At 39.4% G+C, this 118,774-nt stretch overlaps 3 protein-coding genes and 2 long non-coding RNA genes across 10 annotated transcripts; 1 reads left to right on the forward strand and 4 right to left on the reverse strand.

The window, feature by feature from the left end:
- Positions 1-6,022: 6,022 nt before the first annotated feature.
- LOC309496796 (uncharacterized protein) lies at positions 6,023-32,347 on the reverse strand. The gene is made up of 6 exons (XM_082166912.1): positions 32,307-32,347; positions 30,107-30,262; positions 17,223-19,172; positions 14,495-17,097; positions 10,742-13,240; positions 6,023-7,563 (listed from the first exon to the last, which is right to left on the reverse strand). Exons 2-3 carry the CDS (start codon positions 30,189-30,191, stop codon positions 17,692-17,694), a joined length of 1,566 nt encoding a protein of 521 aa, XP_082023038.1. The 5' UTR covers positions 30,192-30,262; positions 32,307-32,347; the 3' UTR covers positions 6,023-7,563; positions 10,742-13,240; positions 14,495-17,097; positions 17,223-17,691.
- Positions 32,348-34,309: 1,962 nt separating this feature from the next.
- Positions 34,310-35,569, reverse strand: LOC309496805. The gene is made up of 2 exons (XR_014205248.1): positions 35,240-35,569; positions 34,310-34,711 (listed from the first exon to the last, which is right to left on the reverse strand). It is a non-coding gene; the product is annotated as an uncharacterized lncRNA (long non-coding RNA).
- A 2,059-nt stretch (positions 35,570-37,628) lies between these two features.
- Positions 37,629-64,123, reverse strand: LOC309496798 (uncharacterized protein). Of its 6 annotated transcripts, XM_082166919.1 has the most exons (9): positions 64,060-64,123; positions 58,805-59,035; positions 51,819-52,945; positions 48,791-48,912; positions 46,275-46,523; positions 45,517-45,891; positions 44,920-45,190; positions 39,809-44,767; positions 37,629-38,871 (listed from the first exon to the last, which is right to left on the reverse strand). In XM_082166919.1, the coding sequence occupies exons 4-8, from the start codon at positions 48,863-48,865 to the stop codon at positions 44,622-44,624; spliced, it is 1,116 nt and encodes a 371-aa protein (XP_082023045.1). In that variant the 5' UTR covers positions 48,866-48,912; positions 51,819-52,945; positions 58,805-59,035; positions 64,060-64,123; the 3' UTR covers positions 37,629-38,871; positions 39,809-44,621. The 6 variants fall into 6 exon arrangements, with proteins under 6 accessions (XP_082023045.1, XP_082023044.1, XP_082023046.1 ...); XM_082166918.1 differs by having other exon boundaries at positions 48,791-52,945; XM_082166920.1 differs by having other exon boundaries at positions 47,477-52,945.
- Positions 64,124-66,284: 2,161 nt separating this feature from the next.
- On the forward strand, positions 66,285-94,508 carry LOC309496795 (uncharacterized protein). The gene is made up of 6 exons (XM_082166911.1): positions 66,285-66,353; positions 67,022-67,229; positions 73,211-74,672; positions 74,874-77,639; positions 77,839-79,358; positions 88,670-94,508. The coding sequence occupies exons 2-4, from the start codon at positions 67,058-67,060 to the stop codon at positions 75,094-75,096; spliced, it is 1,857 nt and encodes a 618-aa protein (XP_082023037.1). The 5' UTR covers positions 66,285-66,353; positions 67,022-67,057; the 3' UTR covers positions 75,097-77,639; positions 77,839-79,358; positions 88,670-94,508.
- On the reverse strand, positions 90,414-96,875 carry LOC309496804. The gene is made up of 2 exons (XR_014205247.1): positions 90,686-96,875; positions 90,414-90,654 (listed from the first exon to the last, which is right to left on the reverse strand). It is a non-coding gene; the product is annotated as an uncharacterized lncRNA (long non-coding RNA).
- Between the last annotated feature and the right edge of the window lie 21,899 nt (positions 96,876-118,774).

Here is a 118,774-nt window from a genome sequence, read left to right on the forward strand (position 1 = left end):
CGTCAAATGAATGCGGTTTATGCAGACAAATTCCTTTGTAAGGTATTAGCAAAGAAATAAGAATTACATCTACCTCAGCTTTTTCATATGGACCAAAACGGCTTCGTTTGGGGGAGACAGGGTCTGCATAATATCCGTAGAGCAGTGGTTCTCAACCTTTTTTACTCCAAGGCCCCTCTCCGAATTAATACTGCATTCTTTTTTGCAAAAATGTCACTGCAGATATTCTTCACGACTTACTCTGCTCAGTTATACAGTAACTTAAACAAATAAGTCCTTGTAATGGAGGTACGAGTTGAATGACTAGTTCTTCCAGTTTTCATTATCGGACTCGCGCTCGTATTTGATATGGTAAAATCAACGTCATTCGTTCGTTACTGTCTTTGGTTTACGGTGTACAATTGCTAAACTGACGTTCAGTTATGGCAATAGGCGTTTTTGTTTTTGACACACGCGCTGTACACGGTAGATCAATCACAACAGACTGAGCTGTCAGAGCAGAGTAGCTTGCGGAGAGGAGGGATTTAGAGAGATTGATTCATCTGACGAGTCGTTTGAGAATAATTGAAAAATGTGGTGATGTGCAAATGTATATTTTGAGAAAATTAAACCGTTTTTTTTTTACCTTTGATGCATGTAAACCTGTTGTAGGAGACTCCAAAACAACATTAGGAAACTTTAGAATAGCATAATAGGGGCACTTTAATATACTGTATGAGAAATCAAATACTTATAATAATGCACTTGTTACATGTATGATCTGTGTGTTCCCCCCTTGTTACGGCCCACAGTGTTTTTCCACCAGGTGGCGTTGTTCTGTGTTTTGAAGTGCGCATCAGGAACAGGTGTGGTGGGTTACCGGTGATTGCGCTTGCTTCAAGAGACAGCGCATACAAAAGGAATGAGGGAGTTGGACTGAGCCCGTTTTGGTGCGGAGACTTCAATGCACATAATAGTCTTTGGGGAAGTAAGCATACTGACAACAATGGATAAGTAATCGAAGATTTGATGGATGTTAGGCAGCTAGTTTGTCTAAATAATGGAAACGAATACAAGAATTGACATACGATCCAACACAATGTCTTGTATTGACCTCACTCTAGTTTCTTATAATCTGGCAAATTCTTCTGAGTGGAATATTATAGACAGCATTAGTATTGGAAGCAACCTTTTTCCAATAATATGCTCTATAAATGTTGAAATAGATTTCCAAGAAAGGCCTAGGCATAAGAAGTGGGATTCAAAAGCAGACCAGAAGTCAAAAGACAACGAGCGCAGCGCTGAAAAGGGGCGGGGCTACATAAGGTCTATAAGCAAGGAATCTCTGTATGTCTGTATGTATATTAGCTGTTAAGGTCAGTGATGGAGAGGGACAGGTTGATGATGACCCCTGCAGTCATATTGATGAGGAGGGAGAGAAGGAGGAGGAGCAGGAGGAAGGAAAGCAGCAAGAGAAAGCAGAGCAGGAGGAGAATGTAACCAGTACAAAAACAGTGACAGGTACAGGGGCAGTGTGCAGGGCTGGGTAGGCAATCATTTTATGCATAGATAGAATAAGATATAGTGACGTGACGTTCTTTTCATGCAGTACAACCAATACAGACAGAGGCAGGGTCCAACACAGGTGAAGATGAGCCAGGGATAGACCTAAACAGAGCTGAAGATGAGGGCTTTGATTTTTATACATGCCCGGCCTCCAAAGATTTAGATCTTTTTTTTTCTTACCACCCTCAACAACCCCCCAGAAAAGGCACGAGTATCTATCATACCAAAAGATGGTATTATGAAAAAGTGGCTCACATACTGTAAAAAAGAAAACTCACTGTACTGCACAGTATGTTTGGCATATGCAAAGCCATCTGCAAATGAAAGTGCATTCATTAAGGGGGGAATGACAGCCTGGAAGCATGTACATCAGAGAATAGAAGAGCATGGAAGAAACCAAGTTCACAGAGACAGTGCAGAAGCATATTTTATGATGGCCAGTCAAGCAGACATTACTAGCAAGCTTACTAAGTGGAAAACAAGTGTCTCTTCACCGTGACCAAGTCAGAAAGAAATGCCAAGTCATGGACCGTGTCATAGAAGTGATAAAAGTCATCGGATAGTGTGGTCTTGGCTATAGAGGCACCAAATTTGAAGCTGCATACACATGGGACAACATTGATGTTGATCATGGAAACTTCTTGGAAATGAGCATTCTGCTGAGCAAATTTGATTTCTCTCTGCAAGAACATGTAAATGAATGTGTGCAAAAAAGCAAAAGCCTAAATAAGACTGGGGTTAAAGGCAGAGGATCTTTCATTACACTGCTCTCTAAAACATCTGTCAACAAAGTGATTGATGTAATCGGCCACTTAATCAAAGAAAGCATTTCAAGGGAAGTAAGGCAAGCAGGAATGTTTTCTCTGCAGATTGACACCACACAAGATGTTACCTCCACAGACCAATGTGCTGTTATCCTCAGATATGTGACTGATGTGGTCCATGAGAAGCTCATAGGTGTGGTTGAATGTGAGTCATCAACTGGGTGGATATTGAGCTTAAGAACTGTGTTGGCAACTCAACAGATGGAGCCGCAAACATGCAAGGCCAGTACAAGGGGTTCTCTGCTTTACTGTCATCAGAGTCTCCTAACCAAGTGCACATCTGGTGCTATGCACATGTGCTTAATCTTGTTCTGGGAGACAACACGAATGCTGTGATAGAAAGTGCATCCCTTTTCTCCATAGTGAACGATGTTGCTGTATTTATCAAGGACTCATACAAGCGTATGAAAATGTGGGAGCAAGTGAGTGATGACAAGCGACACAGACGGCTGTCTCCTATCGGGGAGACAAGATGGTGGGCCAAGGACCAGGCCCTAAGCAAGATATTTGGCTGTTTTGGTAACCCTGACAATGTTTTGTATGTTGATTTAATCATAACATTGAAAAGGATAGTGGAAGATATGTCAATCAAAGCACATGTCAGAGCAAGAGCTAAGGGGTACATGGAGTCCCAACTGAAGCATGAGACGGTGCTGACAGCACAGATATTCTTGAGAATCTTTGAGATTACCTCACCACTCTCCAGATACCTCCAGACCAGTGGCATGGACCTAATCACTGCTCATCGACTAGTTATGGGGGCCCAAGACAGCCTAAAATCCTGCAACAGGGACATGGATGGTGTCACAAAAGCTGCAAATGTCTTTGTTGAATGGGCTAACAAGGAGCTGGAGGAGAATGGATCTAAAGAGGTGGTTCAGGGGACTCTACCTGAAAAAAAAAAATCAGAAAGAAGAAGTCCATGCCAGGTGAAGTAGTAGAGGAAGAACATTCATTGAATACAGAGGATCAGTACAGGATCAAGGTGCACAATGTCATTTTGGACACAGTGACTCGGAGCATTCAGACTCGCTATTCTGCAAATGGAGCTCTTTATGATGATTTTGCATGCCTCAACCCAAGGAATTTTGGTACACTAAGAGATAGGGGGCTTCCATCTGAATCACTCAAACACCTCAGTAAATGCCTCCTCAGGTTCGATGAAAGAGCAACATCTGGAAGGCTCAATGCCGAGCTCTGTAGTCTGGTCAACCAGTGGGAGAGACTTAAGTTGCCACATTTGGAGTCATACACTTTCTGGACTGCAGAAGAGACAGAGGATGGAGAAGACATGGAACTGAATAACACCAGCTCCACCTCCTGTAAAGACTGTGCAATTTGTGTTTATCATATCCTCTCCAAATACAACCTCCTCACTGATGCCTATCATGTCATTGGACTGGCCTACAAGTTCTTGCTTACACCCTTTTCAGTCAAGTGGCTTGTGAGAGGACCTTTTCTACACTCAAGTTTGTAAAGAACAGACTGAGGAGCACCCTGACACAGGAGCGTCTTGAGGCATTCATGCTAATGTGCACAGAGAAAGAGATCCTAATGACTTTAGACAACGATGGAATCATAGACAGAGTTGCAGAGTCGAGTAAACTCCTCCAAAGACTGCTGGTGATGTGAGGTAGGACAATTTTAGGTTTTTAGGAGTTTTAGGCCTGTATACCTTGGAGGTTGGTTGTTTCTGTCTCCAAATATTTGCTTGGATAAGCTAATTGTTTTTATTTTCTGTTATTGCACACATACACGCGCACACACACATGTGCTACATAATTAAAGAGCAGGAGAAAGAGGAGGAGAAGGGAGAGGAGGAGGAGCAGCAGGAGGAGAAGAGAGGAATAGGAGCAGCAGGAGGAGAGAGGAGGAGGAGCAGCAGGAGGAGAGAGGAGGAGGAGCAGCAGGAGGAGAAGAGAGGAGGAGCAGGAACCAGGAAACAGACCGGTAGAGGGGCAGTGTGCAGGGCTGGGTAGGCAATCATATTAGGTATATCAAACAATCAATCAAAGCTTTATTAAGGACATACACAAAAATAGAAAAATACAGCACAATATTACATATTTACATATAGGATAAAATGCTAATAGTTCCACATACTAGATAATAACCTGGCTGAAGCACAGATTGAATTAGAAAATGTATTATTCTTAGTCATATTTATTACTGATGTTCTTCTCATGCATATGTAGCTGTACAATCAGTAAGCAGAGGCAGGGTCCAGCACAGGGCAAGCTGAGCCAGGGAGAGTTGAAAGTGAGTACACACACACACAATCTCTATTTTATGGGACTGCATTGTAGTTTTTGAGTATCTGAGTGGGTATGTGTGAGATTTTGTAACTATTTTATCACTCCGACTGACTGTACACATGACATGCTGGTAGTTAGCAGTATACTGTGACTTATGCCGTGTATCCCCCCCCCAGGATTTACACCACTGTGAGGTCTCGGCTGGTGTGGACTTCTCCAACATGGCCTTAAGGTACACTGCTCGCCAACTGTCGAACCTTAAGGGTAACTTTTATCTGGCGAATGACACATACGCTATCTGCAGTCATGTTGGAATACTGAGACCTACACGCTACATACATCGCTCTTCCAGACAGTTTTTCTTTCTTATCATCCACTGTTACATCCACTGTTACTTATCCTACATTTCTGCGTAAATCTCAAACGCTGTTGTGTAGGCCTATGGGGGTTCATTTCAACAACTTGTCGGTTTTTAAGCGCAAGGTGCTTTCTCTGGTTTCATCTGCTCCTCGTCTGTTGAATTCTGTGCTTTTCAACGCACCATCTGTCAATAACAAGGCTGTGATATTATCTGACATTATTACAGAACGAAAATTGGATCTTGTGTGTTTAACAGAAACCTGGCACAAAGAGTCCAATGGTTTTCTTTTTAATGAACTTACTCCTGCTGGATATTGTTTATTTGATCTCCCGAGATCCTCTGGCAGAGGTGGGGGTATTATTGTGCTATATAATCACCAACTCAACATGAGTCCTGTGGATGTTCCACAGTTTAACTCCTTTGAATGCCTTGTTTTGAGTGTATCTGCCCCCACTTCCACTGCCATAGCTACAGTCTACAGGCCTCCTAAGATAAATAAAAACTTTTTATCTGAATTTGCAGATATGTTGTCCTTGCTATGCCTCAAATTTGAGAGAACTTTAATTTTGGGGGACTTTAACATCCATATGGACATAAAAGATTCAACAACAACAAAAGAGTTTTTATCTTTATTGGAGTGCTTCGATTTGAACCAGCTCGTGGACTGTCCTACACATAATAAAGGCCACACTCTTGACATGGTGATTTTAAATGGCTCATTTGTGTCCCAGTTGTACACCTCTGACTTAGGGCTGTCTGATCATCTGTCTATTTTTTTTTTTTAAATATGGAACTGCCTGACATAAACACTACCTCTTCTCGCATTATTAACTATTGCAAATGGAGATCGATTGAACCCTCTGATTTCTCTGATTTTATTGGGTTTTCTCCATCTGATGCGTTGGAGGACAAAGTTATCATGTTAAATTCTGTTCTCTCGTCTGGCCTGGACTTATTTGCTCCTTTGAAATCACGTCTGGTTTTCTTCGGTCGTTCTTCTCCCTGGTATAATGAGAATCTGCGTGCTATGAACAGGCTTCTTGCAGGTTTCATTAAGTCAAATTTAAGACCTTTTTAATACATTTTAAGACGATAAAGATTGAAATTTAAGATCTACACGACACATTGCCAAAAAAATATTTAAATCAAAGAATTCATTTTATTTCAATGAATTCAGTAATTGAAAAAGCATTAATTTAATTTACAGATAAAGCAATCACATTAGTAACCTTCCACACCCAACAACAGAGAAAAGAACAGAATCAGATATATTTTTTTATAGAAAATTTTACTTTGCATATTATACTGTAAAAAACACATAATTAGTTGATTTTAGTTGATCATAACTAGAGATGAAATGGCATGAACATTTCATTTAATGATTATAGTGACAAAAATGATCAGTTATCACAGAATCCTGTTCAAAAAGTACTAATACTACACAATGAAATCAATTCACCAAGATTTATGTCGAAAACCAGCAAATAACAAATAAAATTAGCATCAATATGCACTTTTTGTTAACATAAACATTAAAATAATACCATTAAAAATGATAGCTAACATGTACAAGTTAAAATAAAGTTTTGACAAAAAAAGGTTTTTATAAAAAGATAAACCTCACATATTTCAGACTTTAAATAATTTTTTATAAAAAGAATGAGTCAAAAAAGATAAATTACTGACATTTACAATGCACTTTAGCTTATCTTTTATTATTAATTGTAAAATTCGGTCCGATCTTCCCGTGGTGTCTGTCGTTGCTATGCAACCATGCACTGCGCTCTCCACAACGACAAAAAAGTTTTAGTGGCTAATGGATTTCCACCACTGAAAAACACTTGCTGTAGCTGTTACAAGATTTATTTACGGAGAAGAGAAAAACACCCGTAGTGTTTGGGTGCACCCCCATCCTGTTGACTGAGCTTTCAATGTTGTTACGGAAAGGGCGAAGCTGATTGGTTGGTTCTTGTCGTTTGCGACATTCTGAAGAGTTGAGATTTTTTTCATCTCGCTGCGCCTGGAAAAAAACGAGCGCATCGCTTCAATTATGAGCACGTTTACCGCGCACCTACATTTGAATGAACTTGAGCGCGCAAAAGACGCGATGTGAACGGCCTCTTGGCGAGCGACCTCCAATCAGGCCACGAGCTACTGGAGCTCGCGAGCGACGTGTTGGATACCCCTGCTCTAGAGCTCCGCTTTGTAGACTACGACTCGATACTTTTTTGCCACTTTGTAATAACTTTCTGCGGCCAGAAATGAACGAGGGTAAAAACTTTTTAAAGGACAATTCCGGTATTTAACACTTTGAGTCTATTTTGTAGTTTGTTTTGGATGAACAAGAGTGGTGGACAAAGAAATTTTGACAATGATTCCTGTCTCGACTTTTTGACTATTTTAGAATTGCCCATGACCGCTTTAGAATGGGAGTCTATGGCCATGCACAAACATACCCTTAACGTTCGTTTTCAAAACTGTGCAACTCACCGAGTGGTTAGTGGTGTTCGTTGATGATTAAAAACAAATATATCGGCGCAATGTATGATTTCAATCCGTTTATTTTTCTATAGTGGATCTATTTTTTCAGATACCTCACAACCGCGTATAAACTTCCGCTCGATATTTGAGTCTGAAGCGTTAGCACACTCCCGCATAGAGTAAAAAAAGGTCTTGCGGGACAGTCACAGTCGAGTTCAACTTCATACCCAAGGTCTCAACATTGCACTGGTAACTGAGCCATCCAATATGGTAAAAATTTGTACGGTCAGAAACTGCGGTAAAATCCCTAAAAATAGGAGTTGTCATCGGATTCCTTTACACAACCCTGAACGACTAAAGTTGTGGCTTTCATTCCTCGGGTTTGACATAAACACCCCTTTAGATGTTCTTCGAAAAGCTGACCATCGTGTTTGTGCATTTCACTTTCGGGACGAGGACTATGTTAAATCTACAGGTTCTCGAAAAAAGTCTCAGAAGAAACTCTATCTGAAAAGGGCAGCTGTACCGACGCTCAGTGGACCAACGCTAGACGAAGAAGACCTTGGGGTAAGCTAAACAACATAAAATGATATGTTATGTATGACTATTTGTATGACTAGTTTAGCTTGAACATCTGATAGGGTTCCCTTGGGGTTTTAAAAAGTCTAAAATTCCCGAACTTTAAATGTAATGTCTTAAAACTTCATAAAAACGGGTCTTCTGCGCGCTCAAGTTCGTTCAAATGTATGTAGGCGTATGTATGTAAGCGCGTGTATGTAAAAAATGTATGCAAGCGTGCTCATACTTGAAGCGACGCACTCGTTTTTTACCAGGCGCAGCGAGATAAAAAAAAAAAAGTAGTCTGTGCACCCAAACACTACGGGTATTTTACTCTTCTCCGTATATAAATATTGGAGCAGAGTCACATCAAGCGTTTTTCGGTTGTTTTAATCCAGCTACTACTTTGTCATTGTGGAGAGTGCAATGCATAGCAACGACAGACGCCACGGCAAATTTAGATGTAGCAAATAAACAATATTTCTCAAGAAACCAATCAAACCACCGTTAAAATGGCACAGTCTGAGCCAGCTATTTACGATGGCTAAACCCAGAGTCTCAAGTGTTCAAGGCTTTACGGACTATTGTAGAAGATAAAATACTTCTGAACGACCTAGAGCAGTTGACTCACTTCAAACATACAGGTATGTAGCTTTATGTAGGGATGTACGCTTTACTACAGAGTTAATTCTTAACCAAATGAGATAAATCAGATATAGATAGGCATACACAAAATAATCACAGTATTACAACTTACATTTGAACAAAACAAAAGGCTGCGAAAGCACACGCAAACTTATAGTCATGATGAAGGTGTAAAATGGTCCCAAACATAACTCCGGCACACTGGCTTTACATGTTTCGTCGTTGAGCAGCACGCACACCCATGAATCTGCTTAATCAATGATCGATAAGTTGTATCAATTAAATGTATTATAGAAAATTAATCGATCGTCGATTAATCGTTGACATCCCTAGAAAGAAGTATGCAACTTTTCAACCAATGTAGTCACTCTCAATGTCTAATGAAACACTTTCATTTTCAGGTGCTTTGGAGGTGTACCACAACGTTATGCTAAAGTATCTGCCTAAACGACTGCATTTTGGATACGACACCATGGTAGCTCGAACACAGCTAGCCATCATGGACAACAATTACAATGTTGGCCGAGAGCAGGCAGAAACTTCTGAAGGTATTGAGATTTCATAAGTAAGTCCCTAATTGTGTTTGTGTAACAACTTGACTAAGTAATGTTCTCTGTCTAGGACTTGCAAGATACAGTATGACGTTCCCTAAACAAAGCAAGGAATGGATAGTCAAGAAGATCTATGAGCCTACAAGTCAGAACTTTACGCAACACCTTGTGGAACGTGTGTTGGAGAGAAGGGAGGAAAGTGCACCTGAAAATATACCACATATCCAGTGTCCTCCAAACATTGCCACTAAGGAGAGACCCCCCAAAGAAGATCTCATCAAGAAACATAAATCCAGATTCACTCGCCACACGGACGCTTGAGAAACTAAGGGCCTCCTTACATTATAGGACTTTTGCAGTTTTAGACTCATTTACATAATGTTACTGAAATATTGGGAGACTTACTGGAGTCTCTGTACGTTACAGTTTTTTTTCAGTCCTTACATGTAAGGTAGCAGTCCATGCAATCTTTCCAAAATCTGTAGGTAAGAAGGCCATAAGAATCCATATTGTAAATTTGGTTGTTGTAAATATGTTTGCAAATACAGAAGGCCTATGTCTACTTTTTCACATTCTATACACAATCTATGTGAAAATGTTTATGCGTAACAGACTGTGGTGTGTTGTACTTTATAAATAAATGCGAAAAGAAGTTTGAAAAATTGATTTTTATTTAAACATTTTTAACAGAAATTGAATGCAAATGTAAGTGGGAATAAGTCAAAATAAGTCCTCTATCTCGCTTGGTTTGAACCCCGCATACTGTCCAGTGGGGGATGGGAATGCATCCCTAACAGCCCACACCACGCAACTGGGCAATGCAATTCTATTTCCTCGTCCAAGTGGTTGGCCTTTGAGGGCCCACTCCAGAATTACACGATAAGCCACAAGTCGGTATTGCCTGAGGATTACATAACAGAGCATAGACTGCGTCAGCGGTGGCACAGTTTTCGAAAAAATTGTAGTCAAGGTATATGCGAATTATACAAATTGGCTATGACTAGGAAATGCAATACATAAATGTATCTTACCTTTCTGACAATTTTCCATTCGGTCCTTAGGGTGTGGGGCGTTTCTTCCAGTTTATCTTTGGTACCCAGAAGAAAGTTTCCAGCACGGGTTTATACATTAGCTGGCGCACTTCGTTGTCTGTGATGCAGACCGACGACACATCATCCTCGTCGACCGAGACATTCAGACTGGCCATACCAGCTGTGAGGAGAAGGTCCCACTCCGTGCAGCACCGACTTTCTACCTCCGTCGGCATCTGCCTGCATTTGTCACAGGCACACCACCAAGTTCCCGTGATCCTCGGGACATCTTCTGCCGGAGCTTCAGGCGCCTCCATAGCCCTAGCCTGAGCCTCCATCTCCCTTACACGTAGCTCCTCTTCTGTATATTCAGGTTCGAAACGGTATCCTCGACCGTCAAATTCAAAATCGAGCGGGTCCTCCAGAATCCACCTTTCATAATCCATTTTAGATGTAATGATTTTTTTGTTTGTTTATTTCGCTAACTTACTCCGAGCGAACCGAGCGAAAAGACCTAAAAGACTACAACCAAATGTAAACAGCCCCTTTTCCGTTTCCGGTAGCGCAGTAATATCAACGAGCAATGAGTCCTCCAACGGAAATCAATGGGATTTTACAAAATGCCAAATAAAACACGACAGAAACTGTATTTCGCTACGCTACTTGTTTTGGAACATCAACGAACACCACTAACCACTCGGTGAGTTTCACAGTTTTGAAAACAAACGTTAAGGGTTGTTTTAAGGGCATGTTTGTGCATGGCCATAGTAGGGGTTTCACAACTACTGATTTTTGCTAGTCGACTAGTTTTGCATAACAGTCGACGACTAGTCGACTAGTCGTTAAATTATTTATTCATTAAATTGACGCATTAACGCATTGAGCATTGTTAAGGAAGACAGAGGAAGGAGTTCTGGTGAATTATTGGAAATGTATGTTTGAAATTCAGAAATAACATAATAAATAAATTCATCAGTTATTCTTGTGTTAATACAAAAACAGCAGCATTCATTTAAAACATTCTTGTAATTAAAACATTCTTGTTATGAACTGCCACACCACGCGCATCAGCGAACGTTGCAGATAAGCATTGCCACATGGCTAGCCTCAGGCTCAGACAATAACATTGTCAACATCACGACATATTTTTTGCATATAATTTTAACTGTGCATTTTTCATTGCATCTTTAAGCAAATATCATTTAAGCATATAGGCCGATACAAGTTTGATGTAGGTTATACTGAACCACTATATTTTTGTATCACCTGCGACACACTGGCTGCGTGGCGTGAGCGTCTCAGCTTTACAGGTTGGAGTTTGCACACTGCCTGCGTGAGACAAACGATTCAGGCGCGGCTCGAACCGCTAGAGTGCAGAACAGCGGAGTTTGTATGGACCGAAGTGCATGCCTGAGCTTGTGTTTTCGGTTAAGCTGCGTTGCTTTGACATTGTGGAAAATAGAATAATAGAAACAAAATGTATTAGTCTTTTTACCCGTTATTATCAATCTAAATTAATCTCGTTTTTAATTTAAATTAATCTCGTTTTTAATTTAACTTAATTTCGTTTTTCTTTATTTAAATTTCGTTTTTCTTTATTTAAATTTCGTTTTTCTTTTTTAAATTTCGTTTTTTCTTTATTTAAATTTCGTTTTTTCTTTATTTAAATTTCGTTTTTTCTTTATTTAAATTTCATTTGTTTTATTTAGCCTAAATTTCGTTTTTTCTTTATTTAAATTTTGTTTTTTCTTTATTTAAATTTCGTTTTTCTTTTTTTAAATCTACCCTTTAGCCTACTGTGTCAGTAATTTGTTAGTCAGAAAAATATTAGACAACCTTAAAAGTATCGCTTAAGTTAACAGACCTGTGTGTGTGCGTTTTATATCACCAGTGCAGTGTCCGTTCTCGTAGCCCTGCCCGTGTGAGGTGCGCCATTTCCCACTCGCGCTGTTCTGTAGTTTACTAAATGTTTATTAATTCTGAATGTGTCCCGTTTTGCGTGTCCATCTATATTGCACCAAATGCGACATTGCACTCCATGACCTTGACCGTTTTGGACGCATAGGTACCTCAGCGCCTGACGCCATTTTGTTTTCCGACTAGTCGATTAGGGCCGACAGCGCCGACTAGTGGTTGTGACAGTCGACTAGTCGGCTAGTCGACTAGTTGATGAAACCCCTAGGCCATAGACTCCCATTCTAAAGCGGTCATGGGCAATTCTAAAATAGTCAAAAAGTCGAGACAGGAATCATTGTCAAAATTTCTTTGTCCACCACTCTTGTTCATCCAAAACAAACTACAAAATAGACTTAAAGTGTTAAATACCGGAATTTTCCTTTAAGACTTGACTAAATGAAATTTAAGACCGTGGATGAAAATCTGGCAGTTTTTAAGACGTTTTGAGGCCTTAAATTGACTTTAATTGACCTTTTCATTCTACTTTGTGTCGTAGAATGGAGCGTAGGTGGCGTATGTCTGGCTTGACTGTCTATCACCAGGCCTGGAAGGAACACTTACTTGAATATAAGACTCAAATTGCATCGGCCAGGTCTGCTTATTTTGCACAGATAATTGACAACAATCAGAATAACCCAAGACAATTGTTTAATTCTATTAACAAACTACTCAAATGTAACAGGTAACAGTTATTCAACTGTTCCAGCTTCAACTCACCTCTGTAATAAGTTTCTTGATTTTTTTCAGCTCTAAGATTGATAACATTCGTAAATGTATTATCTCTGCTCTGCCTTCATCTCTTTCTGATTTTTCCGGTACCCTTCTCTCAAATGTTTCCACATTGGACTTTCATTCTCTTTGTAATGAGGTTTCAAAAATGAAAGCTGCCACTTCCATAGTTGATCCTGTACCAACCTGTCTGTTCCAATCATGCTTTGCTATTTTAGGTCCTGCTGTACTGAGTGTTATAAATAATTATCTGTGCACTGGTGTGGTGCCAGCAACATTTAAAACTGCTGCTCTGACCCCTGTACTAGTGTTGTCACGATACCAAAATTGTTTCGATACCGATACCAAGTCAAGTATTGCGATTTCGATACTTTTCCTGAAAAGGGAGAAACACTCTCAAATATCATTGCTGTGCTTTATTTTAAAACCGGGACAACATACTAATCATATAACACACTAATATGAACATATGTACAGCAGATATATTAAACATTTGAACAAAATATGAAATATATAAAAAAATAAATAATAATTAGAGCAATGACATTCAAGGTAAATTTTTTTTATATAAATTTAGCAGCATTATATAAGAGCTTTATCTTGATTCTGAACTTTGAATAAAAATATGAACAGCAATTATATTAAACAATGTTGTGATATATTTGAAATTGGTGATATATTTGACATGTGGGGAGAGAGTTGTGGAAGGCCTATACTTCATGTTAAACAAATATATAGCAGCAAAGACAACGTCGGCAGTGTTGACGGCAAAATAGGCTACAGAATAATTCGTTCAGTATTGAGAGGTGCAATATTTGAAAATCGATAATATTTTTTTAAATTACATTTATATTGTATTTATGTCAAAACTTTCAAACATCAAAATGTCATTTATTAATATGTATTCGTGTCAAAATGACATAGAAACATCTTTTCCTATTCTATTTTGCCTGGAAACGCTTCCAACACGCTTGCGTGTCGCGTGAAAAATAGGCGTCGGTTCTATTTCTAGCATACACGCGTTTTCCGCGCGGCTCGAGCTGCGCCCAGACGCGTGTGTCACGCAGGCAGTTAACATGGGAGCCGGAAAAAAAACGGACACGACACGCAGCCAGTGTGTCGCCGGCCTTACAAATCTGGAACGCGGTCATTCTTAGAAGTATCGATACTAATAAATTAAGGAATCGTGACGTTTTTAATTTCCGATTTACTTTTGAAGTATCGGTGCACCGTGCAACAGAGAAAGGTAGGCAACGTACTTCCATATGTCACTCCTCGCGTCATCTTTTTCTACGAGTCGTGGACCACTTGTGCTCGCACATGCAGCCATCTCACTGTAGTGTTTTGTCACATGACACTGACAGCGGCAGGTTCTTTGCTGCGTGCGTCAGGAAAAAAACACAGACGTCCATAGGGATTTTTTTTTTTTTAAGTATCGATACTGATAAATTTAGGTATCGTGACGTTTTTAATTTCCGAGTATCGCGATACTTTTGAAGTATCGGTACACCGTGCAACACTACCCTGTACAAAAAAAAAAAAAGACACAAACGTTGACAACCTAAATAATTTTCGTCCCATTTCCAACCTTCCCTTTCTTGCCAAACTTTTAGAGCGAATTGTTGCTACTCAATTGCACTCCCATCTAGCTGCAAATAATCTTTATGAGCCCCTTCAATCGGAATTCCATAAACTCCACAGCACTGAAACAGCATTAGTTAAGGTCACTAATGACTTGTTAATTGCTTCTGATTCTGACTGTCTTTCTATTTTGATTCTTCTTGATCTTAGTGCCGTTTTCGACATTTGATCATAATATTTTACTTACTCGGTTAGAATCTGTCTTTGGTGTTTCTGATACTGCACTAAGCTGGTTTAAGTCCTATTTTTCTGGTAGAAAGCAGTTTGTCGCTATGGGTGGTTGCAGGTCTGATATTGATGTAGTGCAATCTGGTGTTCCTCAAGATTCAATCTTGGGCCCTATACTTTTTAGCATCTACATTTATCCTCTTGGTCAACTTTTAAGATCACTTGGTCTCAGTTTTCACTTTTATGCAGATGACACCCAGGTTTATATACATTCATAACCTGATGTTAATGTGGCTGTGTCCTTTCTTTCTCTATGTATTTCGGAGATTAAAAAATGGATGTCTAGAAATGTTCGATGTCTAAACAGTGACAAGACAGAGGTAATGCTCATTGGTTCACCACACCAGCAACGTAAGGCTGGGTCTCCAACTATAAGTGTAGATGGTTCTACACTTCAATTTCAAGCAAAATAAAAAGAATTGGGGGGTGATATTTGATACTAATTTAACATTTGTTCCTCATGTTCAGAGCACTGTCAAGACATAATTTTTTCATCTAAGAAATATAGCCAGATTGCGTCCCATGTTGGCACTCCCAGTGGCTGAAAAGTTAATTAACATCTTTGTATTTTCTCGCATTGATTACTGCAATGCTTTGCTGGCCGAGGTCTCAAAAGCTACCCTTAACAACTTACAGTTGGTTCAAAATTCTGCCGTTCGAATCCTGTCTGGAAATAGGACAAGGGATCATATCACTCCTGTATTGGAATCTTTACACTGGCTCCCTGTCAGATTCCGTGTTGATTTTTAAATCCTTATGGACTGGCACCTCATTATCTCTCTGAGCTTTTAACCCCTTACACACCAGCACGTGATCCCCGCTCCTCGGAAGTTGGCCTTTTAATTGTTCCGCTTACTCGTTTAAAATCCATGGGTGATAGGGCTTTTTCTTCGAATGCTCCAAAACTTTTGGAATTCCCTGCCTGCTGAGATTAGGCAAGTTCCCTTAGTCCCTTAGTGTTTTTAAATCATCCCTTAAAATGTATTTGTTTAGGGTAACTTTTAAATGATTGTTCATAATTGCCATATTATTATTATTATTAATCGGACATTTGATAGTATGTTTTTATTTGGTGTTTTATTTTCATCTGTTTTTTCTTTCATTACTGCATTGTTTGTAAAATTGTATCTATTCTTTTTATTCTTTCTATTCTTGTGAAGCGCTTTGAGATGCTACTTTTAAAGGCGCTATAGAAAATAAAGTTTATTATTATTATCTTCAACATGTTTTACGCTAAAAAAATACTTTTGTTGGGAACGATATTTAGATTTTACTATGCTAAAAAGGTTATTTTATAAGGGAAGGCAGAGAAGGTAATGTCGTGACAGGCAGGACTCAATTACTGCATTACCATAGTATTTAATAGTAATGTAACCGGGTGGTAAATACCCTTAAAGTTTGTTTCTCTCCTTGCATGTTAAAGTCTGGTCAGGGGTTGGAGCCTTTACTAGACTCTGGTCAGAGGCTGGAACCTTCACTAGACTCTGGTCAGGGGCTGGAGCCTTCACTGGACTCTGAACAGGGACTGGAGCCATCACTGGACTCTGGACAGGGACTGGAGCCATCACTGGACTCTGCACAGGGACTGGAGCCATCTCTGGGCTCCTTCACTAGACTCTGGTCAGAGGCTGGAGCCTTCACTAGACTCTGGTCAGAGGCTGGAGCCTTCACTAGACTCTGGTCAGGGGCTGGAGCCTTCACTGGACTCTGCACAGGGACTGGAGCCATCACTGGACTCTGGACAGGGACTGGAGCCATCTCTGGACAGGGCCTGGACGGGCTCACGAATTGCCCTCACGGGAACAGACTGATGAACTTCTCTCACGGGAACACACTCTGTGGTAGCGGCCATCTTGCCTGAAGACTCATGCGTGGACTCACGGACTGAAAAGGGTTCTTGAATGGTGGATTTTGGAAGCGAGGGCTGAGGAATAAAGAACATCCTAAGAGCCTTTCTGACCGAAATGAAGGAGGGGGCTGCTGATTTTGCCATCAGGTCTGCATCGAAGGACACATCCTTTCGGACCCAGAAAATGGCTGGTTGCATGACAGGTGTGAGGGAGGGCTGGACGATGGTGGACGATTCCTCCGCTCTGCCAATGAGGAACTAGGACCCATCTATCCATAGCGCGAAGTTGATGTATTTCTCCAGCGTCCAGGATGGGTCTCCTTGCGGCATCACACAGCGGGTCGCATTGTCCAGCCCGCAAAAAAAATCCTCCTCTAGGTTGAATGATAACAGTTCTTATCTTGATGTGGTGGCAGAGGATGGCTGGCAAGTGAACCGGGAGACTGGAGATGAGAAGCAAAAAACACAACTTTTACAGCTTTTACACAACCCACAGCTGGAACCAGCTGTGCCACTGGATGAGCCCCAACAGTAGCCATATTAAAGTGCAGATTGAAAACATGTTTACCTGTGCATTCATTCAATAAAGATGAATCAAATAATGCAGTGCATTTGTTCATTATTTTGTTGTTTATGTCCTTTATTTATAATCTTTCAGGTACATTGTCGTTTCACTGCAAGACACCCTTTTAAACTATAGCAAAGGAGATGGTCTGCTGTGGAGTTCATATGCACAAAAGAAAAGAAAAAGCTGCAATGAAGGATTCTTATAAAAGAAGTGGCCATGAAGGTGGACAATCAGGTGTGGCCAACATTCAGCTGTGGTGTGAACACAGATTTCACACAGATATGTATTTTCTGGAGCCATACTTTCACAAAGAACACAAACAGGGTCTCAAATTTGCATGACTTTTTGTATGCATCTGTAAGTGTGATGGCAAAGGGAAAATAAAAACATTACACTGATCACAAATGGCCTTCCTCCAAAGTGAATATGCATGTGATTGTTGAAACTGCTCCATTTTCTAAACCTCTAGTCAAACTGAGGAACACTGCGTTATCTTTACGGAATGAGTTTGCAAATGACGTTTCAGGATTGTGTGAAATGTAAAACTCTTCTCACACTGAAGACACTTGTAAGGCCTCTCTCCTTTGTGGACTCTTACATGAATGTTAAGGTTTCCTTTTCGTGTGAAACTCCTTCCACACTGAGGGCAGGTGAAAGGTTTCTCTCCAGTGTGAATTCTTATGTGAACCTCAAGGTTTGATTTGTTTATGCAAGTCTTTCCACAGTGATGGCACATGAAAGGCTTCTCTCCAGTGTGAGTTTTTACATGATTCTTAAGATGTTTCCTGTCTGTGAAACTCCTGCCACACTGATGACATATAAAATATTCCTTTCTTGAGTGAATCTTCATATGGTGATTGAGGGTACCTTTACATCTGAAACTCTTTCCACACTGACTACATACACATGGCTTCTCTCCGGTATGAATTCTCATGTGAATCCTAAAACTTTCTTTCCGTGAGAAGCTCTTCCCACACAGTTTGCAGGTGTAAGGACTCTCTCCAGTGTGACTTCTCATATGGGCATTAAGGTTGTTTTTCTGTCTAAAACGTTTTCCACACTGATGGCATATGAACGGCTTTTCTCCAGTATGAATTCTCATGTGAGTTTTAAGATTTCCTTTTAGTGTGAAACTCTTCCCACACAGTTTGCAAGTATAAGGGGTCTGTCCAGTGTGAACTATCATATGAGCATTAAGGTTTTTTTTCTGTCTAAAACTTTTTCCACACTGAGGGCATATGAACGGCTTTTCTCCAGTGTGAATTTTCATGTGTTTTTTAAGGTTTCCTTTTAGTGAGAAACTCTTCCCACACAGTTGGCAGGTGAAAGGGCTCGCCCCAGTGTGAATTCTCATGTGAGTTGTAAGATTTCCTTTTAGTGAGAAACTCTTCCCACACAATTTGCAGGTATAAGGGGTCTGTCCAGTGTGAATTCTCATGTGGGCATCAAGGTTTTTTTTCTGTCTAAAACTTTTTCCACACTGAGGGCATATGAACGGCTTTTCTCCAGTGTGAATTCTCATGTGAGTTTTAAGATTTCCTTTTAGTGAGAAACTCTTCCCACACAGTTTGCAGGTATAAGGGGTCTGTCCCGTGTGAATTCTCATGTGGGCATCAAGGTTTTTCTTCTGTGTAAAACTCTTTCCACACTGAGTGCAGGTGTAAGGCTTCTCTCCAGTGTGAATTTTCATGTGTTTTTTTAGATTTCCTTTCAGCGAGAAACTCTTCTCACACTGTTGGCAGGTGAAACGTCTCTCTTCAGTGTGAATTCTCATGTGGACTTTAAAGTTTCTAGTTCCTGTTTTTTGAGTTTTGTTTTGTGAGGAAGTCTTTTCGGTCTGCGAGTCACTAAAAGATTTTTCTCCAGTCATGAACTCATGATGTTTCTCATGAAGATCTTTTTCTTCCATATTATACAGTTCTTCACTCTCAACTTTCAGCACAATCAGGTCTAAAGCAGAAAAAGACAAATATAAGTTAACCCAAGTTCAGTGGCACAAAGCAATGGACATCAAAATGAAATCCAACAACATGTATTCTAGATCTTTGCTAGATCCCACAAATCTACTGAAAGAGGTGTAACCTGTAATCTCAGAACCTCTTGTCAATATGTTTTAATGTTTTTTTCCTTAAGGACATGTCTCATATACTTTCAAGCTAGCAGTAATCAAACCCCTTATCAAAAACCCATAGTAGACCACTTTGGGATTGGGACCCAATACAAATCTCGCAGGGGATATATTTTTTTTATGTTTTTAAAAAATATTTACAGCAGAACCTAGGATTTAACAAGAAGAATTGGGTCAACAAATTAAGGTGAGAAAAAGCTAGTTTTACTATGCAAAACCAAAACAAAGTAAGTCTGAAATTTTGACAAATTTCTCAGTTGTTACTTAAAAATGGAAAGAATTGGACTTTGTAAGTTGGAACAAATGTGTAAAATGGGACTGCATAATTAATCGCAATGAAACCGCACGCGATTTGGCAAAGGCTGTGATTATTTTATGCGTAGCTTTTCAGTGAAGTACGGCTGATCGGTAGTAAATGCTGCTCCATCTGAACACCAGAGGGCGCTCTCACACAGACACGCCAAAAATGTCCAGAAGTACAATAACACACATCATTCCAGGAAATCCCTATCGGGTCTCATTCTATCTGTAGCTGAATAAACAGAAGATTGAAACTCTTTGATTGATTAAACATGACTAATTAACACACAACTAGGGCTGCACAATATATCGAAATATCGCAAATGTCGTGATATGCATATCGCAATGGCTTGCAAGTAACTGGGGTCACGAACAAAAGACAAAGAGAAAATCACTCACTGCTCTTGGCTGAATAACTTTTGTAGCTTTAATAAGAATCAGTATATTTAATTCATACAGTGAAAACTAAGCAGTGTTTTATTTTTACGTTTGATTATTCAGTTTCTGTTGTTAAATAAACCTAATGTAGGCCTTCCTGAAACCCTATACCCCGTGGTTTACACTGATGTTAAAATAACACTTCTTATGCTACAGTAAAACACTGCTGTTCACTTTCAGAAGTTGTGGGGATGTTTTCTTGTCACAAAAAGAATGTGAAACATGTATGTAGGATATATCATTTTAAATATATTTTAAAGATAATTTAAGTTTATTTTACACACTTTAAGCATTATCGTATCGCATATTAAATATCGCATTGTTTAATGAGTTATCACATATCACATTTTTCATCAATATCGTGCAGCCCTACATACAACTGCCTTATTCTATATAAGAAGCCATATCATCTCACAGAAGGATGCTCAACTGTCGTTATGAAGTGAGTTTGGAGTAAAAGCATGTTATTAAATTAGAGATTCATAAATGCTTCTTATGTCTGGAAAGATGTTTGACGTGTGTTGCTTTTTCAAATGCGTGATTACAATTTTTCAAATAAGTGATTCAAACTCACAGCAGGGCTTGAATTTCGGCGCGGGATTGCGGGTATTGCGCATAATTTTAATCATTCCCGCAGGTCTCCCACTTATAATGCGGGAAATTCCCGCAAACATTGATTCACTTTAGCATGTAGGTTGTTTTAGTAAATTAATCCACACAGATTATAAAATCAAATTTTAAAACTGCGAGACGTCTGCGAGACGCAATTTCTCAAACAGCGTGAGTGATTCTGCGGTGCCGCGTCTTCTATCTCTCGTCTCTCAAAATGGGTTGCACAAGGCAATCGTTAAACGTGCTGCAGGCGGCAATAACACTCTCGCGTTTCGGGAGTCGGGATAGACGGAATTGTCACTTGCATAATCGGGCCAGCATTGCATCATGAGTAACTAAAGTTTACCATTTGCACGGCTTTTTAAGTCTTACCAGTTTAAGCATTCACGCGATTTTAAACTATTCGGTAGGCTACTTGCCATCTCTTGTCTGAGAGATGGTTTTTTCTCTCTGCACACATACATAGAGTAAAGCCGCCTCACAAACAGCTCGCGGGTAACAAAAGTTATTTTTCGTGGATTATATCGCTTTAACAGTCAAAAACATGCGAAAATGATGTCAATTTCGGTCTTGGTGAGTATCCTCTAGTCTAAACACAGTCGGTTATGTCTTAAATAAGCATAAATCGCACGTGACCGTATAATAACAGGATCCGTGCACTAGCTCTTAAAGGGACAGCAGCCATATGTGTCAGTCATTAATTTGGTTGTCAAAACAACAAAACATAGCTTTCATTTTAAGTAATCAGGATTAATAGCCTATGTATTTAATTTAGTCAGGACTAAAATACTACCCAGTGTTATTTTTCATTTGATTACTTTATTCAGTCTCTGTAGTATTTCTGAATACTAGTGTTAGACCTAAGCAAAAACTTTTCTCTTTATTTCTCTTTATTGGAATCTCTATTCTATTGTATTTATTTGTGCTACTTTTTTCAATTTAATTCAAAGATTGAGGAATCAAGCTTCCTTGTGTTGAGTAAATTCTTAAGAACAAAATTACCCCATTGTAAAAATGCAATGAGTGAGCATACATTTAGGCGAGATACATGTAATAAAAAAAATAAAAAGTCTAAACTCCCCGCTCAAATTAAAAATCCCCCCCCATAAGAATCACCTAAGGGGGGATTTCCCCCCCATTTTCCAAAACGAAATTCAGGCCCTGCACAGTGTTTTCAGATAGAGCAGCGTTCACAGAGCCGTCCATCAATGACAAGCTGTGCATAAAAAATAATCAAAGCCTTTGCGATTTCAAAATCGCGATAAGCCAAATCGGTTTAAGTGCGATTACATGTAAATTGCAATTAATCGAGCAGCCCTAATGTAAAAGTATTGATATACAACGAGCACAAATCTGGCACCTCTAGTTGAGGCGACATTCCTGCTCCGTTCTCCCAGGTCAAAATAAGCTGTCCTTCAAGGATAAAGCACTTCTTCCTGCACATATTAAACAAGATACTACAGAGAAATGTGTCATCACACTGTTTGTGTTGTTATTGTTATATCACAGACCGTTATTGTTATTTGTCAATTATATGTGTGTTATTTAGCACCTGTTTGAATGTTTTTGTAGGCTCCGCTGCATTGTGATGTAGCTTGTAATAGAGTGAAATATCTGTCACAGTTTCTCATATCCATAGAGGAATGGAATAACAAATTCTGTCTAGTAATACTACGAGGCACTAGAGGGCACTCTTTAGACTCACATGGCTTGTATATAAGGTGAGTGCTTGCCTCAAGAATTAGTTCAGCATGTTTCTTTATGGCTACCTTGAACTTTATCTAAAAAGTCCTAGTTGGGAAACTTTGGTTTTAAGCTCGACATAAGGACTTTACTTTTTTCTCACTTTACTGCCGTTGGTGAGTTTGGATACATGCCTAAGGTTGGCTTTGTTCAATCGGACTCTGTTCGGTGTGAATTTGCCCTTTGGTTGGATTCCTCTATGGAGTTTTGTTCATCTGTCAGTCTGAATGGTCAACGCTAAAGCAGAGCAACCTATTTCAACGCACTCAATGTTTTTTTGCAGAACAACCTATTTCAACGCACTCAATGTTTTTGTTCGGATTGAATAATTTATTTATTTTTCTTCATGGAACGGATTGTCATTTCTCAGATAAGAACTCTAAGATGATTTATTTTGTGTAAAATTAAAGACAAGGTTTAATTTTTTTCATTTGTTTCTTTATATATATATATATATATATATATATATATATATATATATATATAAAGCATTTGAACATATTTTTCATTTGGGGAATAAAAAAAATTCAACAAAAATAGAAAATGTTTGTTGACGTTCATAAATCACTTTATTTGGTCTTAGGGTGCTTTTACACTGGGCTCGTTTGCTGCAGTTCGAGCCCGAGGGCGATTGTTCTTAGCGCCCCCCGAGGCGTTGGTCTTGTTTCACACTCAACTTGATTCTATCGAACCCTGGTGCGTTTGCGTGCATATTACGTCATCGCAAACGGGCACGGCGCATGATAGAAAACAGAACGTGGGTCAATATATTGTGTTTTTTTATTAATTCGGTGCTATTATGCGCAGCTGAGTGAACAACACAGGTTTACTGCGTGTGTCGCATAAGGTGCCCTTCTGCTGCTTGCAAACGGACTCTTTTGAGGAGACAGTGGATTTCCAAATTTATTGCCCTGATTCCACGCGAAACAAAACAAAATCCATGTCTGTACCCTAAGAGCGTGGGTGGGGAGGAACATAGCGCCACAGCCCAAAGATCTTTTTAAAGTGCATTCACAAACGCTTTAAAAGAGGTCACAACCCAAGTGGAGTGAGCTTCCATGCATTGAGGCAAAGCAGTTTTGCATGCCTTATAGTTAACTGAAAATTACCTAACCAACAAAGTTGAAGGCACGTCCACTGAAAAGATTAACCCAGAGGAGTTAGAAAGGGCCATACACCCAGAGTAGGCACCAGTGCCTAAAAGTGAAGCATACTGAGTGCCTCAAGGCAAGATGAAAAAGCTGATAACAAGAATAACTTGAATAACCAAGAAAGAAAAAATGTATTACTGTGTGTGGGAAGGACCAACCTGCCGCAGCACAAACACTTATAAGGGCACACCCTTAGGTAGTGCCTCAGAGAGGTCACACCTAACAGACTTATTTTGGTGAACTGAGAGATGCATGACCAACAAGTTTGTGAAGTACGCATATACAACCTTCTAGTCCGTTAAAATGATTAATCAGAAAGAACTTGAGATCCTTGAGTCAAATCCATATCCAAGCTGTAAAATCGTTTGTAAGGGTTTCTGCAGATTTTATGAAGGTAAATTTAAGACTTTTTAAAGACCAAATAAGAAATATTTAAAAAATAAATTGAAGGGAACAAAATACATGAATGTTCTCTAAATGTAAATGTTTAAGGAGAAACTCTTTAGAGTTACTTTTTAATTAATTTTACTTAAAAAAAATTATAAAAAAAAAACCTTGATTCATTTTGTTTTTCCTCTGTATTTTTCTCTTTTTTAATTTTTTTTAATTACATTATTACATATTTACATTTAATTATGTAAAATTACATAAAATATGAAGTCTTTGTTTTCTGTGAAATTGATAAAAATGAATTTTGACTAGAAAAAAAGAATATCTGCCAATGGGCAAAAAAAATAAGTAATTCTGCTTAATTTTGAAGTTTTGACATTTGTTCTTGTTTTAAACATAAACTCACTTAATTTATCAAAAAATTTCAAGACAGCATTTTTCACTTACATCTCAAGTAAATGTATCTTGATTTAAACTTGTTTAAATATTTGTATTGGAAAACAGGACAAAAATACTGAGGAAGATATAAAAAATGTTAATGCTTGCAACATTTAATACAATGACTTTATGAATTTAAGACTTTCTGTTCTGACCATTTTAAGGCCTTAATTTGTGTAAGGCAAATTAAGACTTTTCTAAGACTCGCAGAAACCCTGGAATGTGTGCAGAGAGGACCATTCTGCTGCAGCACAAACTTCTTACAAAGGTGGTTAGATAACTCCTTAGAAGAGGCCACACTCCTCGTAGAGTTGACTCTGACACCAAGAGAAGTAGCAATTTGCATCAACAATCCAATGTGACAAACGTTTCTTGGAGACTAAGAAACCTTTCCCACGTCCCCTAAAGCAAACCAGCAATTGATGAGATTTATCCCACAAGTCTGAGCGGTCAATGTAAATCCTAGCATCTCTTGCTCCGGTAAGTCAAACAGCAGAAGTGAGAAAGCTTGAAGAAGACTGAAAGAACTGTCGAAAAAGGCACCTTTGGGGGCAAAAACTAAGCAGGCATCATGAAGGAACCAATATATTAGGGGTAGCCTCCCCACAGAGGCCCCATTAATGTGGACATAGCAAGCAGAAATAGCAACAAGATACACCTTAAACATAACGCAGTACACTGGGTCAGCATGGTGTTGCAAGTACCATGACTCAAAGAGATGCCATTTCAGGGCATAAAGTTCGCTTGAGAAGGGAGCTCTAACACTTAAAATGGTCTCAACAACCTCGGTTGAAAGACTGGAATCTATGAGCTGGTGCCCCTTAGGGGCCAGATGCAGCTTCCAAATGTTGGGTCAGGGGTAGAGAACACTGGGCCTGAGACAGAAGGTCCCAGCTTTCGGAATTTCCCAAGGAGTACCTTCCAGGAAAGATATTAGATCCAGGAACCATACTGTTGCTAGTGGCCCGCCAGAAAAGAGCCACTAGTAACAGGTGAACTCCGTCCTAATAAACTCTGGGGGAGCAGAGCGTTCGGGGGAAGGCATACAGATGCTGCCTTGGCCACATCTGTACCATAGCATCCAGCCCTAACGAAGCTGGAGATGTTAGGGCAATCCAGAGGTGTCAGTGGGTTGACTCCTCTGGGGCAAACAGGTCCACTTCCACTCTGCTGTACCTCTGGAAAATTAACTCCACCACCTCAGGGTGGAGTCTCCATTGAGGTGCTTCGCTCTCCTCCCCAAAGGGGGCATGCCCTAAACACCCTGAGGTCATAACCGTCAGGGTTGCTTTTCCTACTGCTTAATCCTAGCAGCGATGACAGTCCTCAGATATGTCCTTGTTCTGGGTGGCTGTGTGAAATGCCCAGGCCCCTAGTCTTGATGAGGGGTAACACGGGCAGCCACTCTGGACTTTAGCTCCTCCCTCATTCCCATAGAGAACCTGGGGCCTGGCCAGGCTGGTTCGAAGAAGCCACCAGCTTCTGGCTCCGGAGAGGGAGAAACTGACGGAACGGCACTGATTGCTGTCCCCACCCGCTTAAGAGAAATGTTCCTCTAGCTTACTCTTTTTCCCTTCTTTTTTCTTATCTGGCCATTCTAAGCTGAGTTTATCTACCGCATGGGTAACCACCTTGAGCAGTCTGAGAACCATCCAATACCCATCCTAAGCTCTTCAGCCAGCTCCAACTGCGAGCCCCATGAACAGAGACTCCATGCAGATGCCTGACTCCTATCAGTTGCAAAAAGAGCCAGGCTTGAGCAGAGCTTCCTTGTCGTGAGTAGCGCAGGGTATCGATACAGATGTCCCTATTCGATTTTGATTCACAAGATCTCGATTCGATTTTCGATTCGATTCAATTAATTCAATTATTACATTTTCACTAGCCCCAACACAAAAGTAAATGTATAAAATAGTTATTGTTTTTGTTGTTTTTGACCCATGTATCTTTGTATTGTAATTAATAAAGTTGACATCACAGCTAAAACTACTAATATAAATTTCAAAGATTATTAAGGACAAGTAAACTCATAAAAAGTCATTAATAAAAAAAGAACAAATAATTAAAATATAAGTAATTACACAAATAAACACATTAAATATAACAAAGTTAAATTCAGTGCTTTTAAGTCAATGCTTTTGCGTTCTCTTTCAAATGTTTTGCATTCCCCTTTGCGTGGTCCCAAGAAACTTTGCGTTCGCTCACAAAAGGGGCTCCGTAGCTTCCTTTGTGCACACACAAAACTTTTCACTCCCTGCGTGCGAGTTGTCTTTTGCGTCTTCTTGCACTTGAATGCTTCAGTTGGCAAGGCTTGAAAATGCATGCAAATGATAAACTTTTGTGACCATGCAGCACTGGCCCGATCAGTGACAATTCCTTCAACTGTCTGGAACGTCTTTCACGCTGAAAGGCGCACCTGCATCCTCCATGTTAAGCACTGAATGAATGACAGTCCCAGCTGTAACATCGTGCAAGGTAAATAAAAGGATTACATCTAGTGCAATAGACTAGTAATGAGATTAACGTAAATCAGATATTATGTTCAATGTTTACGGAAACAAATCCAAAGAAAATATCGATTTGTGGCTTTTGAGAATAGACATTGAATCGACCACATTTTATAAATGATTTGTTGGAAAAATCTTTCGTTTTTTTTTTTTTGCCCAGCCCTACAACAGATGTTTATTTAGTGTGCAATTTGTGTTTTTGATTTGAACAGTTTGTGTCACTCACAAACATTCTAATTTAAATAATCTATTATCATTAGTTTGATTTAAATCATCTATTGTGTAGCTAGTTACAATGGTTGTTACAATGATACTGGTTGTTACAATGATACTGGTTGTATGTATGTTATGACCCTCATCAACTGTCAAAAAATTTCAACAAGCATTTTGCTATGGCTGGCCATGTGTTCAATTTGGCTACCCATATGGCCATAAGCTCTTCACCCCCCGAATCACCTTGCCTTAGACCCTCTAATTTTTCCTTCACACAAATTCAACCAGCAGATGTCATGAAAGATTTGCAAATGCTTGACCCTTATAAATCAGCTGGACTAGATAATCTGGATCCGTCCTTCCTGAAACTCTCAGCAGCAATCATTGCAACTCCTATTACTAGTCTGTTCAACATTTCCATCGTATCCTCAGAGATCCCTAAAGATTGGAAAACAGCAGCAGTCATCTCCCTTTTTAAAGGGGGTGACACGCTGGACCGATATTATAGACCGATATCCTTCTTGCCCTGTCTCTCCAAAGTTTTCGAAAGCCAGATCAACAAGCAGATGATCAAACATTTTGAATCCCACAATACACTTTCTGCCATGCAATCAGGTTCCCGAGCTGGTCATGGCTGCACCTCTGCTACACTCAAGGTCTTAAATTATATCACAACTGCCATTGATAAAAGACATTACTGTGCAGCCGTATTTATTGACCTGGCCAAGGCTTTCGACTCGGTCGACCATTGCATCCTCATTGGCAGACTTGGTAGCCTTGGTTTCTCGAAAAACTGCCTCGATTGGTTCACCAACTACTTCTCTGACAGGGTTCAACATGTTAAATCTGAGGGTCTGATGTCTGGACCTATTGATGTCTCGATGGGGGTGCCACAAGCTTCGATTCTCGGGCCAATACTATTATCTGTGTATATCAATGATGTTGCTCTTGCCACCGGTATCTCTCAGATCCACCTCTACGCAGATGACACCATTTTATACACATCTGGTCCTACATTGGACACTGTGCTCTCCAAAAGAGCTTCGATGCCATTCAACATGCATTCTGGGGACTTAAGATGCTCCTAAATTCCAGCAAAACTAAATGCATGCTGTTCAATCGCACACTGCCCGTACCCACCAACTTCACTAGTATGTTGACTCTGGATGGATCTAGACTAGATTATGTGAACACCTACAAATACCTAGGTATCTGGTTAGATAATTCACTTTCCTTTCAGTTCCACATTAACGAGCTTCAATCCAGAATTAAATCTAGAATTGGCTTCTTATTCTGAAACAAAGCCTCTTTCACTTATGCTGCCAAACATACGCTGGTAAAAATGACTGTCCTACCAATATTAGATTTAGGCGATGTCATTTATAGAACTGCCTCTACCTGTGATGTGGTCTACAACATTGCCATCCGTTTTGTCACCAATGCCCCTTTTAACACCCACCATTGCGACCTATATGCATTAGTGGGCTGGCCCTCTCTACATACTCGACGCCTGACCCACTGGTACCATCTTATATATAAATCAATTCTACGCAAAACCCCTCTGTATCTGAACTCTCTCCTCACCATTGCCTTACCCGTCCGTAACCTGCGCTCTAGCAGGTACATCTCCCTAGTAATCCCAAAAGCAAATACTTCCTTTGGCCGTAGCTCCTTCCAGTTTGCAGCTGCATGCGACTGGAATGAGTTACAAAAGACTCTGAAACTTGAGAACACCATCTCTCTCACTTCCTTTAAAAAACGACTATCAGAGCTTCTGCCTGTTCGTTGCACGTTGACCCCCCTTCCTATAATTTCACACTCAATTTACCTCTGCTCTAGTGCCTTTTGTTATTGGTACCCTGCTTGCACTGTCCTGCACATTATCTTATGTGTTTTATGCTATTTGCACAATATCTACTTGCACAATTATGCCCAATATCATATACTGCTTATGTAGTTGCCTTGCTATTTTAAATAACGACTTGATCCCTTTATTATAGATTATGTTGCACTAATTGTTTATATATCGACACTGTTTATTCTATTGTCCAGAAAACTTGTATTTTATTTATAATTTTATTTCCTTGTGTATTTAATGTGTAATTTCATGTGTAACTATTTGTTATCTTGCACCTCGCTTTATCTTTGCCAGGTCGCCGTTTCAATTGAGAACGTGTTCTCTACGTGCTCACCTGGTTAAATAAAGATTAAATAAAAAATAAAAAATAAATAATATTTACTACTATTTAGACTATTTAATTTCAGGTATGTTAATGATAATATTTTGCTTGGGAACTTTAGCCTCGTTCAGTCCAAATCCAAATCAATCCGATCTGACGTGTGCGCAGACTGGTGCAGATATATACACTAGATGTCGCCTTAAAGACATTCGTTCAATGAACTGCTGTAGACAAGGCGACATCTAGTGTGTATATATCTATGCACCAGTCTGCGCACACGTCAGATCAGAGCACTTCGACATGGCTGCGTATAAGTGGTAAAAACGATATAAATACTGTTCGTTTTCTCACACAAACCGCTCGTTTCGTGTCTTAGGCCATCAATGTGTACTTACGATGGGGAATTGTTTCATTTGGACGACGGGGAATTGTTTTAATTTGGACTCTGTGCATGTGTTTTGAGATAATGACCATAGACCTGCATTATGACTGACAGACAAGAACGGTTTGACCTAAAAATATAAAAATTTAAACTACTGCGGAAAAAAAGACACCTACATCTTGGATGTCCTTGAGGTAAGCTAAAACATACCAAAAATTAATTTCAAAGTGAACTATCCCTTTAATATGTCTCTCCACATGAGGCGACCCGCTCCATGTCAAATAAAACCACTTAATAAGGACACTCAATGAGACACTCTTCAAAAATATCATTCATTTCTGTAGAGCTGGACATTTTAATTAGGATCAAATTACCGAATTCAGCTTTGAGAATGAAACCAACCTGTTTGTTCCTCAGTATCTTCTTGTTTTACTCTGAATGTTTCTTCAATCTTCATGTCTTCACTCTCTTCTTTAATAAACGCCATCTTTATAATAGTGTGTCACATGGATCTCAGTCGCTTCACCAGGAGTTTTTCTGTGTGTTTGGACAATCTGTCATGTTTAAGATGAGAATAATTAACAGAAATAAAAAGAAATTCAAACTAAATCTCTGGGTGCGTCTCAATCAGCTCTAGTTCAGTAGTTCAGTGCACTGGTAAGAGAGTCAGTCAGAGAGAGAGTTAATGGACTTAAATCACCTGATTAGAACTAAAATATAGTGCTACAAATTAATAATAAATACAAAATATAAAATATAAAGAGACTTAATAGTTATGATTTATATTTGGTATTTAATAATGTGTTAGCCTATATACTGGATTATACCGGCATGAAAACATTTGCAGTTGGTTTGTAAAAATTGTTATTATACATTTGTGTTTTTGACACCGTGGTTCCACTATAGTAATATTCCTACAGTATACAGTAAAATTACAGTAACTACAACTGTAGTAACCATGTTTTTTTGGTGCAAACCATGGTTCATGTAGCTCAAACGGTTGTATCACCATAGTTGACCCATGGTTTTAAAGGGCCTTGCCTTGTATTACATTGCCTAAATGGTTTTCATCAAACATCTACAAAATAAAAACAGAATGACAAGTTACTATTCTATGATACAGACTTTATTACAGCAGTTTCATCATCTGAAAGAGAGTATTGACTGTAGCATGTGTAAGAACATTTTCTCACGCTACAAAATTATTCAGAACATTGAACTACAATTTTACAAAACAATATTGAAGTACTGCAAATTATGACTTAATTAGGGATGAACTATCCCTTTAAGTTTGCATGTTGGCAGTTGAGAAAATTATAATGATGAAATATTAATATAGCTGGATACATAATTATCAAAATATTTATTAAACTGACCATGCATGTGCCTCCAAAAAAGAGGGGTCGGTATAAACCATATCTTATTGCTGAGCTTATAATCATTTGTTTGATTTCAGACAATAGAAGACATTTTGGTTACACTTTATTTTAACGGTCCCCTTTAGATATTCTTTTGACTAATGTACTTTGCACTTTGCACTAATGTAACTCTCATTAGAATATTAGTTGAGTATTAGTAGACTTTTAGGGGTACGGTTAGTAGAATAAGGGGTTAGAGTTAGTAGAATACATTGACATGCACCTGCAAAGTTACTTATAGTCAGTAGAAGAACTGCTCAACCTCAGTGACAGTCATGATTACGCCTCAAAATACAGAATGTGTTCAAAAATATGAAAAGTGCGCTTTTGTCAAGAAATTATGTTGGTTATGACTTTGAGGTGGAGTTCCAAGATGTGTTCAATATTTTAAATGAGGACTCATGCCTGGAATACCAACTTCCCAGACATCAGAAGTGTGCATGCCATTTCAGAAGACAGTATACTAAAACTCTAATACGAGTTAGTTGAGATATAGTTACAAAATTAGTAGAATGTCTAAAGGGAAGTTTTTAACTAGTGCAGTATTTTTTTCAATAAAAAACATTTACATTTATTATACTGTACATATGTGTGTTTTCATTATGAAATCATGCTATTTATCCCACAGCATAAATGACTCAGTAAACGTACTATAGCAAAACTAATTTTGTGTCTTTGTTTTATGGTTATTCTACAAAACCATAGTTAACCATAGTTAAGTTATAGGTGCTGTAGTAAAACCATGGTTCATTTTGTAGTTACTATAGTTTATTGCTAATGCAGTAGTAAAACCATTTCTGTATTGTGAATTTACTACAAACTTCATAGTGAAACCATGGCTACTGTACTAAAACATGGAACATTTTCGTAAGCAGGGAATCATTTTGTGAAGCATTTGATTCAGTTGACTCGCAGTTTCAAAAAGTTCAGTTTCTCTCATCATTACTTGCCAGTGACTGAATTCGTGTTTATGATAAACTAATTCACAATATTGGGAGCGAAATGAGACGCACCTTTTCTATTACTCATGTGTGGATGCGCTTTATTAACAAATATAACGTTCATTAATGTTAGATAAAGCAGTAAGATGTTACATTCATTAATAATTAATTAAATTACATCACATAAAACATAGATTGAACGTTAGTATCGATTAAAACACTTTAAACGCTAAAAACCACAAACCTCTGTTCATCCGAATCAAAACAGATGCAGGAGTGCAGCGCAGAAATATGACATCATATCGACAGCTCAAAATAAAAGTCCTGAAATTCACATCCAAATAAAAACGTCATTTGAATTCTTGGTGAAATACAACTGTTGTCAAATGATGTGCTGCTGATATATATATATAGAGAGAGAGAGAGAGAGAGAATGTATGTCACAAAAAGCCATATTTGTTTCCTAAGCATGATTAATACCTGTAGATTTGTAAACATCTGATGAACACTGCTGAAACTTTCTTCTAAACTTTAAATCCCAAACTCATCCATGACACTGTGTACACAAATATTCAGAAATGTCAATATTCTATTAAAAAAAACTTAAAACAATACTACATACATTTTTTTTTTTTTTTTTAAAGCAAGTTTTTATATTTCAAGTTAATTAAACAGAGATTTATAAAGCATATAGCTTAATGTGTTTAGGTACAATAATTTAACAGTTCAGTTATTTTCAGTGTTGGGGAAGCTACTCTGAAACTGCAGTTTTACAAGCTACAAGCTACTCATCTGTTAAAGTATTTAAGATACTAGCTGTGTCCCAATGTGAAGACTGCATCCTTCGAAGGCTGCGGACTTCAAACGATGCAGCCTATGCGTCCTCCGAACGACACACCATGTAGCCTTCGTAGGATTTCCTAATTGTGCAGCCAGGTGTTCCCGATTACCGCTCCAGGCGCCAAGCAACGGTGCGAGAGTATGCTGCCATCCTGACAATTCATTTGATATAATTAAGTAAACAGCTATGGAGCCAGAATTGGCTATTTTCATTTTTATGTTTTATATTTTACTGGAGGACCAGGTCATGTAGGCCTACTTTCGGCTTAGCCGAAGATTCAAATGTTCATTTATATCTTACCTTGATGCGATTTTGTAGGCTAGTGTATTCTTTTTATTATGCACATAAATGGACCATGGTAAATATATTTACACAGGTTTTCAACCCTATTTGAATATAAAACTCAGTTGAATATAAAAAGTCCAGTGCGAATGTTACTCCCACTCGTCATCGGCAGCTGTCAGTCACTGTTGCTAGGCGACAAGAACAATCCTCCTTCGCTAGACCGGTCCGAGCGCTTCAGATGCGCTCTTTGAAATGGGACGGTGCTGCTGTAGTTAGCAACAATTAGTTAATATTGTGACAATAGGCCTACATTTTGTTAGTTTAATTTTCAAAATAACCAGTGGTGGTATGTAAGGAACTACATCGTTAATACTCGAAGTGATTATTAGCAACACTACAAAATTATTTTACAATATGATGCATTGTTTTACAATAAACTACACAAAAGTATATAGTTTAAATGTATCAACCTTGAAAATATTCAGAAGTAAAATGCAACATATGCAGTAATATAAAAGCAGAACCATCATAAAAACCCGACAAGGTTTTTTTTCCTCCAGAATTCCTTTACTTTTACTCTTGATACCTTAAGTACATTAGAGTATGCAAGATAAGTTTGCTTAACTAAGGTTTGAAATATATGACTAGTAGTTTTTCCCCAAAGCGGTATTAGTGGTTATTTAAAGTACTTCAGTGTAATAAAGTATCTCAATATTTATTCCATGAGTCAGCCCTGCAAACCTGTTGGTAGACGTGGATAGTGGAAATATGCACTCAAACACTCTGGAGAATATCCCAGATGATGTCCCACCAGCAGGAGGCCTTACCAGGGTCTCTATTGTGGCAGCCCATCCCGGTCCAGCAGCAAACCAGGGTCTCCCACTCAGCTGAATAAAAGTCTACATAATTTTTTCTTATTTTATGTACTGTAAATTTAAATGTTTATGTTGATTTTGATATGTTTAAAATATGTTGTAAATAGTTGGGGGAAAAAAGTTATAGAAGAATTTGTTTCATGTAGAAATTATGACTGTCATTACAAAAATAAACAATGTCCCGAGCAATGAATTCTCTTTTATTTACACATTTAAAGTTGCATATTTTTTTTTCCTTTTAAAAAATATAAGTGAAAAAAAGTTAAACAAGAATATATATATATATATATATATATATTTCTCAATGATTCTTTCAAGAGGAGAAAACAGCCTGTCCATTCTCTCTTGTGCTCTCCTCGCCTCTGCAGTCCCATGTCTTCTCTAATCAAGTCCAAAAACTCGTCCTCTCTGTCTTGCCTTCATCGTGGTGCTGGTGCTGCTGGTCCTGGTGCTGATGCTGATGCCTCTGGCTCCTCCTCTTCTTGGTCACACACTGCTGAACTCGGCCCTGGTGTGTCCTCAGGGATTGAGGCAATGAGGGTGCAATGCCTCTGTCCCAACATCTCATCCATGAGGACAAACCAGGGCCAAGTTTCAGCAGTGGGTTTCCCACTCACACCCTCTCCTGTCCCAGGACACGTGCGATCCTAAGGCAGAGCAAATTAACCATGGCTTGTTAATAACAACAGCACAATACATTTCAGCAAAGATGTGATCTCAACTTTCTTACTTTGTATTTTTAAAATCATATTCATGAATACTCAAATTTGGTTAAAACCTTTGAAGACATAGCTTGCATGACAGCACTACAAAAACACATAAAAGTGAAACCCCATTGCCTTATCTACTGCTTTTCTTATTGTTGTGGGCTTTATAGGGTGAGTGATATTTCTTATACACAAGTTAGACAGACTAGTGCATATATTACAATAACATTTAATTTTATTTATTTCGTTTATTTATTTATTTAATTGCAGTTTAATAAATTGAGCTGTCTGCTCCTTGCTCCCTGAAACAATTATTAAACTAATATTAGCACAAGTTTTGCCTCAGACCACCTGACAAATGAAGCCACGCAATGGTGATGGAGTTAAGAAGAAGTTTATAAGAAAGAAAAACTTGTGGCTTTTAACTGTGGTTTCACTAGCTATTTGAGTAAATGAAAACATACTTACATTTAAATGTGAATTTGCCGTCCACCAGCGAACTCTCGGCCGTCATTTTTTTTTTTATATAAAAATGCTGTCGTCACCGACGCGCGATGACTTATGGGGTAGGATAGTCCGCTAAGTGTCCATTTATGTATCCTTCCTTTCACGGGGAAACGAAGGGTGCATTTGGCGTCGCTTTAGCCTTCATCGCGCCGCGGTGACGCAATCGGCCTTCAAATGCGACCTCCGAAGTGTGCAGCCTTTGAATTGGGACATCCTTCGTCGCTCCGCTGTGACGTTTCGACGCACAGCTGTGACGCAATCGGCCTTCAAATACGGCCTTCGGAGGATGCAGACTTCACATTGGGACACAGCTTCTGTCAAGCTACCCCTCTGAAAAAGTAGCGCTAGCTAGCTGCATCAAAACTACTTCAAATTTATAAAAATAAAAAACAATGACATTGTATATTACAAATTACATATGCACCGATACCATTTTTTTAGAATCGGTCCGATCCGATACCAAAAATTCTGAGTATCGACTGATACCGGTCTGATACCAGCGCAGGTTTTTTTTTAATCTAGTATAATAAAAAAATATATATATTTTATGGTTATACTACAAAACCATAGTTAACCATAGTTAAGTTATAGGTGCAGTAGTAAAAAATATATATTATGTTAAATATCACATAATACAAATTTAAACCTTCATAAGTTCATTCTGTAGCTTATGTTTGTTAGCATAAGCCCCATCTTCCAATCATGTAACTTGAAAAAAATGTACAGGCACAAATCACTTGTGTCCTATAAGTGTAGGTCTTTTACTAAGTAAACTGTTGACAAATTAATACGACGCAGGGTGTTAACATGTCGTATGAACTACATGAGAACAAGTCTTGAAAATCCATGGCGCCTGAATAGCTGTGAAGTCTGTTTCCTGTAGAGTCCATTTCCCACATAGAGTCGCTCTGATGACTCGTCCCTCATGAGGCTTGTTCATGGATATCTGAGGTGATGCTTTATACCAGGTTGCCGCTTGTGAAGACATCATGGCATACACACATACATGTAACAAGAAAACAAAGAAACGGCAGACCAGCAGTATTCATGCATGGACTTCATTCTTCCATACGTCTGTTGATCGTATAGTGGTTTTAAGTCTAACTCTTATCAAAGTAAGCTTCTGGTGATTGTATAGTTTTCACATATAACCGTATTACATTAAAAATTGTGATTGTATAGTGTTTTTCCTTAACCTAGTCTTAATTGAGTTGACACCTATAGACCAGTAAGGTGGGAATAAAATAATGAGAGGGGTAAACCTATGAGGAAGTCTTCACCACAGAGTTGGCCCCCGAGGCCCGTTGCACGTTGGTTCTTCCCTGGGCTCCTCACTGGTCTGTGTGTCCTAATCTGTCCCTGTAGGTGATTTGCAAACTTTACTGTGCAACATCTCCATCTTCCAAAGAAAACATCAGTCATAGCAGACATGATAACCCATAGAGGATGGATAAGTGAATGGCCTGTGCTGTAACATAACATTTAAGGCTGTGAGTGTACTTAACCAGTGTCCCCCAAAGGAAGGCTGAGACAGTCACTTTTCTTTTGTTCTTTTAAAAAAAAAAAAAAAGTCTTTCATCTTTGTTTTAATTGGGGAAATTAAGCACTCACAGCCCAAATGGTTAACACCTCAACAAGCTGCCCAACGAGTTTAATGACGATGGGACAAACAAAATTATTTTATGCCAAAAATCTTTAGGATGTTAAGTAAAGATCATGTTCCATGAAGATACCGTAAATATATAAATTATTTATTTTTGTGAGTGAATGCAGCACAATCATGAACATAAATGGACAAGTTTGAAAGGCGATTTTCCAAATATTGTCATATCCTAACAAACCATACATCAATGGAAAGCTTATTGATTCAGCTTTCAGATGATGTATAAATCTCAATTTAAAAAAAATGACCCATGTGACCCATGTTTTAGCGAGTCCAACTGGTAACCCAAAGGTTGCTGGTTCGATTCCTTACCGGCAGGAAATGACTGAGGTGCACAACCACTAATCGCTTCCCGGGCGCCACAGCATAATGGCTGCCTTATGCTCTGGGTGTGTCAATGTGTGTGTGTTCACTACTCCTAATGTGTGTGCACTAACTTGGAGAAGAAATTCTGAGTATGAGTTACCATACTTGGCCGTCACTTTCAAATAATTGTTAATGAAGAATGTTATAAGTAAAAGATTTGCGGTTTAATACAACAATGCAATACAAGTATGATTTTAAAGAGTAGCCTATTGTTTTGATTTGTAAACTAGCTGTTAGATAATAATTATGGATCTTCCCTTTCGAATTAAAGACAGAGTGTGACGCTGATATCAGGGACCAAGAATGACGCAGACACAGAAATGTAGTTCACTCAAAGTTAAATCTTTATTGAAAGCCTTCCGCTTATACCATGTACGAGAAAAGGTGTGAATGAACCACAACCTTGAGATAGATGAGGATGTAATGGTGTGATAACTACAATTGTTCAGAAGAGACTCCATATATGCTATATCATGCAATGCACTCGTGCAAAGAGGAAAAACACAGAGTACAATATGTGCAAACACTTCTATTCTTTGAACACTATCCAAAGATACACACAACACTCAAATATAGTCTGTCTCAAACTGACTGTCAAAGTGCAAAACTGCTACAAATGTAATATCAATGCAAGAACAAAATGTATGCAAAAATAAATTGGATACACAGGAGTAGTCAAATGCATGTTAAACTCACAACACATGCAGTGATGGAGCTTGCGAATCAATAGCTGCTTGCGTGGACAGTGCCCTTCGCACTGTGAAAACCCGCTGCAACCAATTTAATTAGATCACAGCCTTTATTGTGTGATAAGCGCACTAAGCTAAATCACGATTTTGTTTTCTTTTCGATTGACAGATGCTTTGCCAATACAATTGTGCAAATAAACAACGTTAGTGATCTTTTAGGGTCATTATAAAACTGAGGTGGGACAGATTAAACTATGGCAGGTCATCATTGTATTTAAATTAGAAATAGACATTAGATATAGAGGGCAATTTTGACACTCTCGTTTCTCTGAAACGGGACAAAATTGAACCATGAAACTTTGTCACAAGACAGAACAGATTTTGTTATTTGTCTGGTTAGTCTTTATTTCCCATTGAAGTTCTAAAAAAAATTTGTTTTTGCGTTTTGAGGTGAATTTTCAGGGTAAGACAGAGGGGAGAGGGAGGAGAGGGGAGAGGGAGGAGAGGGTGGAGGGGGAGGTTGTTGGTTGGTTGGCACACTAAAGCCGCGTTTCCACCGAAATTACCCGGAACAATTTGTCCCAGGAACTTTTTTTGCCCCAGATCGGTATCTTTCTGCGTTTACACCGTGGTCTAAAGTACCGGGAAGGTAAACTGCGCGCAACTGCTCCTCCCAGTCTGCGACGGACAGTAATCAGTTTTGAGCGTCACATTTATAACAAGTATGGAGGAGATTCAAACTGTGCTGCAGTTATGTATTGGTTTACTAACGAGGTAATTAACAAAACAAAATAGACGAGCACTGATACTAAAGCGTGTTCAGAAAGCTCGTATGCGTATAAAATTAGACAACGTTATCAGTTATTGTGAGATGCCTGGGACTAGGGTGATCAGACGTCCCGAAAAATTCGGGACAGTCCCGAAATCTAAACTGTTGTCCCGAATCCCAAATCTGGCCCTAATTGTCCCGAAAATTATACTAAAGCAAAATCTTGAGTAGTTATTGTCTGATAAACATTAAAAACTGTCTGCGGAGGTTGAGGCCGGCGACACACTGGCTGCGTGGCGTGTCCGTTTTTATTTCGGCTCCCCTGTTAACAGATTAGAGCTTGCACACTGCCTGCGTGACACGCGCCTCAGGCGCACCTCGAGCCGCGCGGAAATAGAACCGACGCCTATTTTTCATGCGACACGCAAGCGTGTTGGAAGCGTTTCCAGGCAAAATAGAATAGGAAAAGATGTTTGTATGTCATTTTGACATGAAAACATATTAATAAATGACATTTTGATGTTTGAAAGTTTGTTTTTACATAAATGCAGATATTCAATTTTTCAATGCGATTTTCAAATATTGCACCTGTCAATACAGAACGAATTATTCTTATTCTGTAGCCTATTTTGCCTATTATTAGAGCGCAAGTTGCTGCAGCCGCGAGGACAGTCACTGCTGCACGCGTAAAGGAGTGATTGATTGTTCGCGGCACTGCAAAAAAATACTTGACTACACAATTATCTCGTTATTTTCGTTTAAGCTTATTAGCGTTAGGCTATACTGAAAGATCTGATTTACTTACAACAGTCATTGTTTTTTTTTGGGGGGGGGGGGGGGGGGGGGGGCAGACTAAAGAATAATGACAGACTGTTGATCTTTGAATAAAAATATGTTTGGTTCTGGTTTGAAATTCATTATCTTTTATTATAGGCTACGTAGTCTAATATCATAGAAGCCCCCCATCCCGTCACCCCAGACCCATAGACCCCCCCCCCCCCCCCCCGTCCCGAATTTCAGCCAATCTCATCTGGTCACCCTACCTGGGACGAACGCGCAAAAATGTCCTCTTTCGCAAATACGTTTAAAAAAAAGCCTGAACCTCGTCTATCAATCATAAATAGTGAATAGTCTTGTAAATAGTTGTTTGTTACTAACCTCAAAGTGCTATTTCAATCCTGTTATAGTAAATTTGTAACATGGTTTGGAGTGCCTTGCAATAGATGACAATGTGTAAACATAATGACTTAATAATAAAAGCTGTGGCAGAAAAGAGACGAGCACTGATAAAGCGTGTTCAGTAAGCTCGTAATGCTAACGTTAGATATAAAATTTGTATGTTTATTTTTTTATTATTTATTTAAAACAGGGACAATGTAAAATATACATTAACCTTAAAAAAAGGAGAGATGCATTTTACCAGGTTATAGCACTTGTGCTAATTTTCACCTGTAGTCCCTGGGCAGGCTGATGTTAACATATAAAATCTTATAATAATACATGATACTTAATACATTTATCCCAAAAACAGCATTAAAATGAACACACCCTTCATTCATTCCTCAGCATTCATTTACAAATACACTCTCACATACACATCAATTACAATAAATTATGTGAACATGTTTGTTTTAAAAGTAGCCCTTTTTTGGCCCGATGTGAATTTTTTTATTTTTATTTACACATGTGGTCAGCTCTGTTGCCAACTTATTCCACTGTCTGATGGCCATACTTGAGAAAGCTGAGCTGCCGAATGCTGTTTTACACTGAGGAATCCTACACTCACCCCGAACAGTCGACCGAGTGGCCCGAGATGTAATTTCTGAACTCAGTGAGATAAACTTTTTTAACGGAGGAGCTGCTGTACCATTTATTATCTTGAACAAAAGACAGAGATTTGAATATATGATTATGTTTTCAAAACTTAATATACTATGTTTTTTAAGAATATGACAGTGGTGAAATAACCGAGATTTCTTGTCATGAACCTTAAGAGAGCTTTTGTACAATGATTCCAGGGGCCTTAATACTGTTTTACATGCCTGTGACCAACTCGTAATGCAGTAACGAAAGTGCGGAAATATCATCGCATTTAGATATAAATTAGATGCATCTATGGTCAAAGAGTTTCTAATATATCTAAAATGTGCTATGTTCATTTTCAACGTGTTAGTTATCTTTTTAATATGTTTTTTAAAATTTAAATTTGGGTCAAGAATGACTCCTAAATATTTAATTTGGTAAACCCTTGAAATTTCCTGACCTTCAATTATGATTTTTGGTTCAGTTTTACATAGTGATAACTTACGGCAGTTTGTGAAAAACATAGAAACCGTTTTGTCAACATTCAAAGTTAAATGAGAGTTTTTCAGCCAAATGGAAATCTTTTCCATTTCCTCAGTTAACTTTCGGGCAACATCCTTAACAGTTTTACCATGGATGTACACCACTGTGTCATCAGCATACATTATCATTTTAGCATTAATACACACAGATGGAAAATCATTCATATAAAGAGAAAACAACAAGGGCCCTAATATAGAGCCCTGTGGCACACCCATAGTGCATGCTCGTAAGGGAGATGATACATTATTTATAGATACACACTGCTGCCTTGCACTGAGAAAAGATTGAATCCAATTAATTGTACTTGTACTAATAGAGAAATGTGTTCATTTATCTATCAGTAGGTCATGGTTTACTGTATCGAATGCCTTACGCAAGTCAAGAAAGACAGCCCCTACAACTCCTCCGCTATCCAGACTTGATTTTATTTCCTCTATTAAATAGCAACATGCTGTCTCCGTTGAGTATCGTTTTCTGAAACCAAACTGGAGAGGATGTAATGCAGCATTGTAATCAAGATGTTCCACTAGCTGAGCTGCAACTACTTTTTCAAAGACTTTGGAGATAGTGGGAAGGATGCTTATAGGTCGATAGTTAGAAACTTGGAGCTTGTCTCCTGACTTGTGTATAGGCTTTTCTATAGCTGTTTTCAAAGCTGTAGGAAAGATACTTTCATTTATAGACTGATTTATAACCTTAGTTAACACTGGAGTTAAAATTTCCTTGTGCTCTTTTAAAAACACAGAATCAATGGCAAAAATGTCTTTAGATTTACTATTATTTAAGTGTGATATTACTTTCAAAACTGTCCCTTCATCTACATGAGATAATTTAAAGAATGACTCATCACAATTAAAGTTATATACACAAATTGATTTCGGGAACGTATCTGCCAGATCCCGCACAGAATTTAAAAAATAATCATTAAAATGTGTTGCCAGCTCTGTATTGTCCTTTTGAATAACTCCGTTTATTTTAAGTTGTACATTATCACAATTTGTTTTTTCTTTTCCAAGTAATTTATCCATACTTTTCCAAAGAAGTTTACTATTGCCTTTTGCATCTTTAATCAAATTTAAATAAAAGTTTGCCTTGGCTTTTCTAAGCTGTGTGGTAACTTTGTTCCTTAGACTTTTATATACATAATGATCAGTGGTCAATTTTAATTTAAGAAAGAGGTTTTAAGTGCCAGGTCTCTCTGCTTCATTAGATCCCAAAGAGAGCTACCAAACCATGGCAATTTCTTTTTATTAGTTTTGTTTCTCTTTAATTCTGTATATTTGGTAACGGTCTCCTGTAAAGTTAAAGTAATATTATTGCATGTATACTCACAGCCTTTACTATCAACTTTACACTCCCAATCTATTTCATTTAGATCATTCATCAGTGCAATTTGATTTCTCTTAGGAATATGGAGAATTTTATTTAGATTTTTTATTTGCTGTTTGTCCCTGTACCTGGATTTATTTATTTTTCTAGCAACTAAAGTAAGGTTGTGATCTGACAAACCTGTTATTAAATTGTATGTTTTGGTAACCCTATCTGGTTTATTTGTAAATATGAGATCAATCAAAGTTTGGGAGTTTTTTGTTAGTCTAGTTGGCTTGTTTATCATTTGAGTCATTTGTACCGAGTTTGTGATATCCTTAAGTTTTTTCTTTCTTATTTTATCAAGCCAGTTTATATTCAGATCACCCATTAACAGAGTTTTTTTTCTTTCATATTTTTTAAGAATTTCAGCTAAGCCAAGATAAAATTAATTTGTTGCATTTGGTGGTCGATATACAGCAAGTAAAATGAATGACATTTGTTCTGAAAGGGTTATAGTAACACCGACGCACTCCAAGGTTTGCACTGGAATGTCTATTTGATGACTATCGATGCTGTCTTTCACGTAGATTAAGACTCCACCTCCTTTCCCCTTCCCTCTGTCCCGTCTGTAAACATTATATCCAGGAATTGTAAACACGGATAAAGGAGTCATGGAAGTTAACCAAGTCTCTGTAAGACACAGGTAATCAAGATTTGAGTCCAAAAGTAAATGTTCCAACTGTTCCGTTTTTGAAATCACACTACGTATATTTATATGTCCGCCAAATATTCCTTTCGGTTTTGTTTTAGGATTCCATAGTACCGATGCATGATTAACTGTTTGAAAAAGTTTAGTGTTTCGTTGTTTGGAGGTGACAATAGTCTGCAGCGAGCTGAGTTCTGCAGTTTTGGACGCACAACATGCTAAGATGTTACCTTGTAGCATGGAGGTCACTGGTGTTGCCGTGGATGTATTCAGCTGCGGTGAATGTTGTAATACCATAGGGCCAGGATTTGCATGAACATCCCCGCATAGTAGTAGCAAAATGCAAAGAATCGTCGCATTTCCTCGCTGAACTTTTGCGTGACGAGCCACTCTCCGTGCGCGTAGCTGACCGCGGTGATCATCCTGGCAAACGGCTCGCCCACCGTCCAGTACGTTAGAGTAGATTAGATACTGGCTCCACGAGTCCAGGGGAGCAGCGAGCGTCTTTGGCACACCGCCAAGTAAGGTTGAGCGTTCACGAGCAGCTACCCAGCTCCCAAACATTTGCGTAGTGGTGAGAGTCATCAGGTAAAGCAACACAATTAGCACACTTAAAACCCGGGCATTGATATCTTTTGTCAATGGCCACAATGTCCAGATTGTTACGGCAGTTGTTCTTATATAAGGCGGCTTCCCAGATGTCTTTAGGGCAGGTGAAAGATCAGCGCCTGCCAAGCTCCTGCTACCTGCTGCCGCTACCGCCATCTTTTGCTCTGTGTTGGTTTAATGATCAGAAATCTGAGCTCATGTTATCAGCTATTGCGGACATTGACCGTGAGATGGCTGGGACGAACGCGCAGAAAGTTTCCTCTTCCACAAATACCCTTAATAAAGCCTGAAACTCGTCGCCAGTCCACCAGTTTTTTTTTTATTAAATTCCATATTTGCAGACAGACAACTCTTACTGCATGAAGCCACGACACGAACCGCAATAGATTTTTTAAAAAGGGAGGTTAAAAATAAAGAAATGCTGCGTGGAGTCATCCAACCAAAATGCGGCGTGAACACAACCAATCAGCTTGTGCAGCACACAAGTCCCACCCCTGAAAGTTCCTGAACTTTGAAAAAGTACTACATCATGAGCAGGGACTATCGGAGGGGGAAATATTTACCCGGAACTTCATTTAGACCCTGGTTCCTGCGGTGTAAACACATCGAGTACCAGCCCAAAGTTCCTAGTTCCTGGGCAAAGTTCCTGCGGTGGAAACACGGCTTAAGTGACACATGACTTGCGCGCTTGTTGTTCTAGTTGAGACTGCTGTTAGCCTCGATCGTTTCACTCAGGGGAAAAATGTCAAAAAGACATCAAAATTTGCTGTACTTTTTCAAATACGCTGGCCAGTCAGATCCCAAACAAGCAAAAATCGTTTCCGCTGATCAATCTGATCAAACTATCCAAGCTTTATGACACAACATAGTTGTGAAACAGTATTTCAATATATCTGGAACACCATGACGTATTCTTTCAGAATAGCCAGGACACCTGTGTAGACACAGAGGTGGAGCTCTGTTTTGGTGTCTTCATGCCACAGTTTCTTGACCACCCGCCGCTTTCGGTCTCTGCCCTGCTGTGTCATTCCTGGAAGAGAATATATCAAAGCTCTTGTTTGTTGATTTACCAAAGCAAATGTCAGATAGTGAACATGCAGGCCAATGTTGACACAACATAGATATTCCCATTAATTTGTCCACATTATCCAGCCAATCTACATCCGCAATGGACTGATTTACCTTTCCCGCTGAGGTCCTTGTGAAGAGACTGAATGCGCCTCTGGGCCTTTTCATTCACATGGTGAGCAGCATAGAGTTGTTCCAAAGGTTCTTTGTATAGAGCCTTGTCTTCTTCATCCATGAACAAAAAGTACAGGACCTTGTAAGCAGGAAGCATGGTCTGAGTGCTGAGTCCAACATCATAACATGACAGCCAACGATGCTCGATGAATCTCTTTGGAGTTGATCCAGGAATGTTCATGTATTCACAGATCTCTTGGAGGTAAGCCCGCTGACAAACAGAAACACATGTTATGTCAAGATATGATTCAGTCCCATATGATATTCATGAATCAGAGGACAATAATAAGGCCATCTAATGGCCATCAAATGACCAAAGTGTCAGCGGTTCAAATCCTGTCTCCTCCTGCCCACATGTCAAAATGTGTCCTTGGGCAAGAGAGTGAAACCCAAATTGCTCCTAATGAGCAGGCTAGCTGCATGGCAGCTGCTGCCATTGGTGTGTGAGTGGGAGTGAATGGGTGAATAAGAGGCCATTGAGTGCTGTCAAAGTGGAAAAGAGCTATACAACTGCTCTACACTCCTGTATGAATTTACCTGGTCAGAAGCCCACTTGTGATCAACATGAAGGTCACTGAAGAGCTGTTCTAGATGACCGTTGAAAGGACTGTAAAATCTCTTTGACGCATTATGAATGTGATGGCACGAGTAACCGTCAATATCTAGAAGCTGTGGGCAGTTGTTGTGTCGCACTCTGGTTTCCAGGCCCATCTTGCTGCCTCGCATCACCGCACAGGAATCCATCATCACGCTCACCAAGTTGGACCACGGGATATCGTTGTCTGTGAAAAACGTGTCCAGGACATTCTCCAGGATTGCTGCGGTGACCTTAACTATTTCAAACGACCCAAGGTGCTCCATATCAACAGCCTTCCTCTCTGGGTTATAATAGCTGACCAAAATGGAAAGCACCTGTATAAATGAGAAGACCATTGTTAAAGGAGAACGTCGGCCGTTTTTAACTCATATCCCTGTTGATTGAGGTTACCGAGTGCTGTCAGTAGGAAAAATAACGAGAATTTTTTTGCACAATATTGACCGAATATCAGGACGACAGCTAAAGCGAACCTATGGGGACAGACATCCTTAAGTTTCCCTTTCGGTTATGTCTGTCCCTATAGGTTCGCTTTAGCTGCCGTTCTGATACTCGGTAAATATTGTGGCCAAATGTTCTCGTTATTTTTCCTAATGACAGCACTCGGGTGGGTTAAAAATGGCCAGCATTCTCCTTTAATTGCTTTAGGTGTCAAAAGCACTGTATAAATACTAGGAATTACTATTAATACTATTATTACCTTTTTGTCACTACTTGAGGTGGCCTCATCAAGATTGAGTGAGAATGGTAACTTCCTAGTGTTGCTGAGGATGCGGTCGGAGAATGTCTTCCCCAGGCCGTGAACCATTTTGTACTTTGCTGATGTTCGTGACAGCTTCATACGACTGAGTGCCACTTTGTCCTCGGCCAGCGTCTGTGGAAGGTTGACGATGACGGGGGCCATTGTGAATGGCAGTGAGTGCTCCGCCAAAGTGCCAAGAACCATTGCCTGAAAGCAAAGCAAATTAAAATCATTAAAATGTAACCTTGCAAACTATCCTACATAGGTCTACTATGATAAAACAGTGTGTCTCCATATTGTATGGCTGATATGTAATGAATCTCAAAATACATCTGTTCAATAATTATAATAATAATGCATTTTATATGTAGTGCTCTTTACATTGAATAAACAATCTCAAAGTGCTAGTGTTCATAATGTAAATTCAACCAACAATTCATTAAATTTTCTGTATAAATAGTAGCTAGGTACTAAACATCTGCATTCGCAACACGCTGAAACATGGACACAGGCAATTTCCCTCTCTCCCATTGCTTCTGGTCCTTGGGTCTCCGGAACGGCATTTTCAGGGGGACTACGAATAGCCCTGTTTGTCAAAATGCTAAACACTTTCTCTTTGTGTTTGGCTGTGTCACAGTGTTAGGGCATGCACCCCCTTCTTGGCATAGTTGATCTCTTTTGTACATAAGGTACATTTGGCATGTCCTGCCTTATCTACTTTTTTGAAAGTCAATGAAAGTGGTAGCCTGACGTCGTCATACTCAGATTCTAGTCAGAATATGAGTCTGATACTGCTCCATTGGGCTTTCATTATGGGGCGTGTTTCAACCGAACCAGGAAGGAAAATACCTCTGCACTCAATTGGATAGACCTATAACCAATCAGAGCAACGGAGTAGGTGACGTATGTTTTTCATTCATGTTTCCGATCGACAAATGCCTTGATCGTGGTTCTCTGTTCTTCTTTTAAAATTAATGCGCTGTTGATATCTTCTATAACAGAAGCGATGGCGGAATCTACACATAATGTTTTATAAACAAAGTTCGAGAGGAGCACGTTCAAATAATCAATCCAATCAACTTGTCATCAAACAATGACCGTCTACGGTCTACACTATCAGCATGAGAGGAAGCATATATTTATTCACTTTGTCAACTCACCTAACATTCCTTGACAGTTTTCAGCATCCCTCCACTCACTCTCGGCTTGTTCTTTCACAGCCAGGAATACGGGGGGAGTAGCCTACTTTGGGTTCGGGCCGAATACCGAGGCCGGAGCCTCTCCTCGGACAGCATACCAAATATGCATTTATTCTATCTGACTTATTTGTAAGTGTGAACTCGTGAAATAACAATTCTCCAGCGGCAGTCATCTTTGTTGTAAACGAATTCAACCCAAGCGCGCGTTGGTGACGTGGATGATTACGTTACATTGCTCATCTGTCCATCATCGTATAAAGCCCGCCCTGACAATTTGATTGGTCCGAACAATTTTTGTTCGGGCATAATAGCTCCTCAACTGAACGAGTCCAGACCGAACTTCCCGACCTAAAAATTTTGTGGGCGGGGCTAAGTTCGGCTGGCATCCAGGCTATGAAAGTGGTAGTGTATGCGCAACTCCCTTCACTTCCTGCTTCACTTCCACCTTGAGCCATGCCCAGCTCCACTTGCACCTCCTTGCTGAGTCTAGCTGTGCTATATATAATGAGTCCTCCTCATTAAGCTCCCTCATTCTGAAATGGAAAATCACAGAATAAGTTAGCCAATCTCATCGGTCCAAGGACTGATCGGTGTTTGGAGATATACGGCTACTCGAATTCTGAGCTACAATACAATGTAAAGATTTCAAATGATAGACATGGATGCAAAATGTAGCCCTTTATTATACAGAAATTTGCTGTTGGTGTGTTAGCCTAAACCAACACGCTCGCCAGATTGTTGATCTAAATAGCCCTATGTTGTTAGAAATTACTGTTTACCAGGTATGCGGCGCATCCCATGCAACAAGAGATTAACACAGTTGCCAAATTGCAAATTGCTTTATGTTACACTTACTCTCGCATCAGCTGTTGTGTAAACAGTCACATTGAACTTACCCACATCACGAATGACTGCCTAACGCGTGAGCGCGCATGACAACCTAATATTCAGGGTAGCTCAGAATTCGAGTAGTAGCCGTATATCTCGGAACTCAGGGCAGAGCACCCGGCTAACGATAAGCCTAGCTAACGTTACAGGGATATTCCACCATTTGGGGAATTAATCTAATTTTCCACCTCCCCTCGAGTAAAACAATTGTTTTTTACCGTTTTGGAAACCATTCAGCCGATCTCCGGGTCTGGCGGTACCACTTTTAGCATAGCTTAACGCAATTCATAGGTATGACGACAATACAATATTATTGTAAACTATAACGCATACAAAAGCGGTAGCTAACAAATAGCTGTTGTTTTTGCTCCAAAAAGCTTGACTTACCTCGAATTTCACATAAGATTCCTTCATGTTAGGAGTTTCCATCAGACTCGCATGGTAGCCAGGCGTCTCATCCATTGGCGAGCTCAATTGACGCTGTGTGCTTCAAGATTCTGGCGCAAGTGCTAAGATTCCGATTGGCCAAGAGAAAAAGTGCTAAGATTCCGATTGGCCCAGAGAAATGTCAATTATAAGAATTATCCAATAATGTTTCGCAATTCTAGCCTGCATGCAGACTTTGAACAAAATCCAATACATGAAACAAACCATAAACAGGAACAAAAACTTAACTTGGCAATAAACAAAGACCTGGCACATAGAAACAAGAGACTGTAACTTACTTCAATAAACGTCAAAGTAACAGGGCAAACATGAGGGCTTAAATACACAAATAACAACACTAATAACAACAATGAACACCTGTGAACAATAATCAAGACAATTACCCAATGATAACATAGGACACATGGAACACAAAGGGGAGCACATGGTAAAACCTGGTTATCTGACGTTCTCTGTGAACATCGTTCTAAACTGGGTGCAGAGAGGAAGTGGCGCAAATCGAAAGATCCAACTGACCTTGGTCTTTATCAATCCCTCCTCTCTTCCTTCTCTGCTAATATCTCTACTGCTAAAGTGACTTACTATCACAACAAAATTAACAATTCTTCTGACTCTAGCATGCTTTTCAAAACATTCTCCTCTCTTCTCAACCCTCCACCACCTCCTCCTCCTCCATCAACCCGAACAGCTGACGATTTTCGCCACATTCTTCATAAATAAAACAACCACCATCAAGCAGCCAATTTACCAATCCACAAACTGATACACACATTTTACCAGCTAACACACACATTCTACCCTCCTTCTCTCTGCTTTCAGAGGCAGAAGTCTCCAAACTCCTCCTTTCCAATTGCCCTACTACCTGTCCGTTTGATCCTATTCCCACTAATCTACTTCAAGCCATTTCTTCCTCAGTTGTACCCGCACTCACGCACATCATCAACACCTCTCTTCACACTGGTACCTTTCCCATTTTAGCAGGCTCGGGTAACCCCACTGTTTAAGAAACCCACTCTAAATCCAGCACATCTGGAAAATTACAGACCGGTATCCCTTCTTCCATTCGTTGCGAAAACACTTGAACGAGTTGTTTTCAACCAGATCTCTTCCTTTCTTACACAGAACAACCTCCTGGACAACAATCAGACTGGTTTCAAAAGTGGACACTCAACTGAGACTGCCCTGCTCTCTTTAATTGAAGCTCTGAGACTGGCAAAGAGCAGCTTCCAAATCCTCAGTTCTCATCCTGCTGGATCTATCTGCTGCCTTTGACACAGTTAATCACCAGATCCTTCTGTCAATCCTAAAGACGAAGGGCATCTCGGGAACCGCACTCCAATGGTTCAAGTCTTACCTCTCAGGTAGGTCCTTTAGGGTATCGTGTAGGGGTGAAGTGTCTTAAGGCCAATTTATACTTCTGCGTCGAGTGTACGCCGTAGTGTACGTCGTAGGGTACGCACGTAGGCGACGCCGTCGTGAGCATTTATACTTCTGCGAATGTCTGTGTTGCTCTGCAGTTACACCGCCGAAACGCTAGTTGGCGCGGGTGGGTTTTAATGTTCCAGTTCCACTGTGTTTACATTCCTCGCGGCTGTTTTGAGTTTAGGTTTCTACGAGCAATGGCGACTGAAGGAGTCATACAGATGGCTGTATTTCCGCACTTCTTCAAGCAATCTCTCGGTCACTTGGTCTGTTTCCATGGCTCTTCACTGATCTTCGGAATTTAAAAATGGCGGGCGGGCGGTGCAGAGTGCAGAAGATCATTCCGGAAATGCGTAGGAGGAAACGCGATGCTATCCAGCCGACCAATCACAGATCTTGCGGTCCGCGTCGCCGCGACGCGTAGTTACATTTTTGAGGAGGTGCGCGTCAGGGTACGGCGAAGGGTACGACGTATGGTACACGTCAATGCGTATGCTACGCCGTACCTTCTACGCGAACCCGACGCAGAAGTATAAATTGGCCTTAAGACCCAACATCTAGCTACTGGAGTGCCTCAGGGCTCAGTGCTTGGACCATTTCTCTTCTCCATCTACATGACATCACTAGGATCTGTGATTCAGAAATATGGCTTCTCCAATAACTGCTACGCTGATGACACACAACTCTACCTCTCATTCCAGACTGATGATCCGACGGTAGCTGCTTGCATCTCAGCCTGCCTGACAGACATTTCTGGCTGGATAAAGGACCACTACCTTCAACTAAACCTTGCGAAAGACAGAGCTGCTTGTGGTCCCAGCCAACCCAACACTTTCATCACAACTTCACCATTTAGCAAGGTTCATCATCCATAACTCCATCAAGGTCAGCCAGGAACCTTGGAGTTGTAATTGATGATCAATTGAACTTTACAGACCACATTGCTAGAACTGCCCGGTCCTGCAGATTTGCCTTGTACAACATTAGGAGGATCAGGCCCTTCCTATCAGAGCATGCTACACAACTCCTTGTCCAAGCACTTGTTCTATCCAGACTGGACTATTGTAATGCTCTCCTGGCTGGTCTTCCAGCTTGCTCTGTCAAACCTCTGCAACTGATCCAGAATGCTGCAACTAGAGTGGTCTTTAACGAGCCAAAGAGAGCACACATCACTCCTCTCCTCACAAAATTGCACTGGTTGACAGTTGCCGCTCGCATCAAATTCAAGTCACTGACGTTTGCCTACAGAACAATCACTGGCTCTGCTCCCTTTTACCTAAACTCTGTTGTGTTTAAATTATACTATATACTGGTGCTATTTTAAATTTCTGAGCAAGTACAACATTTTTTCACACAAAGAACACAAATAGGGTCTCACATCTGAATGATTTATTAAGTGTGATGGTAAGTGTGATGACAAAAAATATATTTTTTATACTGATCACAATTAAGTAACCTCCCTCCAGAGTAAATGCGCAGATGATTTTTGAAAATTCTCAGTTTTCTTAACCTCTTGGTCACACTGAAGAACACTGACATTTCTTACCAGAAGAATGACGCTAATGACATTTCAGGTCTGTGTGAAATGAAGACACTTGTAAGGCCTCTCTCTAGTGTGAACTCTCATGTGAGTCTTTAGGTTTGCTTTGTTTGAGCGAGTCTTTCCACAGTGATGACACATGAAAGGCTTCTCTCCAATGTGAGTTATTACATGATTCTTAAGGTGATTGCTGTCTGTGAAACTCAGTCCACACTGATGACATATAAAACTGTTCTCTCTTGAGTGAATCCTCATGTGGCAATTAAGGTTTACTTTACGTCTGAAGCTCTTTCCACACTGACCACATGTGAATGACTTCTCTCCAGCATGAATTCTTGTGTGGGCATTAAGGGATCCTTGATGTGTAAATCTCTTTCCACACTGAGAGCATACGTAAGGCTTCTCTCCAGTGTGAATTCTCATGTGGACTTTAATTGTTGCTTTATGTGAAAAACTCATTCCACACTGTTTACAGGTGAAAGGTTTTTCTCCTGTGTGAACTCTCATGTGTTTTTTAAGGTTTCCTTTTTCAGAGAAACCTTTTCCACACTGTTGGCAGGTGTAAGGCTTCTCTCCAGTGTGAACTCTCATGTGGACTTTTAGGTTTCCAGGTTGACTGAAACTCTTTCCGCACTGAGGGCATGTGTAATGGCTCTCTCCAGTGTGAACTCTCATGTGGATTTTAATTGTTGCTTTATGTGTAAAACTTTTTCCACACTGTTGGCAGGTGTAAGGGGTTTCTCCCGTGTGTAGTCTCATGTGGACTTTAAGACTTCCTTTTCCAGTGAAACTCTTTCCACACTGAGGGCATGTGTAAGGCTTCTCTCCAGTGTGGATTCGCATGTGATTTTTAAGGTTTTCTTTTTTTGTGAAACCTTTTCCACACTGAGGGCAATTGTAAGGCTTCTCTCCATTGTGAATTCTCATGTGGTCTTTAAGGTTTCCATGTTGACTAAAACTCTTTCCGCACTGAAAGCAGGTGAAATAACTTCTAGTTCCAGTATTTTTACATCTTTTTTGTGAGGACGTCTTTTCAGTCTGTGAGCAATATTGTTCTGCAGTTTTGAAATCATGGTGTTTCTCTTCCTTTACATCATTCAGTTCTTGACTCTCCTCTTTCAGTGGCATCCAATCTAAAGTAAAAAAAAAGTTTAATGGCACAAAGCAACAGACATCAAAATGTTTAGACCAGTGGTTCTAAATGTTTTGGGGCCATTATCGTATCCATTTTTTGTATTTGTTGACCTATTCTATGTTAGCCTAGTATAACTTGTGATTTAAGGATTAGTTCACTTTCAAATAAAAATTTCCTGATAATTTACTCACCCCCATGTCATCCAAGATGTCCATGTCTTTCTTTTTTCAGTCGAAAAGAAATTTAGGTTTTTGAGGAAAACATTCCAGGATTTTTCTCTTTTCTTTCAGCTTCAAAGGCTCGACACGATCCCAGCCGAGAAATACGGGTCTGATCTAACGAAACGATTGGTCATTTTCTAAAACAATTTTAAATGATAAACTTTTTAACCACAAATGCCCGTTGTGTACCATCTCTGAGATGTGCCACGCATTGCGTCATCACGTTGGAAAGGTCACGCGTCACTCCATCTAAGTTATTTGTCTGTGTACTCTGGTTCAAAAAGGTAGGGAAGGGCGAAAAACTCCCTCTCATTTTCTCCTCCAACTTCAAAATCGTCCGACATCTTTGTTTTAATTTATTATTATTATTTATTATTTTTTTTCGTGACCTTTCCAACGTAATGCGTGAAGCATCTCAGAGGCATTTGTGGTTAAAAAGTATATAATTGTGTGTATATATATATATATATATATATATATATATCGTCGCTGTCCGATGAAAACCGCGTATGTCCAATAACTCTGTGAGGTAAAGTATCAGCAAACGTTTGATTTTGACAACTGTTCAAGTTTATTATATATTCGCAATATATTCACAACTGTTATTTACCGGTAAATGGTCTAGACGAAGTAATTGTCACTTTTTATTGTGGAGATGTTCACGCACGGGTCTGTTAACTTAAGCAATACTTTTAAGGTAGGCCTAGTCTAATATTTTCCTGACTAATAAATTACTGACACAGTAAAGGGTAGATTTAAATAAAGAATAACGAATTTTAAATAAAGAAAAACTAAATTTAAATAAAGAAAAAAACGCAATTTAAAAAACGAAAAATGAAATTTAAATAAAGAAAAAACGAAATTTAAATAAAGAAAAATGACATTTAAATAAAGAAAAAACGAAAATTAAATAAAGAAAAACCCGAAATTTAAATAAAGAAAAACTAAATTTAAATAAAGAAAAACTAAATTAAGTTAAATTAAAAACGAGATTAATTTAGATTGATAATGGGTAAAAAGGCTAATAGCCTACATGTTGGGTCCGTGTACTTTTTTGTTCATTCATTATTCTATTTCGGAATGAAAGATGAAATGTAAAAAAAAGGGTGCAGCTTGTTTTTTTGTTTTAAAGAAAAAAACAGAAATGGCTGTATTTTTTTGTACATAGCATAGCCTACTTTGTTATGATTTTAGTATCATAATGATTAATAAATGCACGCACAATTATCCGTGAACTTGATTTGAAGCCTTTCAACTTGTGTGTGCAAAATGCAGAATTAAATGAATGTGCAGCAATTTGTACAAATAGAGTCTGTAGGTCTACTATACTGTTAAAAGTATGAAAAGTGAACAGCACGAGTAATAGGATGCACAATTTGAGACGGGTCAAACATGATTTTGACCACTTCATTAAGTTTGGTTTTGTAGAAAACCTTTCTTTAAAGGGAATTTCGTTTTGTATAAATTGTATCTTAATTTTAATAAATTTTTCATCAACCAATTGCCTGGAGTGGATTTAATAAATAAGAAGCAAATATATAGCAGACAATATAATCATGGAGGCGCCCGCGCGGTCACTTGCATTGCACGTTAACTGGAGCGCATCTCATCCTAACTTAACGAAACTCAGTGTATGCCTCACACAGACATGAGAAATACATCAAATACACAAAGCTTGAAAAGTCTTTAAACGAAATAATTCAAAACGAAAAGAAAAAGGCTCTCTGATTATGTATGATTATATGATCATATAACCTAGCCTATTTTGTGAATTGTTCATTCCCGGTTGGCACACATTTTGCTGCCCTTACAAAAGTGCCGCTCTAGGCAATTGCCTAGTTCGCCAATATGGACGCGCCGGCCCAGCAATGAGTGTTGATTCATTGTCCCTTCATAGTTTGCAAGAGACATTTAATAAACTGAGACGTAGGCTATTTAATAAACTGAGCATAGCCTATTCATCTGTCAATATGAAACGCGACTTGGCCATTCTAATTAATGATCGGAAGAACGCGTATCGACCACCGTTACTGTAAAATATGCACGTATGTCCATTTAAACTCGATTTTGGTCAAATGTGGATTATATCATTACACTGGCAAGAATATGGTTACATTTAAAGATGCCGTACCAAGTATGACAATGCTACGTTCAACTGCTTTTGAAATTACGGTGTTTTTTTCACTTCCTGAAAAGTAACCGTTTTGGACATACGTGAGTTTCATCGGGCAGCGACGATATATATATATATATATATATATTTAATTTTTTTAATAACCGATCGTTTCACTAAATAAGACCCTTATTTCTTGGCTGGGATCGTGTTGAACCTTTGAAGCTGCATTGAGACAGACATTTGAACCTTCAAACCATTGGTTGCCATTGAAGTCCATTATATTATGAAAAATCCTGTAATGTTTTCTTCAAAAACCTTAAGTTCTTTTCGACTGAAGAAAGAAAGACATGGACATCTTGGATAACATGAGGGTGAGTAAATTATCAGGATTTTTATTTATTTTTTAAGTGAACTAATCCTTTAACTGGTGAACATGCCAAACCATTGGCCATTCTTTATAATATGGCTCTTCAGCTATCCGGCTAAGTTAGCTTAGCATGCTAATCAATTTAAATTTTGACATGTTATTGTGTGCTCATTCTCACATTGAAAGTGCTCCTCAGGATGAACGTAAAACCGTTCACTTTACCCTGTGATAAACAGTGTCGTAGAAATTTTAAAATGTATATTAAACTAACCATGTTTCTAACATCTAACCTTATTTAACATCTAACATTGGAACAGGATGTATTGTACGAAACCAATGGAAAACTTGTGACTGGAGTGTGTGCGTGTGTGTGTATAAATAACATAGTTTGGGAAATGAAACTAGACAGTCTGTTAGGATCTTGTGATTAACAAATGAAGTCATCATTAAAACAGAGTTTGCTTGTGCCAGTGACAGAGGAAAAAGGTTGGGGCTTTTGAACCAATCATATTGAAGGTGACATGTTAGTCTTACTTGTTTTCTTGATTCTATAAAAACTGCTGTGTCTGTGTTTTACGGTGGGATTCTCAATGGAATTTGTCTGAGATCCTCCGGCCTAAATTAAAGCATTTAAATGACATTTGCTAAAAGTCTGTCTGTTATTACTGCTGCGCAGCAGGTCAGTTTAGGGAAGCAAGTAAGTTAGAGTAAGAGACTCGGCCAGTTGTCGACGGAAGACGCAGAGAGCTAGAGTATAAAGGTTATCAAGTGTCGATTGGAAGACGCCAGGCCCGGAGTGGGTAATCGGGAGAATCGGGAGAATTCCCGGTGGGCCGCTTCACTTTTGGGCCGGTCGAGGATATATATATATATATTTTTTTTTTCACATTTCAATGTCATGTTAGTTACATTAGGCTACACACGTTCCGCATTCTGACACCGCAGCGCGCAGCCTCTGCATGGGTTGTACCATGTGAGGGAGTTCTCCCCTCCCCTCCTTTAGAGTTGGTTGGGTCCATAACACGTCTTTTCCAAAACGTTTTCTCAGGTAGGCTACCGCGGCACCGCCGGCGCTTACCGATAGCTGGGCCGGCCCTACCGTAACGGTACGCGTCAGGGAGGAAGAGGCCAGGAGGTATGGAAGCTTTGTTTCTGCCACAGAATAAAACATTTTAAAAGATAATTGCGACTTTTTATCTCACAATTGCGAGTTTACAGCTCGCAATTCTGACTTTATTTCTCAGAATTGCGAGATATAAAGTCAAAATTGTGTGAAATAAAGTCGCAATTGCGTGTTATAAAGTCAGAATTGCGAGATATAAAGTCAGAATTACCTGAAATAAAGTCGCAATTGCGTGTTATAAAGTCAGAATTGCGAGATAGAGTCAGAATTGCGTGATATAAAGGCGCAATTGTGTGTTATAAAGTCAGAATTGTGAGATATAAATTCAGAATTGTGTGAAATAGTCGCAATTGCTTCTTATAAAGTCAGAATTGCAAGATATAGCCTAAAGTCAGAACTGCGTGAAATAAAGTCGCAATTGCTTATAAAGTCAGCAAGATATAGAGTCAGAATTGTGAAATAAAGTCGCAATTGTATGTTATAAAGTCAGAATTGCGAGATATAAAGTCAGAATTGTGTGAAATAAAGTCGCAATTGCTTCTTATAAAGTCAGAATGGCAAGATATAAAGTCAGAACTGCGTGAAATAAAGTTGCAGTTGCTTATAAAGTCAGAATTGCAAGATATAGAGTCAGAATTGTGTGATATAAAGTCGCGTTATAAAGTCAGAATTGCGAAATATGAAGTCAGAATTGTGTGATAAAGTCGCAATTGCTTCTTATAAAGTCTAAGTGAATTATTATTTAATCTTTACATTATTTGTTGAACCATGGTATTAATACAAACTACACAATAGCTGAACTGTTGCTTCATTTATCCAATTTAGAAAAAGTGCTAATTTGGAATTCCACCATGGAAAAAGTGGGCCGGTCTTGGGCCTGAAACTCCCGGGCTGAAAAGTGGCCCCACTCCGGCCCTGGAAGACGCTATGGGTGTCGATTTGAAGACGCCAGATTTATTTATTAAGTGTCGATTGGAAGACGCTATGGGTGTCGATTTGAAGACGGCAGATTTATTTATTAAGTGTCGATTTGCAGACGCTAGATAGTCAGGTTTAGGGAAAAAATCCACTACAACAGTGAGCAAAAAACATCCTGCCTGGCTCCTAAACTAGGATTGTCCTGGACTCTCAGTTTGTATCTAAATTAAAGGCGTGTTGGTTCAGAAAAAGAGTCTTGTTCCTCAAATAATAGTTTGTTGACTAAAATCAACTGAATGACAACTAGGCTAAAGGTCCATATACTCTTCAAGTGAAATTGAACTATTGTGACGAATTCAAACAAAATCAGTCCCAAACAAAGTTAGTTTGGATTTAGTTTCAGGAGTTTGAAACAGCTTGCAAGCTCTGGCTGGTAAACACCATCAAACTACTATTGGTACTACTATTATGGTTCTCTCTATTAGTGTTACTGTACCTTAGTGCTACATTTGACACTATCGACCACAACATTATCGAAAATTTTCAAATACTCGAAAATTATGTTGGCCTTTGTGTAACTGCATTAGCCTGGTTCAAATCATACTTATCTGACCATTATTGATTTGTAGAAGTAAATGTAGAAGTTTTGATCACAAGTTCAGTATGTCAGTAAGCTCTGTTGCTGTTCACTCTGTATGCTACCTTTGGGAAATATCAGTAGGAACATTGGCATTAGTTTTTACTGTTATGCTGATGATACTCAGCTCTATATTTTTACAGCCTGACTAAACATACCAATTCACATAACTAACTGAATGCATAACTGATATAAAAAATTTGAGTAAAATAAATAAATATATATAAATAAATATATATATATTTAACGCATTTACTCTGCATACTCCGATCGGTCTGTGCAGCGCTGCTTCAGGTCAAACACACTTTTTGTCTGGTCATGTAATCTCAAAATGTCTGTCCACTTGAGGCGACCCGCCAAAATAAAACTTTGACACTTTTTTTTGACATTTTTCAAAAAAATTCATTCATTTCTGTAGAGCTGTACATTTGAATAAAGATCACATGACTGAGTTAGCTTTGAGAATGAAACCAACCTGTTTGTTCCTCAGTTTCTTCTTGTTTCACTCTGAAAGTTTCTTCAATCTTCATGTCTTCACTTTCCTCTTTAATAAACACCGTCTTTGTTTGCTTCTCATCTTCTTGTTTCACACTGAATGTTTCTTCAATCTTCATGTCTTCACTCTCCTCTTTAATAAACGCCATCTTTATAATAGTGTCTCGTGGATCTCAGCTGCTTCACCAGGAGTTTTTCCTGTGTGTTTGTCCTGTTTAAGATGAGAATAATTAACAGAAAGAAAAATAAATCCAAAATCTCTGGGTGCGTCTCAATCAGCTCTAGTTCAGTAGTCAGTGCACTGGTAAGAGAGTCAGTCAAAAACACTACAAAACTACCACTACAAAATCATGAGCATTACAATGACTCTTCACATTTAGTTCTGATTTATATTTGTAATTTGTTTAGAGTGATAGTTAAATGGTCCAACTCTGGTCCGATATGCTTAAAACAGAAGTTTTTCATTTGAGTTTTCTACGTACAGACGACACCATTGTCAGAACGTTCCCCATTTACACAGATCTGCAAAAACGACTAAAAACTCTGTATTCTGCTGCCTGGCCATTAGATGGCGATGAAACACTATATACTTAAAACGTAATACGCATGTGCATGACATCATCGTTTTAACAGATTCACGTTTTTGTTGTTTACACAGAGACTGTTTTCAAAACTTGCACTTTAAAAAACCCATTTTCAAAAGTCTGTGTTTTCAGGCACCCAAAATGCGTGTAAACGAACAGCCAAACACATACAAAGTTTTACGTTTTTAGTTGAAAAGGGTGTCGTGTTGACTTAAGGCGGGCATACACTGTGCGATTTTCATCCGATTTAGATTTTTCGGGTCGGAACGATTTTCAGCTTTGTCATGCGTCGTTTGTCGTGCAGTGTACAGGGGGAAACTAGAGGCGATTAACCTCTCACGACCGGCAATCGGATGGTCGGATGAATTTCTGGCATGTTAGAAATTTTGGTCGCTCCTCGTGACTATATCGCAGAGTTGAAGCAGAGCTACGAACCGATTGCCCTAAACTCAGTGTTTTTTCCCTCACTGCGCCTGCGCGAAAACAGAAGTTTAACCATTTCATCTGCAGAAAAAAAAATATATAATAATGAAAAGAGGGAGATCTTTAAGTTCTGTAGTTCAAGCTAACTACAAATTACTGCTGCTTACCTCCAGTTCGTGTTGCAAAATGGATTAACCATTACCCACGTCTTCCAAGCCACCTGCGATGTACACTTTGCCTCTTTTATTAATTTGTTAAACAATGTTTTTGAAATAAAGCTGTTTTAAATTTTCATTGATGAATTATTGCAGTGTTCGGACATATTATAGACTGTTAATAAAGAATTATATGCCTATAATTCATTGTAATCGACCTAAATGTTTTAGACAATTTTCATGTTATGCCGTGATGCGCTATGAAATTATTTTTGCATGGCAATTTAATTATAATATCCAACTCATTTAATAATAAAAGTAGCCTTGGCCTTCCCTAATAATATTAATAATACAATAATAATAATAATAATAATTTAATACATAAATTGGAAATGCTAAATCATCTTGATATTGATACCTAATGCTTGTTTTGACAATATCTCTGGATACATGATGTTGTCTATAGGCGCAACACGGCACGAGGGTTTATCGCGCTGATTCACGCAAATTTCACACGTATAGTGTGAGCAGTGAAGTCGCAGCTCGACATTCGGACCGTACAGTGTGAGCACATAAATCCTGAGCTTTGGCTTTACATCGCATGCAATCTATTCGTTCAGTGTGAGTAGGTACCTTGCTGAAATTGCACAGTGTATGCCCGCCTTTACCCTGAGATGGGAAACTCTGAGTTTTTGGTTTCAGAACAGCTGAATTGAGTTAGTTCAAATAACTCTTTAATAAAGCACATGCAACACTACTTGAAAAGCCATGATCAATGTGTGGCAGAGTGGGGGACAAGAGCAAAGCTAGACAGCAAGGAAGTTCACATTAAATAAACTCTAATAAGATTTTCAATGTAGCCAACTACGCCACCTCGAGACTTTCACCCAAGGATATACTCAGACAACACAGGTTCGTTCTACACAAAGAGGACTGAGATGGTTCTGACAATAAAAAAATAAAAAAACGATTTATTACATAAAATCTTCTCACATTGAAAAATACCACATTCACTAATAAATACCTTCCAAACATTTACCTCTTAACATACTGTATTGTAGCTAATTAATGCAAAAAAGAAGGTACTTAAAAAAAAGAAAAACAAAAAGAAAGAAAATCAATAAAGACTGGGGCTTAATCGAAGACACTAACAGGAGAAAGAATCTCTGACCCACCTTGTAAGTAATCACTCACTACACCCACACGCTAGTGTCCCACACTACAAAGGCAATGAAACAAATCCACACTCAAATGTGTTTAACACTACACCCCAAATGGAGATGGGCCAAATACCCCCCTTCAGATGTCCCAGAGAGAACCCACTTAAATTACAGATTCCATAAAAATAAATATCGACAAAACACAGCAAATTTATAAGGGAGACAAAAACAGCAGCGTAGTTTGGGTCCGTGTGTCCTGCCGATTACAGATGTGCTTACACGGCTCCGAGCTGGAAGCACGCCGTTAGGCACGCCCCCCCAACTGTGTCAGAACACCGTATATAAAATGACTGCATGCTGCAACATGACCTCACTGCACTGTAGCGACTGAGATAGGACAAATAAGCGACCCAAACTACACAACTCCATCAGGAAAAGGTAGAAAAAGGGAAAGCAAGAGAGTAACCAGAAACGGCACGTGTCTTGCTTTTATTATAAGTGCAATCATGATAATGATTAACCAGCCGGTATCTGACACAGCTGGGGGAATTATTCCCATTCTCCACCAGGGGGAGTAATGGAGGGAAATACCCAATCTGCTACAATCGGAACTCCGAAATTACGATTCACCACTGCAACAGCACCCGACAAGACGACGTCTGCATACTTCCGAGTCTATATGCAAGTTTAATTCTTGTTATAATATCAGAGGTAAAAACTGGCTAAAAGGCAAGTTATTGATCTAATATTTATTTTAATGGTATCCCACGGGCAAAAAAAAAAAAAAAAAAAAGAGAGAACTTGGCAGCAACTAAAAATTAAGTATAAAAACAATTAAATCAGGTAAAGGTACGATTATGTGAATATGCGTGTCATTAATGCATCCAGCTAGCCTGGTTAAAACCAGACCCTTCTCAGTTGAAACTGAGTGTAGGGTCTGGCGAAGCTATGTAGACAAATCATTTCCAAAGGGGCGTCACCAACCGACGTAGCTCAAACTCCTCTGGGCGCAATTGGATAGTCTTAAAACCAATCAGATCTATGAAGGAGATGACTTTTTCCGAATCCAGTCGGTAAGACGGCGAAAACATCTTTTTTGGATATGAAGGCTTCGAGTGTTGTTCTTTGCTCCGGTTTTAACGAAAACGGTAAGTTTAAAGCACTCAAAACAGACGCGATAACTGATTCGAACGAGCGATGTTCCACGGCGGCATCCATCTTTGTAATGAAATCTCCTTCAGCGTCGCTGCGCTGTCGTCATCATTTAAATCCCTCCCCCAACGTTTCTGATTGGTGCCGCGATTTCGGCGGCACAGAAATGAGTTTGAATGGGCTCTTCTCCAGACTATCCTGGAGAGAGAATTAAAATTCACCTGAAGTAGTCTGGGTTTTCCCAGGCTAGCATCCAACCACATTGGAAATCCTAAAGGAATTTCAAAATATTACGTTACTTCCCCGACCCCGAGGATGCAGCAAGATGTTATCAAGTGAATGTCATTTATCAGATTCGCCACATTTAAACCGATTTCTACCGAGTGGTCAGGGGTGTTCACTGAAATGCTCACACAAAAATCGCTGCAAAAGATGCTTTCCAACAGGTTTTATCGTAGTTTTTGTCCAACTCCATTGACTTGTATTGGATGTGCTGTGAGGTACGGTATTACTCTGCCGCCGGAAACGGAAATGGGGTTGTTTGTGGGCTGGAGTGTCTATTATTCAAGCTCTCAACGGAAGAATGTACGGGTGTAAGGCTTTTGAAAAAATAGGTCCACAGTTTTACAACGAATGCTAAAACACCTGTTGGAAAGCATCTTTTGCAGCGATTTTTGTGTGAGCATATCAGTGAACACCCCTGACCACTCAGTGAGTTTCACGTCTTTGTAAACAAAAGTTTAATGCGTTTTAGGAAGGATTGTTCCAGTGCACCTATGCAGCCATTGTGGAGGTGGGGGGGAAAGCGAAAGAAACCTAAAATTCTCGGGACAGCAGCATGTGTCCAAATTTCAATCTTAACCGTTCTATTTCATCAGAAACGATCTGTAAACAGGGCTTTAAGTGTAAAATACCGAACTTGTCCTTTAAGTAAAATGCACTTAATTCAGTTACAGACTCAGTAAAAAAAAAAAAAGCATTTTTGCAGCGTGAATGAATGAATGACGTATTTAAACTCCGCTTAAGCTTTAAAAAGGGAAACTCTGGGTTTACCGAAGAAAACCTGCTTCTGACCAGGTTAGGTTCACAGAGTAAATTACCATGGTAACTGATTCTGAGTATAAGTTACCTCTCTTTCAGAAACGGGCTTGACTTACTCTGCTTTCTCGGGTTTGGCATACCTCCCAGAGTTTCCTTCATTTCAGGGTTAATATACTCTTCATATACTTCCACTTAAACCTCCTTTCTGAAAGAGGCCTCTGATAAAAAAATAAGAAAAACACTAAACTAGCGCTAGTACAAATTAATAAAACAAGTTATTCAGACAATTCATATTTAGTTATGAATAATACTAGCTATTTAATGATTTGTAGATTACATTTAATATATTACACTTTCATAAACACATTTGCAGTTCGTTTGTTAAAGTTGTCCTGATATGCATTTACACTGATTTGACCAGCATGTCTCGTCAGCGTGCGGTGATTCGAGCGATTCGAATCAGTGAATCATTTAAGCATTTGGTTCAATTGACTAAAAAAGCTCCGTTTCTCCATCCGAATTCGTGTTAATGATGAACTGGAGCGAAATGAGACTCGTGTCTGTTACTCGTATGTTGAAGCGCTTTACACACAAGAAATACATTCACTAATGTTTGATAAACCATTAGAATGTCACATACAGGTAGAACAGTAAAGTAGTAATATTGAACGGTTTGTATCGATTTAACGTTAAACACTTTAAATGGTTAAAAGTACAAACCTTTCTTAAGCATAATCACAACAGACGCAGGAGCGTGGCGCAGCCTTGTTGCGTCATATCACCAGGCCAAAATAAGAGTCTTGTTCACACGCTAAAATTACATAAATATGTATTTATAATATTAATATTAGACATCATTGTATAAAAATGCAAATAATGACCAAACCAACTGGCTAAAATAGCAAAGTTCATACATCAGTATAGATACACATATAAAAGTCATGTGTTTCTAATATTACATTGTGGACATTTAAATTGAATCTAAAAATACCGGACAATTGGTATTAAATATCTAAAAAATATGATTTTTTTATGAAAGTAATAAGCCAAGTCTTTAATGTCATTTGAGTTGCAGCATATGTAGAGAGATTCAAATCACTCAGACACAATTTACACCTGCTGAACTTCACAGAAAGCTCTGCTATTTTTTTTTTTTAAATCACATATTAAAGTAATTTTACAGCAAATAATTTACTGTACGAAGAATTGTACTATTATTAATCGCTTGAGCGGATAGGATTTTAGGAATGTACAGTGAAGTCATATAACTGCCAGATTCAAATGGGCTTTCGCACTTTAACTAGCGCTTAGCCAGAGACAAACAAGCTCAGTGTTACGCTCAGTGTGAACTCACGCTCACAACTATTCTGTGTTTTAAACCACATAATATTTATTTTAGGTTTCAGTCATTTAAATACACAAAAGTACTAGCAAATGATACATTTATAGGTTGTAAAATACACACTGACCTCTATGGAAGCGGCAATAACAATCCTTTCAATTATAAATTGACGCAGTGATTTAATCATATCAGATTCACATTGTGTAATCTTTTTTTACTCTATTCTTCTCCCACTTCACCGGCCACTTACTTTCATGTACTTCGGGAGAAGTGGATGAATTCGCGTTTTGTAAGTCCGACAGATCCGGTTCTCTGAATTGCGCTGCATACTAACATGGCGGTGCCATTTGCGCAGTATAGATCAGCTATTATGAAAGGTTTTTAACACCTGGATTTCACCTTTTTAAAAACACATTAACATCCACATATTTGAGAATTGGAATATCAGGTAGTTTGTGAATATTTTGAATAATTAAAGAAAAACAAAATAAAAGTGATACATCTGTCATACAGCGTTATTGTGGCCTTAAAAAACTCACACTGGGGGGGTCACCTAGAATATTTTAAACATACGTGTGAAAATGCCTGAGCTGTCGATTTGAAATATTTGCTCCGAAACTGATGTAAGAAGCGTCATCACCGCATGTGATCACTAGTTAAATTAGACTGCATTCATGTGGTGTCAGAATAATCAGAAAAATTATTTCCTGATTGAGAAAATTCACATGAACGCAGGTCGGAACAACAACACGGAAAGTTAAAGAACATGGTGCCTCATCGACACCGTCTGAGAGGGTTTTCTCAAGTCAGGAGAGGTGTCGTATTTTGCCAGAGAAGGCAAATTGGTCATATTTCTGCAAAAGAATAGCTGAAATTTGAAGCTGGTTTGTAGCATACCAAGAATACCAACTTTGCTGTTGTTAGTACTGGAAGTGTTATTTTGTGTCTGTTAAATTATTGTAGTTGGGTTAAGTGGCTTAGGTTTTATTGTGAATTTGTTATGTACATTTTTTGTGTTTTGTATTGACTTATATATATACTTTAAACTTTTATTATATTGTTCAATTTAAAGAATAAAACAAAATAAATAAAAAAGCCGTTATTTAATGTCATCCACCTTCGTTTTGTGGCTCTCTTTTTTTCTTAAAGTATCAGTTCAGGCACCGGTACCGTTTAAAGGTATCGATTAGGCACCGGTATGTCACTAAACTAAGCAAAACTTTTGTATGGGTCTTTGGGCAGCAGTAAAGGACTAGAACTCCCCATCAGGGAATCGAACCCCGGTCTCCTGCGTGACAGGCGGAGAAACTTTCTAATTCAGGTGAATATTTAGCTAAATTATTTTCATGGTTTTATATGTTGGTAAATCACCAACATGCATCATAAATGTTTTTAGACCTGGATAAATTTGTTTTGATGTAGAAGCCATTAAAAATAAATAAATAATACATGTATTATTTACATTTATCACGATTTCTATTTTAATACTGATATCTGGTATAAATGGTTTCTGTAACCAAAAAATCTCTCCCTCTTTCATTAGTTAATATTTTCAACACATTATCTGACAAACTGTGTTTAACGCGACTTTTATTTTGGTCTGGAGAGATGACGTCACACGGCTGCGCCGCGATCCTGCGTCTGTTCACTGTTGTGATTCGACTGAAGAAAGGTTAGTGGTTTTAAGCATTTAAGTTGTTTAAATCAATGTTAAATGTTTAGTCAAGTTTATAGTTGTTATACGTTTTGCACAACGATTATTTATTATTGAATGTAACATTTTAATGCTTGATTTAACATTATTGAGATATTTTTTTGTGAGTAAAGCGCATTCACACATGATTCATGAGTAACAGAATAGGTGCGTCTCTCCTTATGTAGTAAATGAATATATCATAAACTCGAATTCAGTCACTGGCAAGTAGTAATGAAGAAACAGCTTTTCGAAACTCCGACTCAACTGAACCAAATGCTTCGCAAAATCACCGCGCGCTGTCGAGACCTGCTGGTCAAAACTAACTAAACAGGGTAAATTTAACGAGAAAACAAATACCGTGTGTAATGACAACTTTAACAAACCAACTGCAAATGTTTTAATTTAAGTGTAATCTACAATTAAATGCCAAATGTATATAACATACTATATATTTTGTTCCTTTATTTATTTACAGGGCTAACTTTGAGTGTTTTGTTGTTGTTATTGTAATCAGGCCATTAACCATCACTCTGACTGCTAAACTAGGGAGCTGATTGAGACACACCCAGATATTTAGTTTGGATACATTTTTCTTTCTGTCAATTGTTCTCTTGTTAAACATGGCAATATGTCCAAACACACAGAAAAACTCCTGCTGAAGCGACTGAGATCCACTTCAGATGGAGTTTATTAAAGAGGAGAGTGGAGAAATGAAGATTGAAGAAGCGAGCAGTGTGAAACAAGAAGATACCGAAGAACAAACAAAGATGGCGTTTATTAAAGAGGAGAGTGAAGAAATTAAGATTGAAGAAACATTCAGTGTGAAACAAGAAGAAACTGAGGAACAAACAGGTTGGTTTCATTCTCAAAGCTGAACTCAGTCATTTGATCTTCATTAAAATGTCCAGCTCTACAGAAATAAATGATAATTTTGAAGAATGCCATTCAAGTGTCCTAATTAAAGCGGTTTTATTTGGCATGGAGCGGTTTGCTACAAGTGGTCAGACATGTTGAGATCACATGACCAGGCAAATACTTATGCTGCCTTCTGAGAAGATCCTATTTTTTACGTTAAAAAATAACAATTTGTGTAACATTAAACCCAATATCAACTTCTGAATTGGAAACCATGAAGAACATTCATTTCTATCACTTAATTATTCAAAAGTATCTAAAAACATTTATTTTTCCATAAAGCAAACCGTGAAATGTGAGTGATCAGCTTTACATCTGTTGTCAACAAGGGATTTTTTTTCTCTTCTCATTGTCAAAATTGCTCATTGTATCAAACCAGTGTCTTGTAAAAATGACTTTACTCCTTTTAAAGGCACACTATGTAAGTTTCTTCACTAGAGGTCACTTAAAGGGATACTTCAGGATTTAGCATTAAGCTTTGTATTAGTAGAAAACCTGTAGTATTTTCGAATTACCGTGCTTTCCACCCTCATATCCCCCTGAGATGAGAGATTTATGTATTTTTTGTCTGGAAAAAATTCAGTTTTTAATCAGTTTTAAATATTTTAATCGTCATTTTGCGTCATCGGAGGATTTTTTGACCAGAGGCGAGAGACTACAGCCAGTAATAGGAGCTGTCCCACATGTTCTCAACCCGCCCATAGGGGGTGGGATCTCACTCACAGAATGTACACAGTGTCAGGAAGCTAAGCTAACAGGCTCTTGTTCTGTGGAGAAAGCTGAGTAGTAGGAGAAAGCTGAGTAGTAGGAGAAAGCTGAGTAGTAGGAGAAAGCTGAGTAGTAGGAGAAAGCTGAGTAGTAGGAGAAAGCTGAGTAGTAGGAGAAAGCTGAGTAGTAGGAGAAAGCTGAGTAGTAGGAGAAAGCTGAGTAGTAGGAGAAAGCTGAGTAGTAGGAGAAAGCTGAGTAGTAGGAGAAAGCTGAGTAGTAGGGGTTACCATCCTCTTTTTCCTGGACATGTCCGGCCGTTGAGATCGTCCAAAATGTCCGGGATTTGGCTTTTGCTTTCTGCAGTCGCCATTCATTGTTTACATGCACACCTTTTGTTTCAATCTAACTGAATTCATTCCGATTAGTGAATCTGAATGTAGTGTTTACATGAACGCTAAACAAGTGACCGGTTGATGTGCATTTTAACATTGCTAAGAAAATTCCTGCTCCTCCGTGAGAGATAGCCTACGAGACCGGCGTCGCTCATCAGTAATCATGCCACCGGCGTTGCGCCGTTCTCCCGCGCCCCTCAGCCTCGTCTTGCTCGCAACAGTAAACATAATGAATGGCGACTGTAGAACGCAAAAGCCGAATCCCGGACATTTTGGGCGATCTCGAAATCCCGGGCAAACTCGTCACGGAGACTCACTAGTAGCCTAACCTTGTTGTTTTCAACTGCGCTCTCTTACCGGTAGGCGTGGCTAGGGAGTGGCCTCGTAGGGCAGCGAAGCAAGTGCATTCTGGGAGTTGTTGTCTTTCATCCACATAAGCCAAAATTACATTTTCTGGCTTTTCTCAGTCTAGAAATCTCCAAATTCAAAAATAATTTCACATTTCTTCTACATAAATGACCTATTTTAAATAAACATCCATCTTTCCAGAGGTGAAGTATCCCTTTAAAGGCGTATTTTGTTGATGCCAAGAATGAGCGTGGAATCATGGGAGTTTTTGTATTCCCCTCCACAGCCGATGTAAAACAATCCGATGGGACTCAGGCAGAAATAATGTTCATGGATGATGAATTAATGTAAAGTTTTATTAACATTACTGGCACTCCTTTCGTTTGTTTATGCATATTTTACAATTAAAGTGGTGTTTAATGTCCTCCTCCTTCCCTGAACTTGGTTACAGTTGCGTTTGATCACTTAAATTCACCAATTCATTCTATTAAAGCGGCCACAAGTGCTGAATTACCACTCATACAGGTCACTTTATTCAACAAATTAAAATTGTGGGGTAACACAGTGCTGTTTTACTTGGTCAAAACAATCATACTAAAATACATTTGAGTGTGTTGAAAGTTATGTTTACGTTATTCTGTGCGTTCGCTCGGCGGCTGCTATGAGACACTTGTTGCACATTGCAGGAATCTAGATCCATTATAGAATTTCATATTAATAAAAGCTGGATGACTTGTATGGTGGATTAGTGTTGTCACGATACTAGAATTTCTAACTTCGATACGATACCTTGAAAAATATTGATATTCGATACCATTTTCGATACTACGGAGAAAAAAACTGCCACAATATTAAGGGGGTATTTTTTAATTTTTTTTAAAGCTAAATATAACAAGTCTAGAACATGACAATGAGGGATATTTTACATGAACAAAAATGTCCTGAGGTAGTGCACTTGTTCAAAAGCATAAATGCTGGTTAATATATTAAAGTTATTTGATGAACAGATTTAAACGCAAACGTGCATCACATGCGAAAACAGTGCTCACTGGATCGACGTCAAGTCACCTTTATTTATATAGTGCTTTTAACAATACAGATTGTGTCAAAGCACTTAACAGTATCAAATTGGAGGATAGAGTGTCAGTAATGTATAATAAGATTAAACATTCAATTTTCAGTTAAAGGCATTTCATTATTGAATTGAGAGATGTCATTGAATAGCTCAGTTTAGTTTAATTAGTATCTGTGTAATCAAATTGATGATAATTGCTAATGAAGGCAAATTGCAGAATTAAATAATTTTTTGAATAAAGTTAAATAAGCACAAGTTAATTTACATTTGACCACAGTTAAAATTCAAAACTGTGTAAAAAACGAGACAACACACACTCATATCAACAACAATACTAGGCCATCTTGGTTAATGTTTCAGAAATGTTCAAATGAGAAGAGTTACCAACCTCTCGAAATTATTTATATAGATCCGGGTGTCGGTCTTTCAGGTGCTTTGCTATATTAGGCCCCGATCACACCTAACGTGTTTTTCAGGTTTGAAAACGCGAGGTGCACAGCACTTACCATCACACAGAACGAGCAGTGCGCTGCGTTTTTTATGTTGTTAGGCAACCACTGAAACAGCTGTCCTGTCACAGGCACATAACCAGCGCACAGAACGCTCGCTGCCATAGGAAACCAATTGAAAATAGGCGCCTCTCACTGCAAAAAACGCATCAGGCGTGATCGGCGATCGGATTTAACTAGAGCGAATGAGACAAGTGCGCGTGTGGTGTTTGTCAACGCGCCTTTGGAGAGAAATGAAAGTGACAGCTCGGCTAGTATCGGTGTATCGATACTTCGGGAAATTAGTATTGGTACCGTTCAGATATTTCAGTATCTATTTATCGAAATATCTATTTTTACAACACTATTGTGGATAAATTACCGTATTACTGTTACTACAAATAAAGCTATGTTAGCCACTTTACAAATAGTATTGTCTTTAAGGCATTATACAAACATTACTTGCAGTAAATCAAGACTACAAGAGATTCAAACAATAAGACAATGTTGAGCTATATAGCAATGATTCGTTTTCTGTCGATAAATTAATTCTGTCGATCTAAACGGTTGCTCACCTGTCTAATAAAACTAAAACGTCTTTGGCTTTTTCTACGGAAGTAAAACGAAAAAAAAAATCGAGGGTAACGTGGATATGATGTTATTGACATTCGATGCAATGACACGGGCCATTACACTGCTTAAAATAGCTGATCAATAAATTATCATTGCTGTCGAGCGAAAACCTCGTATCTCCATATTTCGTAATCTAAATTTCTTTCATAAATCATTGCTATTTGTCCCCCTTTACGTTTGTTTGTGGGTTTTACAAAAATGTAACCATTGTAAAGTATTAAAAAGAGCTTGTGACTAAACCGCGTAACTCCATTGGATCCTCAAGCTGTCGGCAAAACCTTGTAACTCTACCCCTCTCCCATTTTGAATTGAAGTGCCACGAACAGCAGCGCTAAAGGTAAGCAGTGATCTTTCTTCTACGGTAAATATGGTTTAGAATGAGCCCTAGGTGGTTGCAAACTCAGTTAAAATTATGTAGTGTTTGTTCAACAAAATTTTGCTCTGATGTTAACATTGTGATTATAAATGGAATAGTTTGCTGAGGAGAGTCGTGTATGCTAGTGTTGTGACAAAAAATGATCAGACTAAAGTTGTAGCCTATGGTTCATTTTATCGCTACTTAAAGGCCCACTGAAGTGCGCCAACGTGCAGCTTTGTATGATGCGTTGACGTAATTTCCACTGAAAAAGGAAGCAAAGGTGGGGCATATTGAATGGCTCCTCTCCCTTTTCAGATAGCCAATAGCATTTAATTTACCTCTCAGACTGCAAGTCATACTTGACAGCACCATGGAAGCAAATCCGAGCGCTGATGATACGTTGGATTCAATAGTAGAGGTGTGAATTAATTCTAGCCATTTCAGTCTTAAACAACATACAGTTGGAAAACGGAATAAAACTTGAGTGTTTGAGCAACCGAACACGCATCTCCAACCCATATTGCTCTGTGACGTGTGAATGTCGCTTTGGCCAGGTTGTATTTATAGCATAGGGGTACAGACGCTTTAGATTCTAGAGAGCATTTGATTGGACAGAAGATGTGATGAGAAGCTGAAGTAATTTTAGCGGAAGTGAGAGACTGTACGTTTTGAAAGCTTATATCTCCTAAATGCATTGTTTTGGAACACACCAGCTTATTCATAACCTTAAGGCTGACATATTCATACTAAAAGCAAAAAAAAAAAAAAGAATTCAGGGGGTCTTTAAGATTGTCATCAGCAGAAGTAACATTTTCTAATATCAGTGTTGTATAGCACAGATTACAGGACTGTTATCTGTTTAGCTAGATAACTAAATTCTTGCTTAACCCTTTGCGTTCTTACTGGTGTGACTAGAGCGTTCCGTGCATCACGTGATAAACTGCTAAATTCAAATGTGCTTTCGCGCTTTGGCTGGCACAGCCAGAGACGGACACGCTTAATTTTGATGCTTGTCACATATCAGAACTAATCATTGTTCACTGGCCACTTACTTGCATGTATTTGGGGAAAAGTGATGAATTTATGTGTTGTAAAACCGTCAGATCTGATTCTCTTAATTGCGGAGCGAACTAACATGGCGGCGTGTTATAGACCAGCTAACATGATCATTGTAACGCAGTTCGTTGTTATGGGAAGGAGGAGGCGGGAACCGGCGAACGTTTAACACACTTTAATAACGTTAAATCAATAAACAACAAAACAAAAGTAAAGGCAGCAGCCCCTCACGGACGACTGCCACCACACATAATAAAACACAACATAAAGTCCAGGTCCACTCTCGTCCTTCACTGTCGTCACTCCTCCTTTTTTGCTTCCGCTCCTCCATGAGAGATACGAGACCGGTGCATTGCGCACGTGTCGCTCATCAATCACGCCACCAGCCTTGCGCCGTTCTCTCGCTGCCCTCGTCCTGCTCGCCACAATCATAATGAATGACGAAACACATTCACTTAAACGTATTTGAGAATCAGAATATCATGTAGCTGATGACATAGCTAACAAGTTTGTGAATATTTTGAATAAAACAATTTGTTTAATCTGTTAGACAATGCTTTTGTGGCTGCGGTGTGTCTTGTGACAAGCATGATGCGTCGCAAAGGAGAGAGTAAGAAAAAAAAAGAGGGTGAGGTTATCCCAGCTCAGAGAATGAGAATGAGGAAATTACACTGGAGAGTGTAGATAGAGGGGAATTTAAAATGGAAGCACGTACAGTGAACAATGTCTTAATGGTTCGTGAGTTGAATAGGAATTGATATTTCACTGTATAATGAGTGATAATTAGTGTTGAATGAATTGATGGGCATATTTCACAGCAGAATACACACTAATGTTTTTGTTGTTGTATTTTTTTTAAGATTCCTGTGATGACACTGAGGATGAAGCCATTGAAGGAAGAAAGAGGAAGGGTAAAAGTCAATGGAAGTGTCTGCAGAAAAGGAGAAGAATGATGGGACAACCCTATGTTGGGATTAGCAGGAAAGAAGTAGTTAACATGGAGCCCCGGGTGATGGGACCTAGATGCCAGTCGGCTGCATGTGTGAAATCCTCCAAGCTTCACTGCAGTACAATTGGAGAAGCAGACAGGGAGAACATTTTTAAATGTTTTTGGGAGAAAATGAACTGGGAAGAGAAAAAAATGTATGTGCGTGGCTTGGTAGATGTCGTCCCAGTAAAGAGGAGAAGGGGGTCTGACAATTCAAGAAGGTCATCTACTCTTATTTTCTTTTTAAAAGTTGATGGACAGAGAAGGAGGGTGTGCAAGAGTTTGTTTTTGGCAACACTTGGAATAGGGGCATGGTCTGCCCTTAACTGGGTGCAAGACACGGGAAATACACAGCAGAATGCAGCATCATGCCACAGACATGAGGCTCATGAGTTCATGAAGAGTTTTCTACAGGATCTCCCTAAGGTGCCTTCCCACTTCTGTAGGTCGTCAACATCAAAACAGTTCCTGGAGCCTGTCTTTCAGTCCATGCTGAACCTGTATAAAGTCTACCATCGTGCCGCTGAGGAAAAGATGCTGAGACCCTTCTCAAGGCAGATGCTCTCAGAAGAATTTAAGCAGCAGAACCTGAGTCTTTACCATCCAAAGAAGGACCAGTGTAACACTTGCTGCTCCTTCAAGGCTGGTAACTTGCCAGACAATGAGTGGCAGAATCACTTTCTTAAAAAGGAAGAGGCCTGTGCAGCAAAATTGCAGGACAAAAATGATGCGGGTGACAAGACCATGGTTGTCTGCATGGATCTGCAAGCCCTCCTCCTCTGCCCCAGATTGAATGTGTCGGCTCTTTACTATAAGGCAAAACTCGCCGTTCACAACTTTACAATTTATGACATGTCTACAGACAACACTACTTGCTATGTCTGGCATGAAGGTGAGGGAGCTCTGTCTGCCAGTGAGTTTGCATCCTGTGTCACTGATTTCCTCTCTGAGCATATGGAGCATGAGAAGTACATTTTGTGGACTGATGGGTGTGAGGACCAAACCCGCAATTCTGTGCTCGCCAATGCTCTTCTGAAGTTTTCCACAGAGAAGAAGAAGGTAGTCATTCAGAAGTTCCTGGAGAAGGGCCATACAGAGATGGAATGTGACTCAGTGCACAGTGTCATTGAGAGACGTCTGAGAAACCAAGAAATCTATGTTCCAGCTCAATATGCTGCTCTGATGAAGACAGCGCGGTCCAAGCCCAACCTGTATAAAGTCAAATATGTGGACCATAACTTCTTCCAAGACTTCACCAAACTGACCCTCTGTAAGTCTATCCACCCAGGGATCAAACTCCGTGACCCATCTGTCCATGATATCAGTGCAATCAGGTACTGTAACTATCAAACTAAAATCATGTCTCTCTCACCAGCTCAGATCAAAAGCCATGATGTTGCATTTATTTGCTGTTAAATCTTTAATGTAAAATTGAGTTTTTGAAAAACAGTTAGCATACAAAAACTATAATGATAATGTGTAAATGGTGGTGTTCAAACTTTGTCAAATATTTCTTTCTTTTTTTACATTATTAGGTACAACATTAATGGCACGATGGACTTCAAGATCCAGCATTCGGCTGATTGGACTCCATTTTCAAAGCAGCAACTACAACACACCACCTCAGCCTCACCTGCAGTCACTCCACTCTATACAGAGAGCCTAAAGATAAGGGAGATGAAATACAAACACCTCCAAGACCTCAAGGAGGTCATACCAAAAGACTTCCACAGCTTTTATGACAATCTAAGACACTAGTAAACACAAGCACACACACACACACAATACACAAAATGGTGTAGATACATGTTTCATGTTTACTGTTTGGTAGTTATTGTTATTACAGCATCACTTAAAAACAATATTATTATACTGACATATTAACATTCCTGAACACAAATGGCACTAAATATGAATTGAACAAAGCAATAAAAAACATAAAACCATGTTTGCATTTGTGATCGTAGAAACGACAAACAAACACTACTCTATACTGCTCAAAACTCGCGTTTGAATAGTCAGTAGCAAATTCTTAAAATATGAAAACATACTTACAGGCTGTGTCTGTGAGTAAGAAGCGCCAGACTGTACTTGCAAAGCCACACTTTTTAGAATCAGCCTTTGTGCACAGCTGGCCTTGTTCTCTCCCAGGTTCTGGAAACAGTCCTCTGAAAAATGCGCAGCACATAGTCGAATAATTTGGTTGTACTGTTCTGGAACAGTGTTGTAAATTAAAGGTTGTATCAGCGATTTCAGGCCCAAACATAAATTATCACAGTCTTTCCTAACGATCCGCTAGCTGCCCGCCCCATAAGCAGGCCGTCAAAAAACCGCATCTCTGTAGGCTACCAAAATAAATAGTGTTCCAACCAATCACCGACAGGGGGTGGGTGTTGAGGTTTTGCGCTCGTGCACGGCTGCACGTGTTGGTTGTTGGTTCCTGACTTCACGCGGTGCACTGGTTGTCGCTGATTGTCGCTGATTGGTTGGAACACTATTTATTTTGGTTTTGAGTGGTTGGTGAAACCAGTTGTTTTTGTGTGCAGATCTCAGAGCCTAGGCTTCCTACAGAGACGCGTTTTTTTTTGACGGCCTGCTTATGGGGCGGGCAGCTAGCGGATCGTTAGGAAAGATTAGATGAATGATCATTTATGTTTGGGCCTTTCTTGGGCCTGAAATCCCTGATACAACCTTTAAGCTTAACCACTGTTTTCTAAAAGTAGTTTGGCTCTCGCAACGGAAAACAGCGTCTCCACGACATGGCGGTAACAATACAGCGAGAATAAAAATGACGCCTTCTTTCTTTGCTATAGATTTGAAACTCTGCCCCCACATACTGATGTAGATTTGTGGGGGCATGTTTGAACGAAGCGTTTTAGGAAGGCGTGGCTGAGCCTTAACTTTTACAAAGTATATCTCTTTGGGTTTGAGACTTTGAGCTTTGTAACTTTGCATATCTTATACATGCACAAACAGCTACATAACACACTAAAGAAAAAGGAAAACAAGAAATCGCATCATATGACCCCTTTAAAATCATGTCAACACCTGCTCACTAATGAAAAAAAAAAAAAATCCTGCTAATACATCTTAAAAGAGTTACTTCTGCTGTCTACATTTATTCTTCTTTTAAAGGGCTTTGGTGAGCAAATAAAACAGCCAGTAACTTTATAACATAATAGTGTTTTTAAATCAAACTGTTTGTGTTTGAAAATTGTGCACTAAAGGAAAGATCTGTTGTGACTTTTTTACTTGATCGGATTAAAAACTAAAACTGAAAGTAATGTGCGTGTGCAATGACGTTGAAATAGCGTAATGACGTATGACACGTGGAACGAGCTGTTCTTCCTGTTGAATGAAGTGTCCTATAAATAAGTGTCCCATCATTCTGAAATTCTCCTTTCACTGTGTCTGTGAAGTGGAGCAGGACAACTTCCCACTAGCCCTTGTTTCGGACTCTCATCCACACACGACTGGTTTTGGGCATTTTTACTGCGTGATAAATATTAGCAGCACGGCACAATGGTTCATATGCTAATTTTCTCCAAATTATGACCAGAAATGGATAAATATTAAGTCCGCTATTTATTTAAAACAAATAAAGAACCAATGTAGGAGAATAGTGCGCATGTCAAAAATCTATTCCGATTTGAATCTTGTGACATAAACGCGCTCATCAACCCGATCACATTTAGCTCTCATGTAAACACGACATTCAGATTCATCAATCAGAATGAATTCAGTCCGATTGAAACAAAACATGTGCATGTAAACGTAGCCCATGTGCCTTAACTTAAACTCTCTTCAGGTTTCTAAATATAAACACTGTTAGGAATGTGGAAAAGCAAAGTCATAAAATTGGGATTTCAAAGAAGATTGTTTCGGAAAAAATAAGATTAATTCATATCTGAAAGGTTCCTTAACAAGAAGTGTTTTTAAAGCCACACTATGGCTGTAATTTTTCACCACTAGAGGTCATTTATTCAAAGAAAAGGCTTAGCTTGATGACGCCTTGGCTATGGCGAGTCATGGGAGTTGTTGCCTTCACCTCTAAGGCCGATGGACAATACGTTGGCACTCGGGCAGAAATCATTTTCTTGGATGACCGGTAATATATTAAAGATTTATTAACGTTGCGAAAGCCGTTGGAGTGGAACGAGGCTGCTGGAACGATTGCTAATGGGAGCTGAGCGCGACACACGGCTCGAGAGCAGTGGAGCTTTTATTATGTCGCAGACGCCGCTTCCACTTCTTCCAGCCATGCGTGTGTGGGGTAACGCAGCGCTGTTTTAGCATTTTAAGTCAAGTCATGTCTATTTGTATAGCGCTTTTCACAATACAGATTGTATCAAAGCAGCTTCACAGTATTAAATTAAAATAATACAACAAGGTTTGTTTCAAGTGGAATTTATTGATTGATAAAATTAAATTAAATATCCCCAACATATATATCTAAAATATATATATCTATCAAAATATATCTAAAATATATCATTTTAGATATATTTGAGTGTGTTGAAAGTTGTAATAATGCTACTTGGCGGCCACCATATGAGACACTTGTTGCACTGCAGTGAGCTTGATCGATATTAGGCATGGTAAAACATGGTACTCGCAGTAAATCAAGAAAACGAGATTTAAACAAAAAGACTAACTGTGTTGAGCTGTATAACAATGATTAGTTTTCTGTTGATAAATGTATCCAAACAGTTGCTCATCTGTCTAATAAAACGCATAATATATTTAAGCGTCTTTGGTGTTTCCATGGTTTCTATCAAATAAAACCTGAAATCGAGGTTAACACGGGTATGATGTCATTGATAGGCGACGTTGATGTCCATGTCCTGGTTAAAACGGCTCATTTCTCTGGATTTAAACATTCTTAGAAACATTTGGGATAATATAAGTAACAAATCAACAATATATATACATTGTTCTAGTGGTTTTTGGATACTTTGAACCAAAAATCTTACATAGTGTGCTTTTAACATTATACTCTTTCTGAGTAAATTAATGCTAGTACTTTTCTAGTGTAGGTGTCCAATTTCTTGACCGTGTGCAGATATTTGGCAAGAAACACATGCATATCCACATTATACGAGGGAAGCCTTGCACGTAGGGGTGAATGGATGTTGCCTGATATACTAAAAATGCGTTCTGATGCACAACTTGTGGTAGATACACACAGGTATCTTCTTGTGAACATTGACATGACCAGAAAGCTCCCTTCATTTAATCTCCATTTGATTGCATCATCACTTGCATCTGTCTCTGGAATTTAATTTAGCTGTGAATACAAATAATGATCATTTGTTGTTTTTTATTTTTTTTGCAAATTATTGTTGTTATGGTAGATCATAATTATTAGGCTACTTGTGATCGACATTCTGATAAAGATCTATGTAGAAATTGGAGAAGCAATTGGTTGTCAACCAAGCAATTAATGTCCTATAGCTCCCATCTTTCGCATTAGATGTTTGTGTGAAAAACTGGCAAAATAACAACTGGCAGGTGCAAAATATTGCTGTGTCCTCTTTTTTTATTTTAATATTTTAGATTAATCATTACAATGCTGTCAATTTCACACTCTAAATTCAGTATATGAGTCCATTTGTGTAGGATTTGCCAGACCTGGGTTGGTTTTTAATGGTTACAGGTAGAGTCACCGATTGGTAAAACCCCATGCACTAATTTCTATTTATTTTTAATTATTAAAATCAAATTTTATTCTTTTCCTGAACAAGTTTTTTCGTTTGTTTTGCAGTTCTCACTGATGCAAATTCAAAGACCTCATCCTTAAATGTGGATATTCTGCAATATTCTGTAAATAAAATGAAATAATATAGCCTATAAGGCCTATAAAACAAACAAATCGATGTAGTGAGGAATCTTCGTCTGCTTTTCCCTTCAGCATGTCAATCGGAGTATCAGGCAGTAAAACGGAGCGATCTTGAGGCGGCGCGACACTTACAGGAGCCAACAACGCACGCTCAATTATGAACAAAAAGAGCGAATAAAATGTAAGATAAGATGGCAAATAAGCAGTATTTTACTGTCTGTTTGCACATGTGCATCAATCGGTGTGTCTGGTAGATTTAAACAGAGATCTTGAGCCAGGCGCGATGCTAAGTTGTGGCTGGCGCAACGCTGATAGGTAACGTGACGCGCGCTCTATTATAGATAAAAAGAGCGAATAAAATATAAGATAAGATGACAAATAGGTAAATAAGAGCAGGATTGCATTGTCTATGTGCTTTCGTGTATCAATCGGAGTGTCTGGTAGATGAAAACAGTGAGATATCTTGTGGCAGGTGCCACGTTAGTGGCTGGTGCGACGCTTAGTAAGAGCCACGAAACGCGCTCAATTACGGGCAAAACAAGCGGATAAAATATAAGATGACAAATAGGTAAATAAGAGCAGGATTGCACTGTCTGTGTGCTCTCGTGTATCAATCGGAGTGTCTGGTAGATGAAAACAGTGAGAGATCTTGTGGCAGGCAAATAGGTAGGCTAAATAAGAGTAGAAGGAATGCGGGATGCCTGTCTATTTGATCATGTGCATCAGTCGGAGTGTCTGGTAGCTGTAAGGCAGATGAAAAGCGTTTGGTTAATGGTGAATATTGACCTATTGTGCGTACCGTTCTGGCTCCCGCCGGCTACAGGGGATACGCGCTGCATTTGGTTTAAAAAAACATCTTACATATTGTATAAGGTCACGAGGCAGGCGCATATATCCGTGACTGGTCGAGTGGCAGGCGCATTTAATGGTGATGGGTCGAGTGACAGCTGCCCCTAGTGGTGACGGGTCGAGCGGCAGCTCCCCCTGCCACGCAAAGATTTTACCCCTACTGTCTGTGTAGGTGCAAACCCGCAATTTAAAAACGTAACTTTATTCTTTGAAGAAACCTTGAATCATAATTCCTGAATTTGGTTGTTGCAGTAAGAGTGTTCCTTACCATGCCTGTCACAGTGGATCATTCAGTAAACTGAAACTTACATAAAATGATCTGTGATCTACAATGGACCAAGACCGATTAGTGCATCTTGCCCTCATATCAATAGAGCACGCAATTACACAATCCACACTTTCATGAAATGTTAGAAAAATGGACAAGCATGAAAACAAGACATGTTCAAATTTAATTGTTACCTTTATGTCTGAAAAGTTTAGGACAAGAAGCTCTTAACCTTTTCTGGCAACCAGTCCTTTTTTTAATGTATTAGACTGCAGATTTAAAATAGCTATTCAGCTTGTGTTTAACTATTAAATGCATGAATGTTTTGCCAATCATTATTGGATATTCAGGTCTTTAGCGATCCGGATCTAGGCTATATCTGTCGTGATAATGTAAAACTCTGCTTATATTATTAGAGCAACAAATACAGAAGAATAAAATAAAGCATATTTTGTTACCTTTTGGAGCTTGGACGGGTTCAGTTTGAGCAGATGTGTTATACCATCATCTTTTTCAGCCAGATGCTGTTTTTTACCTTCAGCATCTGGCTCAAATTCGCCATCTCAAACATATTCTCAAAACTATAATTTTCAAAATCAATATTTTAAAGGACAAGTTCGGTATTTTACACTTAAAGCCCTGTTTACAGATCGTATCTGATGAAATAGAACGGTTAAGATTAAAATTTGGACACATGCTCCTGTCCCGAGAATTTTAGGTTTATTTCGCTTTTGTGGACCTATTTTGCCAAACGCGTCACACCCGTGATTCTTCCGTTGAGAGCTTGAATAATAGACACTCCAGCCCAGTTGGTGGCGATAATGCACCTTTGCCAATTGCAAGCAAACCACGGGCATTTAATTGAATACACAGAAGAAGCAGAAGAAGAAGCGGCGGAGTAATACCGTAAAGGTGCTGCGGTCTCACAGCAAGTCAATGGAGTTGGACAAAAACTGCGATAAAACCTGTTGGAATGCATCTTTTTCAGCGATTTTTGAGGGAACATATCAGTGAACACCCCCTGACCACTTGGTGAGTTTCACGTCTTTGTAAACGAAAGTTTAATGTGTTTTTAGGACGGAATCTTCCAGTGCATATAGACAACCATTGTGGGGGTGGTGGGGGGAAGCGAAATAAACCTAAAATTCTCGGGACAGCAGCATGTGTCCAAATTTTAATCTTAACCGTTCTATTTCATCAGATACGATCTGTAAACAGGGCTTTAAGTGTAAAATACCGAACTTGTCCTTTAATCGCTAACAGCTCCTTCACCAGATCCACCATCAAGTGACAGTGACACTAATATTTGATTGCGTTCAGCACTTGCTCTGCAGTAAATCACTGAGCCATTTCAAGTTTAGTTGATGATACTTATTATTGAAATACTAAGAAGGTTGATGTCTAGCTTTAAAAAAAATAAATAAATGAGGAAGAAGGTAGTTAATGACATCCTGGATCATTAAAGACCTGAGGTATGAGTTTAACGGTTAAGCTTCACTGTTTTTAAATCACTAAATTATAATGATAATAAATAAAAACAAAAGCGCAGATAGATTAATTGATGCTCAAGAATGCAATGCACTACGTTAAGAGCCAATGCTAAATTTTGAACAGGATGATTTGTGTAAATTGTTCCAAACCCAATTAAATGTTCATTCACGGCCCAAGCTAAGGTACTATTGGCTCATGCTATAGTCAGACTTAACAGGTAGAAAAAGCCACCAAAGAAGTCATACTCCTTAAAATAGAGCTTCTAATGGGAGGGACTTCAGTAAATGAGAAATATGAGTCTGTTTATAAAAATTAATGAAAGTGACTCATTCACTTGAAAGATTAATTCAAAAACACTGATTATTTTGCCGCTATTGAATTGCATTGCTGGATTCTGTTGTTGTAAAATGTCTATTGATACCCAGACCAAATAACATTTATAAATCGCTCTATTAATTGGCTTTGACATGGTTTGCTACTACATATAACATGGTCCCGCTACTAGCCTTCCCAACTCTACCATGTTGTATATGTATTGCTCATTAATCAAGAATGTGAAAATGCAATTCATGTTGTCTCATTTTTAGGGTTCTACAACTTAAGTAGTTTAGGTAATTGAAATAACAGTGTCAGCTGCCATAATCAATTCCTCTCTAAATAGAAGCTTACTCATCTGTTGTCAGCATGAGCACCAATCATTTACATTTACATTTACATTTATTCATTTAGCTGACGCTTTTATCCAAAGCGACTTACAATTGCTATATATGTCAGAGGTCGCACGCCTCTGGAGCAACTAGGGGTTAAGTGTCTTGCTCAGGGACACATTGGTGTCTCACAGTGGATTCGAACCCGGGTCTCTCACACCAAAGGCATGTGTCTTATCCATTGCGCCACCACCCCAATCATGTAATTCATAAGTAGTGTGTAAGCCGTATTCTTTCAGACTTGCTTGTTTGTGATACAAACTTAATTCATATGGTTTGCTTTCTCCTTTTCTCAATCTTTTTTTTTTTTTTTTCTCAAATATTTTTTTTTTTTCTTTTGAACAAATTTAGGTTTAACAAACAAGAACAGAAAAACAGAGAACAAAGCTCAGCACAATATAGATCTGGACAGCATACATCTGGACAATATGCAGGACATATGACATAATACAAATAAAAATGATTAATCTATAGCGACGCCATTCAATATAGATGCAACAGTAGAGTTGGTAAAACGAAGATAGGGAGTCCAACTATTTAAGAAACGTCCTTTTGTGGAATGAAGAAGGCAAGTTAGGTATTCCAAAGGAAAGAGCTCCATGATGAGTTTATGCCAAGATGTTTTAGAAGGAGGTTTGTCGCTAATCCACGACAGGAAAATGTTCTTGCGTGCAGCATAGGAGAGAATATCATACAGTCTGCCTGAACCAGGACTGATTTTACTGTCTCTATATCCCAAGAGCAGCGAGACAGGATCACAGGTCAAAACAGTTCCAAAAATAGCACTCATATCTTCCAGAATATCTTGCCAGTATGACTGAATTTTAGGACAGTACCAAACACAATGAGTATATGTACCCAACGCAGTTTTGCATTTCAGGCAATCAGGAGAGGTATGAGGATACATGTTATGTCTTTTGCTAGGAGATATTTGCAATCTGTGAATAATTTTAAACTGTAACAACCTGGCGCGATTACAGACAGATATCCGTTTTGTTTGATTACAGATGACATCCCATTTCTCCTTATCAATAGCTACACCCAATTCAGTTTGCCATGTAAGTGCTGCGTCTGAGACTGCCAGTATGACAGATGTCTGGTTAAGCACATTATAAAAAGAAGTGATCACCTTCTTAACTGGACATTTAAGTAGTAATTTTTCTATTAGAGATAAAGAGGCTTCAGAAGCAAATGTAGTTTTTTTGAATATAAAATCTCGCACTTGGAGATATCTAAAAAAATGAGAGACAGGGAGGTTATATTTAGCCTGAATTTGTTCAAATGAGGATAAGGAGGATCCCACAAACAAATCACACATCTTTTTAATTCCTTGGCGTGTCCAGATATCATAACCTGTATCTGTCATGCCTGGTTCAAAGTCAGGGTTTCCTTGCACTGGGGAAAGCAAAGGAGTCAGTAAAGATCTTCCCTCCAACTTACGCACTGCAAACCATGCTTTAACAGTATTAACAACTATAGGGTTGTTATTGCACAAAGTCCTTACAGACTTTATATTCTTACAGGATAAAAGACCGAGCAATGAGCAGTGAGTATGAAACTTTTCTAGACATAACCAAACAGAGGTGGGATCCTCCTTTACCCATTCGGCTACAAACCTCAAATGTGATGCCAGTTGATACAATCTGAAGTTAGGCACATCCACCCCCCCTTTTGACGTAGGTAACTGTAACTTGGAAAATTTAAGTCTGGGTTTTCTTTTATTCCAAATAAATTCACTCAACCAGCTGTTAAGTAGTTTCAGTACTTTGTTTGAAAGTAGTGAGGGGATCATCTGTAAGGGGTAGAGTAATCTAGGAAGAACGTTCATCTTAATAAGAGATACCCTACCAAACAAAGATAAGGGAAGAGAGCACCACCTTTGTAAATCTCTTTTTATGACATCTAGTAGAGGAGTGTAGTTAGCCTTAAACATTTGGTGAAACATAGGGGTGATATGGATACCTAGATACACAAAACCAGACAGGGACCAACGAAATGGAAAAGGTACAAGGGAATTAGTCCTTCCTCTGAGAGCCCCCAGAGGCATCGCAAGAGATTTAGAAAAGTTTATTTTATAACCCGAAAATGTTCCAAATTGGCGAATTAATTTGATGAGACGGGAAATAGTTGAAGCTGGTTCTGATATATATAATAAAATATCATCCGCGTATAGAGAAATTTTATGTTGAGTGTCGCCAGCGCTAATTCCTTTTATTAATAAATCTTGCCTGACGGCCGCAGCCAGGGGCTCAATCGCCAGGGCAAAGAGGGAGGGGCTGAGAGGACAGCCTTGGCGTGTCGAGCGGTAAAGTGAGAAACTGTTAGACCTACAGCCATTAGTGATAACTGAAGCTAAAGGGTTATTATACAGCAAACCAATCCACCTTATAAATGTCTCTCCTAAATTAAACTTATGTAAAATATGATGCAAATAAGGCCACTCAACACGGTCGAAGGCCTTTTCCGCATCAAGTGAGATGATTAGACTTTCGATATTCTGAGTTTGACATATATTAATAATATTTAAGAGTCGTCTTACATTGTGGCTAGAACTTCTTCCCTTGATAAACCCCGTCTGGTCTTCCTTGATTATGACAGGCAAAACTTTTTCGAGTCGGAGCGCTAGTATCTTAGAAAGTAACTTAAGATCCTGGTTTAACAAAGCGATAGGCCTGTAATTAGAACAGTGATCTGCGTTCTTGCCCTTTTTAAGGATAACTGTGATGTCTGCCTCTCTCAAAGATTGAGGTAGAAGGCCAGATGTAAAAGAATGCTCTAGCATAGTCAAAAAAGGGTCCAATAGCACATGGTGGAACTCTTTATAAAAATCGCCTGTCAAGCCATCCGGCCCGGGCGCCTTCCCTGATTGTAATGCTTTAAGTGCAAACAGTGCTTCATCTTTAGTAATAGGTGCATTTAATTCAACCTTCTGAGTTTCAGAAATAGTAGGAAGCATTATTTGGGACAGAAAATGTTCCATATCCACAGAGGCCCCTGGGGGAAGATCTGATTTATAAAGTTGTGAGTAAAATTCTCTGAAAATATTATTTATGTTTTTATTATCAAAATATCGGCAGTATCAACTATTGAGGTGATTGTTTGAGGATCTGATTGGAATTTAGTCAAGTAAGATAGATACTTGCTGGGTTTATCACCAAATTCATATAGTCGCTGTCTAGAAAAGAGAATAGAACTCTTAGCCCGTTGAGTTAACAAAGCGTCTAATGCGGCTTGCAAAGCGCATTTATTTTGTAATAATAATGGGTCGGATGATGAAGTTAACGTTTTCTCAATATCCTTTAAATCTTTCTCAAGCTTTGACTGGAGCTCTGATTGCCTTCGTTTCTTAGAGGCAGAATAGCCAATTACTAAACCTCTGATATATGTTTTTGAAGTCTCCCAAAGTAGAGAGGGGTCTTCAGTAGACTGTAAATTTATATCCATAAAGATTTTAAATTCACTGGTCATATAAGATACAAATTTCTCATCTCTTAGAAGGCGTGAATCAAATCTCCATCTCCTGGTTCCTGCAAAATGTCCAACAGTAGTCAATTTCAGACAAACCATAGCATGATCACTAACAACAATGTTCCCGATTTCGCAAGATGAGACATATTGTATGAGGGACTTCGGGACAAATAAATAATCTATACGAGTGTGGCATTTATGAGGAAGGGAGTAAAATGTAAATTGTTTGTCGGATAGGTGTAAAGTTCGCCAAACATCGAGAAAGCTCATCTCATCACATATCGCAGATAGGGCACTGGCCTGGTTTGTTAAAGCAGAGCTACGTGAGGGATGCTTATCGATTAGGGGATTGAGCAAGCAGTTAAAGTCACCCCCCACTAAAGCTACAGATGACGATATTTCTGTAAATTCTAAAAATGCTTTTGTTAAAAGATCAGGAGAATAATTAGGAGGGCAGTAGAGATTCATCACAGTAGTTTCTTCTCCCTGTAAGATTCCCTTAATGATAACATATCTTCCACGTGTGTCCTTGATACACGTCTTTAAATGAAATGGTATTTTCTTACTTATAAGTATTACAACACCCCTGCTGCTGGTGGTGAAAGAGGAAAAGTAAACCTGGCTAATCCAACCATATTTTAATCTAAGATGCTCACTATCATTAAGATGCGATTCCTGAAGCAGCGCCACATCAATTTTCTCCTTTTTTAGTAAAGCAAATACTTTTCTCTGTTTAACCCTGCCTCGCAAACCCCTCACATTCCATGAACAAAATTTGACGTTATTATTTGACATTATCAAGATTATTAATATAACATGTAATCAAACCTTGCACAATAAAGCAATTTCGACAACCTAGTAATGATGCATCGTAAAATAAAAAAAATAACCAGATCAGAGCTGAGCATAACGACCAACCAAACCTCACTAAACATGAGGGGAAAAAAAGAACAGCAAAGGGCAATAGTAGAAGAAAAGGAAAAATGTAAAATTGTAAAGTACAGTAGAAAACTATAACATAAAAGTTCTTTTGTGGGGAGACTTCCCCCAGATTTTATGGGGGCCACCTTTTTAGAATGCGCCCTAAAGAGGTGCATAAATACTTGCCAGAACTGATACAAAACGTGGTAGGGACAAAAGCAAGCGCCCGCGAGTAAATATGTGATCAAATCTTAATGCAGATCGCTATCTCAACCGATATTAGTAGTATAAAACACATGCAAGCGTGTAATATAAATGAAATCTTAAACACAACAGGGACTGACTTGCAGTCTTCATAAGATGGATGTGTGAACACACACATGATATAACCCACCGCGTCATAGTAAATAAACGTTCCTCAACCTTGGTTTGCAACACTGGACACAAAAGAAAAAACATCGGCCGGCGAAAGGAAGGTTTTCTTTATCCCGTTGAACGACACCTGTAGCTTCGCTGGATAGAGCATGGAGTATTGTGCGCCAATATCTCTGAGACGCTTTTTAGCCTCCGCGAACTCTTTTCGTTTCCGCAGCACTGCAGCAGAGAGGTCATTGTAGAAAAAAATCCGCTTGCCGCCCATAGTAATGTCGCCTTCCGCCGCTTTCCGTCGCGCTGCCGCCATCACTCTCTGCTTATCTGGAAACGAGTGGAATCTGACAATGACCGGGCGCGGCCGCTGGCCATCCCCGGGTTTGGGTGCGAGGGAGCGGTGTGCACGCTCAAGCTTGACACGGCCACCCTTCATATCCACGCCAAGGAAAGTTGGGAGCCAGCGTTCAAAAAAACCTGGAGCATTTTCGCCTTCTGTGTCTTCAGGGATATTAAAGATACATATATTCTTTCGCCATCCCCTGTTTTCCAAATCGTCAATATGGTCAGCAAAGGCCTTGACTTTCTCCTCTAGGGCCTGTGTTTTAGCAGCGAAAGGCTCGGTAGCCGTTTCTAGCTGTATTATTCTGGCTTCCGCTTCCTCCAGGCGCTCATTAGCTCGTGTCAGCTCGGTTGTATGCGACGCGACTGTTTTCGCCAAAGGCTCCAGCTTTTCGCTGATTTGGAGCATGATCTTTTTTGTCATTTCTTCAAAAGCTTTAGCAAGCCCGGGCTCCAGTTCAGGTTCAGACGGGTTGCTGCTGTTTTCGACGTCTTGTTCGCCATGTTGAACTAAAACTGTGGCCGAGGTGTCCATAGCCTGTTGATCCAATTTGACGTTCTTTCGCTTACTGGAGGGCATCGTTTCGTGTTGTTTAGTCCAAAAGTGTTCCAAGTCATAATACAGCGTCAGCATTTGCAAAAAGAGGGAAATATCTAATGAAATATTGCAAAATGTTTGGGCGCCCGCGGAACTCCCGCAAACACGTCTGTCTCTTATGCCGCCATCACGTGTCCCCCCCTTTTCTCAATCTTTAAATAACATCATTACCGCAGTAGGGATTTTTCCCCCAGCTCCCACAGAAACTCTCTCATCTTCTCTTCCTTTACTTTCTTCCCTGCTGCTGCAGTGAGCTCTTCCTCTTCTCCCACAGAAGCCCTCTTTCTCTTTTCACTACCTTTACTTTCTCCCTTGCTACAGCAGCATATATTGTCAAAGCTCGCTGGAGCCCCATTCTCCCCTCTGCCCAATATTTATACACTGCCATTTTGAAATTTGTTTGCCATTATTTATCAAGACTGGATGGGCAGGTGAACTCGTGACACTGGTGGTAACTTGTATTTGTCTTTTCACCTTAGACTTCATGCAGCTGAAAGAGGAGAGTCAAGAACTCAATGAAGTGGAAGAGAAAAATCAATATGAGAAACATTATGATTTCATGACTGGAGAAAAATCCACACTGACTGAAAAGATGACCTCACGAAAAAGAGCTCTGAAGATCAAATCTAATCCAACACAAAAACAAAACCTAAAAGTCCTAAAGAGAGTACACAACGGAGAGAAGCCTTTTGTATGTGATCAGTGTGGAAAGAGTTTCAGATGTAAAGAAAAGCTTAATTACCACATGAGGATTCACTCAAAAGAGAACTGTTTTATATGTCATCAGTGTGGAAAGAGTTTCACAGACAGGAAACACCTTAAGAATCATGTAAAGACTCACACCGGAGAAAAGCCTTTCATGTGCCACCAGTGTGGAAACAGTTTTAGATTCAGTAAAAACCTTAAGACTCACATGAGAATTCACACTGGAGAGAGGCCTTTCACATGCCATCACTGCGGAAAGAGTTTCTGTCATAAAGATAGCCTAAAAAAACACATGAACATTCACACTGGAGAGAAGCCATTCACATGTGACCAGTGTGGAAAATGTTTCATGTATAAAGCATCCCTTAATGTCCACATGAGAGGTCACACTGGAGAGAATCCTTTCACCTGCAAAATGTGTGGGAAAAGCTTCTCGCTTAAAGGAAATCTGAAGACTCACATGACAATTCACACTGGGGAGAAGCCATTCATATGTGTTCAGTGTGGAAAGAGTTTCAGACGTAAAGAAACTCTTTTTACTCACATGAGAATTCACACTGGAGAGAGTCCTTATACGTGCAAACTGTGTGGGAAGAGTTTCTCACTAAAAGGAAATCTTTTAACTCACATGAGAATTCACACTGGAGAGAGTCCTTACACCTGCAAACTGTGTCCGAAGAGCTTCTCACGAAAAGGAAATCTGAAGACTCACATGAGAATTCACACTGGGGAGAGGCCTTTCACATGTGATCAGTGTGGAAAGAGTTTCAAACGTAAAGAAACGCTTAATTTCCACATGAGGATTCACTCAAGAGAGAGCAGGTTTATATGTCATTAGTGTGGAAAGTGTTCCACAGACAGCAATTGCCTTAAGAGAGATGTAATAACTCACACTGGAGAGAAGCCTTTCACCTGCCCTCAGTGTGGAAAAGAGTTTCACATTTCATTAGACCTGAAACGTCATTTAAAAATGTTCATGGAAGTAACTGCAGTGTTCAGAGTGTGGCAAAAGGTTTACAATATAGAGAACAATCAAACATCCCCTGAAAATTCACTATGGAGGAAGACGATTTAATAGGAATCTGTGTGGGAAAAAAAATGTTACCTTCACACTTACAAATACACCTGAACAGTCACACATGTGAGACCCTATTTGTGTAGAAAGGCTTTTAAATGCCATAAAAAAAAATAAAAAAAATTATATAAGTAAACTGAGCTGCCACAATGCAAATGAGAACTTATTTTGATTCATCTTAAGTGGGGGAACGCACGTTCCTTAACAAAGCACTAAAGCAAACGCACACCATCCGAGGTGCAGGTCAAAGAAAACAAATCTTTATAAAGGAGATATGTCATATGTCATATCTCCTTTATAAAGATTTGTTTTCTTTGACAAATGCACAGGTAAACAAATGCACAGGTAAACAAATGTGTTCAGTTTGTTGTCCAGGATTTAAAATGACTCTTACTAGTACAGAAACTGATTATGAAAATCTTAAATAGAAAAAAGTTACTGATTTGTTTTTCTTAGATGAAGCTTGGCTTCCATGGGAATTAATTGAATATGCCTGTTCTGCTCCACTCACTCTGTGCCAGCAGATATTCACGTAAGGCCCTCCAGCATAGTGTTGGCCATGTGCTTAAGGTCATTGCCAAGAAAAACCCTGATTGCTTAGATTTGGAAGCCACTCTGCTCTTGAGAACCTTCAATGCAGCATTTTTGTAGCCTTTTCCAGATTCTAGAGAAATTTTTGAGATTCTAAAGCTACATTTTAACATAAGCCTGCAACAAAAAAATAAGAACAATTAGGTTCTTAAAGGGGTCCTAATATGCCCTTTTACGAAGTCTTGATTTAGTTTTTTGAGGTGTACTAGAATATGATTAATACTTGATTGTTCAAAAAACACATTATTTTTCACATATTTTACATTATTACAGCACCTTTCTCCCCAGTCTGGCCTGAACACGCCAGTTAGTTCGGGTTTCGATGAAGCCCCTCCTTCTGAAATACGAAATGTGCTATGATTTGTTTGCTGGCCTAGTGTGTTGTGATTGGCAGCGCTTAACGCATGTTCGGGAAATGTCACGCCCTTTACTATAACCGCAAGCTCCACTCAGATGTAAATATTAAGAATTATGTCAATTCAAGCCTGATTCACACTTAAGAATGTTAACAAAAAAGAGGACAAGCATATATTTTCACAGGACATTTCAGAGTCATATGTTTTTTTGTAATTTTCTTATACATTTTAGATACGATGTTATACACCATTTAATCATGATATTTGTCGGAAAACTATGGTAATAGAAACAGTAATCGATAAAAAAAACATGGCAGCATAGTTCATCGTCTCCTCCGACGATTTAATTAAAAAGCTCCACTAAATCTTGAGAAAAATAAAAAAACTTCTTTAAAGCAGTCTATAATAGTGGGACAACAATGGAAACAAGAGAGAAGAGTAGGAAAACTAACACAGAGGTCCTAGAAACCTAAGGTAGACAGCAAGAAGGCGCCGGCGCGACACATGCGTTAGCACAAAAGCAAGATGCTAATCGCCAGCAAACTCACCCGGATAACATGCAAATCAATCTGGAACGAATCTTGGAGGAGATTCAAAACTTTCGCAAAGAGAATAATCATCAGCTGGATGAAATTAAGATCGAATTAAACAAGAAAAATCTAAGAATCGGTCACGCTGAAGATCGCATTGAAGAAATCGAAACGCGAATGCAAAATGTGGAAGAGACAATGCAAAAAATTATAAAAATGCAGTCGCATCTGGAAAGTAAACAGATTGACCAAGAAGGTAGATCAAGAAGAGACAATATAAGGATATACAACATGCCAGAGGACGCAGAGAGAAATCCCATGACTGACTACGTCGAACAACTCCTGCGAGACACTTTGGATTTTCCTCCGGAGACAGAACTGCATGTGGAGAGAGCACACCGGGCACTTGCACCCAAACCTGGAGTGAACGCGAGACCCAGGTCGATTGTAGTGAAATTCCACAGGGACAAAATGAAAAAGGATATCTTTCTGGGTCAACAAAAAATCTACTTCGATCATGATTATCCTCCTGCGGTTCTTCAGAAAAGTAAAGAATACACGGAGGTGAAAAAAGTGCTGAAAGAAAAGAAGATTTGATTCCAGACCCCTTATCCGGCAAGACTACGTGTGTTCTATGAGGATGGAACCCACATCTATTACACAGCTGAAGAAGCGTATCTGGATATGGAGAAAAGAGGGTTCAATGTGGAGAAAACATCGCTGACTGAATCACTTATGGAACAACTCGAGAGCACATCTTGGGAGATTGTTTCACAACAAAAGACAAGAGGTAAAAAGGCTCCGAGATCGACAGACATCAGGGAACGGCTACAGGCATATAGAAGATAATGTGAGGCTGCATATTCACTCTACAATAAAAAAAAAAATTAAGAAAAATGCTGGAGGTTATTCATGTTTGGACCTTAAATTGTTAGATAGACTTTGATTTAATTTCTCTCATCGTATTATTGAATGACAGCACACTACGTCGGACACGCGAGTTATGTTCTCTTATATCTCATGTAAAGACGGTGAACTGGAGAGCCCCGATCACCACTGTGGAAGAGAAGGTTTCCTCTCCATGCTAGACGCCACTACCAACTTGTTACAGACCCCTATCTTGGAAGCACATTATGTTTGGCAGGTTTTTAATATTTTATTTACTTGTTCGTATATTGTTTTTCCAGGGACTGTGCTTCTATCATCCTTTAGATTTCAATGTTATATTGAATAGACATAACAAATAACGAAGTAAAAGTTATTTCTTTCAATGTGAATGGTTTGCTTAACCCATTTAAAAGGAAAAAAATCTTAAAGGGATAGTTCACTTTGAAATTAATTTTTGGTATGTTTTAGCTTACCTCAAGGGCATCCAAGATGTAGGTGTCTTTTTTTCCGCAGTAGTTTACATTTTTATATTTTTAGGTCAAACCGTTCTTGTCTGTCAGTCATATAATGCAGGTCTATGGTCATTATCTCAAAACACAAGCACAGAGTCCAAATTAAAACAATTCAACAATTCCCGTCGTCCAAATTAAACAATTCCCCATCGTAAGTACACATTGATGGCCTAAGACACGAAACGAGCGGTTTGTGTGAGAAAACGAACAGTATTTATATCGTTTTTACCTCTTGAACACAGCCATGTCCGAGTGATCTGATCTGACGTGTACGCAGACTGGTGCATAGATATATACACTAGATGTCGCCTTAAAGACATTCGTTCCAATGAACTGCCGTAGACAAGGCGACATCTAGTGTGTATATATCTATGCACCAGTCTGCGTACACGTCAGATCAGATCACTCGGACATGGCTGTGTTCAAGAGGTAAAAACGATATAAATACTGTTCGTTTTCTCACACAAACCGCTCGTTTCATGTCTTAGGCCATCAATGTGTACTTACGATGGGGAATTGTTTAATTTGGAAGACGGGGAATTGTTTTAATTTGGACTCTGTGCTTGTGTTTTGAGATAATGACCATAGACCTGCATTATATGACTGACAGACAAGAACGGTTTGACCTAAAAATATAAAAATTGAAACTACTGCGGGAAAAAAGACACCTACATCTTGGATGCCCTTGAGGTAAGCTAAAACATACCAAAAATTTATTTCAAAGTGAACTATCCCTTTAAGCAAAATGAAAAAAGAAAATGCTCATATTGTATATCTACAAGAGACACATTTGAGTAACATTGAGCATGAAAAACTGAAAAGAATGGGATTCACTCAGATCTATTACTCATCATATCATACAGGACATAGGAGAGGAGTTATTATTTTGATATCCTATAAGGTTATTTTTGAAAAGAAATATGAGTATGCTGATAAAGAGGGTCTATTTATTTTTGTTCATGGAATGATGAGTGGAACCTATGTTACTTTATTTAACATTTATGCCCCACCTGGTAGTAATGTTACCTTTTTCCGAAAAGTTTTTCAGATTATGTCTTCTGAAACACAAGGTATATTGATTTGTGGAGATGATTTAAATGTACATTTACAACCTGAGCTTAACTCTTCAAACAAAAAAAGTACTTTTTTAAACCCATCCATCGGAAAATTAACACATTGATGAATGATATTGGCATAATTGATGTATGGAGAGACCTATATCCGAATACTAAGGATTATACACATTTTTCTCCCCCTCATAATGTCTACACCAGGATAGATTATTACCTCATGTTTAATAGAGATATGACCAGGGTGACAAGCTGCGATATCGGAACGATAGATTTCAGTGATCATGCCCCAATCTACTTTACAGTAAAACTAGATAATAAATCTAAGGATACTTTGTGGAAATTTAACTTGAATCTTCTTAATGATCCCTCTTTTAAAATATATATTAAAAATGAGATTCATTCTTATTTAGAAACTAATGATAATGAAGAGGTCACACCCCCCATATTGTGGGATGCTGCAAAAGCAGTAGTAAGAGGTAAAATTATAGCACTAGCCTCACTCAAAAAGAAAATTCGACAACAGGAGTTAAAAAAATTACAGCATCAATTAAATTTATTAGAAAAAAACATAAGGACAAGCAAACCCCCCCCCCCCCCCCCCAAAAAGAAACAAAATTAATATGCTGTATACTCAAGAAATAGAGAAAATAATTATGTTTTCTAGGCAAAAATATCATGAAAATGGATCTAAATTTATGAAAATATTTTTAAATTTATGAAAATATGTCAGGACAGTGGTAAATTGGTGTGACCCACATTATAATGCTCCTTGGAAGGATATGGAAAGTTGTACTACAAAGAATATTCCTGTACAAACAATATTAGCAGATAATAAATTACGACAATATATAGATAAGCTAGAAGACCCATGGACAAAGCTTACTTTAAATGTCTGGGAAACTAGGATAAAATAATTTAATTTGTTGGAATACACTTCCGTTTTGAAATGGATTGCTTATGATTCAGATTTCATTCCAAATCAGTCTGATAACAGATTTAAATTGTGGACAAATAAGGGAATAACACATTTTTGCACAACCATTGAGAAAGGTGAAATCTTAAGCTTTCAAGTATTAAAGGAAAAGGTTTTACTAGAAAATCAAGATTTTTACAGATACCTTCAGGTTATTATGATAAAAAAAATAAAAGGAAAATTCAAAGATAATTTGAATCCACTGATAGACTTGCTTAAGAAGGCATACACATCGGGTATTAGATATAAGATAGTTTCTCAGATATACAAGAGTTTAATAAATATGAGCAAACACTCTAAGTGGAATAATTTTTACTGAGGAAGAAAAAATTCCAAATTTCAGTGGAAATCAACTAGGTCACTAAATTGGAAGGAGTACTGTTGGAAAAACATTATTAGATATTTTATAACACCAATACAAACGGCCAAATACAGTAATAACACTCCAAAATGTTGGCGAAACTGTGGATGTAATGAAGCAAACCATTACCATATATTTTGGGAATGTCTACATATTCAAGAATATTGGAAAGTAATACAGGATGCTCTTGAACATATTTTTAGAAGAGACATACCTCTAGAATGCAAATTACTGTATTTTGGTTGTGTATGGCCAGATATAATAGCAACAGATAATAAATACATGATGGCCGTTCTTTTGGCAGCCAGTAAGAAGGCAATCACACGCAGATGGTTAAAACAAGAGAGACCGACAATAGATGACTGGATAGATGTGACCATAGAGATTTATATGATGGAAAAGATCACTTTTTTTGTTAATTTGATGAAGGATGTTTTTCTGAAAAAAATGAAAGAAATGGGTTGAATATGTGTCAGAAAGAAGTTCAGATTTTGCTGCTATACTTAAATAGATTAAGATTAATATATAATGTATATGTTAATAATATATGTTTTTATGTTTATGTAATAATTATTCTCATAAGCCATTTGAGATTATAACAAGTCATTTGAGGTTGTTAAGGATGGAATCTAACTAGGACACATGTTCTCTCCCTGGATGTATATAGTTACCCTTTTTTTCCCTTTTTTTTCTTTTCTTTTTTTCTCTTCCTTTTTCTTTTTTTTTGTAAAAGAGAAAAAAATATATACTTTGAAACAACAAATCTGGAGTACAATTTATATTTAAAACACATTAGGTAATTGTACACATCTGTATTTGTAAAGACACTTTGTGATTGCATTGAGCACTATATGTAAACTGAAATATATTATATGAATGTACTTGAATTATCAAAATAAACATAAAAAAAAAAAGGTAAATTTTCCTAAGGGGCGATGAACAGTCTTACAAAAGCGAGAGTTTACAAAAGTTACAGTAAACACTATATCAACATTAATGTTGGCTAGGAGGCGAGTGGAGCCAGACAGCTTTGCCCTTTGTTTACATCGCAGATCGGGAGATCAGGGCGGAGCAGGCAGATCAGGGAGCCATGGCGGTGCAGGAGGGTCAGGGGGCCATGGCAGTGCTGGCAGCTCAGGAAGCCATGGCGATGCAGGAAGGTTGGGGAGCCCTGGCAGTGCAGGGAGCCCTGGGACGGCCACATTGGCTGTGTTCGCGGATGGGTAGCTCGGGGACCGGAGTCACCTCTGGACGAGAACGGGGACTGGAGTCACCTCTGGACGAGGACTAGATTTTGGACGAGGACTGAGGGCTCTGGCGTGGCGGTGGCCATCTTGGCAGAGGGCTCAGGCGTGGCGGCGGCCATCTTGGGATGAGACTCTAGAACGGTGGCCATGATGGGATGAGACTCTGGAATGGACTTGGGGATGGGCTTGGACCAGACCAGGACCCGACTCTCACCAGGTCAATAGGATGGTTGTAAGTTGCCCTGATCTGGAACTGGGTCCTCAGGTACCCCTTTTCCACCAAGGCAGTGCTGATGCTGGTTCGGAGCCAGAGCCTAGTTTCAAATTGGTTCTTTATTTTTCGACACCCAAAGCACCAGCTCTGAACCAGGAAAAGTGGTAGTAGGCTTAGTAGGTAGTGGCCCGGTTTCACAGACAGGGCTTAGACTAAGCCAGGATTAGACCATAGATCAATTAGGACATTTAAGTAATTTTAATAAACATGCTTAGAAAAAAACATTACCGATGTGCATCTTAAAACTAAAAAGGCACTGATATATTTTTAAGATCAGTCAGTGCAAGTTTATTTCAGTGGAAACAGCTCAGACTTACATTTTAGTCTAGGACTAGTCTTAAGCCCTGTCTGTGAAACCAGGGGAGTAAGTGGTAAGTAGCACCAAAACATTGCTGGGCTAGAAGTAAGAACCGCTTGCCAATCAAGCTAATAGCAGCTTGATTGTAATCTCCGACTATGCAAGTTATGGCGAGCTGCATGAATGCGTTGGATTCGCCGTGTTTGGATGCCGATGTAGGATGCTATGAGCATCAATAGTAACGCAACGACCGCCATTGTTGATGGAAGGCATGTTCGAGATGCATCAGAGCGACGCGGACCGATCAGAGCTGCGGGAGTGTTTGGAGAGCATACGATTCCTTGTGCTTCTGAATCGCTTTCGCAGTGCTTTGATGTCATGCGCCGATCGGTCTGCGAGAAGCCAAACCATCTCTAACAAGCCTGATGTGTTTGTGTTTGGCGCTGCCGCGCTAGCATTGCTGCATGAGATGTATACAGTGACGTAATATCTGGCTCTGTAGTGGCTCTCTAGCCTGTGGAAAGGTAAACCGGTTCTTAGAAAGCTCGTCAGCCGAACCAACTCCGAACTGGCAATAGCTCTGGCTCTGAACTAGCACCCGGTTCTTGCTGGTGGAAAAGGGGTAGGGGTGGATTGAACATGAATTTTTCAAATAGTTAGGAGAGAGTTACTTTCATTGCTTCATGACCGTGTGGTCCTTTGCAGGTGTCTGAATGATGTCACATCCTGTCACATGATTTTGACCGCATGACTTGATCCAAAATGGTGCCTTTATATTGGTTACTCAGAATGACATCAATGAAATTTATTTTTCCGAACATTCTTTCTTATAACAAAGCAACGACTTCTACACATCATTTTAATACCATTTTGCACTGTTGATATTATGATCTAAAATCTTTTTTGGGGGGGCTTATAATGCAGCATTATTATTTGTTTTAAGGTCAGGATGCTAATATTTGCATGATTAGCCAACTAGCTAGATTAGCCAACTAGCTAGCTTAGAATTTAATTAACTAGCTATTCAGCAATATTATTTATTTCACTGCACTGACACTATTGGATGACAAGTAAACTTGAAGTGAATTGAGTTAAATAATGACATCACTGTTTTCTACAGAGCTGCTTTATAGCTGAACAGAACTCGTTTCATAATTGATGAATTTTAGGTAGTTATTGAATTGAACTCAATCAACACTGAAAGGTGCAATGTGTAATATTTCTGAGGATCTATTGACAGAAATGCAATATAAGATCCATAACTATGTTTTCAGTGGTGTATAAAGACCTTACTTAATGAACCATTATGTTTTTATTACCTTAGAATGAGTCATTTATATCTACATAACCGCGGGCACCCCCTTCTATGAAGGTCGACATATTGTGACGTCATGTTTCTACCGTAGCCGACAGCGAACAAACAGCGCTACAGAGCGCGTTTCGTCACTAACTTGAATGAGAAGCAGCAGAAAAAGACGCAGCAGAATTTCTGGAAAATTAATGACCACAGTTATTGTTTAGGACAAGAGCCGACGGAGGGTAAATCTGCTTCGAAGAAGAGAAAGTATGATGAAGCCAGAAAAATAAGGGAGAAACGTAGGCAAAAATCACGGGTCAACATCGGTCGAAGTTGCCTGTTTTCTGCTGGACAGGTAAGGTATTCCAACTTTAACAATGCAAATGAAAACTGTTGTTTCATAATGTTAGCATTACCTAGAAGCTAGCCATAGACACCGTGAGAAGTGACTTTTCCCTTGTCAGTGGTGTAAAATATGTAGTTAGATTGTTTCATGTAACTTAGTTCTTCTCCCTCGCTGTGTTATGGCCAGTGCCGTCGCAGGTGGGGTGCGAGGCCCTGTGCGAACTTGAAAAGCGAGGCCCTGCTCTTTGATGTGTATGCTCAATTGCGCATGAATTACAGTCACACGGACGTAGCTGTTCTAATTCTATTGCACGCATAATCTCGCTGCAATACGTTTTTATCAAGTAGAATAATACTGCATAATCATGCACATAGTCTCAGCTATGACTTTTTGCTATTTATTTCAAAGGGAAAAAAATCAACTGTGCAATGAGTGGCTTTACATCAAGTCAGCTCGAGAATTTTGATCGAGAATCCGCCTCTTTAACCTGACGTTAATGGTCCAGTGGTAGAACTTTTGCCAGGTGTGTCAGAGGTTCTGTATTCGAATCCGCTCTCGTATGGTTTTATTTTTCTCGCAACGTTTTTTTTTTTTTGTCAAAACCTATTATGTTCATCAGTGGTTGTATATCAAGCAGGGACACATTTGTGTGCATTATGTTAGAGTATACGCAACGGATTGAAGCGCGCGTCCAAATGAAGACAGTGTGGCGTGTGCGCGAGCCACACTGTATCCGCGCCACTGATCGCAGCGGCAACGAGCACTTTGATCACTTGATTTAAAAAAACATTTCAGCGCTAGATCTTCTCTTGAAAACGAAATGAATGCTCTGCCAGTTAACTGGAGATGTTTTATTTATTTGTAGAATTGTTACATTCGTGCCGTGAGATGTTTTAAAAAGTGGTAAAAAAACAACAACAAAAACAGCAGGATTGGCGGCCCCCTATTGGCGCGAGGCCCTGTGCGATTGCACAGTTCGCACAGTCTATGCGACGGCTCTGGTTATGGCTTTGCTATGTGGGGATAAATGTGCTGGTTACGTTCGTGAGACAATCAGCTGATTAGTACTATTGGCTGTAAAACACTAACGTTAGCTATTTCCCCTTACCTAGCTGCTTTGATGCTCTTATCCATAGCTCTCATCTTATACTAACTAGCATGGAAACAAGCTATGGTAAAGTCAGTGAATAAAAGACTAACACGATGAACAAGTAAAAATAACAATCGCAATAACATGTGGTTTTACTGAATAATTAACCCATTTAATCCCAAATTTTTCCCAGACACAAAAATATCCAAATCATGTGTCATTAGTATCCCTTTGAAACAATCAATCATAATTTTTAGAAATTTTCATGGAAAAGTGTGTGAAAAAGTGTGTTTTATGATCGGTCACAATTGTGACCGGTGGGATACTGTGTTGTATCAACCATTGGACAGACTGAATATAGGTCTATTTGACCTGTGCAGTGTGTGTGTGTGTGTGTGTGTGTGTGTGTGTGTGTGTGTGTGTGTGTGTGTGTGTGTGTGTGTGTGTGTGTGTGTGTGTGTGTGTGTGTGTGTGTGTGTGTGTGTAGATCAGACATCAGAGAAGACGTGACTGTGTGTGTGTGTGTGTGTGTGTGTGTGTGTGTGTGTGTGTGTGTGTTTCTGTGTGTGTGGAGATCAGACATCAGAGGAGACGTGACCGTGTGTGTGTGTGTGTGTGTGTGTGTGTGTGTGTGTGTGTGTGTGTGTGTGTGTGTGTGTGTGTGTGTGTGTGTGTGTGTGTGTGTGTGTGTGTGTGTGTGTGTGTGTGTGTGTGAGTTTCTGTGTGGAGATCAGACATCAGAGGAGACGTGACCATGTGTGTGTGTGTGTGGAGATCAGACATCAGAGAAGACGTGACCGTGTGTGTGTGTGTGTGTGGAGATCAGACATCAGAGGAGACGTGACCATGTGTGTGTGTGTGTGGAGATCAGACATCAGAGAAGACGTGACCGTGTGTGTGTGTGTGTGTGTGTGTGTGTCAGTGATGCGCGGGTCAATGTATAAACAACCCGCACCCGACCGACGTTTTCAACTAACCCGCCCGCAACTCGGACCGCAAAAAAAAAAGAAGAAAATATTGCACCCGACCCGCTTCCTGACCCGCATTTTTTAAAAGTAGTAAATGCATAGCAAGAAGTACACATGACAAAGCCAGCACTTTGGTCATCAATCTTTCATTATTTCGGCAAATGTCTCCCACACTTTGCTCTTTCTGTTTGTGTATTTGCGGAGCTTCCACTCCCCAGTCTTCACATTTTCTCTTGCCGCCTCCATCTCTACCTGCAGATGAGCTCGTGCGTCATCTTCGTGCCAGTTATTCAGCCAATAAAGTGTAGGCCTATGTATTTCATAGAAAATTGCATGTGAGCGGAGTGGAGCGGGAGCGAGCGGATCTTGGATAGAGCGGCATTTTTAAAAGGATGGAGCGTCGCCCTATTTCCCGCTCCAATTTCGCTCCGCGCACACCACGATTCTGAAGCATGCTCAGTCAAGCCTGACTCAGTCTACTGTTGATGGCTGCAAGATGGATTCTATTTTCATTCAAAACTCGGCTCAATAATGGAGTTCAAAAAGGCTACTTCAAAAAGGAAAATAAGAAGTCATACAGGTGTACTATAATATAAAACTAACTATAATGTGGTAGAAGAAAACGAATGTGGAGACATCGTTTCAGTCAGTAAAGATTCATTTTGGAATCTAAAAAGACACATCTCTCGAAAACATGCAGTGTGCTATGTGAACACGCTGGGAAGAAAGCAAAAGGTTAGCAAATTGAATACGGTAACTTGTAACAAAGTGTAAATTAAATATAGCGTAATATTCAAGCCCATTTAAATTATAATCCAAAATTTCAGTTATAAGAATGTTGGCCTAATAGTTCATTTAGCCTACTTTTAAAACGTTTAAGTATATATTTTTATATTTTTGTTTATATAAATTTTATTTATATTATTAGGCCCATTTATTCGTTTTATTTTACAGCAGTTTGTGTGTACAATGGATATAAGCCCATCTACATTTATTTTAATCGTGCGCTTTGCGCAAAAGTTAACTTAAATTCTGGCCTAATAGTAAATTTAGCCTACTTTTAAAATTATGTAGGCTATATTTTTGTTTATATAATTGTTATTTATATTATTAGGCCCATTTATTCGTTTAATTTTACAGGACTTTGTGTAGGCTATATTCCTTCTTTACATAGGCCTAATTTGTAATTTGAAATAAAACATTTCTATTTGAAAAATGTTGTTGTTGCTCATTAGTTCTTTAGGAGGTAAGGCTAAACAGCTAACAGTGATATACATGTAGATTTTTTTTCCTTTTTTGGAGCGGGCGGGGGGCGATTTGAGTGGAGCGCGGAGCAAACTGCGTTGAGCGCTGATCGATAATGAGCGGAGCGGCCTGATGTAGCTTTGAGCAGGGGAGATTCTCACCGCTCCACTCCGCTCATATGCTCTCTATATAAATTACAAAGGTTTAATTGGCATCTTTATTTCAAACGACCCGACCGACCGCGACCCGAATATTATTAAAAATATTTTTGGATGACTCGTAACCGCGGGTAACCGCGGGTGACCGCAGGCACCCGCTCCTTTCGGATCAACCCGCGCACCACTGGTGTGTGTGTGTGTGTGTGTGTGTGTGTGTGTGTGTGTGGAGATCAGACATCAGAGGAGACGTGACCGTGTGCGTGTGCGCGTGTGTGTGTGTGGAGATCAGACATCAGAGGAGACGTGACCGTGTGTGTGTGTGTGTGTGTGTGTGTGTGTGTGTGTGTGTGTGTGTGTGTGTTCTTGCTATCACAAGAACACAATTGGGAGAAAGCCAATAATTTCTTCTTGTAACGAGACAGACATGATAATACTTCTTGGGAGACAGGGGTTTCCCTGGTGGATGCAAGACATTCAAAAGTTAGCATTCCAGTTTGCACAAAAAAGGGTTAACAGGTTTCACTACAGTGACTGACAAAGCTGGCTATCGCTGGTTTCAGGGATGAATGCAGATGAACTCACATCTTGAGATCAGGAAACCAGAAAGCCTCTTTGCAACAAAGGCAGCAGGTTTCAACCCAACCATTGTAATGGACTGGTTTGACAAGTTATAATAAAGACCTCGAGGCTAGAGGACTCACCATCACATATTTGGAACTGTGAAACAGGGCTGCAGGACCACTTCCTCTCCACCAGGATGGTGGCTGAGGTTGGATCACCCTGTTTTGAGGTGACTGGTGGGGAGAAAGGGGAGACAACCACATGCCTGGCTAGCCTGCTGGTGGATATGAAGAGTTTGGTTCCAAAATGCGATAAACGGCATAAAAAAAAAAAAATTGTTCCTGCAAAAATCTGTATTGTATCTAGTCGATATTGAAAAGTGAATTTTACGTAAGCTCCGCTGTGTTATTCTGTCTGTTTTCTCCCTTTCTTTCCAAACTGCGACAAACGCCAGTCTCCCTTCTCTGCAGAATGTGATACATCCGCTCAACCAATCACAGCGCACCATTCCATGCATTGTAAACAGTAACGGCGGCGCTTTAAATACACCCGGCTTCCTAGTTTTTCTTATCTACAGTAATTTGTACTTTTCGATCAACAGACAAACCGAAAAATTATAATTTTGACGGCATTGATGAACCTGTGGTGGTTTCTGTGGTAGGGAAGAAACGTAAGGCATTGAAATCGAATCATGTACGTGAGGAGATTAAGATGAGGCACTCGGGAGGAGGAAAAATGACGGCTGCTGTTTGTTCTCACACGACACGACAGCATCAAACTTCTGTCACGCTTACACATTGACCCCAGGGGATCTTTTGAAAAACTTTCAATTGTTTTATTCAAAGTCAACGAAAAACGAGCAGGACCAAGCCATTTTTACAGCTGATCGCCATCAAAAAAGTTCAGCGGTGACGTCCCAAGGTTGACAACAGCGATATGCAGAAGAATAGGGAGGTCACACTCACAAACGAATACCATTTGCTGACTGAAGATCATCCAACACAGATATTATATTAATGCAATGGGTTTATAGTATGCACAAGACAACAAATTCAGTGTGTTAAAAATGAATGTGATTTTTTATTCATTGTTTAAAACTTGAAGTATAACTCTGGCATTACTCAACCCATAGCCCTGTTGAGCAAGGTCGCTGTGAGCTATTGATAGCTATTCCTTTACCTATCAATAGATTAAATCTTTAAAAAAATCTTTCAGGCCTACAAGTGATATAAAATTGAAACTATAATATGTGAATCTTCTCTACAATGTTCTTAATATGACAAAGTACATGTTTTTGTCTGTGAAACTTACTAAAAATATTATTCTAATATTATTATACTTATAACCTTACTTTGTTGTGTATTTTCAAGAGTTTCAATATGAAAAATAACTTTTATATTGATTCAATGGATTAATTGTCATGGATTTATTGCATTTGGGGGGGGGGAAATTATCAATTTTTATAATAAATCTTTGAAAATCAAAATCTGGATTTGTTATTATAACCTAAAAATGCTATGTGAAAGTTTGAAACAGAAAATAGTGGTTTTCATCTTGCCACTTTCTTGGTAAAGAAAACACATTTTTACTCAAATTAATCAAAATGGATTTATTGCGTTTTGTAACCAAACTCTTCATATGGACCCAACATGATTATATTCAAGGGAAAACGTATGAAGGCTTCTGGATTCCACAACCAACACAACAGTAAACATGTCAGATAATGAGTGGATCAACAGTGATCTGTTCCTGGAGAGGGGAAAACAGTTTCTGCTGCATCTCCCAAAATGTGACCAATGACCCCATTTGCTGCTAGTGGATGGGCACAGCTCACATGTTTACAACTTGGACTTTAAGTTGATGAAGGACGTTGCTAACACAATGCTAAATCATATAAATCAGATGTATGTACAATAACATTACGATGTCCAGCAATTGATTTAAATAGTACATTGGGTTTAATTTGTGTTTAATGAGGTATAATATATGTTTGAATAAATTCAAAGATCCGATAATCCAAGCATGTATTTAAATAGTCCAGTGGTAGAACTTTTGCCAAGCGTGTCAGAGGTTCCCTTATCGAGTCGGTCACTCGACATTACGTGTGGGGAAATCCATTTTCCTCGAAATGCTGAAGCCTGATTTGAATAACTCTTTTGCTTGCAATAGCCAATGGCGCCCGCGCCCTCACCTTGATTGGCTGACAGCCTCCAATTTAGGTGACATCGGGCGCTGGCCTTCCGACTCCTGCCTCTCCTCCGCCCGCCGCCGTCGAGGCGTCGGCCGGGAGACTGCAGAAAGCTCCGTCAAGGGACTCTGTCGAGGAGTTGGCGTCGGCCCAACGCCCACTCGGCCCTCACGTGTCAGAACCTCTCACCTATGCTGAGGCCATTTACCGCCCTCCAAAGGAAGCGCGGGAAATGGTCTCTTTCGGGTATGGTGAGGACGACACCATGTCCACGAGCGCCTCCGACCTGGGAGCGTGGTCTGAGGCTCCTTCAGAAGCCACCCCTACCTCGCTGGACGGTGGAGCTCATGGCTATCCTTACGGAGGCAGTAGCGGACTTGGAGCTGGACTGGGCAGCCCCCAAAGAACATCCGTCTAGGAAGTGGATGGACGGGTCCTTCCTCGGTGCAGGCCGTCAGGCGACGCCCCACAGAGACCCGCGCCCTTTTTCCCTTCTCCATGAGGAGCTCACCCGGTCATGGCGCTCCCCTCATTCAGCCCGAGCCCATGCACAGGGTACCCAGCTGCTGACAACAGTGGAAGGGGCAGAGAAATTGGGTTACACGCGACCGCCTCCCGTCGAGGACGCCGTCGCGGCCCACCTGTGTCCTTCTCCCGGATGGAAAACCGCCTCATTGCCTTCCAGACCATGTAGAGCCACTGCCCACATCGCCGAGAAGGCATATACACTACCGTTCAAAAGTTTGGGGTCAGTAAGATTTTTTTAATGTTTTTAAAAGAAGTAGGGGGGGGGGGGTAGAAACCAGTCCATACCAGCTTGAGATATAAGATGTCTTTAAGGAAATTTACAGAAACTGGGAAGGGAGGAGTCAAGAATGTCAGAAACCTGTATAAAATGTCCATGTTCATTGAGTCCACTAGGTTATTTCTGTTTCACATCTGGGTGGCTGCGGTTGTGAAAAGAATCCTCAAAGAATAAACCTTTTCTCTTTAAAACAGTTTTGCCTCTTGAAAGTTTCTTACACCTTTGATGCTGTTTTTATTAATCTCTGAAAATTGCTTTTACAAGTTGATGTCAGAAGTGTCGGATCTCGTGCGGACTCTTCTTCTCCTGGTCCTGAAAACGGATTTGACGGAAGTGCAACCCGGCAGCATCAGGCGGCCGTCTCATACCTCGACGGTTTGAGATAGAAACTCAACAGGTTAAGGGAGAGAGAGCCAATACCCGCATTCAGGACCAGTTGAAGAAATCCCACAAAGATCAAAAAGAATCCGTGGCAATTACAGAAAACAGAAAAGCATCTCTGGGTAAGAAACGGCAGAATTGTTTTATTGATGTTAAGTGTAAATTGATAATTGTAAGTGAACGTGAACCATTCTGGCTGAGTTTTGCTTTGGTACGAGCGAGAGGTGATTTAGATAATCACAATTGTTTGGGGAAGAAATTGAAGAAGTTTCGGATCGGTTTCTTCCACACTTAGCTCGTTGGTGGACGGGAGTGCCACAGGTGGACGGAAATGCCACAGGTGATTCAGATAATCACAATTGCTGATTAGTTAGTTTTACTCAAAATCTCTGTAACCTGAAAAAATTTTTTTACAAGTGGACGGAAGAGCCACATCAAATCAGAATTAATAGAGCGCTAGAAAGTGCTTAGGCCTATGGGAAGATTTTGAGTAAAACGTAATTACAGAAACCCGACCGATTTTGGGTGACGAAAAAAGATCGGATCTGTCGAAGAAGTTTGACAGATACTGTAAGACACGTGTCGAAGTTGTGAAATCCAGAAGGGAGATTTAGCCAAAATGGGGTCATCTAACAGTAAAGTAGACCATTTTTACACACCTATTTTCTGTCAAATGAAAAAGAACGAGGGAAAACAGAATGGTTGTTGTTGTGTGTGTGTTAAACATGTGTGTACCGAGTTGACAACGGCTCCGCCACCTGCCACCTGCCTACAACACAAACCATTATCCCATAGCAGAAATAACGGCCCAGCTGGACCTCGATCTGGACCGCTCTCCACCGCCCCTGAGAACCGCACAAGAACTGGAGCAGGACAGACAGCGAATGGCACAAAGACAAACAGCGCAGTTTCATGCATATTTCCAGCGGCGCCAGTGCAGCAGGGGAAGGCAAACTCCTCAGCACAGACCGCAACAAGCAGCGAAGAACAAACCTGTGTTTTCCCATTGAAACCCGGCTAATCGAAAAGGACTGAGAGGAAACGCTGCTGGAGGAAAATGGAACTGTTATGTTTGTGCAACAAATGCCCACTCGCACCGAGACTGTACAAAATGCAGAATATGCAAGAAGGACGGACACTGGAGCAGCGCATGTCCTTCCATAAAGTCGGATTGAACCGAGAGGGCAGGAGAGCGGGACGGACAGGGTTCGGCTCTGGGAATTCAGTCTCTGGCTACAGCAAAGGGAAGTGAAAATATTTTTACTAACAAACGCACACACGACGCACACACAAACACATACACTGATTTTCTTTCTGCTATCTGCAATGAAGAAACTGCCTGCAAATCTTTTTGTGTGTCTGATGAAACTTTGAGCAAAGCTATGACTGATGATTTGAGCAGTGTTGTAAATGATGAGCGTATGAGATTGTGCAAAAGTACAGGGTTTTTCTGAAATGCCAATTTATCCGTTACTAGTCAAAGAGTTGTTGTAGTTTGTTCATGAGTGTAAAAATGTGAACAAACAGTGAATTGTTGGATGGAAAAGAAGCAGATATAAGAGAACAGAGTCGATACAGAGGGAACTGGCATGTAGGGAAGAGAGAATGTTTTTCCTGATGGAAAATACAAACAGTGAATTGTTGGATTGAACAGATACAGAGGGAACTGGCATGTAGGAGAAGGAACTGGCGTGTAGGGGAAGATAAAATTCATATTTATGAACGCCTGATTAAGTCAAATTAAGTTGAAATGGTATGAAAAGTGAGTTTTAGATAAAAATAAGGCATTGAGTATGATTAACAGGGATTAACATGATATAAAGATAAGGAATGTTTCATTAAGCAGAACGGAAAAAAATTCTATATTTTAGAGATAAAATAATTATTGAAATGTTTATTTTGACAACCATTGTCTTTTGAACCTAAAGGGTCCAGCTATGCTGGGAGTATAGCAACAGTGCTAGCTTATTAAGCCGGCTTCCGGATGTTAATATGTAGCCTACCTGATTTGTAATCAGTGTTGTTGATAACACAATTAGATAGATGTAAAGACAGCTATGTCCAAAGATTTTGGAAATCAATAATGTACAAAGTCAGATATTTTGTTGAAATTAAGTCATTGAAAGACAAGGACATTGTCTGTTTTATAAAGGAAATTATGGGTTGGAGATAATTTCCCTAGACACGTGTGACTAAAGTTAATCAGAAACTTTGTGAAACCTGCTTAGAATATTTAGATTTTCCATGTCGCTTATGAAAATTAATGTTCTGCCAATAATAATTATGTGAATGTGCTTTATTGTATTAATGTTATGAAAACAAGAGTATTGAAGAATAGATTGCCATATTTTTGTAACAAGAGTTGAAGGTGCAAGCGGTTAGGATAGCTGTCTGTGTAATTTAGAGACTGAGAACAAGATATGAGGAATCTTGTGATTTCTGTGAAACAGTAGAGATAAGTGGGACTGAATAATGATAATATTAAGTTGAATCTGCATACTAACCATTTGAATAAGCTATCAAACCAGTGTTAATGAAATTAATGACATGCTAAATTTCTTTATACTGTATGAAGAGTAACTGAATAGTCCTGATACAAAAGAGAGCAAATGCTGTAAGCAGCTCTGCTCTGAAGCTCTCAGTTTAAAGAGATTTGCAGATTATGTTTTTGTAAAAGTTTGATTCTGATTGGAAAGATAAACAGTAACTTGACTGGCTCCAAACAAAGAAAGTGCCAAAATAACACGAATTTTAAAGAAAAGTCTGTGTTGATATGGATTAGAAAGTAGATCAGTGTTAATATGATGAAGATTATGATTCGGCTATTGTAATTGAATTTGCAGCTGGGACAGTGGGGGAAAATGCAGAGAACTTATCAGGGGCTCTGTTTGCATTTCCTGAATAAGAACACTCTGCTTCAGGGGTGTAAAGTAGGGTGGAGATGTTAGAAAGATCACAGTGATTGTAGGTAGAATAACAGAGAGTGTTTTACTGCGGTCAGCGGGGTCATTCAGTGACTGTAAAATGCCCACTGTGTGACTGTAAAAGTAAATGAGGGAGAAAAGAAAGTTGATAGATAAACTTTTGAAAGTTGTTAAGAAGATTGAAAGATATTAAGTGTAAGGAATTCCTTTTAAAAGGAAAAGAACTATAAAAGTACCGGTTGACGTAAAATTACAGATGAACTAAATGAGTTGCAAAATATTTTAAAAGTACCGGTCACTAAAAGGATGATTGTGTTTTGAATGAAACGCTTTGATAAGGTTTTAGATGATATAGAGAGACAAATCTAACGAATGATTTATAGTGATAATCATAAAATGTATGACAAGCAGAGAGCGCAGCCTCAAAAGTTAGTATGAATCATAGAAGCAGATTGATAAACTCCTAGAGAAAACATTGAAGTCGGGGATTAAATTATGGTAATTGAAAACCTGACAACTAAAATTGAAATGAAATTTGAAACATTATTAAGAACTAGAATAATTATTATTTCTTTAAGATAAAATAAGCAGAAGCAGTGTTACAGGATTAACGGTTGCAAAATGTAAAATGTATAAAAAGGCATTTGATTAAACAAAAGCTTGTTGTTGACTATGAAAAGAGCTAACAGCTGATGTTTTGGGTTCAAAAGAAGATTGTGAATTGGCCAAAACAGGTTTGCTTATCTGAATCTGGCATGTGCTGTGACTGAAACTGCCACAGTTTCAGTGCAACAGAGACTCATTCTGAGTGGAAATTTGAAATGTCTAAATTACAATACATGTAATTTATGGAAAAGATGCCTTAAGATGGGCTAGAGTAGATAAAAGATGGTAGATAAAGTCTGAAGTTAAAAGTTTATGAGAATGCAGTGTATCAGTCCTGAATGCCTCAAGAGTCTCTCTCTCATTCAATGTCAGCTGAAAGCTGTTGTCTGAGCCTGTGTAAAGCACAGTGTTTCAGTTGAAAATCATAGACACAGAGATGTTAAGGGAAATCATTGCCATTCAAAGGGCAATTTGTACTTAAAACGTTTTAAAAGTAAAACTGAAAGACTTTAAAGAAGTCTTTAAAATAATACTGTTTTAAACTTGTTTATTTTAGGACCAGTGACTTCGTCTCATTTTAGCCTCCACCATAAAACAGGGCTGATGGCTCCGGCTACAGAAGTAACAGTACACTGAATGTACGATTGTGATCTAAATTCACTGACTATAATCTAAGCAGCTAGGTTGCTGCCTTTAAAATGATTAATGAATTTAAGTGATTAAATACTGCTGTTATTAATCTGTCTCCCTATGTTTAACACTAGTAGGCAGTCCGAATGGCTCTGATGACTCTTGAATGCGCCTTTTCCTAAGCTCCAGAAAACAACAGATTATGTTGAAGAAAACGGTCACAGATTCTGTAATGGGGAAAAGCGGTTACCAGTGTGTACGAGTGATTACTTCAACGATGGGTAAGATCTTTTAGGCCAAAAAAGGACAACCTAAGACAGAAGGGTCACGCAAAAACACTGGGCATTTCCTGATGGAGGTGTTTTTATGTGAGATGGATATGAGAGTGGCGCTGATTGACTGAGTGGCGACCAGCATCAGCAGATCATTGAGAGGCGAGATGAGCTGTAAGAAGTTCAGTCTGCCCCAGAAAATGTGAGCCCCTATACCACTCACAAGAAACCGCGTTGATTGTATGGCTTGTCTTCCATTGTGACATGTGTCTGCATAAATGCCAGGGAGACAACACCCTGAAGAAAAGAAAATTATTGCTTAAGAGCTAATGGAAATGGGCTTTCAAGAGCCAACTGAGACCGTGAGGTGATTGTCATTATTTGTTGTGGAGACCGTAACAAAACGTATTAATCTATATAAGGAACATGATGTTGGTTGCCTTATGGGCAAGGAGAAAATTTTTTTGATATTGAACTAGTTTTAACTTCTGAAGGTCGTTAGACATGGTGGTGGCTAAAGATGAGGACAGCTTGTGATGAGTCAAGAGAAATTTCTGAAAAAAAAAAACGAAGGTTAGGTGAAATGAGTATTTAAACTAAAAATAACCTTAGAAAAAAGATCATAGCATAATGTATTTTAGATTATTGTAATGGTTCTAATTTGAGTCAAACATTTGTATTTTGACATTTGTGAACTATTAAGGGTTGACTATGACTATGATTATTTTAGTTACAGTCCTAGGAGGCTGTTGAAAAGATTATTTGCTTATAATGAGAGAGAAAGAGACTGCTTGAGTGGACTGCTGAGAGACTGCTTGATACTCTGTCTGTTTTTCTGTTATCAGTCAGCCAAAGAAAACTGAAGTAAAGCAAGATAATGAACCAAAACAATCCAGCTGACTTTTCTAAAATCAAATGAATAATGAACAGACATGCTTTGAAACTGGTTAAGAGGCCATAAATAAAAACATTAGATAAAAGATACAGGAAAATGTAAGGTTAAACTGTCATTTAAAATTTAAATATTTTTAGAGAAAATATATAAATAAGAAATATGAGCGGTTCATAGTCAGGGATGAGTGTGAGTGTTAATTCATGTTTTGAACAGTATGTGTTAGTTAAGGACAACCATTCTGTCTGAATAGTGTGTATAAATTTGTCATTTAACCTCTGGAAAGAGTGTTTTAGTATTATAGATAGGTTAAGGCAAATGACAAATTTGAAAGTAAGCTGAGGATTGTGAGTCAATCTGATGAGAAGGCAACACAGAACATAGGACGAGCTTTAAGTTGATTGATCATCGAGCTCTGTCTGTTAATTGTTATTTTGGTCATTTATGATGTGCAGTAAATTTGAATTACTTTCTGGACAGGTTTAAGTATTGATGTGTAAATTAGAATTGTGAAGTCGTAGATAGCCGTCAGTCATGTGTTGAGAAAATGTTATATATTTGACAGCAACAAACACGTAGGCTAAGTAAATATCAGACTATCCAGAGAGCCCTTAACAGTTAGGCTATGTATTGTAAAAAGGGAGAGATTGTCATTCGACTGACGTTGACAAAAGTGTGGAAACCACAACCTGACCTGACCAATTGATGACCTGGAGAATGTTTGTAGATGACTGAATTGCGAGACCAACGACAGGCCTGAAAAGCAGGATACGCTGTGAGACTCGGGGCCACTGCCCTTTAAAACAATTTGATAAGAAGATGAAATTGTGGCTTTAAGTAATATTTTTGTTTAAGAGGCAAAGAAAGATGTCTAAAAGAAATTTGGCTGAAGGACAACGTTTGGGTTAACAAACTTTATCCAAACAAATGTTACCAAATAAATATTAACAAATATTGCAGTTTTCCTGTAGCTCAAACATTAGAGTTTGACACCTGTAACGCCAAGGTCATGGGTTTGATTTCTGAGGGAAAGCAAGAACTGATAAGAATGTAAATGTGTATCTTGAAATGTAAGTTGCTTTGGATAAAAGCATCTGATAAATGTAAGAGAATCTTATTATGTTAAATTGATGCACAAGATGAGATCTCGTGCATCAAGAGGAGGATGATAACAGTTGGAGTCACATTTGCTGAAAGCCATCGCACAGGTGGGAAGATAAATGTTGGAAGAACACTGGGTTTAATTGGGTAAAAGCCCTGCAAGAAGCCATTCTTCCCCCGAACAAAATTGCTGTGTGCATTGTTTGTATTTTTAAGTGTGCTAATAACAAGAATTGTTTCGACAGGAAACGCCAGGGCAGATGCGGCAGCACAGCAGACAAAAGAAAACTATGTGACAATAACCTCAACATTTGTTTTTCTTTACAGAAGATGCAGACTTTTGCACACATGACATGAGCAAACACACACACACACACACACACACACACACACACACACATGAACAAATGGTCAGATAAGAGCCTTTCAACTCTTCAGGGGGGCCAGAAGGACCATTTGCATTCAGGAAAACCCAGATTTGTCTAAAACCAGCACAGGAGTGAAATGGCAGGGCAGACTGTGCCCAGTGAAAACAATAGCTATGAATGAATTTGACTAGTAATCCTGGCCTGGGTCATTATTGTGGCAGAAAGATGCCACACCTTGCGCAGCGCATAACTTAACATTTTCATTTTGCAGGATGTCAGAACGGATTGAACCAAACAGAACTGATTCTGTATTGTTTTGTTAACATGAGCAACATGGGTTGAATGTTTTTTTAGGGGAACAAGGACCCTGAGTGCTATTCAATGAGCAAGAAATTATCCGGTGATATGTTTCAGGTTGAAAATTTCACAGGTCACACCAAAGGGACGACAAGACAAGCGGTCACTAACAAAATCACTTAAGGTCTCCATTCGCAGGTGACAGCAGACAATAAATGACTCATTCCAGTGGGGGTGCGATCGTGATCTAAGGGAAAATCTTGTAAGGATTTGAAAATGATTAAAGGGTGTTAGACCTGGGTCCAAGCATCTGACCTTAACCACACCAACCAACGTCAGCAACCCAAAACGCCAACGCAAAGAATAAAGTGGGGGATCAATGATATGTGCTAGAAACTATCTCCCCTGCCAACGTTGGAAAAATCCTCTCTACGGCATGCAAAGTGTCATATTGGTGAAGATGGAACGTCCATGAGGCAACGAGATGATCAACATATCTGGAGAAAATGTTGACCAAATAATGGTTGAAGAAAAGTTTATAACTGTTCTTGAATTAAGACTTGAATTAATTCTATTCTCAAAGATTTAACAGTATAATGGGTTTGATTAGAAAACAAGAGTGAATTTTTTTCTATGTTGTTTATCAGAGAATGATAAAGAGGAGGAATATTGTTATGGGAAAAATTCAGTATTACTTAATTTACATCGTTTCCAAACTGTTAATATCATTTAGTCATGTGTTTCTGTGAGGGTCTCTTACAGCTGAAGAGACATGAAAGAACAAACACAATAACGCCAGATGGGCCAGGAAGATAACCGACACCTGGGGTTCGAGAAAGAGTTTTAGTCAAGGAATACAGGGTGTCGTATAATAATAGGGTCCCAGGCCCCCTCCTGAGGGAAGCAGGAGGTCATTTAGATTGTAAACAGAAACTGGGAAGGGAGGAGTCAAGAATGTCAGAAACCTGTATAAAATGTCTATGTTCATTGAGTCCACTAGGTTATTTCTGTTTCACATCTGGGTGGCTGCGGTTGTGAAAAGAATCCACAAAGAATAAACCTTTTCTCTTTAAAACAGTTTTGCCTCTTGAAAGTTTCTTACACCTTTGATGCTGTTTTTATTAATCTCTGAAAATTGCTTTTACAGATGCTTGTTGTGGCAAAATTTCTCATTAAACAATCATCACTGCGTAAGAGACACTCTGAATCAGATGATCATTTAAAAGTATTTATTCTTGCAAGAATAGGCCCAGTTGCCCACACAGAAGTGACACAAGGTTACGCTGTGGAGTGAGACACAGACAGGAATTGATGGGCAGCCTTTATACCCTGTTTCAAAGTTCCTTCCCAGTGGCTGTTTCTTTGACCCATATAGATAAGGGACCCATTGCTGTTCAAGTTTCTATACCTAAAGACACAAACTGTCAGATACTACGGTCAAAGATCCTGTCCCATATGTTCCTGAAGCGTCACACCCAGCCCCTCCCCAGGCATGTACATACATATATCTTGTTTCACACATTGACAATATACACTCACCTAAAGGATTATTAGGAACACCATACTAATACTGTGTTTGATCCCCTTTCGCCTTCAGAACTGCCTTAATTCTACGTGGCATTGATTCTACAAGGTGCTGAAAGCATTCTTTAGAAATGTTGGCCCATATTGATAGGATAGCATCTTGCAGTTGATGGAGATTTGTGGGATGCACATCCAGGGCACGAAGCTCCCGTTCCACCACATCCCAAAGATGCTCTATTGGGTTGAGATCTGGTGACTGTGGGGGCCATTTTAGTACAGTGAACTCATTGTCATGTTCAAGAAACCAATTTGAAATGATTCGAGCTTTGTGACATGGTGCATTATCCTGCTGGAAGTAGCCATCAGAGGATGGGTACATGGTGGTCATAAAGGGATGGACATGGTCAGAAACAATGCTCAGGTAGGCCGTGGCATTTAAACGATGCCCAATTGGCACTAAGGGGCCTAAAGTGTGCCAAGAAAACATCCCCCACACCATTACACCACCACCACCAGCCTGCACAGTGGTAACAAGGCATGATGGATCCATGTTCTCATTCTGTTTACGCCAAATTCTGACTCTACCATCTGAATGTCTCAACAGAGATCGAGACTCATCAGACCAGGCAACATTTTTCCAGTCTTCAACTGTCCAATTTTGGTGAGCTCGTGCAAATTGTAGCCTCTTTTCCTATTTGTAGTGGAGATGAGTGGTACCCGGTGGGGTCTTCTGCTGTTGTAGCCCATCCGCCTCAAGGTTGTGCGTGTTGTGGCTTCACAAATGCTTTGCTGCATACCTCGGTTGTAACGAGTGGTTATTTCAGTCAAAGTTGCTCTTCTATCAGCTTGAATCAGTCGGCCCATTCTCCTCTGACCTCTAGCATCAACAAGGCATTTTCGCCCACAGGACTGCCGCATACTGGATGTTTTTCCCTTTTCACACCATTCTTTGTAAACCCTAGAAATGGTTGTGCGTGAAAATCGCAGTAACTGAGCAGATTGTGAAATACTCAGACTGGCCCGTCTGGCACCAACAACCATGCCACGCTCAAACTTGCTTAAATCACCTTTCTTTCCCATTCTGACATTCAGTTTGGAGTTCAGGAGATTGTCTTGACCAGGACCACACCCCTAAATGCATTGAAGCAGCTGCCATGTGATCGGTTGATTAGATAATTGCATTAATGAGAAATTGAACAGGTGTTCCTAATAATCCTTTAGGTGAGTGTAGACACGTGACACGTTACTTTGCAATATATGTTGAAGATCAATGGAAATCAAATGCTCAAGAAACATTCATTATTATTATCAGTGTTGAAAACAGTTGTGTAAATTTTTTTTTCACAATTCTTTGATGAATAGAAAGTTCAAAAGAACAGCATTTATTTAAAATAGAATATTTTCTAACATTATAAATGTCTTTACGGTAACTTTTGATCAGTTTAACTCTTAATCCTTGATGAATAAAAGTATTGATTTATTTTATTTCTTTCCCCAAAAAATAAAATTAAAATCCTTACTGACCCCAAACTTTTGAGCGGTAGTGTTTAATGTTACAAAAGCTTTAGATTTCAGATAAATGCTGTTCTTTTGAACTTTCTATTCATCATAGCATCATGAAATAAAAATGTAAATAACTGTTTTCAACATTGATAATAATCATAAATGTTTCTTGAGCACCAAATCATCATATTAGAATGATTTCTGAAGGATCATGTGACACTGAAGACTGGAGTAATGATGCTGAAAATTCAGCTTTGATCAAAGGAATAAATTCAACTTTACTGTATATTCACATAGAAAACAGCTGTTTTAAATTTGAATCATATTTCACAATATTACTGTTTTTGTTTGTATTTTTAATCAAATAAATGCAGCCTTGGTGAGCAGAAGATACTTCTTTTAAAAACATAAAAAATCTTAGACCCCAAACTTTTGAACGATAGTGTATCTCGGCTGGACATGCAGCATCTGCCATCTCCACACGATGGCAATCCTGCAGGTCTTCCAAACTCGACTCTTGGGGTCCCTGGACGATGAAGGCCCGGACCCCGAGTCCCTCAGGAAGCTGCGCACGGCCGCGGATCTGGCTCTGGCCGCCTCTAAAAAGGTTGCCCAGGGTATCGGCCGTAATATGGGCAGCCTCGTGGTTTTGCACCGTCACCTGTGGCTGACGTTGACCGAGATGCGCGATGCTGAGAATAAACAGCTCGGCGTTGCAGTCGAGGCTTTCTCTGAGAAGTACGCCGAGACTTTGAAACAGTCGTAGATGATGCCGCATCTCCTACCTAAACGGTCTCAAGCCCCCCCTAGAGCGAGGTCTAGATCTTCATTGGCACAGCGTCCGGCTGGATACGCTAGGCGCGCATCCCCGAGCATGAGAGGGCGACGTGAGCCTGAACCGCCTCTTCGCCAGAGGCAATTCAGGAAGCCCCGTTTCGGCACGAAACCGGCCTCTAGCAGCCAAGGGCGGCCGGCGGACAAGAAGGGGCAGAGTTCCTGATGTTCGTGCCAGGAGGAAGAGAGCGCGGGCCGTGCAGGACAACGGACCTGCGGCGAAAAGGGCATGTTCCTGCCCAGAGTTCCCTCGGCAACCTACAGTGAAGCCTGAGAATGTGTTTGTCAATGTTATGAAACCGTTGTGTTCTGTTTCAATAAACACAAAACATTACATGTCTCAGCAAAAGAGCTCTTTTCCTCCCTTGACGATTACCCGTGACATAAGCGAAGCCTCTCCTCCGGGAGACGCTTCGCAGAGTGGAAGCCCGGGGCAACCCGAGGATGTGATTTTGTGTGTCCCTGTTCAAAAAGCCGCGGACGAGTCACCGGCCACTCATATAGCTGTCAATGCTTCGCCGGCGGCTGGCGCGCAGCCCCCGCCGCAGCATGCGTTAATCTGTCGAGCCACCTGAGCGCGCGTGGTCGACGCTCCCAGAGGCGTCGGATTGGGTAATCAACACTGTAAAACGCGGCTATATGCTTCAGTTTGCTCGCAGATCACCCTGCTTCGGCGGGGTGATTATGTCAGAAGTATCAGAACAGAGCGCCCCGCTGCTACGGGCAGAAACGCGCGTTCAAGATGATTACGGTGAAGCAAATCCTCACGCATATTCAGCCTGAGGATTACTTCATCGCAGTAGATCTGAAGGATGCGTACTTTCACATTCAGATAGCCTGGCGGGCTGGCTCTGGCCCCCCGCGTATTTACAGTTTACATGAATGCAGCGCTCGCATCCCTGAAGCTCAGTGGGATGCGCATACTGAACTATCTCGACGACTGGCCAGTCATCGCTCAATCGAGAAGCGCTCTCGAGGAACACAGACGCAGACTCCTCGCCCATCTGACATGCTTGGGACTGTCTGTGAACATACAGAAGAGCATGCTTCAACCGTGCCAGTCGATCACATTCCTGGGTATGGTTCTGGACTCAAGCACGATGATCGCACGCTTATCAGAGCCGAGGATCCAGTCCATTCACAATACACTAGCCTTCTTCATTCAAGGCAGAGCTGTCCCCTTAAAAACGTTTCAGAGGCTACTGGGTCTGATGGCAGCCGCAGCCTCCGTCTGCAGACTGGGCTTGCTGCACATGAGACCGCTACAGCACTGGTTGCAAAGCCGAGTGCAGCCGCAGGCGTGGAGAGCGGGGACAGAGCGCATTGTCATAACGCGTTCATGTCTCGAGACTCTGGCGCCCTGGTCTGACACGACAATGTATGAACAGGGTGCTGCTATGGGCAGAGTGGTCAGACAGGTGGTGGTCACTACGGATGCATCACTATCAGGCTGGGGAGCCCTCTGCGATGGCAGACAAAAAAGATGGCATATAAAATGTTTGGAGATGGGAGCGGTTCGTCTAGCTCTGCAGAGCTTCCTCCCGTTCGTGAAGGACCGTCATGTTATGTCCGTCCCCCCTGGGAGGGGACGCGCTGTCGAACCGCTGGCCCAAGGGGCGGAAGTATGCTTTTCCCACAAATAGAGAGTCTCCACAACGGATTGAAGCACGCGTCCAAGTGAAGACTGTCCGCGAGCCACAAGAGAACATAG

Source organism: Leuciscus leuciscus (genome assembly GCF_965113295.1).
Source record: "Leuciscus leuciscus genome assembly, chromosome: 4".
NCBI classification, from domain to species: Eukaryota; Metazoa; Chordata; class Actinopteri; order Cypriniformes; family Leuciscidae; genus Leuciscus; species Leuciscus leuciscus.

Bases quoted from the DNA above. Each gene is read 5' to 3' on its own strand.
- LOC309496796 (XM_082166912.1), bottom strand. From the start codon at position 30,191: ATGGCGTTTATTAAAGAAGAGAGTGAAGACATGAAGATTGAAGAAACA. The intron at 19,173-30,106 runs GTTGGTTTCATT...TTTCTGCTTTAG, and splicing joins AGATACTGAGGAACAAACAG to ACCTGATTGTGCTGAAAGTT.
- LOC309496798 (XM_082166915.1), bottom strand. From the start codon at position 58,973: ATGGCGTTTATTAAAGAGGAGAGTGAAGACATGAAGATTGAAGAAACA. The intron at 52,946-58,804 runs GTTGGTTTCATT...TTTTTACTTTAG, and splicing joins AGAAACTGAGGAACAAACAG to ATTGGATGCCACTGAAAGAG.
- LOC309496795 (XM_082166911.1), top strand. From the start codon at position 67,058: ATGGAGTTTATTAAAGAGGAGAGTGGAGAAATGAAGATTGAAGAAGCG. The intron at 67,230-73,210 runs GTTGGTTTCATT...ATTTTTTTTAAG, and splicing joins AGAAACTGAGGAACAAACAG to ATTCCTGTGATGACACTGAG. The intron at 74,673-74,873 runs GTACTGTAACTA...TTACATTATTAG, and splicing joins CATGATATCAGTGCAATCAG to GTACAACATTAATGGCACGA.